This window comes from Rhinoraja longicauda, chromosome 24, assembly GCF_053455715.1.
Source record: "Rhinoraja longicauda isolate Sanriku21f chromosome 24, sRhiLon1.1, whole genome shotgun sequence".
Classification (NCBI taxonomy): Eukaryota; Metazoa; Chordata; class Chondrichthyes; order Rajiformes; family Arhynchobatidae; genus Rhinoraja; species Rhinoraja longicauda.
The window spans coordinates 29,085,797-29,206,853 of NC_135976.1; the positions used below are offsets into that span (position 1 = coordinate 29,085,797).

The 121,057-nt window shown below is 44.6% G+C and overlaps 1 protein-coding gene across 5 annotated transcripts; it reads left to right on the forward strand.

Annotated features, from left to right (window-relative positions):
• The first annotated feature begins 6,540 nt into the window (after positions 1 to 6,540).
• On the forward strand, positions 6,541 to 101,055 carry blacat1 (BLACAT1 overlapping LEMD1 locus). Of its 5 annotated transcripts, none has more exons than XM_078420908.1 (3): positions 6,541 to 6,672; positions 77,731 to 77,921; positions 96,814 to 101,055. In XM_078420908.1, exon 3 carries the CDS (start codon positions 96,855 to 96,857, stop codon positions 96,954 to 96,956), a length of 102 nt encoding a protein of 33 aa, XP_078277034.1. In that variant the 5' UTR covers positions 6,541 to 6,672; positions 77,731 to 77,921; positions 96,814 to 96,854; the 3' UTR covers positions 96,957 to 101,055. The 5 variants fall into 5 exon arrangements, with proteins under 5 accessions (XP_078277034.1, XP_078277038.1, XP_078277037.1 ...); XM_078420907.1 differs by lacking the exon at positions 6,541 to 6,672 and adding an exon at positions 6,883 to 7,001; XM_078420912.1 differs by lacking the exon at positions 77,731 to 77,921 and having other exon boundaries at positions 6,541 to 6,729.
• Positions 101,056 to 121,057: the final 20,002 nt, after the last annotated feature.

Here is a 121,057-nt window from a genome sequence, read left to right on the forward strand (position 1 = left end):
CCTCCAGCGCCGTGAGGCAGCAACTCTACCACTGTGCCCATGTGCTGCACAAATGGTATGGAAATTTGAACAGGCAAGAGTCTTCTCTAGAATTATAGGCATATTTTAAGCATATATTTTGCTTTAAGGATACTGCAATATAGTCTCAAAATTTAAGCACTTTCTTGGGGTTTTTGGTCTCAAAAGTGGTTTACAGATTAAGCGCTGGGTTACTCTTTATCTGCTGTTTTAGTTTTCACTTGAATACTTCAATGATCACACAGTTTTCAGGGGACCCTGGCGATGTAAATCGCTCCATTGTTTTAGTTTCCTCTTCTATGCAAAGCGCCAAGATCTCTCTAATCTAATCGGGGCGGCACGGTGGCGCAGCGGTAGAGTTGCCGCCTTACAGCGAATGCAGCGCCGGAGACTCAGGTTCGATCCTGACTACGGGCGCCGTCTGTATGGAGTTTGTACGCTCTCCCCGTGACCTGCGTGGGTTTTCTCCGAGATCTTCGGTTTCCTCCCACACTCCAAAGACGTGCGGGTATGTAGGTTAATTGACTGGGTAAGTGTAAAAATTGTCCCTAGTGTGTGTGGGATAGTGTTAATGTGCGGGGATCGCTGGGCGGCGCGGACTCGGTGGGCCGAAGGGCCTGTTTCCGCGCTGTATCTCTAAATCTAAAAAATCTTTAAAAATCAACAATTTACTGAGGGGGAATCTCCACTCTCTTCATGTGCACAGGAGGAGGGGGCGTGGTGGGGCAGCACGGTGGCACAGCGGTAGAGTTATAGCCTTACAACGCCAGAGACCCGGGTTCGATCCTCACTGCAGATGCTGCCTGCACGGAGTCTGTGCGTTCTCCTCGTGACCGCGTGGGTTTTCCCCAGGTGCTCCGGTTTCCTCCCACATTCCAAAGACGTGCAGGTTTGTAGCTTTAATTGGCTTCGGCATAAATTGTAAATTGTCCCTGGTGTGTGTAGGATAGTGTTAGTGTACAGGGTTCGCTGGTCGGCGCGGACTCGGTGGGCCGAAGGGCCTGTTTGCGCGCTGTATCTCTAAAGTCTAAAGGAGGTAGCTGAAACGCTACCACAGCAGTAGTCAAAACACACTTGGACAGATGCATGGATAGGAATGGTTAGAGGGACTTTGGCCAAACGTGGGCAAATAGGACTATCTTAGATGGGGCACCTTGGTCAGTACAGGCAAGTTGGGCTGAAGGGCCTGTTTTTATGTTGTATGATTCTAGGACTCTAATTGATCTGGCCTAGGTCTCAAATCCTTGTGTATGCCATGGCCTTGAATTCCTCAATCTTTCAAAAAAATATCTATCTTACCTATCTGGCCTCATCAACTCTGGAGTAGTCAATGCCAAAGACTCTTCTTCTTAAACATAAAGATAGTCCTATGCATCTCAGTTTCAAATTTAGTAGCAGATTGGAGGGATTAAATCCATTCTCAACGTTACTTTTTAATTCTTCTTCTCCCTTGCCACCCACCCCCCTCTCAATTTTTCCCAACTTTGTCCCCAAATCTGACAGCATTTACTAGATGATTTACTAAATGTCTTTCACCTGAGGGTGGCGAATCTGTGGGATTCACTGCCACAGAAGGCTGTGGAGGCCAAGTCATCGGGTAATTTTAAAGCTGTGATCGTTCAGGGGAGATGGCAGGAGAATGGGGGTGAGAGGGAAAAATAGATCAGCCGTGATCGAATGGAGGCACTCACTCAATGGGCCAAATGGCCTAATTCTGCTCCTTTGTCTTATGACCTTATTGAACATCCAAGACCTCTGTTTCTTCCTCCTTGGATGCCGGCTGGGCTACTCAATGTTGGCTCATACATTTTGCTCGCATTTTTTTGTGAGGTCTTCTTTCGTGTCCATCATCCGTGTTTCAAACGTTACATCACTGTCATCGTCCGTCCTGAAAAGAGCACGAGCTTCCGGCGACAATCAGTGGGAGCCATCGCTGGCACATTAGACGGTGGTGGTAGCAGGAATTAGCTCGGGACACTTCCAGTTTCCAGCCCCGCGACGTGGGCACTTCTGCTATGGGGCCTTTTGTGAGGTGTTAGTTATGTGTACAATATCACGGTCTATTGTAACACCATCTGATAATGCTGCTCCGTGGGCCCTTCGAGCAACTGGAGTGTGACAATAAGATGGGAAATATTCCATTACACGGCAATGATTACTTTTAATGAACCCTTTAAAGAACAGAGATTAAAATTGATTCCCCAAATGTCGCACTCATTTCCTGCCCAGATGTATCTGAAAGATGTGTTATTGATCCTGAATGAATTAAATGACTGGCTGTATCGTTAATAACAGGTATAACAGGTATAACAGAGCTTTATTTGTCGTTCGGTACCGAAGTACCGAACGAAACTACATAGCAGTCATAGAAAGAAAAAGAAAAAAAAGAACACAAGACACATGACCCCCACACAAACGTCCATCACAGTGACTCCAAACACCCCCTCACTGTGATGGAGGCAACAAAACTTCCCCTCTCTTCCCCACGCCCACGGACAGACAGCTCGTCCCCGACCGACCCGCACAGTCCCCGCACCGGGCGCTGAAACGTCTCGCGGCCGAACCGGGCGATGAAAGGCCCGCGACCAAGCCTTGCGCAGCTAAGTCCCGCAGCCGAGCCGCACCAGCTTCTTTTAGAGCCCATGTATTGAAAATTAACAACGGTTCTGTTCGTCTGTTTTATGTGTTTAGTTTGGTTATGAGATACAGCATGGAAGCAAGGCCCCTTCGGCCTACCGAGCCCGCGATGGCAAGCAATCACCCATCGACTAGTTCTATCCTACACACTAGGGACAATTTACGGAAGCCAATTACCAGACGCTAAAGACGTACATACCTGTGCGCCTGTGGAATGCGGGAGGAAACCAGAGCACCCGGAACATGCGGTCACGCATTCCACAGGCGCACAGGTATGTACGTCTTTAGGTCGCAGGGAGAACGCACAAACTCCATACAGACAGGACATCACCCGTAATCAGGATCGAACCCGGGTCTCAGGCGCTGTTAGGCAGCAACTCTACCGCTGCACCACTGTGCTACCTCTAATGTGATTCTTTTCCATCCTCAGAGCGAGGGATGTTTGTGCTAAGGAACGGAACACTTTCCATTTCGGGCGCTCAGTGCTAGCATTAGACGTCACAAACCAGATCTATAAATGTGCATCAACCTTAACTTCACAGCCACTCCTCTGACCGCAGGAGCACACTATTCCGCGGCAGGGTGGCCCAGCGGTAGAGTTGCTGCCTTACAGCGAATGCAGCGCCGGAGACTCAGGTTAGATCCTGACTACGGGCGCCGTCTGTACGGAGTTTGTACGTTCTCCCCGTGACCTGCGTGGGTTTTCTCCGAGATCTTCGGTTTCCTCCCACACTCCAAAGACGTACAGGTTTGTAGGTTAATTGGCTGGGCAAATGTAAAAATTGTCCCTAGTGGGTGTAGGATAGTGTTAATGTGCGGGATCGCTGGGCGGCGCGGACCCGGTGGGCCGAAGGGCTAGTTTCTGCGCTGTATCTCTAAAAAATAAAAAATAAAAATAAAAATTCCATTTCCCTCAGCACCCATCCTCTCCATTGACATTAGAGAACTAGTTTGATCCAGCCCGCAATCCTTGCGACCAGTACACGTGGGAAATATTCACGTGGTAGAGTTGTTGCCCCACAGCACCAGGGGCCCAGTTTCGATCCTGACTTCGGGTGTGGAGTTTGCACATTCTCCATGGGACTGCATGGGCTTCCTTCGGGTGTTCTGGTTTCCACCCGCACCCCAAAGATGTGTGGGTTGGCAGCGTAATTGGCCCCTGTCCAATTCCCCCGACTGTTTAAGGAGTGGATGAGAAAGTGAGATAACATAGAACTGGTGAGAACGGGTTATCAAAGGTCGGCATGGACTCGGCGGGCCGAAGGGCCTGTTTCTATGCTGTATTTCTAAACTAAAACATTAGCCTCAACTGGAATTGTATTTCCAGCCCAGAAATGCAGATCCATTGCACCACCCAATTGCCAAAAATGAAGTAATGAAGCATATTCAACATAATTCAAAAATTCAGTTTTCTCACCACATTGGTATATTTAGTGTGTGTGTGCGCATGTGGTTGTGTGTGTACATATAAAGCCTGTTGCATGCATAGGACCATGTGTGTGTGTGTGGGGCCTTGAGCATGTGTTTAGTCATATGTTTCCACCTGTGTGTGGGGCCTTGTATGTATCTAGGGCTATATATATATGTGTGTCCTTGTATACATGTAGGCCCCTGCGTGTGCGTGTGTGTGTGCACATGGCCTTGTGTACATGTAGGGCCACGTATGTATGTTTGTGTGTATATCTTTGCGTGCATGTGTATCTTTGTGTGTGTGGCCTGGCACATATGTAGGGCCATGTATGAATATGTGTATATATGAATGAATCTTGGTGTGCATGCCCTGGTTTAAATGTAGGACTATGTATGTATATATGTATGTATGTAAGTGTAAGAAAATAATTGCAGATGCTGGTACAAATCAAAGGTATTTATTTCACAAAATGCTGGAGTAACTCAGCAGGTCAGGCAGCATCTCAGGGGAGAAGGAATGGGTGACGTTTCGGGCTGTATGTATGTATGATGTATGTATGTATGTATGTATGTATGTATGTATGTATGTATGTATGTATGTATGTATGTATGTATGTATGTATGTATGTATGTATGTATGTATGTATGTATGTATGTATGTATGTATGTATGTATGTATGTATGTGTGTATGTATGCATATGTATGTGTATGTGTGACTTGGCACATATGTAGTATAAGAAAATAACTGCAGATGCTGGTACAAATCGAAGGTATTTATTCACAAAATGCTGGAGTAACTCAGCGGGTCAGGCAGCATCTTAGGAGAGAAGGAATGGGCGACGTTTCGGGTCGAGACCCTTCTTCAGACTGATGTCATGCAGGTATGTGTGTGCATATATAGTTCTCTGCATGTGTAGGACTGTGTGTGTGTGTGTGTGTGTGTGTGTGTGTGTGTGTGTGTGTGTGTGTGTGTGTGTGTGTGTGTGTGTGTGTGTGTGTGTGTGTGTGTGTTATGTGTGTGTAGATTTGTATTTTCTATCAAAAACAAAATGTTGAACAAACTCACTGATGTTATGTCGAGACCCCAATCCTCCGACATCTCTTTACCTCTGCAGATGCTATTTGACCCATTGATCTCCTCCGGCAATGTGTTTTTTGGTCCAGATTCCAGCATCTGCAGGCTTTTGAGTCTCCTTTCTTTAGTTTAGTTTAGAGGTACAGTGTGGAAACAGGCCCTTCAGCCCATTGAGTCAGTGCCGACCAGCGATCCCCATGCATTAGTGCTATCCCACACACACACACTAGGGACAATTTTACCAAACACAATTAACCCACAAAAACCTGCACGCCTTTGGAATGTGGAAGGAAACCGAACGAAACCACGCGGTCACGGGGAGAACGAACAAACTCCGTAACCGACAGCACCTGTAGTCAGGATCGAACCCGGGTCTCTGGCGCTGTGAGGCAGCAGCTTTACCACCGTTTTGTATTTTGTATGCATGTGATAGTGGAAGAGATGTTCATGGATAAGGCCTTACCACAAGGAGGCAAGTTTGAAGAGACCAGTCTGAAGAAGGGTCTCGACACCTGTCCATGTTCTCCAGAGATGCTGCCTACTCCAGCATCTTGTGTCAATAGACAATAGACAATAGGTGCAGGAGGAGGCCATTCGGCCCTTCGAGCCAGCACCGCCATTCAATGTGATCATGGCTGATCATTCTCAATCAGTACCCCGTTCCTGCCTTCTCCCCATACCCCCTGACTCAGCTATCCTTAAGAGCTCTATCTAGCTCTCTCTTGAATGCATTCAGAGAATTGGCCTCCACTGCCTTCTGAGTATTGTGTATTGACCAGCATCTGCTGTTCTTCGTTTCTACCAGAGATGCTTTCTCTCTGTGACATTGTGATTAATTTATAACCCTGTTTTTTAAAGGAATATGCTTCTGTCTGTAATAACTCACAACCTTTTCTCCAGAGATGCTGCCTGACCCACTGAGTTACTCCAGCTTTTTGTGTCTGCCTTCGGTTTAAACCAGCATCTGCAGTTCGTCCCTCCACAAGGAAGCTAACCTGGTTTAAAACATGTTTGTCCTTTGGCTGAAATCCCCTCCCACTAGACTTGTTTTGGAAAGATAAGATACATTCGACCTTTCACAGGATGTGAAGGTTTATTAAACTTTTCGGGGGGATTGGGTTTCTTGTCATTGTTCTCCAGAACCAAGGAAAAGAACAGGTTCTGTAAGAACTGTGTGTGTGCACAGCATCAGCAGGTGAAGGCCACATCTCTCTCGCCCACCTTCTCCCTGTCTCCTCTGTAAGGGAGTGCCCAGTATACATTTCTCTCCCTGCTGGATGAGAGGGGAGGGGGGAGAGAGAGAGAGTCGTTGTAATAGAAAGATTCAGCCCTCGTCCCCTCCCCTTCTCCCCCCAATCTCTTCTCTCCCCCACCTCCCTTCCCTTCCCCTCCACCCCCCCACACCCAGACTGGCTGACACGCAATCGACGAGGTCTCTGTTTGTTTTATTCCCACTGTATTAACAACAAAGTGATGCGACTGAGGTAGATCACTGGATTTCTCTATCAACACCGTCTAAGAGGCAAGAAGAGTGAGTTGAGCTGGGTGCAAATTCCTAATGGGCATTGAATTCATCTGCAGCCCGGCGGTGAGCGGTTGTGATTTTGTTTACTGACTGAGGCTGTAAAAAGATTGATGTTTGTCAAGTGGATCTGGATCTTGTGCATTGATTGGGTGCCCAGTTCTTGGGCTGCCGTCTTGGCTTGTGTGTGTGTGTGTGTGTGTGTGTGTGTGTGTGATAGAGAGAGAGAGGGGGGGAGAGAGGGAGGGAGGGAAGGAAGCGGTCATTTAAAGTGGAGCTGCAGAAGCAGAGCTGGTGTTCAGCAAATCGACCACAAGCCAGACCCGGGTACACGAGCGGTGAGTGGGCACCTCGCATACACACAGCTTGGGGGGATAGTCAGAGGGAGGGAGGGGAGAGAGGGAGGGAGGGGAGAGAGGGAGGGAGGGGAGAGAGGGAGAGAGACAGACAGAGAGATGGAGAGACAGACAGAGAGAGAGAGAGAGAGAGAGGAGACAGAGATTGTGTGTGTTTGTGTGAGAGAGAGAGAGAGAGAGAGAGAGAGAGAGAGAGAGTGTGTGAGAGAGGAAGAGAGGGAGACAGTGAGAGAGAGGAGAGACAGAGATTGTGTGTGTGTGAGAGAGAGAGAGAGAGAGAGAGAGAGAGAGAGAGTGTGTGTGAGAGGAAGAGAGGGAGACAGAGAGAGAGGAGAGACAGATTGTGTGTGTGAGAGAGACAGAGAGACAGTGTGTGTGAGAGAGGAAGAGAGGGAGACAGAGAGAGAGAGAGAGAGAGAGGAGAGACAGTGAGAGAGAGGAGAGACAGATTGTGTGTGTGTGAGAGAGAGAGAGAGAGAGAGAGAGAGTGTGTGTGAGAGAGGAAGAGAGGGAGACAGAGAGAGAGGAGAGACAGATTGTGTGTGTGAGAGAGACAGTGTGTGTGAGAGAGGAAGAGAGGGAGACAGAGAGAGAGAGAGAGAGAGAGAGACAGTGAGAGAGAGAGGGGGAGAGACAGTGAGAGAGAGAGGGGGAGAGACAGTGAGAGAGAGAGAGAGGGGGAGACAGTGAGAGAGAGAGAGAGGGGAGACAGTGAGAGAGAGAGAGAGAGAGAGAGAGAGAGGGGGAGACAGTGAGAGAGAGAGAGAGAGAGAGAGAGAGAGAGAGAGAGGAGAGAAAGGGGAGCTCAGGCTCGGCACAAACATACGGAGGAGGGGAAAAAATGTACAGTAAACAAAATGCTGTGGGAGGGAGAAGTATTCTGTGCGTGTAAATATTGTATCAAAAATGCTTTGTTTTGCCCCTGACGCGCAGGTTAATTTTAATTCTGGATGTCCTTATAATGCACATCCAGTTGGTTTTCTGTGTGTTATCTATCTGCGCGTTTCGCCTCGAGTATGTAATTTTTTTTAAATTGGTTGATTGTAAACATAAAACGCCCAGGTCTGTATCTTTGTTACAAATATATATATATATATATATATATATATTATCAGCTCAGCGTTGCTCCGGTTCCCCACAAGGTTCAGATCACTTAAGAGGTCGGTATTTATTTTTGTTGTTGTTGTTGTTGTCATTTATTGTTGAACATTTTCTTGTTTCTTGTCCCATTTGACATATTATTCCAGCGTTGTCGCTTTGGATACGAGGGCACCTGTTTTGCTACATGCAACATCTTGGGGGGGGGGGGGGGGGGGGGGTGGTTAAGTGATGTAAACACTGTAGAGAGACAAAGGTTCACTAAAAATGTCCAGGAATTATTCCCCCCTCCAAATGATACATTTATTTCACCCCAAAGTAATAATCGAATAATTGTTTCACCCCAAAGTAATATATTATAATGTAAAGGGCAACCCAAGAAGGGCAACCCAAGAAGGGTCTCGACCCCCCCAAAAACATCACCCATCTCCTCTCTCCAGAGATGCTGCCTGTCCCGCTGAGTTACTCCAGCTTTTTGTGTCTATCTTCAGTTTACACCAGCATCTGCAGTTCCTTCCTACTCCGAGCATCTTATTTCTCCGCCTGCTTCCACATACGCGAGCGAACATTAGTATTGAGCAGAGGGAGCTTGAATAAAGACTTCTCTAACTTCAAGTAACCCTTGCTTTCCTTCTCTATCAATCCCTCCCCTTCTTCAGTCTGAAGAAGGGTCTCGACCCGAAACGTCACCCATTCCTTCTCTCCTGAGATGCTGCCTGACCTGCTGAGTTACTCCAGCATTTTGTGAATAAATACATTCGATTTGTGCCAGCATCTGCAGTTATTTTCTTATACTATATATATATCCCTCCCCTTCCCAGTTCTCCGACCAGTCCTACTGTCTCCGACTACGTTTTATCTCTGTTTGCTTTGTTGTTAGATTCTCCCAGCTAAACATGATCTATTCTACAGTTTCCTTGATCTCCATTCCCTTTGTCCTATTTTCACACCCTACACCTCCTTATCTATGTACCTCCCTCTTCCCCTTAACATCAGTCTGGAGAAGGGTCTCGACCCGAAACGTCACCCACTCCTTCTCTCCAGAGATGCTGCCTGTCCCGCTGAGTTACTCCAGCATTTTGTGTCTACCTTCAGTTTTAAAACCAGCATCTGCAGTTCCTTCCTGCACACCTTGTATTTACCTGATATCGGCCCTTGGAATTTCACGAGTTGTTTCATGTGCTGAGCGTCAAAACAAAGATGCGGCGTTTCTCTGATGTGTGTCGACCTGGGGCTGAAGTTAGGGTTAATTCTGAAAACTTGGCTGCAAGTTCGCCAAGTGTCAGTCTGCCATGGATCACCAGAATTGATTCATTTCATTTCACATCCAGAACGATGTGGGACTTCAGTACAGATGGGCACAACATATTTGGGCAACTGGGACATATAATTACCCCCACTATTCCTGCTTTTACTGTCATCCTGTTGAGTTCCTCTGTCTCTACGTGAGGGAAAGAACTGCAGACGCCGAAGCCAGGCACAAAATGCCTGAGTAACTCAGCGGGACAGGCAGCATAATAATACCACAGGCACAATTTACAATGGAAAACTAGCAAAGCTAAACATGGAAACAATGAAATGCCAGATAAGCTCGGCGAGTCAGGCCACTGGAGAGAGTTTTCCACCTGAGACTTTAACTGCTTCTCTTTCCCCGGATGCTGCCTGACCTGCTGAGTTCTTCCAGCATTTTCTGGTTTTATTTCAGATTTCAATCATCTGCATATTTTAATTTACAGTGGCAAAGCTAGTTTGGATCATTGTGTGAATAAGCCAAATCTTTTAGTTCGAACCCCTCATAGGTTCTAGGGGCGGAATTAGGCCATTCGGCCCTACAAGTCTATTCCACCATTCAATCATGGCTGATCCTTCTTAACCCCATTCTCCTGCCTTCACCCCATAACCCGACATCCATACTAATCAAGAATCTGTTCATCTCCGCCTTAAAAATACCCATTGACTTGGCCTCCACAGCTACCTGTGGCAATGAATTCCACAGATGCACCACCCTCTGATTAAAGAAATTCCACCTCATCTCCTTTTTAAAGGTACATCCTTTGATTCTGAGGCTGTCGTCTCTGGTCCTAGACTCTCCCACTGGTGAAAACATCCACTCTGCCCTCTTGTCCTCGATCATGCTTTTACATTGCCATTGTCAGCAAGGTAACAGGTTCCTCCCATTTAAAAAAAAAAAGATAATTCTCAGTCATTGTTGGAGGATCAATTTGTTTGTAGGTCCTCAGAGTGGTTTCACCATCTGTTGGGAGACATACTGCAGACGTATACAGGCCTCCTGAGGGGGTATAGAGATAGGAGGCTGTAAGGGACACATGCCTTTGTTGAAGCGCAGGCTTCTGTCAGGTGGAGAGTCATAGAGAGAGTCATGCAGCATAGAAACGGGCCCTTTGGCCCAACTTGCCCACATCGACCAAGGTGGCCCACCTTCACTAGTCCCACCTGCTGCCATCTGCCCCCAATATCCCTCGAAACCTTTCCTGCCCATCCACTTGTACCAATGTCCTTTAAATGTTGGTTATAGTCAATGCCTCAACTACCTCCTCTGGCAGCTCGCCCCATACACCCACCACCCACTGTGTGAAAATGTTTGCCCCTCAGGCTTACCCCTTTCAAGTTAAACCTATGTCCTCTGGTTTTTCAATCCCCTACTCCACAGAGGTAAAGACTCTGTTCCTATACAATTCTCATGGATTTCAGGCCTCAGAAAGAGATTCAAAGAACTGACAGGTATTACAGGAGACAAATGGACTCATCCCTAAACTGTAGTTATCTCTCGACACCAGATCCAAATGGCAGCTTTATGAGCCTTCGGGCATTGAAGCCTAATTTCCCTTGTAAATCATGACATCCAAGGGCTCTCCCTTGAACCGATGCAGAACATAGAGTGCCATCCACTATTTTGTACTGATGGTTGATAAGATTCTCCACTGACAGGCGTATATGGGGAAAGTTAAGCTTTTACATTTAGACAATAGACAATAGGTGCAGGAGGAGGCCATTCGGCCCTTCGAGCCAGCACCGCCATTCAATGTGATCATGGCTGATCATTCTCAATCAGTACCCCGTTCCTGCCTTCTCCCCATACCCCCTGACTCCGCTATCCTTAAGAGCTCTATCCAGCTCTCTCTTGAATGCATTCAGAGAATTGGCCTCCACTGCCTTCTGAGGCAGAGAGTTCCACAGATTCACAACTCTCTGACTGAAAAAGTTTCTCCTCATCTCAGTTCTAAATGGCCTACCCCTTATTCTTAAACTGTGGCCCCTTGTTCCGGACTCCCCCAACATTGGGAACATGTTTCCTGCCTCTAACGTGTCCAACCCCTTAATAATCTTATACGTTTCGATAAGATTTCCTCTCATCCTTCTAAATTCCAGTGTGTACAAGCGTAGCCGCTCCAGCCTTTCAACATACGACAGTCCCGCCATTCCGGGAATTAACCTAGTAAACCTACGCTGCACGCCCTCAATAGCAAGAATAGTAAAATTTGGAACATTCAGTCAGGGGGCAGGTGGTGGATGGGGTCTGATCTCCCCCTTAACTTCAAGGTGCTTCACCCAACATGCAGCCTGAATGAGAATGAGATCCCGGGCTTATTGTTTTCCTGATCCAAAGCGCCTGAGATCAATAGCATCTCCTCCCACTTAGCACGAAGCTGGGATTAGCTGCTTCGACGCAGATTGGCAATGAGGCAAGCCTGATTTCTCATGGTCTCAGGCAAACTCCGTCGAGAAGAATTGTTGACCTTCCCTCCCTTAATCCAAAATATAATTTAGTTGAGCCCCATCGAGAGAATGAACTATTTCTCTTACTTTTGATATCGTTAGTGAAAGTCATAAATGGAGATTAAAATGGACATTTGAGGGAAATCTTTTTTTAAACAACACAATTTAAAATGTAACATATATGTATTTTGGGATCAAGGCTGTTAAAATGTATTAATCCTAAATACATCTGTTAAATCTTAATATACATTTTTTTTTAAACGATATAATAAAAAGAACTAATAGAAAATTTAATTAAAATATATAATAGAAAAAAGATTGAATAAAAAGATATTTTAAAAGATTTAATAGTAAACAACAGCATTTAATGGAGTCCAAACATTTTGTGTAACTGCAAAATGTCTCTTGCTTTAAAATCTCAGTATAAATCTCTTCATCAAATGTAGAAATATGAATAAAAGGAAGGTACATAAAGGCTTTACATATTTTGAACTGGAATGCCAAGCTGTTCAGTGCATTTCTGTTTTGCTTTTTGAATGGGAGATGAACATAATGTTTGTGTGTGTAAGACTGGGAAGAGAACAAAGGGACACAATGCCTCCTATTGCTGTCTCTTCTTGCTCTCTGTGCTGGGGAGGTGTTGCGATTTGTGCACGCAAACCAGATGGATCCACTGCGAGATTTGGGTCGCAATCAAGGAAATTGTTATCAAGGGAGAAAAAAAATAAAAAATCTCTTATCAGCTGAAACACAACAAGAGCCTTCAATAGTAAAGATAAGACTGTTTTTCTAATTTTGTGTATTTACAAAAGGTAAGCAAAAGGTAACCAAGTCTTGGTTTTGGATAATGAAAGCTGGAAGTGAATTCAACCCATTGTGACTGACCGGCACTGGTCACTGATTAAGTGAGCCCTGTCAACTGACCTCAGTCAGGCGAACGACAACAGAGACAGCAGAAGCAGAAGCAGCTTCATAACTTCTGCTGCCTCAAACGCAAGAAGAAGAGATTTAGGCAATGTATGTTTAGGGTTGTAATCATGTATTGTATTTCCGCTGACTGGTTAGCACGCGACAAAAGCTTTTCACTGTACCTCGGTACACGTGACACTAAACTAAACTGAAGATTTAAAACCTGCCATTCTTACCACTTCTGGCTTGGATCGAAGGTATTTATTCACAAAATGCTGGAGTAACTCAGCAGGTCAGGCAGTATCTCGGGAGAGAAGGAATGGGTGACGTTTCGGGTCGAGACCCTTCCTCAGACTGAAGAAGGGTCTCGACCCGAAACGTCACCCATTCCTTCTCTCCCGAGATGCTGCCTGACCTGCTGGGTTACTCCAGCATTTTGTGAATAAATACCTTCGATTTGTACCAGCATCTGCAGTTATTGTCTTATACTTCTGGCTTGGATGTGAGTCAAGTGACATCAACACAGTGGCACAGCTGGCACAGCTGCTGCCTCACAGCGCCAGAGACCCAGGTTCGATCCTGACCTTGGGTGCTGTCTGTGTGTGGAGTTTGTACGTTCTCTCTGTGACCACGTGGGTTTTGTCCGGGGTGCTCCGGTTTCCTCCCACAGGCCAAAGACGTACGGCTTCGGTAAAATTGTAAATTGTCCCTTGTGTGTAGGATAGTGATAGTGCATGGGGTGATCACTGGTCGGGGGGGACTCGGTAGGCCGAAGGCCTGGTTTCCACACGGCACCTCTTAAGAAAGGTCCAAACACAAATATTCGAAAGTCATGAAAGTATCTGAATTCTGGCCAGATTGGTGTTGTTTCATCTTCAGGACAGCTTGTTGCAGTTGTATTTTAACATGAAGCAGGTTTTTAAGATACTAGGGCGACAATCCTTGAGGGGGCCTCTATCACAACAGACAAAGCTACTGCAAAGACAAGACTAACATATGCTAGTGAGGACTGAGCAAGATAGTGAACTCTTATTGTTTTAAGCTGTTTGATAGACTGCATGGCAAAATTATGCCCTCAATACATTCACAACCATGTCACTGGTTTTGTTCGTCGTCTCAAAGTTGCTGCCATTGAATATACATTGAAGCGCAGCCTCGGCGATCGCTTCGTTCATCACCTGCGCTTGGTCCGCATTGACCAACCTGATCTCCCGGTGGCCGAGCACTTCAACTCCCCCTCCCATTCCCAGTCTGACCTTTCTGTCATGGGCCTCCTCCAGTGCCATAGTGAGGCCCACCGGAAATTGGAGGAACAGCACCTCATATTTCGCCTGGGCAGCTTGCAGCCCAGTGGTATGAACATCGACTTCTCCAACTTTAGATAGTTCCTCTGTCCCTCTCTTCTACCCCCCCTCCCCTTCCCAGATCTCCCTCTATCTTTCTGTCTCCACCTATATCCTTCCTTTGTCCCGCCCCCCTGACATCAGTCTGAAGAAGGGTCTCGACCCGAAACGTCACCCATTACTTCTCTCCTGAGATGCTGCCTGACCTGCTGAGTTACTCCAGCATTTTGTGAATAAATACCTTCGATTTGTACCAGCATCTGCAGTTCTTTTCTTATACTACTTGAATATACATGTGATCTCTCTGTCTGTGTTACAAGGTAGATAGACACAAAAAACTGGAGTAACTCAGCAGGACAGGCAGCATCTCTGGAGAGAAGGAATGGGTGACGTTTCGGGTCGAGACTCTTCTTCTGACGGAGAGTCAGGGGAGAGGGAGTCTAGAGACATGGAAGGGTAAGGTGTGAAGACGACAGATCAAAGCAGACGGTGGTAAGGAGATGTAAAATGGTTCATTGTTAGCTGAGGGAGAGGAGACAAGGAGGCGTGCAATCAGCAAAATGAATCCGAAAGCCAGTGATTGCAAGTGACAGCGTTTTACAAGGTTGATTTCCCAAGGTATAGATACTTGTTCAACAGTTCAATGGCACTTTACCAACATGAATGCACTGCCCTAGTAAAATTATTACTGCATAGATCACACATTCGCAAGTCGCAATATTTTAATAATAATAATAATAATACATTTTATTTATATAGCGCTTTTCATATACTCAAAGACGCTTTACAGAGATTTTGAGAACATAGGGAAATTAATAAATAGATAAATAAGTAAATAAATAAATGAACAGAGAAAGGAGACAGTAGGTGAGGTGACCTTCAGTGGTTGAAGGCAGTACTGAACAGGTGAGACTTCAGCGATGTTATGAATGTGGTGAGTGTGGGGGAGTCTCTAACGGTTTGGAGTAATGAGTTCCATAGGGTGGGAGCAGCGATGGAGAAAGCCCTGTCCCCCCAGGATCTGAGTTTAGTCCGGATGTGGGGGGATAGGAGATTGGCAGCGGCAGAGCGGAGGGTGCAGGTGGGAGTGTGCCTGTGGAGGAGGTCGGTCAGGTAGGATGGGGCCAGGTTATGGAGGGCTTTGTAGGTTATGAGGAGGATTTTGTACTGGATTCTCTGGGGGATGGGGAGCCAGTGGAGTTTATAAAGGACGGGGGTGATATGGTCACGGATCGAGGTGTGTGTGAGTAGACGGGCAGCGGAGTTTTGAATGTATTGAAGTTTATTGATGATTTTTGAGGGTGCGCCATAGAGGAGGCTGTTGCAGGGGGATTTTGGCGCCATTTACAACGAGTCCAAAGTCCGGTCCACACCTCGATGTACTGGAGAGGCCCCCGATCCAGGTGAGCCACAGTCTGCTGCAGTATAGATCTGAACGTGGCTTAGTGCTTCAACTGGGGAAGATGTGTTCTTATGTCCTGATGGCTGAGATGGGGAAATAAGGCTTATTGATACATCAGCAGCACAACTAATTGAGACAAGCAGTATCTGATCCATGCAGATTCAAACTTTTACTGGCTTCACAGTCAAATATTAAAGAATCACAGTCAATTCCTTGGATAGGTACACGTAAATGCAGGGAATGGAGGGATATGGATCACATACAAACAGCTTACAACCCAATGGTATGAATATTGACTTCTCTAACTTCAAGTAATCCTTGCGTTCCCTCTCTCCCCATCCCTCCCCCATCCAAGTTCTCCGACCAGTCTGACTGTCCTCCTGATCAAATCTTACATTGTCACCTTCCCCTCAGCTAACAATGATCTAGTCCACATCATCCTTGAGCTACATCCCCTTTGATCTGTCGTTTTCACACCTTACCCTTCCATATCTCTAGTCTCTCTCTCTCTCACCCGACTCTCAGTCTGAAGAAGGGTCTCGATCCGATACAGCACCCATTCCTTCTGCCTGTCCCGCTGAGTTACTCCAGCATTTGGTGTCTATCTTCGAGATTAATTTAACGGCATCGTCTTCAGTCAGATATTGTGGGCAGAAGGCGATATTGTTCCATGTTCTGTGTTCTGCTCTATCAAACAAAGATGTTCGAAGCAAAACTGAGCTCAATGCAGGTTGAACACACAACCTTGGAGCAGGCTGCTCCAAAAAAACATGCATATCCCACTTTGTCATGAAATGTGCCTAACACCCATCTTCTCCTAATGCAAGCTTCAGTCTGATGTCGCCATCTCAGGAGACTAATTATATCTCTAGAATATCAAGTGAGATTTATACCCTACATTATACATCCTTCATAATTCCTTAATTTGCTCATTCCATGGTTTCAGATCTCATAAGGCTTTAGAATTTGAAAACTTTCTCTCTTGAACAAAGGAACAATCATGGGCCATTCAGCCATTTGAACATATTTCCACGATTCGATTAGATCATGGTTGATCTGTGATCTAAGTCCATAATCTTTTACCACCCTATCTCTTAAAATTTTTATTTAACAAAAATCTATTTGTTATGCAGTGTCATAGTCATACAGCATGGAAACAGGTCCTTCAGCCCAACTTGCCTATGCCGACCAACATTCCCCATCTCCATTAGTCCCCCTGCCCAGATCCCTCTAAACTTATCCTATCCTATCCTTGTACCTGTCCAAATGTTTTTTAAACGCTGTGATTGTACCTGCCTCCCCAGCAGCTCGTTCCATATACCTACCACTCTTTGTGTGAGAACATTTGCCCCTCAGGTGTAATAAGGTATTAAATCTTTCCCCTCTCACCTTAAACCTATGTCCTCCTGATTCCTTTTGGTATCAGTACAGAGAAAAAAAAACATCTCTGTCTGAGATGGGTGCATCTATATTTTTAAACAGTGTCAGTTCTACATTCTCCCACAAGAGGAAACATCCTTTAATAGACACAAAATGTTGGAGTAACTCAGCGGGACAGGCAGCATCCCTGGAGAGAAGGAATGGGTGACGTTTCGGGTCGAGACCCTTCTTCAGACGGGGAAGAGGGAGATTAGAGGTATGGTAGGGTAAGCTGTGAAAATGAGAGATCAAAGGGGACGAAAACCCTTTTTTCATCTACGCTGTCGAGCACTCTGGATCTTATCTGCTTCATTTACTGCATATCACCATTCCAAGTTCTATGCTCCTTTTATCTGCTCAGCCTGGCCAATCTTTTATCACGAGATAATTCGCTCACTCCAGACATTAGCCTCGTAAACCTTCTCTTAACAGCTTCCCAAAATATTTACATCCTCAAGTAATAAAACTAATAGTATACACAATACCACTGATGTGGTTTCATCAGTATGCTGCATAGCTGAGGCATAAAATTCCTAGTTTTGCATTCAATTCCCCTTGCAATAAGCAATAACATTCTGTTGACTGTCTCAGTGACTGGATGGGCGGCACAGTGGTGTAGCGGTTGAGTGCCAGAGACCAGGGTTCGATCCTGACCATGGGCGCTGTCTGTCCTCCCTGTGACCGAGTGGGTTTTCTCCAGAAGCTCCAATGTCCTCCCACACTCCAAAGAAGTACAGGTTTGTAGGTTAATTGGCTTCTGTAAAACTACAAAATTGTCCCTGGTGTGTAGGATAGCGTTAATGTACCGCTGGTCGGCGCCGACTTGGTTGGTCAAAGTGCCTCTTTCCACACTGTATCTCTAAAGTCTAAAATCTAAAGTATTCACATATTGTCTTTATGCAATACATGCATTGGGATAGCCATATCCCTTTGTATCCCAGAGCTCTGCTATTTCTTACCATTTAGATAACGTGCTTTTTTTTTCACTGCCATATTGGAACAGTTCACATTTCCTCGCCTTACACTCCGTTTGCCATATCGATGCTCGCTCGCCTAACCTATCCATATCCCCCCTACCCCCTCCCTTACTTTTGCATCATCAGCAAACATAGCAACCAAGTCATATTGTAAATTACCGCACCTGGAGTACTATGTGCAGTTTTGGTCTCCAAATTTCAGGAAGGATATTCTTGCTATTGAGGGCGTGCAGCGTAGGTTTACTAGGTTAATTCCCGGAATGGCGGGACTGTCGTATGTTGAAAGACTGGATCGACTAGGCTTGTATACACTGGAATTTAGAAGGATGAGAGGAGATCTTATCGAAACGTATAAGATTATTAAGGGGTTGGACACGTTAGAGGCAGGAAACATGTTCCCAATGTTGGGGGAGTCCAGAACAAGGGGCCACAGTTTAAGAATAAGGGGTAGGCCATTTAGAACTGAGATGAGGAAAAACATTTTCAGTCAGAGAGTTGTAAATCTGTGGAATTCTCTGCTTCAGAAGGCAGTGGAGGCCAATTCTCTGAATGTATTCAAGAGAGAGCTAGATAGAGCTCTTAAGGATAGGGGGTATGGGGAGAAGGCAGGAACAGGGTACTGATTGAGAATGATCAGCCATGATCACATTGAATGGCGGTGCGTACAGGCTCGAAGGGCCGAATGGCCTCCTCCTGCACCTATTGTCTATTGTCTATATTGTAAAAAGATGAAACCCTAACGCTGATTTCTGTAGTGGGTTTTGTAATATCTGCAGCTAAATTCAGTTTCATTTATTAAGGTTAAAAAGAAAAAAAGATGTTTCCACTGGTGGGAGAGTATAGGACTAGACTCTGTGGAATTCCTTGCCACAGAAGGCTGTGGAGGCCATCAATTAATACTCTTAAGGCAGAGATGGATAGATTCTTGATTAGTACGGGTATCAGGGTTATGGGGAGAAGGCAGGAGAAAGGGGTTAGGAGGGAGAGATAGGTCAGCCATGATTGAATGGGCCGAATGGCCTAATTTTTCTCCTATAACATGACCTTATGACCACACACACACACACGAGGAAAACTATATTACGCAATCTGACTTCAGTGAGGCATAATAGTAAGTATGCTGAAAGGCTGGGACTATGTGTCCACATAAAGCACAAGAGACACCTGGTAGTTTTATGTTTAGGAAGGAACTGCAGATGCTGGTTTAAAGCGAAGATAGACACAAAATGCTGGAGTAACTCAGAGGGACAGACAGCATCTCTGGAGAGAAGGAATAGACGACGTTTCGGGTCAAGACCCTTTTTCAGACTGAGAGTCAGGGGAAAGGGAAAATGAGAGATATAGATGGTGATATAGAGAGATATTGAGCAAATGAATGAAAGATATGCAAAAAAAGTGACGATGATAAGGGAAACAGGCCATTCTTTCCCTGTGGGCTAGGTGAAAACCAGTTACAGACAATGAGACTCTGCAAGACAACTTTGAAACTGGTACAACGACTTGGGCAGGGGAGGGACGTAGAGGGAGGGGATTCAAGGGTTACTTGAAGTTGGAGAAATCAATGTTCAAACCGCTGGGTTGTAAGCTGCCCAAGCGAAATATGAGGTGCTGTTCCTCCAATTTGCTTTTGGCTTCACTCTGACAGTGGAGGAGGCCCAGGACAGGAACGTCAGTGAGGGAATGGGAGTGGGGGAGATAAATGGGTTTGGCAACCGGGAGTTTTACGAACTCTTGTCCTTTGAGGATTCTACCCTCAGTATGTGTCCGGTCTGCTTTGTAAATCCATGGTGACTGGACTGTCATCACTGGTGGTGGTAGCGTAGCAACTTAGGGTGATGGATTGTGGGCAGAAATGTTGCTATGGCATTAAAACACAAATGTGCTCTGTGGACCCAGAGGCAACAGTGGGAATTAATGAAATGTGCCAAAAGTCTAGTGCAGGGCAATTGCACACTGACCTCTGAGAATTATGTACAAATTAACCCCACACATAAGGGATGAAAGTCTGTGTGAGTTCAATTTGTACATAATTCTTTTCTGTAATGAGAGATTCGAGACATGCTCGATGCCTTTTCGGATCCGGGGGTGTGTGCATTTTGATAGCCTCCTGCCTGGAAATAGTGAGCAGTTTCTCCTCTCTGATGTTAGACCTCGGGCTAAGTGCATTTCATTGCCCTTTCATCTCAGGGTCTGGCTCGGAATATCGCAAACGGCTGGAATGAGGCTTTCAGGGCAATTGGCATAATGAGTTTCATAAGCCTTTCTGAACGTACAACCCACACACTGCGAAATTTCCTTTGAATCTTCTCCTAAATTACTCCTGTCTTTTTAAACATACAGTAAAAACGGGGCATTTTGCACATTGTTTCCATGCAGTTTAATGAAAGAACCGACTGTACATTTCTATGTCATTGGTTTTATCCGACAGCTCTGCACTTATTTTCAAAGGTATACCCATTGCCTTTTAAGGTTCATATTCCTTTTAAGAATTATGGTGCATCTTTCACACAAAGGATATACGGACCCAGTTACCAGAGGAGGTAGTTGAGGCTGATGCTGTGACAGCATTTAAAAGGCATTTGGACTGGTACATGGATAGGGCCACAGTTTAAGAATAAGGGGTAGGCTATTTAGAACTGAGATGAGGAAAAACTTTTTCAGTCAGAGAGTTGTGAATCTGTGGAATTCTCTGCCTCAGAAGGCAGTGGAGGCCAATTCTCTGAATGCTTTCGAGAGAGAGCTGGATAGCGGAGTCAGGGGGTATGGGGAGATGGCAGGAACGGGGTACTGATTGAGAATGATCAGCCATGATCACATTGAATGGCGGTGCTGGCTCGAAGGGCCGAATGGCCTCCTCCTGCACCTATTGTCTATTGTCTATTGAAAGGTTTGGAAGGATATGAGGCAAACGTAGGGAGGTGGGACTAGTGTAAATGGAGCATCTTTGTTGGTGTGGGCAAATTGGGCTGAAGGGTATATCCATGCTGTAGGACTCTGTGATTCAATCTTGTTTTTAGTTCAGAGATTTAGCGTGGAAACAGGCCATTCAGCCCACCGAGTCCATGCAGACCAGCGGTCCTCGCACACACCATCCTACACACACTAGGAACATTTTCCAATTATACCGAGCCTACAAACCTGTATGTCTTTGGAGTGTGGGAGGAAATCGGGGCACCCAGAGTAAAACCCACGCGGTCGCGGGGAGAACGTGCAAACTCCGTACAGACAATCAACCGTAGTCAGGAATGAACCCGGGTCTCTGGTGCTGTAGGGCAGCAACTCTACCGCTGCACCGCCTTTGAAGTTTTCTTGAGTAGAAGCACTGACACCTTGGAGAGGTACACTTACTGGGGACCATCCTGGAACCTCTTTGGTAACTGTTACTTTCTCCTCCACACCCCCTCTTTCTCCCCCCACCCCCGAACTATCTTTAATTGGACCTTTCAGGACTTTACCTTGCACTAAACGTTATTTATTTTAATAGACAATAGACAATAGGTGCAGGAGGAGGCCATTCGGCCCTTCGAGCCAGCACCGCCATTCAATGTGATCATGGCTGATCATTCTCAATCAGTACCGTTGTACTTCGTGGTCCGCCTAATCACACCAATCACTTATATACACAGGCATACAAAGTAGTCCTTGGATACACAAAGTAGTCCCAGCAATATCACAACAAGTACCCCATTCCTGCCTTCTCCCCATACCCCCTGACTCCGCTATCCTTAAGAGCTCTATCTAGCTCTCTCTTGAATGCATTCAGAGAATTGGCCTCCACTGCCTTCTGAGGCAGAGAATTCCACAGATTCACAACTCTCTGACTGAAAAAGTTTTTCCTCATCTCAGTTCTAAATGGCCTACCCCTTATTCTTAAACTGTGGCCCCTTGTTCTGGATTCCCACAACATTGGGGACATGTTTCCTGCCTCTAACGTGTCCAACCCCTTAATAATCCTGTATCTCTGTGCTGTGGATGACTCAATTGTAATCATGCATTGTCTTTCTGTGACTGGTTAGCACACAACAAAAGCTTTTCACTGTACCTCGGTGCAAGTGACAATAAACTCAACTCAAACTAACCCTGTTGAGCCCTCTAGAAACCATGAATTTTGCAGCACGGTTATTTCTCGTTCTTCTAAACTTTGAAGAACGCAGGCTTGGCTCATTAAGTTTCTCCTCATGGCAAATAAACCCGGAATGTTAACAGACTGTTTAATTTTCTTTCTTGTCAAACGTCAGCCTGAAGTCTGTACACACTAGCAGCCAGCATTGGTTGCAATCAGAACCATTAACTGTGAATGACTTCGCGCGTCTGGCAAAGCACAGAAACTAAAAGTACTGAGATCATTTTGACACGTCCAGATCAACACCATCTGTAACCTCGAGTCCCGGCATAAACCACACTCTACCGACAGTTAATCCAGGGGATGGGCCCTGGTTTATTGGCGTTGCAGAAGACATCGCGGCACGGCACTGCAGCGGTAGAGCTACTGCCTTACAATACCAGAGACCGGGGTTCCATCCTGACCACGGGTGCTTGTCTGTACCGAGCTCGTACGTTCTCCCCGTGACTGCGTGGGTTTTCTCCGAGATCTTCGGTTTCCTCCCATGCTCCAAAGACGTTCAGATTTTGTAGGTTAATTGGCTTGGTATAAAATGTGGCTTGGTATAATATTTGCAGGATAGTGTTAATGTGCGGGGATCGCTGGTTAGTGCGGACTCGATGGACCGAAGGGCCTGTTTCCATGCTGCATCTCTAAACTAAACTCGTACAATAAACCACGGCAGGAATGGCACCGAGCATGCCCAAAATGATGAGATGCCAACTTGGAGAAGGTGCCACACTAGTCCACAGGCGATCGCTTCCTAGATGGCGCCCAACCCAGGCGACTATTTGATCTACAATCACATAGCACAATCGGGCAAGCAACTTTTTAATCTCTCCTTACACTGTGAATGGCTCGATTGTAATCATCTATTGTCTTTCCGCTGGCTGGTTAGCACGCAACAAAGGTATTTCACTGTACCTCGGTGCACGTGACATTGAACTAAACTAAACTAAACAGCAAAAGCAACATGCAGTAGACAAAGCTAGATGATGTCCTAACCGATGGATCACATTGCTCTGTATACACTGGAATTTAGAAGGATGAGAGGAGATCTTATCGAAACGTATAAGATTATTAAGGGGTTGGACACGTTAGAGGCAGGAAACATGTTCCCAATGTTGGGGGAGTCCAGAACAAGAGGCCACTTTAAGAATAATGGGTAGGCCATTTAGAACTGAGATGAGGAAAAACTTTTTCAGTCAGAGAGTTGTGAATTTGTGGAATTCTCTGCCTCAGAAGGCAGTGGAGGCCAATTCTCTGAATGCATTCAAGAGAGAGCTAGATAGAGCTCTTAAGGATAGCGGAGTCAGGGGGTATGGGGAGAAGGCAAGGACGGGGTACTGATTGAGAATGATCAGCCATGATCACATTGAATGGCGGTGCTGGCTCGAAGGGCCGAATGGCCTCCTCCTGCACCTATTGTCTATTGTCTATTGTCATTCCTACCGCACCTAATCGTGAACGATGGTGGACAATTAAAAGGCTAACGGGATATGAAGGGTCAAAGAATATCTCGATCCTCGTTGATGGGAGAGCCCAACATGTGAGTACTAAAGGCTAGGCTGCAGCATTTAAAACCGGAACCATCTCTATTTCCCCATGAGATCCCCCACCATCACAAAAACTAATTTCTAGCCAAAGATAGACACAAAGTGCTGGGGTAACTCATCCAAGTTCCACCCAAGACCGCAAGAAATTGCAGAGAATTGTGGACACAGCCCCAGACCAACGCACAAACTAACCTCCCTTCCATTGACCTCACGCTGCCTCGGCAAGGCCAGCAGCATAATCAAGGACAAGTTTTACCCAATGCACTCCCTTTTCTCCCCTCTCCCATCAGGCAAGAGGTGCAGAAGCTTAAAAACGCACACCTCCAGATTTAGGGACAGATTCTTTCCAGCTGTTACTGGGCAACTAAACCTATCAACAACTAGAGAGCGGTCCTGAGCTACTGCTAACTCATTGGAGACCCTCGGACAATCTTTAATCAGGCTTTACTGGACTTTATCTTGTACTAGACGTCATTCCCTGTATCCTGTATCTCCACACTGTGGACGGCTCGATTGTAATCTTGTCTTTTCGCTGACAGATTAAACTGAAGAAGGGACTGACCCAGAACATCAGCTATCCATTTTCTCTAGAGATGCTGCCTGACCCGCTGGGTTACTCCAGTATTTTGTGTCTATCTTTGGTCTAAAACCAGCATCCGCATTTCCTTGTTATGAATAATTTCAAGCCAATTTGATTCACTGCACATAATATTAAAAAAACAACTGACAAATGTTGTTTACAACAAAGGCTATGGGAGCAGGCAATATCCCAACTACAGTAGAAACATAAAAACACAGAAAAATAGGTGCAGGAGTAGGCCATTCGGCCCTTCGAGCCAGCACCGCCATTCAATATGATCTTGGCTGATCATTTAAAAATCAGTACCCCGTTCCTGCTTTTTCTCTCCATATCCCTTGATTCCTTTAGCCCAAAGAGCTCAATCCAACTCTCTCTTGAAAACATCCAATGAATTGTCCTTCGCTGCCTTCTGTGGCAGAGAATTCCACTGAATGCTTTTGCTTCAGCAGGAGCTGTGATACTAGCTAAGATATTCCAGTGCAGGTACAACACTGGCATTTACTCTACAATGTGAAACGTCACTTTTATTTAGTTCAGTTTATTTTTTATTTAGAGATACAGCGCAGAAACAGGCCCTTCGGCCCACCGGGTCCGCGCCGCCCAGCGATCCCCGCACACCAATACTAGTCCTACACCCACTAGGGACAATTTTTACATTTACCCAGCCAATTAACCTACATACCTGTACGTCTTTGGAGTGTGGGAGGAGACCGAAGATCTCGGAGAAAACCCACGCAGGTCACGGGGAGAACGTACAAACACCGTACAGACGGCGCTCGTAGTCAGGATCGAACCTGAGTCTCCGGCGCTGCATTCGCTGTAAGGCAGCAACTCTACCGCTGTGCCACCGTGCCGCCCTTGAGTGTATCTTGCCCACAACTTACAGGATCAATCCAATTTGGCTAATTGCTGCCCTGATCTTATTGAATGGCGGTGCTGGCTAGAAGGGCTGAATGGCCTACTCCTGCACCTATTTTTCCATGTTTCTATGACCAGCCATCCCCACACACACTAACACTATCCTACACACGCTAGGGGCAATTTGCAATCTTACCAAGCCAATTAACGTACAAACCTGTATGTCTTTGGGATGTGGGAGGAAACCGGAGCACCCAGAGAAAACCCACGCAGGTCACGGAGAGAACGTGCAAACTCCATACAGACAGCATCCGAAGTCAGGACTGAACCTGGGACTCCGGCGCTGTGAGGCAGCAACTCTACCGCTGCGCTGCCCAGAGTAGTTCGTCTACATTAACAAGCTCTTATTTTTCTTCTTTATTTTGCACACGTCACTCTCTTTCCTGGATGAATCCCCTTCAAGCTGAGCAGTGCGCTAAGGTTGTCCTCCACTCCTTTGGCACCAACTGTGGTTCAGCGAGTATCAGCATTGTCTGTGAGTCAGCGGGTTAAAGAGCCAATCCGTGTATGAGCAGAAGATGTAGGCTGACACTCGTCTGTAACCTTGGTGGACGGATGTGTTGCCACGGGAACTAACTTCCATTGGAGCTCACAGTGGCGCAGCTGGTAGAGCTGCTGCCTCACAGCCCCAGAGACCCGGGTTCAACCTTGACCTCGGATGCTGTCTGTTTGGAGTTTGCATGTTCTCCCTGTTACCCACTTTCACATCCACTCCATGCACACTTGGGACAATGTTTTGAGAAGCCAATTGACCTACAAATCCACACATCTTTGGGATGTGAAGGCTGGCAGTGATGAAAGCCAATGGAATGTTGGCCTTCATAACAAGAGGAGTTGAGTATAGGAGCAAAGAGGTCCTTCTGCAGTTTGTACAGGGCCCTAGTGAGACCGCACCTGGAGTACTGCGTGCAGTTTTGGTCTCCAAATTTGAGGAAGGATATTCTTGCTATTGAGGGCGTGCAGCGTAGGTTTACTAGGTTAATTCCCGGAATGGCGGGACTGTCATATGTTGAAAGACTGGAGCGACTAGGCTTGTATACACTGGAATTTAGAAGGATGAGAGGAGATCTTATCGAAACATATAAGATTATTAAGGGGTTGGACACGTTAGAGGCAGGAAACATGTTCCCAATGTTGGGGGAGCCCAGAACAAGGGGCCACAGTTTAAGAATAAGGGGTAGGCCATTTAGAACGGAGATGAGGAAAAACCTTTTCAGTCAGAGAGTTGTGAATCTGTGGAATTCTCTGCCTCAGAAGGCAGTGGAGGCCAATTCTCTGAATGCATTCAAGAGAGAGCTAGATAGAGCTCTTAAGGATAGCGGAGTCAGGGGGTATGGGGAGAAGGCAGGAACGGGGTACTGGTTGAGAATGATCAGCCATGATCACATTGAATGGCGGTGCTGGCTCGAATGGCCGAATGGCCTCCTCCTGCACCTATTGTCTATTGAAACCGGAGCACCCGGAGTAAACCCACGCGGTCACGGGGACAACGTACAAACTCTGAAAAGGCAGCGCCCGTGGTCAGATATGAACCGGGGTCTCTGGCGCTGTAAGGCAGCAACTCTGTGCCACCACTGTGCCCTGCTGGACGAAAACAAGCTGAATTCAAGAGGCAAACTGACAGTGACTGCCTCTGTGGAACCCCATGCGATCACGGGGAGAACGTACAAACTCCACATTTTCTGCTCCAGTTGTTCCATTTGGCAGCAGGTGTCAAGTTCCTATCAATGTTGTTGAACAAACTATTAATTTTGATTGAAGGTATCACAAAATGCAGGAGTAACTCAACAGGTCAGACAGCATCTAGGAGAGAGGGAATGGGTGAAGAGGTTTGAGGAAGGGGGTCTCGACCCGAAACGTCACCCATTCCCTCTCTCCTAGATGCTGCCTGACCTGCTGAGTTACTCCAGCATTTTGTGATACCTTCGATTTGTACCAGCATCTGCAGTTATTTTCCTACATTAATTTTAATTAACTACCTTACAGAGCAGAAGCAATTGTCTAGAATGGTGGTGCAAAATGGGCATTCTGAAGAATGGTCTCGTCCCGAAACGTCGCCGATTCCCTCTCTCCAGAGATGCTGCCCGTCCCGCTGAGTTACTCTAGCATTTTGTGTCTATCTTTGGCAATTTATTGTGGGCTGGCACCTTCTGGTTCTGTTGACTATGATCGGAGCAGGTCCACCCTCTGATGCTAAAGTAGACCTGTGGTTGAGAAGCCGCGGTCCGGTATTAAACATTACCAGTGTTGGCTTTGTGTGTTTTTTGTCTTCGCTCAGTAAAATATAGCAGCTGGTGTTGTTGGCTTGTCACAACTAACAACCTTTGATGACACTTTCCAGGTGTCAGCTTCAGCTCAGTGGTAGCACTCTCATTTCTGAGTCAAGGTGGTTATGGGTTTGAGTCCCGATCTAACCGTTTCAATACACCTAGTCCAGGCTGATACGTCAATGCAGTAGTGACTGTGCAGTGCAACGTCAGAATTGGTGCCTCATGGAAGCCCCGTCACATAATACTAAACAGAGACTCTGTCATGTAAAATACTTTATGATATTATTTTAAGAATAGAAATATGTATATAGACATACATCTCTACTCTGTAAATGGCTCGATTGGTATCATGTATTGTCTTTCCGCTGACTGGTTAGCACGCAACAAAGGCCTCAACACGCGTGACAATAAACTTAACTAAACCAAACATTTGCCATGTTTAATAACCTGCCTGCAACATCATGGCAACATGAATCTTCGATATTTTGGTAAGGAAAACTATTTTGGTCGGGTGAAGAAATATGGAGTAAACGCGCACTTTGGTCATTGCCATTTTCAGTCGCCCGGTGTTTCCTCTCCGCAGCATGGCGCAGCGGTAGAGTTGCTGCCTCACAGCGCCAGAGACCCGTGTTCGATCCTGACTACGGGTGCTGTCTGTAAGGAGTTTGTACAATCTCACTGTAACCGCGTGCGGGTTTTCTCCGGGTGCCTCGGTCTCCTCCCACACTCCAAAGGCATTCAGGTTTGTTGGCTTTGGTAAAATTATTTAAAAATTGTCCCTCGGCGGGTAGGATCGTGTCAGTGTACGGGGGTCGCTGGCCAGCTGGACTCGGTGGGCTCAAGGGTCTGTTTCCGCACTGTGTCTCTGAAGTGTAGTCTATCACCTGGCACTGTATATTGTACATTGTTAAATCCGGTTTTTTTTGTTCTCGAGATAGGGCATGGAAACAGACCATTCGGCCCACGGAGTCCACACTGACAGAAATAGTTAAGAAACAGTTGGACAGGTACATGGATCGGAACAGGTTTGGAGAGAAATGGGCCAAACACGGGCAGGTGGGACTAGTGTAGCTGGGACACGTTGGCCGGTGTGGGCAAGCCGGGCCGAAGGGCCCTGTTTCCACACTGTATCACTCTATGACTCTCTGACCATCAATCATCCACTCATACTTTCACAACCATTCCCTTCAAATGACATGGTAGTTGAATAGTTGACTACTTGGGAACAGGATTGAGCAGCAAGCTTTTTATTCACAAAATGCTGGAGTAACTCAGCAGGTCAGGCAGCATCTCGGGAGAGAAGGAATGGGTGACGTTTCGGGTCGAGAAGGGTCTCGACCCGAAACGTCACCCATTCCTTCTCTCCCGAGATGCTGCCTGACCTGCTGAGTTACTCCAGCATTTTGTGAATAAATCGATTTGTACCAGCATCTGCAGTTATTTTCTTATATTAGAGCAGCAAGCTTGATGTCTTTAAAAAGCCATTGATCCAACCAACTGTAAATGATGTAGGAAGGAACTGCACATTCTGGTTTAAACTGAAGATGGACACAAAATGCTGGAGTAACTGAGCGGGACAGGCAGCATCTCTGGAGAGAAGGAATGGGTGACGTTTCAGGTCTGAAGAAGTGTCTCGACACGAAACGTCACCCATTCCTTCTGTCCAGAGAAGCTGCCTGTCCCGCTGAGTTACGCCAGCATTTTGTTGTCTATCAACTGTAAATGATAATCAAAATCTGCCCACTTTTACCTCCTGCCCAAGATCAAGAAGCAAACCCATTGATTCAACCTGCGCTTGTCCCATCAAACCTACTGCTTTGCACCTCGGGCCCAGTGTTTCTCCCCCTCCCTCTTCCATCCACGACCTCCGCCATTCCGACAGTTTCCAATTTCCTGGTCCTAATCTTTAGAGTCAAGAGTCAAGAGTGTTTTAATGTCATATGTCCCAGATAGAACAATGAAATTCTTATTTGTTGCAACACAACAGAATATGTAAACATAGTACACTGTTACCAATATAATAAATGAGAGAGAAACAAAAGTTCTGTGTGTATTTCTACACATACTCACAAATACACACACACACACACACACACACACACACACACACACACACACACACACACACACACACACACACACACACACACACACACACACACACACACACATATATATATATATAATATATATATATATATAAAATGTGTGTATTTGTTCTCGAGTGTTTATTACATAGTTTTTGTCTCTCGTTTATTATATTGTTTACAGTGTATTATGTTGTGTGTGTGTATATATATATATATATATATATATTATATACACACACACACACGCACACACACATATGTGCACACAACAATACCGTGGATACACAATCTCTCTACACCTTTATTCCACATGGGCATGGTCTGAGGACCCTTTGCTTCATCTCTGAACAGAAGCCCATCCAGGTTTCCATCATCAATCCACTTATAGTCACTGGGCTGAACTTGCCCACATAATGAACAACAACAGCTCCTTCAACACCACTCATCAGCACCAAGTCAAAGGTGTAGCTCTGGGAAGTTGCATGGGCCCATACTAAACCTGTCTTCAAGTCCCACTCAGACATCCTTCTTCAACTCCTTTCCCGGTAGCTCCACATAACATTGGCTGGCTGGCAAAAATTGGCTGGCTTGATGGAAATATTTCTAATCTTACAATAGTGTCTGAGAGAAGCAGGGGGAGGATTATTCGCAAAGTTAGCAAAACTACTCCCCGCTCTTCACTGGTTCAGTGGAGTTTACTTTATTGTCACATGGACCGAGGTACAGTGAAAAGCTTTTGTTGCGTGCTAACCAGTCAGCGGATAGACAAAAAATGATTACAATCGAGCCGTGCACAGATACATGATAAGGGAATAATGTTTAGTGCAAGGTAAAGCCAGTAAAGTCTGATCAAAGATAGTCCGAGGGTCACCATTGAGGTAGATAATAGTTCAGGACTGCTCTCTGGTTGTGGTGTTAAGTGCGTTATTAAATGTGTTATTTTAAAAAAAAGGCATTTCGATTCCAATCATCATGAAAGAATGACTCGCTGTTGAGGTAGCAGCTTTCATAGGTAACTTTGACAAAACTGATCTCATTCTTTGGTTAGACAGAACAGAACAGATTGTACAGTGGCTAACTGCAATGGGACATAGCCTCACCGGTCTACACTGAGGCAGAAGTAATTGATTAACTCTAAACTACTGTGACCATACGGTGAACTTAGCTTAAAGCCGCACAAGAATATGCACTTATCTTTTAAAAGACCATTGTTCGATTAGATTGCCCAGTGTCATCGACAGGTAAATATGTTCCCAACATTCCCTTCACACTGAGAATCACCTGCCGAGCCACGGGGGAAATGCAGTCAGGATTCCACATATGGGTTCCAGCCAAGTATCATAATTCTTAAGCACAGTTATAGGACCTGCCATGGTTGACTAGTAAAAGAACACATTCCTCTTAGGCTTGCCAAACAGCTATGTTTCATGGAACCAACAATTTAATTCAAGGGTTGCCATCCATTGAAAGTGCGTCAAAAATCAAGGTTGCGTTGTGGGATCAAACCACTGTTAGTGTCTGGCGGGGCGGGGTGGGGCGGGGCGGGGCGGGGCGGCGCAGCGGGAAACTTGCTGCCTCTCAGCGCCAGAGACCTGGGATTGATCCTGACAATGGGTGCTGTCTGCACGGCGTTTGGACGTTCTCCCTGTGACCGCGTGGGTTTTCTCCGGGTGCTCCGGTTTCCTCCCACATCCCAAAGACGTTCCCAATGTCGGGGGAGTCCAGAACCAGGGGCCACAGTTTAAGAATAAGGGGCAGGCCATTTAGAACGGAGATGAGGGAAAAACTTTTTCAGTCAGAGAGTTGTGAATCTGTGGAATTCTCTGCCTCAGAAGGCAGTGGAGGCCAATTCTCTGAATGCATTCAAGAGAGAGCTAGATAGAGCTCTTAAGGATAGCGGAGTCAGGGGGTATGGGGAGAAGGCAGGAACGGGGTACTGATTGAGAATGATCAGCCACGATCACATTGAATGGCGGTGCTGGCTCGAAGGGCCGAATGGCCTACTCCTGCACCTATTGTCTATTGTTTATTGTCCATTGACGTGCAGGTCTGTAGGTTAATTGGCCTCTGTAGGTTAATTGGCCTCTGGTGTGTAAGATAGAACTGGTGTATGAGTGATTGGCGGTCGGCGTGGATTCGGTGGGCCTGTTTCCATGCAGTATCACTAAACTAAATTAAACACTCAAATAGTGTTATTGTCTATCAGGGCGGCACACTGGCACAGCTGGAAGAGCTACTGCCTCACAGCAGCAGAGACCACGGTTCGATCCTGACTTTGGGTGCTGTCTGTGTGGCGTTTGCACGTTCTCCCTGTGACTGTATGGGTTTCCTCCTGGAGCTCCGGTTACCTCCCACATCCTAAAGATGTGTGGGTTTGTAGGTAAATTCGCCACTGGAAAATCGCCCCTCGTGTGTAAACGGTGGATGAGAAAGTGGGACGACAATGGGCTAGATGGGCCAAAGGGCCTGTTTCATGCCGTGACTCTACAACTGAGGCTCAATGAAGAAAGACTGGATAGACTAGGCTTATACTCGCTGGAATTTAGAAGACTGAGGGGGGATCTTATTGAAACATATAAAATTCTTAAGGGGTTGGAGAGGCTAGATGCGGGAAGATTGTTCCCGATGTTGGGGAAGTCCAGAACCAGGGGTCACAGCTTAAGGATAAGGGGGAAGTCTTTTAGGACCGAGATGAGAAAACATTTCTTCACACAGAGAGTGGTGAGTCTGTGGAATTCTCTGCCACAGAAGGTAGTTGAGGCCAGTTTCATTGGCTATATTTAAGAGGGAGTTAGATGTGGCCCTTGTGGCTAAAGGGATCAGGGGGTATGGAGAGAAGGCAGGTACAGGTTACTGAGCTGGATGATCAGCCATGATCATATTGAATGGCGGTGCAGGCTCGAAGGGCCGAATGGCCTCCTCCTGCACCTATTTTCTATGTTTCTAAAACCGAACAGCCAACGAAGGGTGGCCCTATAAGCGAATCCCAATCCATTCCAATATTAAACAGAGTGAATCAAAACAATAAGGATACAAAGAGTATTTTTTTGATTATCTCTGAAAACAGTCTTTTCACCAAGAACCCGCTAGAGATACAAAAAATGCTGAAGTACTCCTTGTCGTTCTGGGACAATGAGAGTGCAACAGAGCGTTAAATACCCTGGGCCGTGAAATGTACCTGTCTGGAAAACCAAAGCATTCTGGACAGCCATAATCAGTATGGACAGGTACAATATATTGGCCAGGTCATTGTAATCTCTGTTACAGCAAACTTCCAATATAATTCATTTCTTCGTGCGCTGACTCATAAGCCACAAAACTCTTTTTCTCATCTGTTCACCCAAGTATTCCGTGTTCCAAATGGACAATAGACAATAGGTGCAGGAGGAGGCCATTCGGCCCTTCGAGCCAGCACCGCCATTCAATGTGATCATGGCTGATCATTCTCAATCAGTACCCCGTTCCTGCCTTCTCCCCACACCCCCTGACTCCACTATCCTTAAGAGCTCTATCTAGCTCTCTCTTGAATGCATTCAGAGAATTGGCCGCCACTGCCTTCTGAGGCAGAGAATTCCACAGATTCATAACTCTCTGACTGAAAAAGTTTTTCCTCAATAGGCAGCTTGAGGCACAGCGCCGGAGTCCCAGGTTCGATCCTGGCTATGGGTGCTGTGTGTACGGCATTTGTACCTTGCCCCCGTGACCTAGGTGGGTTTTCCCCAGGTGCTCTCGTTCCCTCTCCCGCTCCAAAGACGAGCAGGTTTGTAGTCCAATTGGCTTGGTGGAAATGTAAATTGTCCCTGATGTGTGGGATAGTGTTAATGTGCGGGGATTGCTGGTCGGTGGGTCGAAGGGCCCGTTTCCGCGCTGTATCTCTAAAACTCAACTGAACTAAAATAAGATGAGGACGAACCATTAGATGAGGAGGAATTTCTTTAGCCAGAGGCAGGTGAATCTGGAATTCATTGCCATAGACGGCTGTGGAGGCTAAGTCATTGGGTATTTTTAAAGTGGAGATTCTTGATTAGTACGGGTGTCAAAGGTTATGGGGAGAAGGCAGGAGAATGGGGTTGAGAGGGAAAAATATATCAGCCATGATCAAATGGCAGAGCAGACTCGTTGAGCTAAATGGCCTAATTCTGCACCTCTGTTTCTACCTCAATAGATGCCCGATGTGTTGCCCAATGTTGCTCCTATATTTTGCTTGTATTTTTTGTAAGGTGATGGTTATGTGTATAATGTGGCATTCTATTGTAACACCATCTGAATAAAATTAATTGGACACGATTGAATGGCAGCGTAGTCTCGTTCTGCTCCTATGTCTTGTGGTCTTGTGGCCTTGCAGCTTGTGTTGTTGTATTTTCCTTGTGGCATTGAGCATTCCCTCGCCCAGTCTCCGCCAACACTCAAATCAGTTCATGGCCGATCTGTGCCCCGAACCATTGGCTTGACTTTATCTCCCGCGACCCTTTCACCTGGCACAAAGCCTTCAGTCTTGAGAGCTGTGCTTGTCAAAGTTTCTGGGTCAAGAGTCATGTGTGTTTGTTTGTTGTAGGCACCGGATGTGAGCCGGAACTATGAAATTCTTACTTGCTGCAGCTGCACAGTCACTTTAGACATGACCACAACAAAAATAACGTCATATAAATTATCAGTTGTTCTAAGTAAACCAGACCAAGATTTTACAGCAGATATCATCAGATTTCTTTTGACCTTATTGTGAAACATAGAAACATAGACATAGAAAATAGGTGCAGGAGTAGGCTATTCGGCCCTTCGAGCCTGCACCGCCATTCAATATAATCATGGCTGATCATTCAGCTCAGTAACCTGTACCTGCCTTCTCTCCATACCCCCTGATCCCTTTAGCCACAAGGGCCACATCTAACTCCTTCTTAAATATAGCCAATGAACTGGCCTCAACTACCTTCTGTGGCAGAGAATTCCACAGACTCACCACTCTCTGTGTGAAGAAATGTTTTCTCATCTCGGTCCTAAAAGACTTCCCCCTTATCCTTAAGTTGTGACCCCTGGTTCTGGACTCCCCCAACATCGGGAACAATCTTCCCGCATCTAGCCTCTCCAACCCCTTAAGAATTTTATATGTTTCTATAAGATCCCCCCTCAGTCTTCTAAATTCCAGCGAGTACAAGCCTAGTCTATCCAGTCTTTCTTCATATGAAAGTCCCGCCATCCCAGGGATCAATCTGGTGAACCTTCTCTGTACTCCCTCTAAGGCAAGAACGTCTTTCCTCAGATTAGGAGACCAAAACTGCACACAATACTCCAGGTGCGGTCTCACCAATGCTCTGTACAACTGCAGTAGAACCTCCCTGCTCCTAAACTCAAATCCTCTTGCTATGAATACCAACATACCATTAGCAAAGTGCTTTTTTATTCAGCCCCCCCCCACCCCACCCCCTTCACGCCCCTCCCCCCCCCCCCCCCCCCCCCCCACTGGATCTCCGTTTGGATTGGAAAGGTTGAGGGGGATATTGGCCAAATACAGACAAGATGGACTAGCTTAGATGGGGCTTCTTGGTCGGCATGAACGGGTTGGGCTGCAGGACCTGTTTCCTGTTTCTGTTTCCGTTTCTGTTCAGTTTAGTTTAATTTAGTTTCGTTTAGTTGACGTGAATTTAGTTTAGAAACACAGCGTGGAAACCGGCCCTTCGGCCCTCCCGGCCCGTGTCGACAATTGATCACCCATTCACACTAGTTCAACGTCGTCCCACTCTCCCCCGACAAGCTAGGTGCAATTTACAGCGGCCAATTAACCCGCAGACCCGCGGGGGTTTGGGATGTAGGAGGAAGCCGGAGTTTCTCTGGAGGAAATCCACGCGGTCACGAAGAGAACGTGCAAACTCCATGCAGACAGCACCCGAAGTCAGGCTCGAACCCTGATATGTACAGAACGAGTTGCCAGAGGAGGTAATCGAGGCGGGAATTATCCCAACATTTAAGAAGCGGCACTTCACAGCCACTCCTCTGACCGCAGGAGCGCACTATCCTGCGGCACGGTGGCGCAGCGGTAGAGTTGCTGCCTTACAGCGAATGTAACGCCGGAGACTCAGGTTCGATCCTGACTACGGGTGCCGTCTGTACGGAGTTTGTACGTTCTCCCCGTGACCTGCGTGGGTTTTCTCCGAGATCTTCGGTTTCCTCCCACACTCCAAAGACTTACAGGTATGTAGGTTAATTGACTGGGTAACATGTAAAAATTGTCCCTAGTGGGTGTAGGATAGTGTTAGTGTGCGGGGATCGCTGGGCGGCGCGGACTCGCTGGGCCGAAGGGCCTGTTTCCGCGCTGTATCTCTGAATCTAAAATCTAAAAAAGAAGCAGTGGACAGGTACATGGAAAGGACAGGTTTGGAGGGGGTATGGACAAAATGCTGGCAGGTGGGACTAGTGGAGCTGGGACATGTTGGCCGGTGTGGGCATCGTTGGGCCGGAGGGCCTGTTTCCACGCTGTATCACTCTATAACTCAGAGTTAATGAAAACAATAAGGATACACCATTACGATCTAAACATGTGGGCGGCACGGTAGCGCAGCGGTAGAGTTGCTGCTTTACAGCGAATGCAGCGCCGGAGACACAGGTTCGATCCTGACTACGGGTGCTGCACTGTAAGGAGTTTGTACGTTCTCCCCGTGACCTGCGTGGGTTTTCTCCGAGATCTTCGGTTTCCTCCCACACTCCAAAGACGTACAGGTATGTAGGTTAATTGGCTGGGTAAATGTAAAAATTGTCCCTAGTGGGTGTAGGATAGTGTTAATGTACGGGGATCACTGGGCGGCACGGACTTGGAGGGCCGAAAAGGCCTGTTTCCGGCTGTAGATATATGATATGATATGATGATATGATATATGATGATGCGGGTGAAAATAAACCAGAGCAAAAAAGAGACGACAGGCTTTGGTTGTTGAGTAGAACTGTCACTCGTGGAAAAAAAGCTGTTTTTATGTCCGGCTGTGGCTGCTTTGACAGTCCGGAGTCGCCTTCCAGAGGGAAGTGCTTCGAAGAGTTTGTGGCCAGGGTGAGAGGGGTCAGAGATGATCTTGCCCGTTCGCTTCCTGGCCCTTGCAGCGTACAGTTCGTCAATGGGGGGAAGGTTGCAGCCAACAACCTTCTCAGCTGTGCGAACGATCCGTTGCAGCCTCCGGATGTCGTGCTTGGTTGGATCAGATGCTGCCTGACCCGCTGAGTTCCTATCGCACTTTGTGTTATGTGCGAGAGGCCAATACGTCTGTTCTCAGCCAAGCACAGATGAGGCAAAGAAATGGTTTCGCAGCTGTAGTATAACTAGGTGGTTGGACAGAGATGAAAAGGTAGAAGTTGTGAGATAAAAGTGTTGAAGCGTTGCGAATTATGATGCTAGAGTAAGGAATGTAGGTGGAGGGGGGGGGGAGAGGATCATAAGATCATAAGAGATAGGAGCACAATTAGGCCATTCGGCCCATCCAGTCTACTCCGCCATTCAATCATGGCTGATCTATCATATCATATCATATCATATCATATATATACAGCCGGAAACAGGCCTTTTCGGCCCACCAAGTCCGTGCCGCCCAGCGATCCCCGTACATTAACACTATCCTACACCCACTAGGGGCAATTTTTACATTTATCCAGCCAATTCCCTCCTAACCCCATTCTCCTTCCTTCTCCGCATAATCTCTGACACCCGAACTAATCAAGAATCTATCTATCTCTGCTTTAAATATATCCACTGACTTGGCCTCCATAGCCTCCATGTGGCAAAGAATTCCACAGATTCACCACCCTCTGACTTAAGACATTCCTCCGCCTCTCCTTCCTAAAAGAGTATCCCTTAATTCTGAGGATAAGACCACTAGTCCTGGACTCTCCCACAAGTGGAAACATCCTCTCCACATCCACTCTATCCAAGCCTTTCACTCTTCTGTACCTTTCAATGAGGTCCCCCCTCCCCTCATTCTTCTAAACTCCAGCGACTACAGGCCCAGTGCCGTCAAAAGCTCATCATATGTTAACCCACTCATCCCTGAGATAATTGTTGTGAGCAATCGTATAACAGTATAACAGAACTTTATTGTCATTCGGTATAAATACCGAACGAAATTTCAGCAGTCACAAGACACAGCAAAAATGAAAAGAACACAGGACACACGACCCCAACACAAACATCCATCACAGCGAGTCCAAACACCCCCTCACTGTGATGGAAGGCAACAAAACTTCCACTCTCTTCTCCCCCGCGCCCACGGACAGGCAGCTCGACCCCTACCGAGGCGACCGACACGCACAGCCCCCGCAAGGGGATGGAAGGCCCCGCGGCCGAGCCGCACCGGGCACCGAAACGTCCCGCGGCCGAGCCGCGCCGGCGATGTTAAGTCCAGCGGCCGAGCCGCGCCGGGCGATGTTATGCCCCGCAGCCGCTGCTAATTCCCGCGGCCAAGCCGCACCGGGCACTGAAACGTCCCGCGGCGGCGATGTTAAGTCCCGCAGCCGATGAAAGGCGATGAGCCGCGGGCGATGAAAGGCGATGAAGATGAATAGGGAGAAATAGGTACAAATCCAAGTGAAGTAAAGGGGGGGGGGGGAAGGGAGAAAGTGCGAGATATGGGAGATATATGGGGGAAAGAAGGGACAGGGTTATGGCGTTACCTAAAATGGGAGAATTCAATGTTGATAGTGTTGGGTTGTAAGCTACCCAAGCAGAATATGAGGTGCCACGACAATCAAAATGTCCGGCCATTATCACAAAGCTGCTTTTAAGACCTTGTTGTGTAGAAATCAGCTGCTGTGATTCCTACAAGATGGGAACTCGTGATGCTAATGCATTCGTCTTGTTCTGTTTCTGTTTTAAAACTGTTACAATTTGTTTCATTGGGTTGTTTAAATTAATACTGACTAGCTAATTAAAATATTGCATCGTATGGGAGGCACATTCCCAATCTCGTTGTACCCCCCCCCTGTACAATGACAATAAAGATATATTGTATTGTATTGTATTGTATTGTTCTAAATCATTTCTTGTAACACCTGAGCTTGTGGTTATAGTCAAAAAGATAGACACCAAATGCTGGAGTAACTCAGCGGGCCAGGCAGCACCTCTATTTTTACTCAGCTGTATCACAGCTTGGTATGATGAGACCACAAGAAATTGCAACGAGTCTATGCTTTCATCTGGTTTTAATGGTGAATCGGTGGAATTCATTGCCACAGAGGGCTGTGGGGGCCAAGGCAATGGATATTTTTAAGGCAGAGTTCGATAGATTCTTGTTTAGTATGGGCGTCGGTGGTTATGGGGAGAAGGCAGGTGAAAGGGGTTCGGAGGGAGAGATAGATCAGCCATGATTGAATGGCGGTGCAGACTTGATGGTCTGAGTGGCCTAATTCTGCTCCCATCAGTTATGAACAATAGACAATAGATAATAGGCGCAAGAGGAGGCCATTCGGCCCTTCGAGCCAGCACCGCCATTCAATGTGATCATGGCTGATCATTCTCAATCAGTGCCCCGTTCCTGCCTTCTCCCCATAACCCCTGACCCCTGATTAGCCTATTTATCACTATTTTTTCTCAGCAGCCTTAGCGACCTCTCGCGGAACCCAAGGGCCATGGGGAGTGAAACGCTGGTGTAGGGATAGGATGAGAACGTAGAACTAGCGTGAACGGGTGGTCAATGGTCGGTATGGGCCCAGTGGGCCGAATGGCCTGTTTCCACGCTGCATCTTCAAACGAAACCAATATCAATAGACAATAGGTGCAGGAGGAGGCCATTCAGCCCTTCGAGACAGCACCGCCATTCAATGTGATCATGGCTGATCATTCTCAATCAGTACCCCGTTCCTGCCTTCTCCCCATACCCCCTGACTCCGCTATCCTTAAGAGCTCTATCTAGCTCTCTCTTGAATGCATTCAGAGAATTGGCCTCCACTGCCTTCTGAGGCAGAGAATTCCACAGATTCACAACTCTCTGACTGAATTTTTTTTTCCTCATCTCCGTTCTAAATGGCCTACCCCTTATTCTTAAACTGTGGCCCCTTGTTCTGGACTCCCCCAACATTGGGAACATGTTTCCTGCCTCTAACGTGTCCAACCCCTTAATAATCTTATACGTTTCGATAAGATCCCCTCTCATCCTTTCCAAATTCCAGTGTATACAAGCCTAGTCGCTCCAGTCTTTCAACATATGACAGTCCCGCCATTCCGGGAACATGAACACGACCTTACGATAACACAACCAGTGATCACTCTCATCACGATGGAAGCAAAATGCTCCAAAGTGTTGAACGAGACCTGACATTCATGGCCTGAAATCCCAGTGGAAGTTAATTCAGTCAAAACTTTCAAAGTCAATAACATACAAAAGGGGGGGAAAAAACACAGTTCCAGGTCAAAGAAGCAACTGTGGTGAGACACGAGGAAAGTGAGACACGAGGAAGGGTTTAAATAGACCATATAGAGAGAAACGTTCTAGTGTGCCGGATCAACAAGCAAAGGGCCCACACATAAGACCAACTGCAAAAGAATCAGAAGTGACAAGATGAAGACTAGTTTGCATGAGATTGCACTCTCCAAAGAATGCTGGAAAGAGATACAATGATAGCTTTTAAAGTGGACAAGAAGAAAACATTGTAGGTTTAATGTGTTAACAATGAACAGCGGATAGTGGTTTATACCAAAGAAAGACACAAAATGCTGGAGTAACTCAGCGGGTCAGGCAGCATCCCTGGAGAACATGGATAGGTGACGGTTCGGGTCAGGACATGTCTTCAGATGGAATGAGGTGTGGAGGGAGGGCTGGAAGGGGCGGGAAAGACCGCTGAAAGAGAGGGGAGGCAGAGACAGAGCATGGGCGGCAATAGGCGAGGGGGTTTTCAGGTGAGGCCGATTGTTGGACAAAGGCCAGAGATAAAAAGACGGGTGTGACTGCAAAAGGACAAAGAGATGTGAATTCAGATGTTGAGCTCAGGGATAGAAACGGTATGGGTTGTGTGGCCGATGGAAGGGTTGCAGGTGGAAGGAGAGGAGAAAAACTGGTACAAGGTCAGCCAGGGTCTAGGAGAGGAGAGTGGGAGTTAGGAGGGTGGGGCGGACGGTGGGGTCTCAGTGGAGAAAGGGGAGGAGGACGGGGGCTGTTTGTGGGGGGTTTTAGTTACCTAAAGTTGGAGAGTTCAACGTTTGTAACATGGGGATGGATGCAAAGTGCCCGAGTGGAATATGAGGTGCTGTTCCTCCAGTTTGCTTGTGGCCTCACTCTAGCAATGGAGGAGGCCCATTAACATTTTTAGGTTAACGAGGAAAGATGCAGTTTAATGTGGATAAGTGTGAGGTTATCCACTTTGGTGGTAAGAATAGGAAGGCAGAGTATTATCTGAATGGTGTCAAGTTAGGAACAGGGGACGTACAACGAGATCAGGGTGTCCTAGTGCATCAGTCACTGAAAGGAAGCATGCAGGTACAGCAGGCAGTGAAGAAAGCCAATTGAATGTTGGCCTTCATAACAAGAGGAGTTGAGTAAAGGAGCAAAGAGGTCCTTCTGCAGTTGTACAGGGCCCTAGTGAGACCGCACCTGAAGTACTGTGTGCAGTTATGGTCTCCAAATTTGAGGAAGGATATTCTTGCTATTGAGGGCGTGCAGCGTAGGTTTACTAGGTTAATTCCCGGAATGGCGGGACTGTCATATGTTGAAAGACTGGAGCGACTAGGCTTGAATACACTGGAATTTAGAAGGATGAGAGGAGATCTTATCGAAACGTATAAAATTATTAAGGGGTTGGACACGTTAGAGGCAGGAAACATGTTCCCAATGTTGGGGGAGTCCAGAACAAGCAGTCACAGTTTAAGAATAAGGGGTAGGCCATTTAGAACGGAGATGAGGAAAAACTTTTTCAGTCAGAGAGTTGTGAATCTGTGGAATTCTCTGCCTCAGAAGGCGGTGGAGGCCAATTCTCTGAATGCATTCAAGAGAGAGCTGGATAGAGCTCTTAAGGATAGCGGAGTCAGGGGGTATGGGGAGAAGGCAGGAACGGGGTACTGATTGAGAATGATCAGCCATGATCACATTGAATGGCGGTGCTGGCTCGAAGGGCCGAATGGCCTCCTCCTGCACCTATTGTCTATTGTCTATAAAAAAGACAGTGGGACTTAGTTAAACTCAAAGTGCCGGTGTAACTCAGTGGGTCAAGCGGCATCTGGGGAGTGTTTAGATGGGTGCCGTTTCAGGTCGGGACCCTTCCTCAGACTGATTGTAGTAGGGGAGAAGTCGGTAGGACCGAATGGTTTGGTCTGCTGACGAACCAGCAAAGACATAATGTGCCAGAAGGCCACATGAAACAATTATTTTAGAAACAGACTTCATAAATTCAGAACTTTAGTTTAACAATAGAGCACGGAAACAGGCCCTTCGGCCCACCGAGCCCGCACCGACCCGCGATCCCCGCACATTAACACTATCCTATAATTTACAGGGACAATTTACACATACACCGAGCCAATTAACCTGCAAATCTGTACGTCTTTGGAGTGTGGGAGGAAACCGAAGATCTCGGAGAAAACCCACGCAGGTCACGGGGAGAACGTACAAACTCCATACAGACAGCACCAATAGTCGGGATCGAACCCAGGTCTCTGGCGCTGCAAGTGCTGTAAGGCGGCAACTCTACCGCTGCGCCACCGTGTCGCCCTTCATAAGTCCTAGGAGCAGAAACTTCTTAAGTCCCAGGAGCAAAATAAGGCCGTTTGGCCCATCAAGTTTACTCCGCCATTTAATCGTGGCTGATCTATCATTCCATCTCAACCCCATTATCCTGCCTTCTTCCCATAACCCCTGACACCCGTACTAATCAGAAATCGCTCAATCTCCGCCTTAAAAATATCCATTGACTTGGCCTCTACAGCCGTCCGTGGGAATGAATTCCACAGATTCACTACCCTCTGACTAAAGAAATTCCTCCTCATCTCCTTTCTAAAGGTACGTCCTTTTATTCTGTGGCTGTGGCCTCTGGTCCTAGACTCTCGCACTAGTGGAAACATCCTCTCCCCATCCACTTCATCCAGGCCTCTCACAATTCGGTAAGTTTCAGAGAGGTGCCCCTCATCGTTTATTGAAGCAGCATATTTGATATGTGCAGAGGAGGAGGAGGGTGTGTCACTTGGCTTGGCAAGGCGGTAGTCTTTAAGGATCACGGAGAACAGAGTACTTCAATGTTGGCATTGGTTTCACGGTCTACGTATCTTCTGGCTTGTGTGCCTGGAATGTTAATCTTTGCTTTGATAAATGACCTTGGCCCTCCCTCCTCTCTCCCCACCCTGCCCCCACCATGAGTGGAATGTGGTGTACCTTAGTAGTGAGTCAATATGTGTGCTGATCATTCACCTCCAACTAATGCTTGAGCTACTCTGGGTGTGTGGGAACGCCACAAATGAATAAGTGGCGGGCCTGCCCTTTTAAAAGCTGATTAGCTTCATCAAGACAGACTGCAACAGGATCACGTTAAGATTAAATTTGTGTGGCATCGGTAATGTTTCTGCCTGACCGGAGACGCGGAGTAGATAAATAGTGATTTGGTTAATTAGAGAAGGGGAAGAAAATGCGTGCAGTCACTGTGAACAATGGCTGCATAGATCTGTGAGCCAGCTAATAACGGAGCTCTCCTGCATTGCAGTGTTTATGTTTAATCTTGGGGGACTGCCATTATTGCAGGAACGGTGGCATCAATGGCCCAGCAGGGTGTTCCATCAATACCCTCTACATGAGGTTAGTGCGGAGCGGGCAAAGTATACACAAAAGCTTTGTTCATTCGCCGGCCAGAAACATTCTGCAATCAAAAGGCCCTTTTGTTGTCGAGCGTTACAGGACCCGAAACTTGGCAAGGGAACTTGACAGTGGGGCGAGTTAAAAAAATAAAACCGCAAGACCAGTGGAGGTGTGCATCCGATGACAAAGCTGCTTTATGCCAACGCCCAAGCGAGCTTGGGGCTTGGGGATGAATCCAACAATTAGACAAGTGAGTTGCTTGAAAACCTTTTTTTTTTTTTTTTTTCCTTTTATGTTTTCTTTAATTAAGTTTGACATTCTTTTGAAAAGTCAGCACTTTCTTTTATTGCCAGGTGGCCAGGCTCCTTGATAATTATTGGGTCGCAGGGATATGTGTGGATATGGAGAGGCATGCTTCCTGTGCAGGCAGATGAGAATGATTTATCTTGGCCGCGTGTTCAGCACAGACACTGTGTGCTGAAGGCCCTGCTCCTGAGCTGGACTGGATCGTAAGGCACAGGAGCAGAATGACGCCATTTGGTCCATCAAGTCTGCTCCATCATTCAATCAAGGCCGACGCGCATATCTGTGTTTAAGCTGCCCCTCTAAAAATGATCGTGTTGAAATATTCCAAACCATGCAATAACTAACGGCAACAAAGGAGCAAAAGAAATATAGAGTGATCTGGTTTTCGTTTTTAAGGTAACATTTCAACTGACAAAAAAAAAAGCAGCCAAGTTTTAATAAAAACAGCCAGTTTCTGATATTAATAAAAGTATGCAGGCGCGCACAAATGTGTCAGCATTTTTCCCAAAGTTACACTCTGCCAACTTTGGCTCAGTGGAAGCACTTTTGCATCTGACTAAGAAAGACATGGGTACAGATCATAATCCAAAAGTGGTGAATCTGTGGAATTCATTGCCACAGACGGCTGTGGATGCATTCAATGGATATTTTTGAGGCAGAGATTGACAGATTCTTAATTAGCACGTCTGACAGGGGTTATGGGGCGAAGGCAGGAGAATGGGGTTGAAAGGGAAAGACAGATCAGCCATGATTGAATGGTGGAGTAGACTTGATGGGCCTAATTCTACTCCTAGAATTTATGAACATGAACTTATGTATCCAACACAAATCTCTCTCGAAAAAAAACCACAAGGTGCCAGAACAACAATCTTGTTCTCAACGTCACGGAAACCAAGGAACTGGTTGCTGACATTAGAAGAGGAAGGCCGAGGATCCACAATCCTGTCTTCATCAATGGGCTGGCGGTGGAGAAAGTCAACTTCAAGTTCCTGGGCGTGCATATCTCTAAAGATCTATCCTGGACCCAGCACATTGATGCAATCATAAAGAAAGCTCATCAACACCTCCAATTCCTAGAAGACTGAGGTGATTCAGTTTGTCAACTCATCCTCTCTTGAACTTCAACAGGTGTACGGTAGTGAGCATATTGACAGGTTGCATCACAGCATGATTCAGCAATTTGAACACCTAGGAATGATGGAGGTTACAAAAAGTGGTGAACACTGCCCGGTCCATCATCATCATACTGTCCTCCCACCATCGAAGTGTAGGAGGCGCTGTCTCAAAAAGGCAGCCAGCATCATCAAGGGGTACTGATTGAGAATCATCAGCCATGATCACATTGAATGGCGGTGCTGGCTCGAAGGGCCGAATGGCCTCCTCCTGCACCTATTGTCTATTGTCTATTGACCCACACCTCCCTGGCCACACTCTCATTTCACTCCTGCTATCGGGAAGACGTTATATAGGAGTCTTAGAACTGTGACGTCCAGGTTAAGAAATAGTTTCTTCCCAACAACCATCAGGCTATTGAACACCGCAAACTCCAACTAAACTTCAAACTCCGAGCTACCTTGTGTGGACTAGGGACTTCAGGCTTTGTTGCGTTTTTTGCACTGCTTTGCTTTTTTAAAAATTAATTAAACATTTCTTTCAAGGTTAGTTTATTTTATTGTCTGTCGAGTACTGTGTTTACAAACCTGCTGTGCCGCTGCTAGTAAGAATTTAATTGTTCCAGTTCGGTGCACTTGACAAAAAAAAAAACACTCTTGACTCGTTGGCAAGTGGCCAACTTGTATTCCAGCTATCACTCTGAAGAAGGGTCCCGACCTGAAACCTAGTCTGCCCACTCCCTCCACAGATGACCTGCTGAGATCTTCCAGCACGTTGTGTTTTGCTCAACGTTCCAGCATCTTCAGCATTCCAGCCAGGATTTATGCATTTGGGATAAGTAGGGAAAAAAAATGAAATGAAAGAAACCATTTTAGAAAAGTCCAGTCTCTGTCTGAAACCAGAGCTCCTGGAGAAAACCCACGGGATCACAGGGAGAACGTACGAACTTCGTACAGACAGCACCCGTAGTCATGATGGAACCCGGGTCTCTGGTGCTGTAAGGCAGTAACTCTACTCCACCCCCCGCCACCATGCCACCTGTTAAAATGCAGATGGATGACGACTCACTTTCCTGACTGGATCTTTGCTCAGATAAGGACTTGATCAGACTAGGGGAAGTAATGATCCACTAAACGAGGAGAAGATAAGCTCAATGGGACAACTGTTTGACTCTGTCCTTTTTCACTTGTTTTCTGTCCACATGAGCACATCTATCTTTAGTTTTCGAAGACAGAATGACAAGGTAATGTCTGCCACAGGCGATTGTGGAGCAGCCAGATCTTTTATAAGTTACCTCATCTAAAAGGAAACCAAGCGAGGCTCAATAACGGCATTGATTTTGACGAGACTGCAGCTTAGTTGACATATATGAAAAACCATTATCCTATTAAATTCTGGCCCGAATTTTGTCAATGCATACTGGAATTATAACATGATTCTCAAATTTATATCCGTGGCACACATGACACAAAGGAACCCAGCAATCAATACCTGCCACCAATATTATCAGCTATGGTTCAATTTCCAACATAATTGCATCTTATACATACAACTTATGAAGCTCACTCCAGCTAGCTGAGTTCAAAGCCTTGGCTAACATCCCAGTGCAATGGCAATGAGACTTTGCATGGTTCGAAGTTGGTGTTTTACGGTAAATAAAAAAGATATAAAAGGTTTCATGGTATTATTTTTAAGGTCCAATATTTACTATCTGATGTCCATTATAAAAATTGTTTCAAGAGAAGGAATGGGTGACGTTTCAGGTCGAGGCCCTTCTTCAGTCTGAAAGGATGTCAGGGGTTATGGGGAGAAGACAGGAGAATGGAGTTTGGAGGGAGAGACAGATCAGCCATGATTGAATGGCGGAGTGGACTTGATGGGCTGAATGGCCTAATTCTGCTCCTATCACCTATGACCTTATGACCCGAAACGTCACCCATTCCTTCTCTCCAGAGATGCAGCCTGTCCCGCTGAGTTACTCCAGCTATTTTGTATCTATCTTTGGTGTAAACCAGCATCTGCAGTTCCTTTCTTCGCATAAAAATGGTTTCATTGTTTTATATTAATTACGTGAACATAATGGCTACAAATTGGCTGCTGCGTTTTAGACATCATAAAGTGACTGCACTCAAAAGTGCCTGTAAAACCAGTTTGGAACATTGTGAATAGTGTTATTTATTGCAAACATTTCTTTTTTTTATTGGTCTCCTGATTTACTATTTCTATTGAAGAAATATCAGGCTTTAGCTACCGGGTAAGCTTCAGAACTTGTAAACAACATCTTGATGTTTTAAGGAGTGGATGGATGTGGAACTGAGCTCTTTAGAAAGGAACATTAACTTCTGATCAGTAGAGTTTAATTAATCTCTGTCAGGCTAATGGTAGGAAGACCAACATTAATCTCGAAACTCATAGAGGAGGATTACCAGGAGTTGTACTCCCAGTATTAGGTATTGATTTGTCATCTGCAGATGCTGGTTTAAACTGAAGATAGACACAAAATGCTGGAGTAACTCAGCGGGACAGACAGCATCTGAGATTGTCTATGGTCACTGTCTATATCTCTCGTTTCCCTCTCCACTGACTAGTCTGAAGAAGGGTCTCGACCCGAAACGTCACCCATTCCTTGTCTCCAGAGATGCTGCCTGTCCCGCTGAGTTACTCCAGCTTTTTATGTCTCTCTTTGAATTGAAACCTGCTGTCCAACACAAATGAGTGGCCCTTAGTTCTTAACAGAATTAGGAACATCGGCAATAATCCGTTAGCGTCAGATACCTACCTATCTAATTCAATTCAAACATTAAATTCAATTCAAGCATTAAATCTAATTCAAACATGAAGTATGTTCATTTGGATACATGTCAAACAATGGTTGCTGCGTAAGTTAGAATATGGCAGTAACAGGCCCCTTATGGCCCACACTGTCTGTGTTAGACATATGCCAAGACCAACTCTTATCTGCCTGCATACACTCCATACCCTTGCGTATCCAGGTGGAACTGCAGATGATGGTTTAAGCCGAAGATAGACACAAAATGCTGGAGTAACTCAGCGGGGCAGGCAGCATCTCTGGAGAGAAGGAATAGGTGGCGTTTCGGGTCGAGACCCTTCTTCAGACTGAGAATCAGGGGAAGGGGAAACGAGAGAGATAGACGGTGATATAGAGAGATATAGAACAGAAATGGGTGACCTTTCGGGTCGAGACCCTTCATCAGACTTGCATATCCATATTCTTTAAGAATTCTGAATCTAAGTTAGAATCCTAAGTGCAAGGCAGCTAAACTGTAATTGAATGATGGAACTGTGACTGAATGGCGTATTCTTATTCCTATGCTTTTCACATCTCAAGAGATATATTCTTAGAGCAACACTACTTGCTGAATCAAACTAACGTTTGGACCCTGGAATGGACTATATTCAACAGAGAGCCATTTGAACAAAGGATCCTTGGTTCACAGTGGCGCAGCTGGTAGAGCTGCTGCCTCACAGCGACGGAAACCCTGGTTCGATCCTGACCTTGGGTACTGTCTGTGTGGAGTTTGTATGGTCTCCCTGTGACCAAAGGGGGGTTCCAGATTCCTCCCACACCCGTGCAGATTAATTGGCCTCTGCAAAGACGTGCAGGTTAATTGACCTCTGTAAATTCTCTTAGTATGTAGAGAGTGAATATGAAAGTGGGATGAAATAGAACTAGTGTAGAATGGGTGATCAATAGTTGACGCGAACTCGGTGGGCCGAAGAGCCTGTTTCCATTTCTGTATCTTTCAATCAATCTTAATTGGTAAGGGTGTCTGGGGTTATGGGGTGAAGGCAAGGGAATGGGGTTGAGAGAAAAAATAAATCAGCCATGATTGAATGGTGGAGTAGACTTGATGGGCCGAATGGCCTAATTCTGCTCTTAGAATTTATGAATTATCAATCAATAAATTTGTACAGATAGTCACAGTATGCAAATTACCATGCCATTATTCAAGCTGTAAAATGTGTACATGTCAATTCTAGGCCTACAAAACCCTCTTGTTGTAATTATTTGACCAAGTAACTGTGAATTTGGGGATATCCTGACTGCCGCCACACAGCCAGATTCATATTGGCATCAAAGGCTTAATTTGTGGTCGAAAGTATGGCAGAGTAGACCTGATGGGCCGAATGGCCTAATTCTGCTCCAATCACTTATGACCTTATCTTGATTAGTACGGGTAATGCCCAGGCAACAGTTAGTGTGGGGAGAAGGCAGGGGAATGTTGGGAGGGAGAGATAGATCAGCCATGATGGGCCGAATGGCCTAATTCTGCTCCTCTCACTTATCACCGTATGACCTGATAGACAATAGACAATAGGTGCAGGAGTAGGCCATTCAGCCCTTCGAGCCAGCACCGCCATTCAATGTGATCATGGCTGATCATTCTCAATCAGTACCCCGTTCCTGCCTTCTCCCCATACCCCCTGACTCCGCTATCCTTAAGAGCTCTATCTAGCTCTATCATATCATATCATATCATATCATATATCTACAGCCGGAAACAGGCCTTTTCGGCCCTCCAAGTCCGTGCCGCCCAGTGATCCCCGTACATTAACACTATCCTACACCCACTAGGGACAATTTTTACATTTACCCAGCCAATTAACCTACATACCTGTACGTCTTTGGAGTGTGGGAGGAAACCGAAGATCTCGGAGAAAACCCACGCAGGTCACGGGGAGAACGTACAAACTCCTTACAGTGCAGCACCCGTAGTCAGGATCGAACCTGTGTCTCCGGCGCTGCATTCGCTGTAAAGCAGCAACTCTACCGCTGCGCTACCGTGCCGCCCTAATCTTTAATGCATTCAGAGAATGGGCCTCCACTGCCTTCTGAGGCAGAGAATTCCACAGATTCACAACTCTCTGACTGAAAAGGTTAGGAGTGGATAATCCTTTGGATCAAATGGAAGATGTTACGGTAGTTCATCACACAATTAAGACCATCTTTTAGCGTGTGCCAAGTCCCTGCTGCGCCCTATGGCTTTTTATTCCTATGTGATAGTATTTCAACCTCACGTAGGGGTGAAAGCCATGGGGTACTCAGTGAGAAACACCTCTGCAGGCTCCTACTACAACCGACTGAAAGCCTTTCCAGTGTGGCACAGTTTCATTACCCCCACACTGTGGGAGCATTAGAACAAATGTACCTGGTAACAAATATCTTGTATGTGGATGGGAAGGAACCACAGATGCTGGTCTACACGAAAGACGAATCTGAATAGAGATTTTAGACTGGTGTAACTCATTTGGACAGGCACCTTCTCTGGAGAGAAGGAATGGGTCGAGTTCCTTCTTCAGACCGAGAGTCGGGGAGGTGGGGGGGGGGGGGGGGGTCTCTAGAGACATGGAAAGGTAAGGTGGGAAAATGACAGGTCACAGCAGATGCTGGTCCTTGCCCCGCTGAGTTACCCCAGCATTTTTGTGTCTATCTTCATATAGATGGATCACAATCGACTTGCATTTGTACTAGTGAACCTGAGCGTGGTGTGGTCTGGACATAACGCTCTTGGTAGGGTCACCCATGGCATGAAGATCAAAGGTGAGATAGCTTACCTTGACTCTAAAATCTCAATGTGTAGGAAGGAACTGCCGGTGCTGGTTTAAACTGAAGATGGACACAAAATGCCGGAATAACTCAGCGGGACAGGCAGCATCTCTGGTGAGAAGGAATGGGTGAAGTTCCGGTTCGAGAACCTTCTGACTGAAGAAGGGTCTCAACCCTCAACCCAACTCAACCCATTCCTTCTAACCAGAGATGCTGCCTGTCCAGCTGAGTTACTCTAGTCTAAAATCCCAATAGTTAATCAGATGTATGAAGTGGTCTCACTTCACAATGGCAGATCAATTGTTCCCCAGAAAATGAATCTCTAATTGCCTTGGATTACCCTTGCCTTCAGATTCATCTTCCCCCAAAGATTATGTAGTTGCTAACACACAATAACGTCTTCAAACTAAAGGAAGTGACACACAAACAGATTCTTCCACATTTTTTATGGTGCTCTTTTATAGATTAAGGAATGCAAATGACGAGTTATTTATTGAACGGTACATGGATAGGAAATGTTTAGAGGGATATGGGCCAAACGCGGGCAAATGGGACTTGCTTAGATGGGGCATCTTGGACGAGTTGGGCCGATGGGCCTGTTTCCATGCTCTCTGACTCCATGAAAGACGGATGTGCTAGCCAATGAATTGTATCATAAAGCCACATGCCGATTCCGCGTTAAGGCGGAATCTTAAATGCATTGTGAAACCCAGAATGAGAATGAGAAGGGATGAGAAGCAAACAAGTCGTGTCGAGCACTGCAATGCATTTAAATCAAAGTAATGAGATATATAATTCAGATGGACAATTTTACAAAGCAGTCTGCAAGGTGGGAAGAATAGGGGTACCAATGATAAAAGAGGTTTACGATCCATGATGTCTAGTCAATTAAATGGTAAATAGTTTCTGATGAAAGGTCATCAAACTGAAACCTTAAACTGTCTTTCTCTCTCCACACATACTGCCTGACGTACCAAATATCTCCAGCATTTTGTTTATATTTCAGAGTTCCAATGTTTGCAATGTGTCACAGCGGTAGAGTTGCTGCCTTACAGCGCCCGAGACCCGGGTTCGATACTGACTACGGGTGCTTGCCTGTACGGAGTTTGTATGTTCTCCCCGTGACCTGCGTGGGTTTTCTCCGGGTGCTCCGGTTTCCTCCCACACACAGGTTTGTAGGCTAATTGGCTTGGTAAAAATTGGCCCCAGTGTATGTAGGATTGTGTCAGTGTACGGGAATCGCTGGTCGGTATGCCGAAAGGCCTGTAATTAAAATATAATGTAATATAATAATGGACACACCTCTTTAAATTAGATTTTTTCTTTTCCTATCCCCCCCCCCAGAAATTAAATGTATAAAATAGATCATTATAAAAGGGAATGGAAACATGTGGTTATTAAGCATTGTTAATGTCACAAAAGTGGTTTCAACCCAATTAAATACTCAGGAAGGTAGCCACCGTTGTAATTAAAATACACAATCAAGCCTGTGTTAACAGAATAATGGCCAGATAATCAATGTTTTTGTTAAAGTGATGTTGAGTGAAGGATAAAGATTAGTGTGGGTACTGAGCAGAATTCCCCTGCTGTTCGTTCGAATAATGAAATTGGATCCATTACTTCCACCTGAAAAGGTACACAAATCCTTCCCCGTGCAATAAAATCTGCAATAATGATCAGTTTAAATCGCAATTATTGCTTGCTGGCGAGTATATACCTAGTTATTTCAATTGGTTATCACAGAAATTTCGGACAGTGTCATTAGAAATAGATAAACCCCACGTAAATGTGTTGAGCCATTTAAGCTTGACGAAGAAATGACAGAACCTAAGTTGGAGGAGAAGTGCCGATGGGAGCTTTCATTAGGCCATTTTAAGCAAAGAAATGTCGCTTAATTGAAACATAATACTAATCCAAACCGTGATCTTTACTTTAGTTGAGTTTTAGTTTAGTTTAGAGATAAAAGCGCGAAAGAATTGTGAATCTGTGGAATTCTCTGCCTCAGAAGGCAGTGGAGGCCAATTCTCTGAATGCATTCAAGAGAGAGCTGGATAGAGCTCTTAAGGATAGCGGAGTCAGGGGGTATGGGGAGAAGGCAGGAACGGGGCACTGATTGAGAATGATCAGCCATGATCACATTGAATGGAGGTGCTGGCTCAAAGGGCCAAATGGCCTCCTCCTGCACCTATTGTCTATTGTCTAAGCAGGCCCTTCGGCCTACCGTGTCCACACCGACCAGCGATCCCCGCATGTTAACGCTATCCTACACGCACTAGGAACAATTTACATTGATACCAAGCCAATTAACCTACAAACCTGTACGTCTTTCTAGTGTGGGAGGAAACCGAAGATCTCGGGGAAAACGCCTGCAGGTCACGGGGAGAACGTGCAAACTCCATACAGACAGCACCCGTAGTCAGGAGCGAACCCAGGTCTCCAGCGCTGTAAGGAGGCAACTCTACATTAGAAATAGATAAATCCTACTTAAATGTGCCGAGACACTTAAGTTGGAAGAGGAGATTACAGAACCTAAGTTGGAGGAAAAGTACCCGTGGGAGCTATTATGAAGCCATTTTGTGCAAAGTAGTGTGTAGCTTAATTGAAACATAATACTAATCCAAACCATGATCTTTACTATTTCAAATAAGAGCAATTGTGGTAAACCGATGCCATTAGACCCAAGTACTCCATCAAGCCATACAGCATCCTGATCTTGACTGCTGTTTCGTATGTACCAGTAAAGTTGATTTAGGGATTAACACTGACCAGAACACTGGAGATATGTCCAAATAAGTGATGAAACAGAAAAATTCTGAAGATCATAGTTACAAATGCTTTATTTAATTCCCAGTTAGTTAGTGAAGGGAAGTGTTGATCACCAGCTTAAAGATAAAACAGCATTCAGAGGAATCCAGCCAAGGAGCAACAAAAACTGTTCTCATTTAGTAATTGCATTAACACGGGATCTAAATCCGAAAATTGGATTCCCCAGCACTGTCCAGTTTCAGCATTGCCAAAGACTTAAGTTACTCTTTTGTGTAGGAAGGAACTGCAGATGCTGGTTTAATCCAAAGATTCGGAATCAAGAGATATGGGGAAAAAAGCAGGAACGGGGGTCCTGATTTTGGATGATCAGCCATGATCGTATTGAATGGCAGTGCTGGCTTGATGGGCCGAATGGCCTACTCCTGCACCTATTTTCTATGTGTTCTACAGACACAAAATTCTGGAGTAACTCAGCGGGCCAGGCAGCATCTCTGGAGAGGGATCCTTTCCTCCAGAGATGCTGCCTGACCCGGTGAGTTCCTCCAGAGTCTTGTGTCTATCTTAAGTTACTCTTTTGATCATTTTCATTTGAAATCATTCCAATTGCAAAATTGTACTGGCAATTCCAGTTACAATCCACGACAACTCTTCTGACCGATTGCCCGTGTCAGGTATGTCCGCCAAATTAGATCATGGTTCACAGTATTTAACTCCCCCTCCCATTCCCACACTGTCTGAAGAAGGGCCTCGACCCGAAACGTCACCCATTCCTTCCCTCCAGAGATGCTACCTGACCCTGTGAGTTCCTCCAGCGTCTTGTGTCTATCTTCGGTTTAAACCAGCATCTGCAGTTCCTTCTCACCCACACTGACCTTTCTATCCTTCACCTCCTCCATTGTCAGAATGAGGCCCAATGCAAATTGGAGGAACAGCACCTCATATTTCGCTTGGGCATACGACAATTGATTTCTCTAACTTCAAGCAACCCTTGCATCCCCTCTCTCTCCGTCTCTCCCCCACCGTAGTTCTCTCACTAGTCACTCTCCTCATGATTAATTTTACTGATTGTCTACCTGCGTGTCACCTCCCCCTCAGCTGACAATTAACCATTCTACAGAAGGGTCTCGACCCGAAACATCACCCATTCCTTCTCTCCAGAGATGCTGCCTGACCCGCTGAGTTACACCAGCATTTTGTGTCGACCTTCGAGGTAAACCAGCATCTGCAGTTTTTTTTCCTACCTTTCCTTGATCACCATCTGCTTTGATCTGTCCCTTTTCACACCGTACCCCGCCATATCTCTCGTCTCCCACTTCCCTGACTCTCAGTCTGAAGGGTCTCGACCCGAAACGTCACCCATTCCTTCTCTCCAGAGATGCTGCCTGTCCCGCTGAGTTACTCCAGCATTTTGTATCTTTCTTCGGTCTAAACCAGCGCCTGCAGTTCGTCCCTTTCCCACACAGTTTCTCTTATGATCATTTTCACTTGAAATCGTTCCAATTACAAAATTGTGTTGGCAGTCTGATTATAACCGGTGCCAACTCTTCTGACCCATTGCCTGCATCAGATATCTCCACTAAATGAGATCATCACAGTATGCCCAAACTCAAAACCACAAACGCTGAGCGTCACAAAACAGTCTTAGCAGATTTAGGAAGATACTAGACCAAGTGGACCGGTTGGGCCCAAACCTCTCCTGCATTGGTGCAGCACCCTCTCCTTCCCTCCTCTCTTCTCCCCCTCGCCCCTTCCCTCCTCCCTCCCCTCCCTTCTCCTTCCCCTCCCCTCCTCCTCCCCCTTCCCCTCCCTGCCCCACTCCATCCCCCTCAACCCCACCAATTGATCTGTTTTGCATTTCCAAAATTAATGGTCTTCACATTTATTCATGCCGATATCTGGACAGGTTCACTGGGGAAATACTGGTTAACCAGCGGCATGATTGTTGAAGTTGGGATGGGGGGAAATAGTGAAAGGCAACATACCCTTGTGAGAAACATGGCCCAGGATTATTAGGTTCCTTGTGAATGCTGCTGTATCTCTGATTCGCTGACCAACGCTTGCTTGCCTGATTCCTGAAGGCAATGTTCAGCTTTGATACACATTGCACCAACTGTCTGCAGTCAGATCTCAATTCTTTATTGCGGTTTTGACTTAGACTAAGAGAGGCCGACCAGCGGTCATCGATCTGCACTAACACGATCCTACACAATAGTGCCAATTTACAATTTTAACCGAAGCCAATTAACCTGCAAACCTGCACATTTTTCCGTACAGACAGCACACATAGAGAGGATCGAACCCAGGTCTCTGGCGCTGTAAGGCAGCAACTCTGCCGCTGCGCCACTGTGTCGCACTGTGGTTGTAGATTAATATTCCGGTTATCTCCTTTAGAATAAATCTACCAGGTTGGATTCTGCACCTTCTGTATTTAAAAGGTCATTAAAAAAATAATTTAAATCTCACTTCAAATAATTTAATCACGCAGCAGACTGGTGACATTGTGGAACTGGAGCAATTCTCTTCACAGTCTGAATTCCTTTTAGCATCCTGCTGCCTACAGCAGAGTAGAGAGACACTAATTGTGCCGCAATTTGCATGAATAAACTTGTCCTGCTCCCAGACCCATGATTGATGTCTCTCACATTGATAAAGTCCCATGCATTTCCCTCTTTTCATGAGGCACTGATTTGAGAAAAAACTTTTTCACCCAAAGAGTTGTGAATTTGTGGAATTCTCTGCCCACAGAAGGCAGTGGAGGCCAATTCGCTGGATGAATTTAAAAGAGAGTTAGATCGAGCTCTTGGGGCGAGTGGAATCAAGGGATATGGGAAGGCAGGCACATGTTACTGACTGTGGATGATCAGCCATGATCACAATGAATGGCGGTGCTGGCTCGAAGGGCCAAATGGCCTCCTCCTGCACCTATGTCAGACTGATGTCAGGGGAGGGGGTGGGACAAAGATAGGATGTAGTTGGAGACAGGAAGACTAGTGGGAGAACTGGGAAGGGGGAGGGGAAAAAGAGGGACAGAGGAACTATCTGAAGTTAGAGAAGTCACTGTTCATACCGCTGGGGTGTAAACTGTCCAAGCAAAATATGAGACGCTGTTCCTCCAATTTATGCTGGGCTTCACTCTGACAATGGAGGAGGCCCAGGACGGAAAGGTCAGACTGGGAGTGGGAGGGGGAGTTGAAGTGCTGAGCCACCGGGAGATCAGGTTGGTTAAGGCGGACCGAGCAGAGGTCATGGACCCACATCATTCTGCCCAAACTCTCCTTTCACACACTTACCACCGGGAAGAAGGTAGAGGGGTCTGAAAACTGAGACCACCGAGCTCAAGAATAGCTTCTTCCCAACAGCCATCAGGTTCATCAACACTGCACAACATTAAGCTGAACCATGAATTTGTATATGAGTTCCCTCACCCGCGTCTGCTCTGTGCCTCGTAGTGCTGCCCTTCCCTCACCCGCATCTTGTGTCCTGTGGTTCTGTTCTTCTATCACCCATCACCTATTAATGTTCTCCAGAGATGCTGCCTGACCCGCTGAGTTACTCCAGCTCTTTTTTGAATCTCTATACGCTGCCTTTGGTTGCACTAAACAGTTGTTTTGTACTAGTACAGTGGTTAATTTTTTGATTTTTGTTGTTGTTTGTTTTGTATTAACTATCTTTCATTCTGTTTACGCTGCTGCAAGTAAGAATCTTGTTGTCCCATCGCCAGTACCTATGGCAATTAAACACTCTTGACACACGAAATGGAACAACCATGCTGCCAATTTTATTCCCCTTTAAAGTTTCTCGCCTCTCCCCATGTAAAGTTATTCTGCCATTCACACCACACCAGTTTTAGCCTGAATTTGACAAGAGCATTATTCCACTGGGCCTCCTGTCATTGGCTCTCATAACCAATTTCCAGCATAGCATTTATATTCTGATGAGCGAAACATCGCAGAAGCAGTGCTGTTGGCAAGCTCAGCGTTCCACCGGACAACAAATCTGAACTTCCATCCCCCCACGTCATCCCCAGCATCTAACACATCTAATCTCACACAATCCACATTTAACAACTGCCACAGTTTATCACGTCACCACGCTTGCTTCTGTCAGTCTGCTTTTACGGTGGCGCAGCGGTAGAGTTGCTGCCTTACAGTGCTTGCAGCGCCAGAGACCCGGGTTCGATCCAGACTACGGGTGCTGTCTGTCTGTCTGTACGGCAGAGGAAGAGAAAAGACATTCTGGCCTTCCATCACAGTGAGGAGGTGACTGGAGGAGACTCACTGTGATGGATGTTTCTTTTTGTTTGGTGTTGATTTGTGATTGTGTGTGTTATTGCTTATTTTTATTGCTCTTATTGTTGGACTGTGGGTAATCTTTCATTTCACTGCGCATTTATGTGTATGTGACAAATAAAATTGACTATTGACTATTGGTTTGTACATTCTCCCTGTGACCTGCTTGGGTTTTCTCCGAGATCTTCGGTTTCCTCCCACACTCCAAAGACGTACAGGTTTGTAGGTTACTTGGCTTGGTATAAGTGTAAAATTGTCCCTAGTGTGTGTAGGGTAGTGTTAATGTGTGTGAATCGCTGGTCAGTGCGGGCACAGTGGGCCGAAGGGCCTGTTTCCATGCTATATCTCTAAACTAAACTAAACATACTCAGCCATTCCAATATGTTCCATAAAACTGTGCTACCAGTCTTCTGACTCGTGTCAAAATTTGTTCACCCTCTGTAATTTTAACATGCAGTGGTTGTCATCAACCACTATAATCACAGCTGTCACACAGCAGTTGTGGTATATATTATTTACATAGTATATTGCTACAGCTCACCGAGCTGTTCACTTGATAAGACACAAACTATCCTGAATTAAACATGTGTAGGAAGGAATGGCAGATGCTGGTTTACACCGAAGAAAGACACAAAATTCTGGAGTAACTCAGCGGGACATGCAGTGTCTCTGGATGGTGGGAATGGGTGTCGTTTCGTTTCTTCAGACTGAAGGGTCTCCCCCCGAAATGCCACCCATTCCTTCTATACCGGAGATGCTGCCTGTCTCGCTGGGTTACTCCGGCATTTTGTGTCTGAATTAAATATGTTGTTTTTAATAGCGTGGATGCTTCTGAAGACTTATTCGCACTGACCTTGGAAAAACAGCAGAAGACATATGAGTGCAAGGTTGAGTTTCACTCTCTGTCCTCTCCGTTCCTCCCCCACCCTAGTCACGTACTAGTTTCACTGTCGTCCTGTTGAGTTTCACTGTCTGTATAACTTGTTATCACTCTTCCCCACAGCCAACAATGGACCATTGTGGGCTCCACCTTTCCTTGATCATTGTTACTTTTTGCATATCTCTCATTCATTTGGTCTATATCTCTCGATAGCACGGTCTATATCGCTCATTTCCCTTTCCCTTTCCTGCCTGAAGAAGGGCCATCAACCCAAAACTTCACCTTTTCCTTTTCTCCAGAGATGCTGCCTGTCCCACTGAGTTACTCCAACTTTTATGTCTATCTTCGGTTTAAACCAGCATCTTTAAACAAGGATCCCAACCTGAAACATCACCGATCTACATTCTCCAGGGATGCTGCCTGTCCTGCTGAGTTACTCCAGCATTTTGTGCCTTTCATTAAATACAAGCTTTCCAGCATCCCACACTCCCTGTGAATATATATTTTTAAAAAGATTTTTACAAATTCAAAATAAGAACATTTTCACTTGTTATTTTTTTAACAAGCGCAAAAATATTCATACAATGAATGTGCAAGGTTCCATTATAATTACACTCAGGAGACGCAACGTGTCGTAGAATCATAAAGTGATAACAGTGTGGAAACAGGCCCTTCGGCCCAACTTGCCCACACTGCCAGGCCCTTCGGCCCAACATGTCCCAGCTACACTGGTCGACAAAGGTAGCTCCAAAGGTTGAAGCAAAAAGATAACAGGGAACTGTTTTGTAGCAAATCACCCATGATTCATAAACCTCCCTATTTGCTGTCTATTGTAATTGTGGTAACACTCATCTTTGATGTAGAAGGTCACGGACTCAAGCACACCGCTTGGGCTATGAACACATTTGTAAGGCTGACACATCTGGTGCAATGGACAGGGATATGCCTTGAAAGCTGCCATCTTATAAATGAGTTATTCTTTCAGGCCCACATCCATCCTCTAAAGTGCATTTAAAGATCTTTACATCACTATTTCAAAGAATAGTGTTGTTCTCCCCAGTGTATTGGCTGATATTAATCCTTCAGTCATCAATGATAATTCAAGATTCAAGATTCAAGATTCAAGATAGCTTTATTGTCATCCAAATTGGACGAAATTCAGTCACCCACAGTCCAACAACAAAAGCATCAAAATAGGCATTAAAATTACACAACCCCCAAAACACACAAAAGAAACATCCATCAAGAAAACATCCATCACAGTGAGTCTCCTCCAGTCCTCTCCTCACTGTGATGGAAGGTCACAATGTATTTTCCCTTCTCCTGCTGTCCTCTCCCGCGGTCAGGTTGTTGCGGTTGCAGGCCGCGCCGGACGGTCCGCAGCGGCCCGAGCCTAAGGCGAGTCGCAGCCGCTCCCGCAGCCTCCGAAGACGGCCGGCTCCGCCGATGATAAGTCCGATCCGGGGCGGGCGAACACGCTGCTGCTGCCGCTGTTGCTGCACGTCGGGGCGGTCGTGGCTCCCGACATTAAAGCCCCCGCCCAGCAGAGAAAAATCCCGCGGCCCATCTTAGGCCGCGCCGGACGGTGAAATGTCCGCGACCCAATAGAGGCTATCTGGCCCTTATTTTATTGTCACAACTTCAAACAGCTAACAATGGCTTGTTTCCTTAGTGTAAGAAAATAACTGCAGATGCTGATACAAATCGAGGGTATTTATTCACAAAATGCTGGAATAACTCAGCAGGTCAGGCAGCATCTCGGGAGAGAAGGAATGGGTGACATTTTGGGTTGAGACCCTTCTTCAGACTTAATCAACGTTACTTTTTTGCATGTCTTTCATTCATTGTACTTTATCTCTCCACATCATCGTGTTGCATACAGTTTTGGTCTCCTAATCTGAGGAAAGACATTCTTGCCATAGAGGGAGTACAGAGAAGGTTCACCAGATTGATTCCTGGGATGGCAGAACTTTCATATGAAGAAAGACTGGATAGACTCGGCTTGTACTCGCTGGAATTTAGAAGATTGAGGGGGGATCTTATAGAAACTTACAAAATTCTTAAGGGGTTGGACAAGCTAGATGCAGGAAGATTGTTCCCGATGTTGGGGAAGTCCAGAACAAGGGGTCACAGTTTAAGGATAAGGGGGAAGTCTTTTAGGACCGAGATGAGAAAGTTTTTTTTCACACAGAGAGTGGTGAATCTGTGGAATTCTCTGCCTCAGAAGGTAGTTGAGGCCAGTTCATTGGCTATATTTAAGAGGGAGTTAGATGTGGCCCTTGTGGCTAAAGGGATCAGGGGGTATGGAGAGAAGGCAGGTACGGGATACTGAGTTGGATGATCAGCCATGATCATATTGAATGGCGGTGCGTACAGGCTCGAAGGGCCGAATGGCCTACTCCTGCACCTATTTTCTATGTTTCTATGTTTCTATGTCTCGCGTTTCCTTCTCCCCTGACTCCCAGTCTGAAGAAGGGTCTCGACCCGAAACCTCACCCATTCCTTCTCTCCGGAGATGCTGCCTGTCCCGCTGAGTTACTCCAGCTTTTTATGTCTCTCTTTGGTTTGAAGCAGCACCTGCAGTTCCTTTCTACACACTTCTCTTGTTAGTGACCCATTTGAAAAACAGAGGTAACGCTGCACTTCGTTGATTAAACACAAAATATATGCTCAGTGTTGGCAAAGTCGTTTTCAATTCCAACGCTGATATCAGTACAGAGGTCTTCCCACTTAAATCACTGGACTGACTAGAGGCATGGTTCGTAGTATCATTCCAGGTTCTTTAAGAGATGTCCACTCATTCACGCAAGATTGCACATCATAGTGATGGGGCAAGCATCATAACCTGGAGAGGTGACAGTCAAAGGAAAAGCTACAAATCCACAATGAAGGCTTTGTTTAAGGCAACAGGCAAAAAACACAAGCTGGGAAGAGATGCTGGAATCTTGAGCAAAATACAAAGTGCTGGAGGAACTCAGGAAGCTTCTGGGGGAGGGATAAGGGCAGGTGACGTTTTTGGGTCAGGGCCTTTGTTCAGACTGATATAAGTAGGGGGGAGAAAGCTGGGGCAGGACAAAGCTTGGAAAGTGATGTGAACACAGGTGATGGAGATTTTGATGGTCGTATGGGTGGAGTAAGTGACAAAAGTTAGAGTGGAAAAGGGGACAAAATGGTGTCAGATGAGAAGAGAGGAGTAAAGTGGGAGGGATGTGGGTAGAAGGGGATGGCGGGGAGGGGAAAGATGGAGAATAGGGAAATGGGGCACTGGGGGATGGGAGATGAGTGTACAAAGGGGGGGAAAGGAGCAGAGTAGCAGGGAGTAGTTCTTGTGTAGGAAGGAACTGCAGATGCTGCTATATACCAAAGAAGTACACAAAGTGCTTGAGTAACTGGGTCAGGCAGCATCTCTGGAGAAAAAAAATAGGTGACGTTTTGGGTCGGAACCCTTCTTCTGACTGAAGCCTGAAGTCTAAAGAAGGGATCCGACCCGAAACGTCACCTATTCTTTTTCTCCATGGATGCTGCCTGACCTGCTGAGTTATTCCAGCACTTTGTGTCCATCTGTGGGAAGAGTTCTCCCTCGACCAAAGGAGTCAAAACCTCTGGCTCTGAAGGAAAGTATCTTACAGCCGAAGCTGAAAATATAGCGTAGGACTGAAAGGGAAAGATACCACAGCAAAGCGCGACTCTGCCACGTAGAATCACTCCATCAGCCCACCAGTCAGTTTAAGGCAGTAAATTACCAAGTCATCTCTAGACCCATCATCTTCGCAGCAAGGGACTGTCATTGTTGCTTTGATTTCAGGACCTTGTTTGTGCAAATGGGTTACTGGACTCTCAACACTGTGACAGTGACCACTCCTTAAAAGTACCTAATAGGGTGTGAAACGTCGTGAAATGCTGTGAAACCAAGCCACGCTACATGGAGCCATTTAAATACTAGAAACCAAGCGCAGGCTCGGCGATCGCTTCGCTCAACACCTGCGCTCGGTCCGCATTGACCAAACTGATCTCCCGGTGGCCGAGCACTTCAACTCCCCCTCCCATTCCCAGTCTGACCTTTCTGTCATGGGCCTCCTCCAATGCCATAGTGAGGCCCACCGGAAATTGGAGGAACAGCACCTCATATTTCGCCTGGGCAGCTTGCAGCCCAGTGGTATGAACATCGACTTCTCCAACTTTAGATAGTTCCTCTGTCCCTCTCTTCCCCTCCTCCTTCCCAGATCTCCCTCTATCTTCCTGTCTCCACCTATATCCTTCCTCTGTCTCGCCCCCCTGACATCAGTCTGAAGAAGGGTCTCGACACGAAATGTCACCCATTCCTTCTCTCCTGAGATGCTGCCTGACCTGCTGAGTTACTCCAACATTTTGTGAATAAATACCTTCAATTTGTACCAGCATCTGCAGTTATTTTCTTATACCCAAGATATTCAAGGTAATAATAATAATATATTCCTTTATTCGTCCCACGCCGGGGAAATTTACAGTGTTACAGCAGCAAAGTGGATAGCGAGATCATTCATTATAAATAAAAGTAAAGACAAGGATCAATTGTCATCGGTTTACTGTGTATTCCTTTTAACTGTTACTGTTGACTCGTCTGCTGGGAGCAGTGCTGGTTGTGCAGTCTCACAGCAGCGGGAAGGAAGGACCTCCGATATCTCTCCTTCACGCACTTGGGGTGAAGGAGTCTGTCACTGAAGGAGCTACTCAGTGCAGTGACAGTGTCCTACATGGGGTGGGAGTCGTTGTCCAGCAGCGATGTTAACTTTGCCATCATCCTCCTCTCTCCCACCACCTGCACTGAGTCGAGGGGGCAACCCAGCACAGAGCTGGCCTTCCTGACCAGCTTGTCGAGTCTCTTCCCTTCCACCGCTGAGATGCTGCTGCTCCAGCAGACCACTCCATAGAAAATGGCCGATGCAACCACCGTGTTGTAGAAGGTCCTTAAGAGTGCCCCCTGCACTCCAAAGGACCTGAGTCTCCTCAGCAGATAAAGTCGTATAAGATTATTAAGGGGTTGGACACGTTAGTGGCAGGAAACTTGTTCCCAATGTTGGGGGAGTCCAGAACAAGGGGCCACAGTTTAAGAATAAGGGGTAGGCCATTTAGAACTGAGATGAGGAAAAACTTTTTCAGTCAGAGAGTTGTGAATCTGTGGAATTCTCTGCCTCAGAAGACAGTGGAGGCCAATTCTCTGAATGCATTCAAGAGAGAGCTAGATAGAGCACTTACGGATAGCGGAGTCAGGGGGTATGGGGAGAAGGCAGGAACGGGGTACTAATTGAGAATGATCAGCCGTGATCACATTGAATGGCGGTGCTGGCTCGAAGGGCCGAATGGCCTCCTCCTGCACCTATTGTCTATTGTCTATTGTCCATGTCTGCTCTGGCCCTTTTTGTATAGCGCATCGGTGTTTTCGGTCCAGTCCAATTTATTATTGAGGTAAACACCAAGTTGTTGATGCCATTATTTTGCTCAGTTTCGTGCGCACTGTGAATCTATGTATTGCCTGTTATTGCAAAGCAATAAGACGACAGCCTCAATCGGCTGAGCGTGCCTCCCCTCTGACAGATTGCAGTGTGTCTCCTGGGCAGATTCCACGTCGCTGAAAAGATTTCAATTTACAAGGGACACAGTAGCAATATTTGATGGAACATTAGATTGTAATTGGTTTCCACACAGCATATTGTTTCTCAGTGCCTGTGTCACACCAGCCTCCAGATTCTGAATTGTTTTGTTTTTAAATGCCTTTTGCACGCGCTTCATGATTAGAGATGCAACTGATCCCTGGCTAGCCTATTCTAGTAGAGTTTTATAACGCCCTCATTTTGAAGCTGAATTATATGCTCATTTTCCAGCGCCGTGGCTATGAAATTGAATTTGAAGATCGATTTAGTTTAGACCGAGCAAAGGTTTAAAAGAAAAAGACAAAGGATTTATTAATCAACTCTGGTTCAATGACACTCATTACCGTAGACAGCTTCAATATACCTCCATGAAGGAGGTAATTTGGGGCTTGCCTCTCCTGTTACTGCGTCATAGATTAGTAGGTTGAGGGATGTCACAGAAGATCAGGCAGCTGACCGAAATTTAACGTACCATTCAGTTACAAGGATGAGAGGGGATCTTATCGAAACGTATAAGATTATTAAGGGGTTGGACACGTTAGAGGCAGGAAACATGTTCCCAATGTTGGGGGAGTCCAGAACAAGGGGCCACATTTTAAGAATAAGGGGTAGGCCATTTAGAACTGAGATGAGGCAAACATTTTTCAGTCAGAGAGTTGTGAATCTGTGGAATTCTCTGCCTCAGAAGGCAGTGGAGACCAATTCTCTGAATGCATTCAAGAGAGAGCTGGATAGAGCTCTTAAGGATAGCGGAGTCAGGGGGTATTGGGAGAAGGCAGGAACGGGGTACTGATTGAGAATGATCAGCCATGATCACATTGAATGGTGGTGCTGGCTCGAAGGGCCGAATGGCCTCCTCCTGCACCTATTGTCTATTGTCTATTGTCTATTGTCTATTGTCTAAAATGGTGCATGAAAAAACTGTGCATTTTGTTAGGATTGTGTACACACACCACATATTTAACCAGCACGGTGGCGCAGCGGTAGAGTTGCTGCCTCACAGCGGCAGAGACCCCCGGGTTCGATCCTGACCACATGTGCTGTCTGTACGGAGTTTGTACGTTCTCCCCGTGGCCTGCGTGGGTTTTTCTCCGGGATCTCCGGTTTCCTCCCACACTCCAAAGACGTACAGGTTTGTTGGCGAATTGGCTTGGTGAAATTGTAAATTGTCTCTTGTGTGTGTAGGATAGCGCTAGCGTGACGGGATCGCTGGTCGGCACGGAGTCGGTGGGCCGAAGGGCCTGCCTCCGCGCTGTATCTCTAAAGTCTTAATTCTAAAATTTGCTGTGCTCTTGCTCTCAGTACATAAAGCTGGCTGACACTCCAATGTAGCTGGGGGAATGTAGTTGAGGGATTATAACTCAGTTGTAAAGGTGGTCTTTTGGAGGGAATATTGATGACCCTATCTTCCCTTGCTAATCACTATTTTGAAGACCAAGATAGTCACCCCTATGTTCTGGCATTTACAGTGTGGCGGCTCCCAAGGGTCGGGCCACACCACTACCGACCCCTCGGCACGGGAATGGACCAGTCCAGGGGGGCGGTCCGGTACTACAGATATAAGGACAAGGTTTTGGGCGCGAAGCCATTCCGGCAGACTCGACCCGTCTGATAACCGACTATTAAAACCTTAACGCCCCCAAAATACCTGGCTCCTTGCCTTTACAGTACATTTTAGCCAACACCAGCAAACCTGACAGAGAACTAGGTGGCAAATAAATTTCAACTGACAACCTTTTTCCTTTTACTTCCAACACCAATATTTTAAAAAATAAAAGCACTAATTGGGAAAATTAAGGAAGTTGTTTACTTGAGAATGATGGTTTTAATTTGCCGAACAATGGCCTGCTTCCGTTATCATCGTTACTTTTTTTTCACACCTTTCATTCATTGCTCTTTATCTCCCTACGTCATCGTCTATATCTCTCGTTTCCCTTTTCCCTAACTAGTCTGAAGAAGGGGCTCGACACGAAACATCTCCCATTCCTTCTCTCCAGAGACGCTGCCTGACCCGCTGAGTTACTCCGGCATTTTGTGCTTTCTGTCGCAAGTCTGATCTTCACTCAGGTTGCAGGTCCAGTGTTTAATGGAAACCACAGCTGTACCTGTCAATGAATACCCGTGTGAGATGGAGAACTCATAATGATGAAGCCTCCAGTGAGGACATATCAGAGTCTACGGTTCAGGCAGCCGAGCTATCTGGTTCCCGACTCTGTATTAAAGCTCGCTAAATTGGTTAATTTGATTGTAAATGCACACATTGTTTCCTTAAATTACTTCCTCCAGCATCTGATGTGTCTCATCTTCACTTCCTCACTCTCTCACCCTCACGGCATCTATCTACTAAAACTCTTGTTTGTTTGTTTGTTTGTTCCTGAACTACGGCCAAAACGGTACACGGTAACGCGACAATTTTAGGCCCACCTTAGTCACCGTCATCCCTTTCATTGTTTCATTTCAAGTTTCATTGAAATCGGTGTTATATTTTAAAAGTTATTCACATTTTAAAGTTTAAATCTATCTCCTAGGGAGGGAGGAGGGAGGGAGGGAGGGAGGAGGGAGGAGGGAGGAGGGAGGAGGGAGGATAAGGGGGGTTGAGGAGGATTGAGTGGGGGGGGGAGGGGAAGGGAGGGAGGGGGAGGAGGGAGGGAGGGGGAAGGGGGAGAAGGAGGGGGAGAGGGGAGAGGGGAGGGGGGGAGGAGAAGGTGCTGCACCAATGCAGGAGAGGTTTGGGCCCAACAGGTCCACTTGGTCCAGTTGTTTATAAAATTGACATTTTAGCCAAGGCTGTAAAATCATGGGATTGGGCAGCACATGGAAAGGTTATTTGGTCTTTCATGTGTTTCCAGCTCTAAGAGTGTGCTCCCTGAGTATTTACACCAAATCAATCTTCATCACAAAGAGCTTTTTACGAAGGTCCTGCACATTTTTTGTGTTTCACGAATTTAATATAATCGGTTTTAAGTTGCTATAGAAACTGTTTTTTGCCTCTCCTTCAAACGGTGAATTATAGATCAGCATAATTCACTCTTGTTTCAGAGAAAACTCAGCATTCTATCCGCTGGTTGACTTACCAATTGCAATAAATTTGATAATGCTACCAGAAGAAATGGTTTATCTCTCTCTCGACCACCAGCTGTTGGTTGGAACTCCTCATTGTAAAAGTATTTTACTGAATCTTTCTTTTGGCATTCCACCTGCTGTGTTCCAAGACCAAGCATCCCACGTTTTTCTTTCTCCACATGACTGAAGTCTTTCATCCTTAATATCAATCATTTTGCCAAGCATCTACATGGGGTCTTCAGAACATTGACATCCTCAAAGTGTGGCTGCCAGAACTAATTTAGTTTAGAGGTACAGTGCGGAAACAGGCCCCCCTTCGGCCCACCGAGTTCGTGCCGACCAGAGATCCCCGCACACTAATACTATCCTACGCACATGAGGGACAATTTACAATTATGCCAAGCCGATTAGCCGACAAACCTGTAAGTCTTTGGAGTGTGGGAGGAAACCGGAGATCCCTGGGGAAAACCCACGCAGGTACAAACTACGTACAGACAGCGCCCGTAGTCAGGATCGAACCCGGGTCTCTGGCGCTGTAAGGCAGCAACTCTACCGCTGCGCCACCGTGCCGTCCTTACTTGGGAACCTTTTGAGCATTCATCTTTAATAATTCCTACATACAGTTTGGGGTTAGTTTTTATACCCAATTCCTTACTCCTGAATCCATATATTCATTTTGCAGGACCTCCTCCTTTTTCGTATCTATGTCGTTAGTGCCAACAAGCACAATGATTTTTGGTTGCTCACCCTCCCCCCCTTAAGAATATCATGCAGCCACCAGATATTTATTCTCACTGCGTGAGGTATCCAGGGAGGCAAGACATCATTCTGTAATTTTGATTGCTGCCATGGTGTCTCCTGTTGGTGTGTCTCCTACCATTATGGTTCTGCCTGACATAACCCTTGCCCGCTGTGCATCAGAGTCAGGCTCAGTGCCACATACCTACTACTACTGCTGCTCACTCCTGATGGGTCAATACCAGAAAGGCATACTTGTTTTGAAGTGGAATGGCCACAGGCCTAGGGTTGCCAACTGTCCCGTATTAGCCGGGACATCCCGTGTCATGGGCTAAATTGGTTTGTCCCGTACGGGACCGCCCTTGTCCCGTATTAGGCCCGGGGGCCGCTGTAGGCCAGGACAGTGTAGGCTAACGGAGTGTGTTTTCGGGGAGCGGGGCCGAGTGTGTACGCCTGACGGAGGTTGCCTGGCAACCCGCCTCCCGGCCCGGGCGGCCGCCATTGGTGGAGCGAGAGCAGGTGGCCACTGGCTGGGTGAGATGGTGCGGGGCACGGGGCGGTGACGTCACCTTGTCCCGTATTTGGGAGTGAGATAGTTGGCACCCCCACACAGGGCTCACCTGCACACACTACCTACTCCCTTTCTTTGTGGTCACCCATCTACTCTATTCCTGGACCTTAGGCGTGACCACCTTGCCACAACTCTTATCTGTGAAGCTTTCAGTCTCCTAGGATGGCCATGGGCTCATCCAACTGCTGCTCCAATTCCCAACTGTGCACTTTAAGGAATTGCACCTGAGCACAATTCCCACCGGTGTAGTCATACCGAACATACCATCAGGCATACCATTTGATTAGTACAGGCGTCAGAGGCTATGGGGAGAAGGGAGGAGAATGGGGTTAGGAGGGAGAGATAGATCAGCCATGATTGAACGGCGGAGTGGACTTGATGGGTCGAATGGCCTAATTCTTCTCCTATCACTTATGACCTTATGATACCAGCAGGATCCCTGACTTCCTACCTCCTGCAGGGGGAATATTGCAAAGTTCTACCTTCCATCATTACGGCAAGAATAAAGAAAAAACCACAGCAATCACACCCAAGAAACAGCAGGCTGTGCCTTTACCGCCTGCCTCCCTCCCTCTGCTCAGCCTTGGCTCAGCCTTGGCTCAGCCTTGGCTCAGCCTTGGCTCAGCCTCCTTGCTGAAGTCTTTTGAGTCAAAAGACCCTCCACACAACACTTCTCCTCAACACAACCACTCTCACAGCATGAGCTGCTCCCATTAGGTGGTTCCGCGACACTTTGCCTAGTTTTTATTAGCCGCCTCATATGTTCCCAATGTTGGGGGAGTCCAGAACCAGGGGCCACAGTTTAAGAATAAGGCGCAGGCCATTTAGAACAGAGATGAGGAAAAACTTTTTCAGTCAGAGAGTTGTGAATCTGTGGAATTCTCTGCCTCAGAGGGCAGTGGAGGCCATTTCTCTGAATGCATTCAAGAGAGAGCTGGATAGAGCTCTTAAGGATAGCGGAGTCAGGGGGTATGGGGAGAAAGCAGGAATGGGGTACTGATTGAGAGTGATCAGCCATGATCACATTGAATGGCGGTGCTGGCTCGAAGGGCTGAATGGCCTCCTCCTGCACCTATTGTCTATTGTCTATGACCAAATTTTGGAATTATTCTCAGCTAATTCCATAAGATGCTTGCATTAAACAAAATTACTTAACAAAATAATCCTTTATCTGGGGAATGATTACAATATAGAACACACTCTGGAGTGGCCAAGGTGAATAGATTTGATGCATTTAACAGCGGGATAAATATATGAGGATAAATGATGGGGTTCGATGAATAAATGAATGAATGAATGAATGAATGAATGAATGAATGAATGAATAATTTATTGGCCAAGTATGTGCATATACAAGGAATGTGCCTTGGTGCTCTGCTCACAAATGACAACACAAACATACAGTTAACAATTAAGAATAAAGCATTAACACATCAAAACAATAAGGAAATAACATTACGGTCTAAACATGTGGGTGAAAATAAACCAGAGCAAAAAAGAGACTACAGACTTTGGTTATTGAGTAGAACTGTCACTCGTGGAAAAAAGCTGTTTTTATGTCCGGCTGTGGCTGCTTTGACAGTCCGGAGTCGCCTTCCAGAGGGAAGTGCTTCGAAGAGTTTGTGGCCAGGGTGAGAGGGGTCAGAGATGATCTTGCCCGCTCGCTTCCTGGCTCTTGCAGTGTACAGTTCGTCAATGTGGGGAAGGTTGCAGCCAACAACCTTCTCAGCTGTGCGAACGATCCGTTGCAGCCTCCGGATGTCGTGCTTGGTGGCTGAACCAAACCAGACCATGATGGAGACCAGGGTGACATTAGGTTTAAGGAAGCTCATATACTGGGAAAAAAAACAATGGCAAGAAACATTTGTATCAAAAGGCCATTTTTATCTACTGCAAATCTGTATGAAATTTAGCAGAATGCATGTGAAATATTCAAAGCTCTGATGATGAATGTTTGCCCCAGGCCACTGAAATCAGCGGAACAATTCATTTCAGCCTGCGGTGTCAATCCTCTGTTGTTTTAGTTCTATAAGACTGAGAAGTACCGAGTCTTCCTCTGCATTGGAAGAATTGATGGTAATAGGGTTCAGAACAAGGGACAAAATGAGATCCAATGCATGAGAGAGTGCCGAGAAGAGAGGATTCTATACGGTGTAGGAAAGAACTGCAGATGTTGGTTTAAATCGAAGGGAGACCCAAAATGCTGGAGTAACTCAGCGGGACAGGCAGCATCTCTGGAGAGAAAGAATGGGTAACTTTTCGGGTCGAGACCCTTCTTCAGACTCTATATAATAACGATTCTATTACTTCCTTATTTGTTGAAACATATACTGGGAATAATGAATTTGCCGCATAACTAATTATGATTATTTTTTTAAACATTAATTCCTCTTCAAAGCTTTCCAAAGATGGAACTTTACTAAATATACGGCAGACCAAACGAAATTGCTGCTGCTTCGAGCTTCGGATCTGCTTTAATACAGATTGCATTAATATTTCAGGCTCACAGGCAAAAGAGTATAAGATATTGGGAGGATATTTCGTAAACAGAGATGATGGCGTGGGCAGGTAATTTATTGATGATGAGGAAGAGCCTCAGCTTGTCTTATGTGGGTACATATCAATAATGGTTCTGTCATTACTATTCAGAAGCGTCACACTGAGTCACAGGAGAGCTATAAATTTCAGATTGCCATTAACCTTTAATATTGCAGCTTCCATGAATACTAACCTGCCATTGTAACAAACTGATCACGAATCAAGTCTCCCAATTTTTCTACCTGCCATGGTCTTTTTCTATTTTATTGCAACACCTGCACACTGAACAATTAATAGAAAACTAGACCAAGTGGACCCGTTGGGCCCAAACCTCTCCTGCATTGGTGCAGCACCCTCTCCTCTCCTCACCCCTCCCCCCTCTTCCCCCTCCTCCCCTCCCCCCCCTCCTCCCCTCCCCCCTCCTCCTCCCTCCCTCCCTCCCTCCCTCCCTCCCCCCTCCCTCCCTAGGAGATAGATTTAAACTTTAAAATGTGAATAACTTTAAAAATATAACACCGATTTCAATGAAACTTCTTCCATTGGCACCAAAGGGACGACGGTGAGTAAAGTGGGCCTGAAATTGTCGCGCTATCGTGTACCGTTTTGGCTGTAGTTCAGGAACAAACAATCAAACAAACGAGAGTTTTAGTAGATAGATTGCTTCTTAGTTTAGTTTTAGTTTAGAGATATAGCACGGAAACAGGCCCTTCGGCCCACCAGGTCCGCGCCGACCAGCGATCCCTGCATATCAACACAATCCTACACACACCAGGGACAATTTACATTTATACCAAGCCAATTAACCTACAAACCTGGACGTCTTTGGATTGTGGGAGGAAACTGAAGATCTCTGAGAAAACCCATGGGAAGAACGTATAAACTCCGCACAGATGGCACCTGTGGTCAGGATGGAACCCGGGCCTCTGACGCTGTGAGGTAACAACGCTGTCGATGCGCAACGGTGCTTCTGTCTCCTTACCGCTGTCTCCTTACCGCTGTGTGATGGACACCCATCACGGGAAACCATGCTTTCACATTCATTTTTGGGATCTCATAACCATAGAATCTTACTTTCCATCAGCATTCTTCATATTCGTAAGTGATTTGAGCAGAATTAGGCCATTCGGCCCATCAAGTCTACTCTGCCGTTCAATCATGGCTCATCTATCTTTCCCTCTCAACCCCATTCTCCTGCCTTGTCCCCATAACCCCTGATACCCGTAATCATTCCTCGATCAACAGGTGCCTTCTGAGATTGCCAATCCCTTCGGCACGGTAGAGTTGCTGCTTTACAGCGAATGCAGCGCCGGAGACTCAGGTTCGATCATGACTACGGGTGCTGCACTGTAAGGAGTTTGTACGTTCTCCCCGTGACCTGCGTGGGTTTTCTCCGAGATCTTCGGTTTCCTCCCACACTCCAAAGACGTACAGGTATGTAGGTTAATTGGCTGGGTAAATGTAAAAATTGTCCCTAGTGGGTGTAGGATAGTGTTAATGTACGGGGATCGCTGGGCGGCACGGACTTGGAGGGCCGAAAAGGCCTGTTTCCGGCTGTATATATATGATATGATATGACCTCCCACGGATATTGCACACCTTCCATTGCACACCTATATCCTTTCTTTGTCCCGCCCCCCCCCTCCCCCCCCGACATCAGTCTGAAGAAGGGTCTCGACCCGAAACGTTACACATTCCTTCTCTCCAGAGATGCTGACTGACCTACCGAGTTACTCCAGCATTTTTGTGATACCTTCCATTGCACACCATCGTTATGTCATGATAAAGATGGTCTCATCTAATTGAGACAATGGCCTGTTTTGTATCATAGCATTGCTGCAAATCATTCAGTATGCGTTGTATTTTGGGCATTGTTTCACCCCTTTTTCTTTATAAAATAAAATAAAATTCACATGCATAACATACTGTGAAACCATATCTCCTCTTATACCAAAGAAGTTTAGTTTAATTTAGTTTTAGACCTACAACACGGAAACAGGCGCTTCGGCCCAAGTCCGCACCGACCAGCGATCCCCGCAAACAAGCACTATCTTACCCACACTAGGCAGGGACAATTTACATTTATACCAAGCCAATTAACCTACAAACCTGTACGTCTTTGGAGTGTGGGAGGAAACTGAAGATCTCGGAACAAACCCATGCAGGTCACGGGGAAAACGTACAAACTCCATACGGACAAGCAACCATAGTCAGGTTCGAACCTGGGCCTCTGGCGCTGTCAGGCACCAACTCTACCGCTGTGCCACCATGTTTCCTTTGTCCTGGGTGACTCGATGTGTGGTTATTGGTAAGGTGTCTCAGGGTAGAAATCATCAATTCTTTCATCTCCAAAGACGTACAGGTATGTAGGTTAATTGACTGGGTAAATGTGAAAATTGTCCCTAGTGTGTGTAGGGTAGTGTTAATGTGCGATGATCGCTGGGCGGCACGGACTCGGTGGGCCGAAGGGCCTGTTTCCGCGCTGTATCTCTAAATCTAAAAATCTAAAAAAATCTTTAAAATCTCAGATGGAAAATTTCAGACCCGAGTTTGTTAGTCTTTTAATGTGAAGTGTGATTATAATCATGGACTATAATGGTGTCCTTGGCTTCACTCTGTACTTGTAACCGGATCCAGTTCTGGCTTCGTACGCATTACCAACTTTTAATTATTCCCATTACTCGCAGAGTCCCAAGCTCTGGAAATTCCCCGCCCGTCTTTTCAATTCATCTCTCCTTCTCCAAGACACTCTTTTTGGCCACCTGACATGGCTTAATGCACCTCTTGGCTGACAGCATGCTTGTGAAATGCCACAGAACACTTTAGTACATTAAAAGACAGTATAAATAAACGTACAAATCGTTGCCGTTGGTGAGGAGTGGCAGGTTATTTGTCCTCCATTGTTCATTTCTCACTCAAATTCACTTGCAAATCCAAGCAATTATCTTTTGGCCAGTGAAAACGCAACAAGAACTGCAGATGAGATCCCACAGTTTTCAACTGCCTTCAGTTCAGTCACATCTATTGCAGTGTCAAAGCCAAACACAGCCCAAGGCTACACTAATAATAATAATAATAATACATTACATTTATATAGTGCTTTTCTAACACTCAAAGACGCTTTGTACTATGTGTAGGAAGGAACTGCAGCTGCTGGTTTAAACCAAAGATGGACACAAAATGCTGGAGTAACTCAGCGGGTCAGACAGCATTTCTGGAGAACAGGACTAGGTGACGTTTCGGGTCGAGACCCTTCTTCAGACTGAGAATCAGGGGAAAGAGAAATGAGAAATATAGACGGTGATTTAGGGAGATATATAACAAACAAGATCAAGTGGACCCATTGGGCACAAACCTCTCCTGCATTGGTGCAGCACCCTCTCCTCCCCCCCCCCCCCCTTCCCTCTCTCCCCCCTCCCCCTCCTCCTCTTCCCCCCCAACCCCCTCTCCCTCCCCTCTCCCCCCCCCCCTCCCCTCCACCCCACTTTACCCCACTCCTCCCTCCATTCCCCCTCCCCTCCTCTTCTCCAAAGGCGTACAGGTTTGTAAATTGTAAATTGTTATGCCATAAATGATAGGAGTAGAATTAGGCCATTCGGCCCATCAAGCCTACTCCGACATTCAATTATGGCTGATCTATCTCTCCTTCCTAACCCCATTCTCCCGCCTTCTCCACATAGCCTCTGACACCTCTGTACTAATCAAGAATCTATCTATCTCTGCCTTAAAAACATCCACTGACTTGGCTTCCACAGCCTTCTGTAGTAAAGAATTCCACAGATTCACCATCCTCTGACTAAATAAATCTCTCATCTCCTTCCTAAAAGAACGCCCTTTCATTCTGACGGTATGACCTCTAGTCCTAGGCTCTCCCGCTAGTGGAAACATCTTCACCACATCCACTCTATCCAAGCCTCTCACGATTCTGCATGTTTCAATGAGGTCCCCCCTCATTCTTCTAAACTCAGATTCTTAAATTGTCGTTAGTGTGTGTAGGATGGTGTTAGTGTGCGGGGATCGCTGGTCGCCGTGGACTCGGTGGGCCGAAGGCCCTGTTTCTGCACTGTGTCTCTAAACTAAACCAAACTAAGAAGCTGATAGTTGTAGGAAAGTCGCTTCTGGTGGTGTACAGCATCAGGTGTCTGTTCCTCCAGCCCAACATCTGCTGCAAGAAGACGGCCTTGCTTGTGGGGATCTTAAATGATGCCACCTCCTTAAGGTGATTTCTGAATTCTCTCCTCATTTAGAAAATAGTCTACGCCTTTATTCCTACTACCAAAATGCATGACTCCACACTTTGCTATGCTGCATTACATCCGTATTTCTCAGGCCACTCTCCCAACCTGTCCAAATCCTTCTGTAGAGTCCCTGCCTTCTGTAGAGTCCCTGCCTTCTGTAGAGTCCCTGCCTTCTGTAGAGTCCCTGCCTTCTGTAGAGTCCCTGCCTTCTGTAGAGTCCCTGCTTTCTGTGGAGCCCCTGCCTTCCCTTCACTACCTGCCCTCCACCTATCTTCATATCATGCTGCAAACTTGGCCACAAACCTTTCAATTCCCTCATCCAAAATTTCCCCCCCTATCAAAATCCCCCCCCCCCCCACCTCTGTTCCTTGAGTACTATCAAACATGGTGGAAACCCTAGACTTTGACCCTGCGAAAATCATCACCTCATATTTTTCATGCGTTTCTCTGTGACTTCTTAACAACTCATTAGTATTGTTCTGCATCTGAAGCCAACCCTACTTTATGTCAAGAACACCATTTTTTTATTTCGTCTGTAAACTTGCTAATCATACCTCCTGTGTTCACAGCCACACGGTTACAGTATATAACTAACAGCCCGCGGCCCAGACAGATCCACAGATCACAGGCTTCCAATCGTTAAGAAACAAACCTCGCCGCCACCCTCTCCCTCCTCTCGGCAAGCCAAGGTACAGTCACTGCCGTAGAACAGAGAGAATGTCCAGAAAGGCAAAACACAGAAAGTTGAAGGCATTTTTTGTTTCAACCTGCGAAGCATAGCTTTTAATTCGAGAGAAATGGCTTCCCTTCAAACGAGAGACACGAATTGTGAACGTCTATAACTGTGAAGGGAATAGTCTGGATTTTAACGATGCCATATGGCTTCTAATTACGGTCAGAGCAGGAACAGAATTTACTGCTACTTTCTCTGATCTGGTATTCAGTGCCTGCTGCTGCAGAACCATGCTCAATTGCAGAGTTTTAAGCAACAGGACTGCAATTAAGTGATTCAGAGCAGAAGGTGCACTAGTTGTTACACAGAGGATGTGTAAGGAATAGAGTCGGATTAAGACCTACAAAACAAAAACAAGCAAAAGTAAAATCAGACAAATGTTGCAAAGATCAGCTGCAACCCTTGCCTTTGAACAGGGCTCCACCTTTCCTCGATCATCATTGCTTTTTGCTTTACCTTTCATTCATTTGTTCTATGTGCCGTCTATATCTCTCGTTTCCCTTTCCCCTGATTTGTTTCCATTTCTCCAGAGATGCTGCCTGACCCGCTGAGTTACTCCAGCTTTTTGTGTCTTGTCTTCTGAATCAGAGAATTGTGGGCACGTCAGGGAATGGAACCCACCTTCTTTTGACACTGCAGTCTAGTACTGCACTGTTGGAAGATGTCTAATGTGGATCAGTCAGAGAAAACAAAACCACAGAAATGCAATTCTCTCTTCACACTACTGCGTTTGACGGCCTGCTGATGACAAGCAGCTCAGATCACAAGATGCAGTAGATAGACACAAAATGCTGGAGTAACTCAGCAGGACAGGCAGCATCTCAGGAGAGGAATGGGAAGACGTTTCGGGTCGAGACCCTTCAGTCTGAAGAAGTGGTTTCGACCCGAAACGTCACACCATTCCTTCTCTCCAGAGATGCGGCCTGTCCCGCTGAGTTACTCCAGCATTTTGTGTCTATCTTCGGTGTAAACCAGCATCTGCAGTGCCATGCTCCACACTTCAACAAGATGCAGTACCTGATAGTCCATGCTTGCAAATGGATAGCAAAGCTGGATTTCAAGGTTCTGAGATATACCACACACTACCACTGGACTTGTGGTACCACACACTACCACTGGACTTGATATACCACACACTACCATGGATTTGTACGGTTTATTCTAATCTCAGAGATTACTGACAGTAACCTTGCAGTATAAAACATAAGCGTATAAGAGAGATAAAGCCAAGGCAAACTCATTCTCTAATGCTAAATTACAGGGGGAAAAAAACTGTTCTACACTGTTAACATATAATTACAGTAAAACTCGGAGAATCTGCTATCCGACTTCTGAACTCCCAATAATTCAGCATCTGGCTCCCCAGCTGCTGTTTCCTGTACTCCCTTTAAACTTGCTGGCACGACTAACATTTATAACACTGTGTAACATCTTATAAAAGTGAATTAAAAGTATGCTGGAGCATTAATAGGAATAATAACAATAATCTAGAACATCTGATGGTCTGGCATCAAAGTCCCTTGCATGCTGGAATTAGCAGAGTTGTGCTACATGTCACTGGACATTATAAATGCTCTGGACCGTCCAACCTGGCATAGCAAGCTCACCACAGGAGCCCATGCAGCAGAGAACAGACGCACTGCAGAGGCCCAGAGGAAACGCACCGCGCGCAAGGCCCGGGCTACCTCCACTTCCACTGCAGCACCCATCCACTTTTGTCCTACGTGTGGGTGTGCCTTCCGGACCCGGATTGGCCTCACCAGTCACTTCCGGACCCACAGTCACCAATCCTCCAACTGAAAGTGAAGTCATGGTCATCTTCCAACCCGAAGGACGAACAACAACATTTAAATTTTAATCCAAGTAGTGATAAGTTTATTTTCAGGCTGTAATATTGATGTCACTGGGTTTCAAATGCCCAATGTGGCAATTTGTCAAATGTGACCTACTTTGTAATTTCATCCGATGCACATTGATTGCACTCAAAATGGAGATCCTTGGAAGATCACAATGAAAATGTCATCACTGACCTAATCTTCCCATTCCCAAAAACGAATAACAGGTTGGTTATTCTTTATCGTGCAACAAAATATAAATGTCTTGCTTTGATTTCATACGTTGTTTAACACACAGAGATTTATCAAGTGTGGGCGGCACGGTGGCACAGCGGTAGAGTTGCTGCCTTACAGCGAATGCAGCGCCGGAGACCCGGGTTCCATCCCGACTACGGGTGCTGTCTGTACGGAGTTTGTACGTTCTCCCCGTGACCTGCGTAGGTTTTCTGCAAGACCTTCAGTTTCCTCCCACACTCCAAAGACATACAGGTATGTAGATTAATTGGCTTGGTAAATGTACAAATTGTCCCTAGTGGGTGTAGAATAGTGTTAATGTGCGAGGATCGCTGGTCGGCACGGACCCAGTGGGCCGAAAGGGCCTGTTTCCACGCTGTATCTCTAAACTAAGTACAATATGGCGGGCTGGCTGGCAAGAATCATTTATCTAGAGTCACACAGCACGGAAACATGCCCTTCAGCCCAACTTGCCCAATGCCAGCCAAGATGTCCCATCTGCCTGTGTTTGCCCACATCCCTCTAAACCTTTCCTATCCATGTACCTGTCCAAATGTATTCTAAATGTTAATATAGTACCTGCCACAACTACCTCCTCTGGCCACTTGTTCCATATACACACCACCCCTCTGTGTGAAACGATTGCCCCTCAGGTTCCTATCAAATCTTTTCCCTCTCACCATATACCTATGTCTTCTGGTTCTTGGTTCTCCTATTCTAGGTAAAAGACTGTGCAATCACCGTATTTGTGCTGGTAAGGAATGATATTCATTCCCTTGCAAGGGGTGACATAGAATCAGGAGATGTTGAATCAGTATGGATAGAAATGAGGAATTGTAAGGGTAAAAAGACCCTAATGGGAGTTATCTATAGGCCCCCAAACAGTAGCCTCGACATAGGGTGCAAGTTGAATCAGGAGATAAAATTGGCGTGTCACAAATGTAATGCTACGGTGGTTATGGGAGATTTCAACATGCAGGTAGACTGGGAAAATCAGGTTGGAAATGGACCCCAGGAAAGAGAGTTTGTAGAGTGCCTTCGAGATGGATTCTTAGAACAGCTTGTACTGGAGCCTACCAGGGAGAAGGCAATTCTGGATTTAATGTTGTGTAATGATCCTGATCTGATAAGGGGACTAGAGGTAAAAGAGCCATTAGGAGGCAGTGATCACAACATGATAAGTTTTACTCTGCAAATGGAAAGGCAGAAGGGAAAATCGGAAGTGTCAGTATTACAGTATAGCAAAGGGGATTACAGAGGCATGAGGCAGGAGCTGGCCAAAATTGACTGGAAGGAGGCCCTAGCAGGGAAGACGGTAGAACAGCAATGGCAGGTATTCCTGGGAATAATGCAGAGGTTGCAGGATCAATTTATCCCAAAGAGGCGGAAAGACTCTAAGGGGAGTAAGAGACACCTGTGGCTGACAAGGGAAGTCAGGGACAGCATAAAAATTAAGGAGAGGAAGTATAACATAGCAAAGAGAAGTGGGAAGACAGAGGATTGGGACTCTTTTAAAGAGCAACAAAAGTTAACTAAAAAGGCAATACGGGGAGAAAAGATGAGGTACGAGGGTAAACTAGGCAATAATATAAAGGAGGATAGCAAAAGTTTTTTTAGGTACGTGAAGAGGAAAAAAATAGTCAAGGCAAATGTGGGTCCCTTGAAGACAGAAGCAGGGGAATTTATTATGGGGAACAAAGAAATGGCAGACGAGTTAAACCGTTACTTTGGATCTGTCTTTACTGAGGAAGATACACACAATCTCCCAAATGTTCTAGGGGCCGGAGAACCTAGGGTGATGGAGGAACTGAAGGAAATCAACATTAGGCAGGAAATGGTTTTGGGTAGACTGATGGGACTGAAGGCTGATAAATCCCCAGGGCCTGATGGTCTGCATCCCAGGGTACTTAAGGAGGTGGCTCTAGAAATAGTGGAAGCATTGGAGATTATTTTTCAATGTTCTATAGATTCAGGATCAGTTCCTGTGGATTGGAGGATAGCAAATGTTATCCCACTTTTTAAGAAAGGAGGGAGAGGGAAAACGGGTAATTATAGACCAGTTAGTCTGACATCAGTGGTGGGGAAGATGCTGGAGTCAATTATAAAAGACGAAATTGCTGAGCATTTGGATAGCAGTAACAGGATCATTCCGAGTCAGCATGGATTTACGAAGGGGAAATCATGCTTGACAAATCTACTGGAATTTTTTGAGGATGTAACTAGGAAAATTGACAGGGGAGAGTCGGTGGATGTGGTGTACCTCGACTTTCAGAAAGCCTTCGACAAGGTCCCACATAGGAGATTAGTGGGCAGAATTAGAGCACATGGTATTGGGGGTAGGGTACTGACATGGATAGAAAATTGGTTGACAGACAGAAAGCAAAGAGTGGGGATAAATGGGTCCCTTTCGGAATGGCAGGCAGTGACCAGTGGGGTACCGCAAGGTTCGGTGCTGGGACCCCAGCTATTTACGATATACATTAATGACTTAGATGAAGGGATTAAAAGTACCATTAGCAAATTTGCAGATGATACTAAGCTGGGGGGTAGTGTGAATTGTGTGGAAGATGCAATAAGGCTGCAGGGTGACTTGGACAGGTTGTGTGAGTGGGCGGATACATGGCAGATGCAGTTTAATGTAGATAAGTGTGAGGTTATTCACTTTGGAAGTAAGAATAGAAAGGCAGATTATTATCTGAATGGTGTCAAGTTAGGAAGAGGGGATGTTCAACGAGATCTGGGTGTCCTAGTGCATCAGTCACTGAAAGGAAGCATGCAGGTACAGCAGGCAGTGAAGAAAGCCAATGGAATGTTGGCCTTCGTAACAAGAGGAGTTGAGTATAGGAGCAAAGAGGTCCTTCTACAGTTGTACCGGGCCCTGGTGAGACCGCACCTGGAGTACTGTGTGCAGTTTTGATCTCCAAATTTGAGGAAGGATATTCTTGCTATTGAGGGCGTGCAGCGTAGGTTCACTAGGTTAATTCCCGGAATGGCGGGACTGTCGTATGTTGAAAGGCTGGAGAAATTAGGCTTGTATACACTGGAATTTAGAAGGATGAGGGGGGATCTTATTGAAACATATAAGATAATTAGGGGATTGGACACATTAGAGGCAGGAAACATGTTCCCAATGTTGGGGGAGTCCGAAACAAGGGGCCACAGTTTAAGAATAAGGGGTAGGCCATTTAGAACGGAGATGAGGAAGAACTTTTTCAGTCAGAGAGTGGTGAAGGTGTGGAATTCTCTGCCTCAGAAGGCAGTGGAGGCCAGTTCGTTGGATGCTTTCAAGAGAGAGCTGGATAGAGCTCTTAAGGGTAGCGGAGTGAGGGGGTATGGGGAGAAGGCAGGAACGGGGTACTGATTGAGAGTGATCAGCCATGATCGCATTGAATGGCGGTGCTGGCTCGATGGGCTGAATGGCCTACTCCTGCACCTATTGTCTATTGTCTATTGTCTATTGTCTATTGTTCCCCTCGTGATCTTACACACTTCTGTACGATCACCTCTTAGCCTCCTGCACTCCAAGGAATAACGTCCTAGCCTGCCCAACCTCTCCCTATAGCTCAGGCCCTCAGGTCCTGGCAACATCCTCGTAAATCATCTCTGCACTCTTTCCAGCTTAACGACATCTGTCCGAACAGCAGGGTGATGAAAAATGAACACAATACACCAGATGAAGCTTCAGCAATGTCTTGTACAACTGTAACACAATATCCCAACTTCTATACTCAATACCTTGACTGATGAAGGCCAATGTGCCGAAAGCTTTTTTTGACCATCCTATCCATCTGTGACACCACTTTCAGGGAACTGTGTGCCTGCAATCCTAGATTCCTCTATTCTACAACACTCTGCAGGGTCATGGCATTCCTGACCGGTGGCGCAGCGGTAGAGTTGCTGCCTTACAGCGAATACAGCGAATACAGCGAATACAGCGAATACAGCGAATGCAACTCAGGTTCGATCCTGACTACGGGCGCCGTCTGTATGGAGTTTGTACGTTCTCCCCGTGACCTGCGTGGGTTTTCTCCGAGATCTTCGGTTTCCTCCCACACTCCAAAGACGTACAGGTATGTAGGTTAATTGGCTGGGCAAATGTAAAAATTGTCCCTCGTGGGTGTAGGATAGTGTTAGTGTGAGGGGATCGCTGGGCTGCGCGGACCCGGTGGGCCGAAGGGCCTATTTCTGCGCTGTATCTCTAAATCTAAAAAATATATATTTAAATTCACTGTGAATTTTTGACTTCCAAAAACGCAACACCTCACATTTATCTGCATTAAACTCCATTAACCATTCCTGTTAACCTTGATAAAGCAAATAAATCAATTATTAATAGAAAAGCAACGTGACAAAAAATAGTAATGAGTTTGGGTACATTGTACGATTTATATCTGTGGTCCTGTCTAAATGAAGTTCCATGAAGAAAATGTAAATTTGCTTCCAATGCTGACAGTACTTCACCAACAGAATCGAGGGTTGCCATGGGCAAGACCTCAATGGAATAGGCAACACAACTACCATGACTTGAAGAGCAGGTAGAAAGCAAAGATACTAGAGGAACAAGATAGACCACTCAACCCTAAAAACGGGAGTACGTCACGGCGCCATTTTAGCAGGCAGAAACCTGCAGAAACATTTTTAAAGAAAAATAACAAAAATCTGTCAATTGATTGATGAGATATATTCTGCATTTTAATGGTATCATCACACATACTGTTCCCCCAAAACACTGATTACACTGCGAGGCATAACGGACGGTGGGTTTTGCCTACTAAAATGGCTCCTTTGCGTACTACACTTCAGCATAGGCGATTTCAACGGAGTGGCCCATCTTGTTCCTCTAGTACCTTTGGTAGAAAGTGTTTGTCTTCTTCTCACAGCTCCCCAACCCTTCTCAATCGCCTAAAGGAGAGTCAGGAATTTGATAGAATATCTCTATTTGACCACATTTTTTTAATGCATTGTTGGAACTGAACTATTTAGTAAAAAACAGTTGGCTATTTCGGCTTCTCTTCAACCGAACTCAAGTCTTCATCATCGGTGTACACCGAAGATAGACACAAAATGCTGGAGTAAGTCAGAGGGACAGGCAGCATGCCTGGAGAGAAGGAATGGGTTACGTTTTGGGTCAAGACCCTTCTTCAGACTCACTGGTGTGCTATTGCCACAGTGTGCACTAGCCACAAGATGCTTCTTCTTAATCTGCACCTCACAAAATGTTCTTCTGAGGCAATCTCTTTAGTTTTGAGCAAGACATGGTTCCTTTCCAGTTCTTTGTGTGACTGATGAAGGGAACGATGAGGGGAATGTGGGAACCGCTAGCAGCTCCGTATTCTGGTCAGAAGGCACCCAGGATGGCTGATGATAGAGACGATGGTTTGGATCATGGTTTGCGTGCCACTGTGAACCAAACGACATATGGAGAGAGATGATTTCTGCAGGCGGCTCCACATTCCCTCCCCATGAGGTCGTGAATAAATGTAGAGAAGTCATAAGCGTGGTGGTTGGCGCTGCTCCATGTATTTCCCTTGTCACAATGGTTCAATGGTGCATCACTTGTCACATATGCAGCTGCACAGTGAAATTATTTTTGCATACATCACACAAGCAGGCGCCGTCATTTTTGGTGCATTATTCAAAGTCCAAAGTGCGCGCTCGATGTACGGGAGCAGTTCCCGTGGACCGACGTCTCTCTCCTCTCCTTGTCCAGCCATCTTTGTGTCCCGGGTAGGGTTGCCAACTATCTCACTCCCAAATAAGGGACAAAAGGTGACGTCACCGCCCCGCGCCGCACGTGACCTCGCTCCACCAATGGCGGCCGCCCGGGCTGGGAGGCGGGTTGCTACACATCCTCCGTTAGGCGGCGCCCGGGCCTCCGGACCTACATTGTCCGGGCCCACACTGTCCAGACCTACATTGTCCGGGCCCACACTGTCCGGACCTACACTGTCCAGAACTGTAGGACACAGAGGAGAAGGGCAACCTTTGGCCCCAAGGCTGTTCAGCTCCTCAACCCCCAACCACCCCAGTCCTGCTGCTCACCCTGCTGATCCCCACCCCCCAATAGTTTTTGTACTACTCTACGTGCCTTTGTATATTGCCCCATGGGGACAAATAATGTGTTTTTGAATGTTGAACTTGAACTTGAACCTTTGGGCAGGTTACCGATCCCACCGACAAACGGGTCTTCAGGCAGATTCCCAATCCCGTCTATCGACGAGCCTTTGGCTGGGTTCCTGATCCCGCCAAGCCTTCGGGCAGGCCCCGACCAGCCTTCAGGCTGGTTCCCAATCCCGTCTATCGACGAGCCTTCGGCTGGGTTCCTGATCCCGACCAGCCTTCGGGCAGGCCCCGACCAGCCTTCGGGCAGGCCCCGACCAGCCTTCGGGCAGGCCCCGACCAGCCTTCGGGCATTCCCCGACCAGCCTTCGGGCAGGCCCCGACCAGCCTTCGGGCAGGCCCCGACCAGCCTTCGGGCATGCCCCGACCAGCCTTCGGGCAGGCCCCGACCAGCCTTCGGGCAGGCCCCGACCAGCCTTCGGGCAGGCCCCGACCAGCCTTCGGGCAGGTTCCCAATCCTGTCGCCCAACGTGTCTGTGGGCCGTTTCCCGGTCCCTTCGACCGACGAGCCTTGGGGCGAAGTCCCGCCGACTATGGTAAAGATGAGGGCCCTCCGATTCAGATGCTGCTCATCGGCCATTGGGAGCAGGTGATGGTGAAGAAGGACCCAGCCAAGAGTTGGCAGACAGCAAAGGGACCCTCTCCTTCCCAATAGCCCAGAGATTCCTGGCTATTGCGAGCACCCATAAAAGTAAGTTGGGCGGTGTATTTTTTGAAAACTTACTTTTGCTTGTCTGGCACGCTTTCCAGCCGAAACCCCTAAACATTATTAAAGCATCACAGATCCCTGCATGCTTTGGTTTGCATTCCTGTCTCCATCCTGCACTAAATCCTTGCTGTCAGACATCCTCAGAACTTAAATCAAATTTTTGTCTTCACAAACTCAATTTCTGAAGTGCCATAAATCTATATCTTGGAAATTAGCAACAGGTTACAAAAGCGGAAAACTCAATAAAAGAAATTAAAATGGCCGGCAGCTGTTCCAAATTCCCCGTTTATTCACAACACAATTCAGAAGAAATTTTTTTCAACCCCAGGCAAACTGATGGTTATCTGATATCACCAATTATTTCTCTCCAGATCCTCTTGAATAATATCTGGCATCTTTCTTGTGCAATGTAGCAATAAAAATTAACAAAGCGAACTCTCCAGTTGCCAATAAATGACAGCTGGAACCTGCCTTACATCAGGTACTGGCAGTCTGAATCCTCCAGATGCTTTCATGATATCACATTCGCCATACCAGCTGGTACCTGTATCAACAATCGGAACCTTGCAGATATGACTGGATTTTTAAAAAATCTATATCTTCTATAGATAAAACTCTTGTTTGTTTGTTCCTGAACTACAGCCAAAATGGTACAGGATAGCGCGACAATTTTAGGCCCACCTTACTCACCATCGTCCCTTTGGTGCTAATGGAAGAGTTTTCATCGAAATCGGTGTAATATTTTTAAAGTTATTCACATTTTAAAGTTTAAATCTATCTCCTAGGGAGGGAGGGGGGAGGGAGGGGGAGAGAGGGAGGGGGAGGAGGGAGGATAAGGGGGGGTTGAGGGGGATGGAGTGGGGGGAGGGGAAGGGGGAGGGGAGGGGGGGAGAGGGGAGGGGGGGAGGAGAGGGTGCTGCACCAATGCAAGAGAGGTTTGGGCCCAATGGGTCCACTTGGTCTAGTATAATTATAAAAATGGCATGAGCCTTATGCTAATAAAATATAAATATTGTGGAATGACACTGGACAGATTGCTATTTCAAAATGTAAAGAGGTTAATGTTGAGCCTAGTCTTGCCTGCTTGCCAAGAATGGCTTCAAACAGATTTAAACTCCCAGGAAAAGACAGAGTGATGGAGTAACTCAGCGGGTCAAGCAATATCTCTGGAGAGCATGGATAGGTGGTATTTGTTCTATGTACCTTTTCATATCTCTTTTTTCCCCCTCCCCTGACTCTCAGTCTGAAGAATGGTCTTGACCCGAAACGTTACCAATTCCTTTTCTCCAGAGATGCTGTCTGACCCGCTGAGTTGCTCCAGCACTTTGTGTCTATGTCATGGATATAATTTTGGGTTGGGACCCTTCAGACTGATCAAGCTACCCATGTTCTCCAGAGATGCTGCCTGACCCGCTGAGTTAATCCAGCGTTGTGTCTATCTTATGGAAAGGTGTCATTTCGGATTGGGACTCTTCTTCAGACTGATCAAGCTACCCATGTTCTCCAGAGATGCTGCCTGGCCTGCTGAGTTATTCCAGCACTTTGTGTATTTTTTTGTAAACCAGCATCGATTCGTGAAATATTATAATCTTTATCTTCTAATCTATTCACACACATTCACTGCAACTGAGAGGAATGGTCCTACAGTTACAATATTAGAGCTCCAGTTGGAATCTTCCTCGTGAGAAGATGGCACTAAGGCAATAGCATGCCATGGCTCATCTCAAATCAAACATTGAAACGTGGCTGCTGAATTATGACCATCAAATATACAAAAAGCAATAGCAACAATGGAGGAATCAAAATTGAATTCTGGAAACTGGTGGTCAAAAACGATTCGTACTGCAATTTACCCAACTAAAATAACGTTGGTGTTGGTCTTAATTGAAGTGTAAAGGATTGAATATTCGACTCATTTTTGTTTTGGTAAGCCAACAGCTGCAGTTTTCAAACAGGCTTTGCTTTTCGTTCCATCACCGATGTTTAAATTAATTTATTTCCAAATCTCTGGATGAGCATGCGTTTCGCATTGCACCATCCAACCTAACAAATGTCAGCTAGATTGTATAGGGCTGTTTTCGTTTGCAAAGAAGGACCATGTTAATGAAAACTGATTCAAAGCGTAATTCAACCGTGGCCATTCTCGTTATTGCTGTATTTATGGAGCACACGAAGAGCGACCAAATTCGATCTCAAGCAATGCAAGAGGAAATGAAATCTAATCTAATCATTAAGCCTCCATCAAAACATCAAATACCAGTCCTCGTTGCAAATCAGTAATAGATAGTCCTTATTACATTGGCCTTTAAGTATCACAACATTATTGCATCAGTAGTTCTGGTGAATGAGACCACTGCATATTAAAAAATAAGTCTTAGCAGCAGATTAACATCTTTGGTATTAAAACATCACAAATTGTGTAAAAATGTGTTTTTGCCTGGGAGAACTGATACCTACCCTAACCAAGGACAGATTAACTCAATATTGATAAGACTGTAGTTTACTTTGACTGCAGTGTCACATACGAACAGGTACAATATCTGAGAAGATTATGGTTAATATCCATACAATGAGTGAACACCAATGAAGACACACTTCTAACTTCATTATACCACTACATTTCAGAGCCATTGAGAGCCGTACTGACCATACATTTACTCTGTGCATCAAGGTCATATCGAACGGGGTACTGATTGTGGATGATCAGCCATGATCACGGTGAATGGCGGTGCTGGCTCGAAGGGCCAAATGGCCTCCTCCTGCACCTATTGTCTATTGTCTATTGTTATAGACAATAGATAATAGGTGCAGGAGTAGGCCATTCGGCCCTTCGAGCCAGCACCGCCATTCAATGTGATCATGGCTGATCATTCTCAATCAGTACCCTGTTCCTGCCTTCTCCCCATACCCCCCGCTATCCTTAAGAGACTCCGCTATCCTAAAGAGCTCTATCTAGCTCTCTCTTGAATGCATTCAGAGAATTGGCCTCCACTGCCTTCTGAGGCAGAGAATTCCACAGATTCACAACTCTCTGACTCAAAACGTTTTTCCTCATCTCCGTTCTAAATGGCCTACCCCTTATTCTTAAACTGTGGCCCCTGGTTCTGGACTCCCCCAACATTGGGAACATGTTTCCTGCCTCTAACGTGTCCAACCCTTTAATAATCTTATACGTTTCGATAAGATCCCCTCTCATCCTTCTAAATTCCAGTGTATACAAGCCTAGTCGCTCCAGTCTTTCAACATATGACAGTCCCGCCATTCCGGGAATTAACCTAGTAAACCTGCGCTACACGCCCTCAATAGCAAGAATATCCTTCCTCAAATTTGGAGACCAAAACTGCACACAGTACTCCAGGTGCGGTCTCACTAGGGCCCTGTACAACTGCAGAAGGACCTCTTTGCATAAGTGTATTTTCAACACATCCAACACTACAACAGGGACCTATTAAAACAAGAGTTGATCAGCTCCTGGATAGAGTGAATGTGGAGAGGATGTTTCCACTAGTGGGAGGGTCTAGGACCTGAGGTCAAAGCCTCCGAATAAAAGAACGTACCTTTCCAGAGGAGATGAGAAGGAATTTCTTTAGTCAGAGGGTGGTGAATCTGTGGAATTCACCGCCACAGATGGCTGTGGAGGCCAAGTCAGTGGATATATTTAATGCAGAGATTGACAGATTCTTGATTAGCAAGGGTGTCAGGGGTTATGCGGAGAAGACAGGAGAATAGGGTTGAGAGAGAAAGATAGATCGGCCATGAGTGAATGGAGGAGGAGACGGTGGGCCAAATGGCCTACTTCTGCTCCAATAACTTATGAACTTATGATAGACACAAAAAGCTGGAGTAACTCAGCGGGACAGGCAGTATCTCTGGAGGGAAGAAATGGATGACATTTTGGGTCGAGACCCTTCTTCAGGCTTATGAACTTATGAACTGTACCACTTATGCAGTTCATACTTTTTAACCTTTCATTGATACAAATCATTTGAAGGAATACAATTGTAAAACTTTTAGTTATTAAAAATAATTATATATCAGAGTGTACTGTATGTACAGTATTTAATAATATACACTCTATCCCTTTCAATTGGTTGTGAAGGGTTTATATCTATGACAAATTGCACCATAGCTTCCTCTCTCTTCTCTCTTCAGCAGGGGGTATGGGGAGAAGGCTGGAACGGGGTACTGATTTTGAGAATGATCAGCCATGATCACATTGAATGGCGGTGCTGGCTCGAAGGGCCGAATGCCCTACTCCTGCACCTATTGTCTATTGTCTATCCCCTTTCACTGGGAAGAGCAGATGTTTGGGCATTTACCATAAACCTTTGCCTTTGAGAGCCTGACTTCTGACTCCTGCAAACTGGGACGTTAGCTATTTCTCTGAAGAAGCTTTAATCTTACTTGCAAGCAAATTCTTTGATTTTGGCAGAACGGCAATCAGGCCCTGATGGAGATTGATCTGTTCCTCGGTGGCATCGTTGTTCTCTCACAACATAAAATGCTCTCAGGCTATAGTTAAAGCTCTGATTCAATGATTTTAAGACTCCACATCTCTCTCAATGGAAGTTGAAACTTCATCCGTTAGCTCTTATAGAACAGAAATATCTAGTTCAAAAACACATTGCCACCAAGGGTGACCAGCAATGCCCATACACTTGCACTATCCTACACACACAAGGCGCTACTTACAATTTACAGATGCCAATTAACCTACAAACCTGTACGTCTTTGGAATGTGGGAGGCAACCGGAGCACGCGGAGAAAACCCACACGGTCGCAGGGAGAACGTACAAATATCGTAGAGGCAGCACCCATGGTCAGAATCAAACTTGGGTCTCTGGCCCTGTAAGGCAGAAGGACGAGAGGAGATCTTATCGAAACGTATGAGATTATTAAGGGGTTGGACACGTTAGAGACAGGAAACATGTTCCCAATGTTGGGGGAGTCCAGAACAAGGGGCCACAGTTTAAGAATAAGGGGTAGGCCATTTAGAACTGAGATGAGGAAAAACTTTTTCAGTCAGAGAGTTGTGAATCTGTGGAATTCTCTGCCTCAGAAGGCAGTGGAGGCCAATTCTCTGAATGCATTCAAGAGAGAGCTGGATAGAGCTCTTAAGGATAGCGGAGTCAGGGGGTATGGGGAGAAGGCAGGAACGGGGTACTGATTAAGAATGATCAGCCATGGTCACATTGAATGGCGGTGCTGGCTCGAAGGGCCGAATGGCCTCCTCCAGCACCTATTGTCTATTGTCTATAAGGCAGCAATTCTACCATTGCGCCACTGTGCCATTTTTGATGTTTTATCCCACTGATCCTGCACAATTGTTGAAGTGTCATATAGTCATACAACATATACACAAGCCCAACTGTCCAACTCATCCATGTTGCCCAAGATACCCATTGAAGCAAGTTCCATTTGCCTATGTTTGACCCATAATCCCTCTCAACCTTTTCTATCTACGTGACCAAATATCTTTCAGATATTGTCAATATACTTCCCACTTCAACCACTTCCTCTGGCAGCTTTTTCCATATACGTACCACATCTGTGTGGAAAAAGTTGCCTTCAGGTTCCCCTCTCACCTTAAACGTGTGTCCTGTCATTCTTGCTTCCAAAACCCTGGGAAAAGACTACACATTGACCCTATCTATGTCCCTCTTAATTTTATAGGTTTCTAAAAAAAATCACCCCTCAAGTCTCCTACATTGTAAGGAATAAAGTCCTAGCTGAGCAAAATTATTTTAATGTCTGTTACTTTTGTTTCTATGATTTTACAGTTCTTATCTTTTTATATATTGTTCGATTTCACAATCTTTCAAACTGAATCTCCTCATACATGGATAGGACAGGTTTGGAGGGATATGGACCAAACCGGGCAGGTGGGACTAGTGTAGCTGGGACACGTTGGCCGGTGTGGATAAGTTGGGCCTGTTTCCACGCTGGATGACTCTATGGATCCATCCCTGTATTTCAATTCATCTTTCGTTTCCTTCATCATCCAAAGCAGTGGCCCTGGGTTATCTTATTTCTTCCCATGATGGGAATGTGTCTAAGTTGTACCAAAACCACCTCCTCACAAAAAAAACATTAAATTACAGTTTTGTCTGCCAATCCCAATTACACTGTCCAAATCTACTGATTTAGTGCGACAAATTGACAAAGTTAAAATCGGAAATGCTGGAAACTAATCTGAGGAAAGACATTCTTCCCATAGAGGGAATACAGAGAAGGTTCACCAGATTGATTCCTGGGATGGCAGGATTTTCATATGAAGAAAGACTGGATAGACTCGGCTTGTACTCGCTGGAATTTAGAAGATTGAGGGGGGATCTTGTAGAAACTTACAAAATTCTTAAGGCGTTGGACAGGCTAGATGCAGGAAGATTGTCCCCGATGATGGGGGAGTCCAGAACAAGGGGTCACAGTTTAAGGATAAGGGGGAAGTCTTTTAGGACCGAGATGAGAAAGTTTTTTTTCACACAGAGAGCGGTGAATCTGTGGAATTCTCTGCCACAGAAGGTAGTTGAGGCCAGTTCATTGGCTATATTTAAGAGGGAGTTAGATGTGGCCCTTGTGGCTAAAGGGATCAGGGGGTCTGGAGAGAAGGCAGGTGCAGGATACTGAGTTGGATGATCAGCCATGATCATATTGAATGGCGGTGCAGGCTCGAAGGGCCGAATGGCCTACTCCTGCACCTATTTTCTATGTTTCTATGTTTCTAAACAGCATCTGTGGAAGGGAAACTTATAATTTCAAGTTGGTGGCCATTCATGAGAACTGGGGGAAAGAAAAACAATTCAGTTTCTGGTGGTAGAGAAAAAGTGGAATTGATAGGGAAAAGAAAGATCTCTGACAGGGCATTTAAGTCAGCGCCCCTTATGTGCCGACTATTTGCATACCTTGGGTATGCAAGCAAAGAATTTCACTGTGACTTGTTGCATGTGGCAACAAAATATTCATTCATTCAAAAAGTCAGTTATATCCACATTATGTTCCTTTATTTGGGAAATGCATTGTTAACAGTGAGGTTATGGGACATGTCCAGCTGAGTTAGAAAAGCAGAGCCAAGAATGATATCAGGCTGGGCAGTTTGGACAATTGGCTAGATAGTTTTGACACAGACAGAGTTTCCTACAGTTGTAAAGTTCGCCATTGATCACAGAAGGCAGCAGACGTGCCCAGACAGAAGATGAAGTGTTGCTCCTCAAGCGTGCGTTGTAACAGTGCAGGAGGCCGCAGGTTGGAATGTCAGACATGAATGGAATGGTGAATAAAAGTTGTCAGACGACTGGAAGCTCAGGGGTCACTCCCGCAAACTGAGCAAAGTGCGCTGCAAAGTGATCACCCAACCCACCTCTGGTTTCCACAACGTAGTAGAGAGCCACATCGCGACCGTCAATTGCAGTACACTAGATTGGAAGAAGTGCAAGTGAGTTGCCCCTGGAGGGCCGTTTGGATCTCTGGACAATGGGAACGGAAGAGGTGAAGGGGCAGGTGTTGCATTTCTTGAGTACGGGGGTATTCCGGAGTGAACAGAAGGGCAGATCGGGGAGTTACTGAGCGAACAATTCCTTCAAATTGTTGAAAGGGGAGGGGATGGAAATGCATTTGGTGTCGCATCCCATTGCAGCTGGTTGAAATTATGAAGCATGATCCAGAAATGTCACGGTTTTAATTAAGGATTCCAGGCTTGATACCTTAACAATTTCTCTCTCCACAAATACATTTGACCTGCTAAGTTTCCAGCTTTATCTGTTTTGGGTTCAGATTTTCAGCATCTGCAGTCTGTTATTTAGTTTCAAATGCACAAGTGGGCGGTACGGTGGCGCAGCGATAGTTGCTGCCTTCCGGGGCCAGAGACCCGGGTTCGATCCTGATTACGGGTGCTATCTGTAGGGAGTTTGTAAGTTCCCTCCGTGACCTGCGTTGGGAGCTCCAGTTTTCTCCCACAGTCCAAAGACGTACAGCTTTGTAGGCTAATTGGCTTGGTAAAATTGTACATTTTCCCAAGAGTGTGGGATAGTATTCATGTGCGGGGATCGCTGGTCGGTGCGGACTCGGTGGGCCGAAGGCCTATTTCCACAGTATCTCTGAACTGAACTGAACTGATCAAGTTTGCCTTGATGTTTCCGATGGAAAAACTGATCCTATTAATTCCAGAATGTATTTTAACAGCAAAAAAAGCAGTTCATGGAAATAATCTCAGAAGGTAAACAATCAACATATGTAAAAAATCTCTTTTAAACTGCAAATCCTGCACGATCTATTGCACGATTAAACTGCAAATCCTGCACGATCCTATCCAATCTAAAAAGCAGTGCCTTTTGGTATTATAAAAATAGCAGTGTTTGTCATGGTAATCTTATTGACATTTGTTATTGTCAGGTTCCATGCCATACAGTGTGAGAAGCTAAAAGCTATTTGTATCAACAGACGGGGATGAAACAAGGTTTATTTTGTGGTGCTACTACCCATTCTGCTTTAATCGCAAATGCAGCACATTTGTTGGATAATCCATTAAAAAAATATTGTAACATCTGTGCTGCTTCTAATAGCAATTGCACCACATGAGTCTGAGAGAGAAAATTATGCAAAGCATTTATCGTTTTATAGTTACTCAGGGAACTGAACTGATTTCAATGTAAACAAAGAAACTGTGGTGCAACAGAGCTGAGCAAAATGAGCTGGAGTAAAACCATTCAGCCCCACCCCTCCCTACTAGCCCATCAGCAATACAATTAGATCATGGTCAGTCAGGTAGTTATTGTCATCTGAGACCTCCAGTCTGAATATTGGCCTTCCACCGCAACCTTGTCTTCTATCAGTAAGTTAGTTCTGAATCCATATGACCAAGTCACTGTTAATCACGTGCATCTAAGTCTTCTGGATGAGCCTACCAGAGGGGAATTTATCAAGTGCCTAACTAAAATCCATGTGGACAACATTCATTACCCAACCCTCATCGGTCACCTTTGTTACCTCCTCAAAAAAACTTGATCAAATAAGTAAGACATGACCTGCCGTGTACAAACCAATCCTCTTACAAATGGGTGAAAATCCTATTCTGAAGAATCCTCTCCAATAGCTTCCTCCACTGATGCAATGAATGAATGAATGAATGAATGAATGAATGAATGAATGAATGAATAGGTTTATTTTGGCCAAGTATGTGCATATACAAGGAATGTGCCTTGGCGCTCCGCTCACAAATGACAACACAAACATACAGTTAACAATTAAGAAAAAAGCATAAACACATCAAAACAATAAGGATACAACATTGCGGTCTAAACATGTGGGTGAAAATAAACCAGAGCAAAAAAGAAACTACAGACTTTGGTTATTACAGAAACTACAGAGTTTGGGAACTACCCCTCGTGGCAAGGCTCACTGACCTATAATTCACTGAATTCTCTCAACTTCCCTTCTTAAATAAAGGATCAACATTGGCTACTCTCCATTCTTCCCCTCCGAGGTCTCGTCTGTGGCCAAAAAATATGCAATGATCTTCATCAAGTTTCCCGCAATTTCCCCTCTTGCCACTCTCAGTGACGTGATCCCATCAGGCCCTGAGGATTTATCCACCTTAATGCGCTTCAAGAGCCCCAACATCTCCTCCTTCTTGATCTCAAAATGCCCTTGCATGCTAGTGTTCTCCACACTGTCCTCCATGTTACTCTCTTTGGTGAAAACAGATGCAAAGTACTTGTTTAGTAGCTCGCCTTTATCTGACTTTGAGCACAGGTTCCCTCCTTTATCCTTGAGTCGTCCTATCTTCTCCCTGGTTCCCCTCTTGTTTTTAAGGGAAGGTACAGAAAGCCTTGGTAGACACAAAATGCCGGAGTAACTCAGCGGGTCAGGCAGCATCTCGGGAGAGAAGGAACGGGTGATGTTTCGGGTCGAGACCCTTCTTCAGACTGAATATTCATACCAAAGGTAGACACAAAATGCTGGAGTAACTCGACCCGAAAAGTCACCCATTCCTTCTCTCCCGAGATGCTGCCTGACCCGCTGAGTTACTCCAGCATTTTGTGTCCACCTTCGATTTAGACCAGCATCTGCAGTATAAAAAGCCTTGAGATCTTCTTTAATCCGACCCACCAAAACCATTTCATGGCCCCTTTTAGCCCTTCCAATCACCCATTTGAGTTCTTTCCACTTTGTTTTATATTCCTCAGACAATAGACAATAGACAATAGACAATAGGTGCAGGAGGAGGTCATTCGGCCCTTCGAGCCAGCACCGCCATTCAATGTGATCAAAGCTGATCATTCTCAATCAATGCCCCGTTCCTGCCTTCTCCTCATACCCCCTGACTCAGCTATCCTTAAGAGCTCTATCTAGCCCTATCAGACCCTTTCTGATTTCATCTTTTGAACCCCCTGCATGCACTTCCTTTTTCTTTCTGACCAAATGTAAAACAACCTAAAACATCAACCCACAAGCAGCAAGAGTGAAACTTCTTGCTACACCCTTCGCAAACTTGCTTACAACATTGGCACCTGTCTGCAATCTTAAACATTCTTTTCTTCTGCCAAGTCAGAAAGGTAAGGCAAGCAGGGAAGGAACATTTAGAAAAATCTTCCTGCGGTGAAAATTATACTCCAGAGACTGATTATGCATCAAATGAACTTATCTTGCATGAGTCAAGCTGCACATTTCAGACCCAAATCTATTTCTGTTAACATTCATTAGTGTGTGATGTTCAGTCACTGTGAATGATTGATGCCTGGGAATCTATAAGCATGTTCTTTTTCATTTGTAATGGGATAACATATTTCTGAAGGTTTTAGAAAAAGTTATACTAAGGCTTGCAGTAGGTCTTAAAAATGTCAACAATATGTATGGATGTTAATATAACTAAAAGCACACTTGCGCAAAACCAATTTCAGAATCAGGCTGTGCGAAGGAACTGCAACTACTGGTTCACTCTGAAGATAGACACAAAATGCTGGAGTAACTCAGCGGGAAAGGCAGCATCTCTGGATAGAAGGAACGGGTGGCGTTTCGGGTCTAGACTTCTATCCAGAGATGCTGCCTGTCCCACTGAGTTACTTCAGCATTTTGTGTCTATCTTCAGAATCAGTCCGTCAAGTACATGGCTTGTTCTTAGAGACCGTAGCGAAAACTAGCAGCAGGTTCATTAGACATGGACCCTTAAGAGCATCGTTAGTCTTTAAGGACCAATTATGTCCTTCTTCAAATGCATTTTATGTCACTTGCATAACAGCTAGATATGGAAAGCATTTCTCGGTGCTGTTTTTTTATCTTCTGCAAATTCCACTAGTTTTAATTTCGGGCTCTGAAAATCTGTATTGGTGACAACTATGGTTTAGTGTTATCTCAGTTACCTCTGAGTCAGAGGTTTGTGGGTTCTAGAACAACGGATTTGAGTACATTAACAAGCTTCATTCTCTGATCCAGAACTAAACAAATATTGTTGCAACTGCTGTCTTTATACCAAGAAATAATTTATGAGTGGCTGAGGAGAAGGTTTTGGTTTTACCGATTACTTGCTTCCTCATCAACATAGACGTAAATTCATAAGTGATAGGAGCAGAATTATGCCATTCGGCCCATCAAGTCTACTCCACCATTCAATCATGGCTGATCTATCTTTCCCTCCTAACCCCTTTCTCCTGCCTTCTCCCCATAACAGTGATTCTATTCTAAAAAGGAGCATGGGATTTGTCTATGGTACTGAAAGTAATTATGGCTCAAGTATCATCAAGCCTTCTGGTCCCTACCTCATTTATATTTGTATAAGCTCCCTGTATAAATTGGTTGCTGCTTTTACTCGGTTACATAAGCGAATATACCTCAAAATGTACTTAATTGTCAGGAAAGCATTTTCAGATACCCAGAGATCACCAAGGGCACTCAATACAAGTCTTTGTACATAAAGCCTGAACTTAGAAAGCATATAAAAAAATCTTGAGATGCTGTGTATGAAAATAGTTCCACATTAATAATACCATACCAGTGTTACGAATAACACCTTCACTTTTCCAGAGAGGGAGAAACCGATGGGTCAATCACTATCACGTGCCTTTCATCCTGCAAGTGTTATCTATTGGATTTAATTGAGTAATCTTATGTTATTATTTCCCAGAAACAGTTAGACAGGTACATTAGACAGGACAGGTTTGGAGGGATATGGGCAAAATGCAGGCAGGTGGGACTAGTATAGATGGGACATGTTGGCCGGTGTGGGCAAGTTGGGCCGAAGGGCCGGTTTCCACGCTGTATGACTCAGTGGCTCTAATCCAATCTCTGTCTGTCAAATCCTGAAGGCATTATGTATTTACTTTTCAGATCGTCATCTTGTTGATACCATGCACCGACTCGCATAGGCGATGCCCCAATTCACATTCGCCTGCTTCTGTGGACTCCATGACCTCTGCAGATCTAAGGAAAAGAAGGAAAAGCATGGCTCAGAACGGGAAACATCTGTGTAAAAATGGACTCAGGATTATGGTATACTCAGCCTGCCCCTGCCGTGCACAGTGGCACAACTGTATCTCTTGGAATCCAACGTGATGCTCTTACCCCAAAAGAATAAAGGGGTATGAGTTTGTCAAATGCAGTCCATTGAGAGAAATACCTTTGTCCTGCAGACCAACTGGAGGGTGCAGTAAATGCCTATTTTGCATTAGCAACCTCTGGAAAATGGGTCAAGCTACATCATGATCACATGATTTACATTTTAACAGCTCCACAAAAAGAAACACTGCAAATCTTGTTCAAAATAGTGTCATCACTTTCTCTCATTCTACTCATTCATGTATTCATGAGTGACAACGCAAGATATCCAAAGTGTTTTGCGTAGGATACAGATTATGCTAAACTTTCACTTGCATCTTAAAAACCTTTTGGATGAGGAGGTGGTTGGGAGCATGGAAAAATAAGATTATGTTGCTGCTTTTGTGATTCGGTGGTCCGGGTTAAAGATCTGAACATGTCATCAGAACTTAGAAAATGTACACTTGGGTAATTCAATAAAATCTGGAATAAATAATTGTCATCCATAATGACAACCTTGAAACTTCCAGACTGTTGTAAAAGATCCACCCAATTCATCAATGTCTTTGAAGATAAAATAAATCTGTTGTGATTTACATGACGGACAAAAAGTGGTTGAATCTTAACTGCTCTTTAAAGTTGCCTAATAGGCCAATTGATTGAACCAAATTTGTTTTGCAATGGAAAAGAAATGCTGCACCTTGCCAGCAAAGCTATCTTCCAGAGAAGAGTCAGTTACTGCAGTGTTGGTTAATATCCTGAAGGAATCCGATACGCCTGTATCAGCAACACTCAATTGCCACTAAAAATGGAATTAGGGGCCTGCTCGTTCCCTCTGGAATGATAGAGAACAGTGACTTCATCGTCATCAATTGGAGAAGCGGTAAAGTTAGGAGGTTCCCTCCGTACAACAACTGCCAGCGCTGTAATCAAATGACGTCAAGTTTGAATGAAGTGAAATCATCCTTTCCGCTGCTTATAGAAGTGTCCAGAAGACTAACTTTTAATTCTGAGTCCACATTTTTTGGAAGTGGAAATCAGATGTTGCCAGACTGTGCCATTGAATGGTTCCTTCATTTATTATAATGATACGTTGAGGTTTTGACATGATCTTGAGGTTCAAATTATGTTTATTACTGCTCAAGCGTCACCTTTACCATCACACCAGCCTTTCATACCATCAGCAGCACTTACCCTTGTTTTCTTTAGGTTTTGAGTCAATGCTATCCAACCTCTTCAAATGAACTGTGGCAAGTTTTGGCAATGTCGCTGCAGTTTTCCCCAATTTCCTCGTCCTACAAACATCAGTTTTTTGAAATGTACAGAAAATCATTTTTGGCTGACAAGCTTTTTTTTTTAAAGCTTGTAAGCAGATTCACTGATCAGTATTCATCAGATTCGGCAAATTCCATTTGCTACATTGGAACAGACTGCAATGCCGGGTGCACTTGTACTTTTTACATTTGCAGAGATCAGTTGGATCAGCTGGTTTATTTCTGTGCTGTAAACTCTGCAATTTGAGACAATTTGAGGCAAAATAATCCACGTAGGAAATTTGCCGTACAAAATAACAGCTGAAGAAATGTATGGTATATTTGGGAAGTATAGACCAATCAGACAGATCAGAGTTGGAAATACACCTGAGACGAGAGGAACTGCCTCCATGGAAGACAACCTCCAACGGAAAACATTTGCAATAAATTTACTGTTTTATTCATTTCATATTTCTGAGATTAGCATATCCGTATGTGTAAAACCTTTAACCTTCCCTTCTTTTTGGTCACTATTATATTCCACTTCCACTCCTGGAAGCAGGTAAAGTTCCCAGCTATCCTTAGGTGACATATGTAATCGGCCATTACATGAAAGCTTGACAGTCAAAGAGGATTTTGTTATTTGTAACATTTTCAATGTTTAATTCCCATACAATTAATCCTCAGCTTTGTTGACTAGATGTATGTCCTTTTATTAGGCACACTGTTCCCTTCGATTTCAGTTATATTTAATAATTCAGCCAACGTTACATGATATCTTGTGTTGCAACAAATCAAGCAGAGATGAGGAGGTTTCCTTTCTCCGTTGGGAAAGCAGGCAAATTCAAAAGGTTGTTCTGTCTTTTTTGCTGCAGAGCATTTTCAAATCAGACTGGCAACGGCACTTCCCATTGGAATAATGAGACATCATAGAGAAGCTCAATGTAAAAGAGGAAAGAAATGTAAAAACAGTCTTTCCTAGAAAATGTCCACGCAGTTCCTGCTCACGCATTCAGTTTTTTGCTCATATTCATGGCAAATCAAAGATTCATACACCACAGGAAGTCCCTCAGGTCGGCCGACTTAGAGCTGACTATCCCGCGGTTTAGGCTTAAGCTCAGGGGCGACCGCGCTTTTGCGGTTGCAGCTCCTAGACTGTGGAACAACATCCCTCTCCCCATCAGAACTGCCCCCTCCATCGACTCCTTTAAGTCCAGGCTCAAAACCTATTTCTACTCCCTAGCGTTTGAGGCCCTCTGAGGGGGTGCTGTGAACTGTTTATGTATGTGCTGTTATGTTTGTGTGCCATTGTATGTTCGTTCTTAGTACCTGAACTGATGTACAGCACTTTGGTCAACGTGGGTTGTTTTTAAATGTGCTATTAAAAAACATTGACTTGACAGGAAGAGGACCATCAGCCCAATCCACCTATGCTGATTCTGAAAGAGCTAAGGAATTAGTCCTATTCCCCTACTATTTCTGCACATCCCCTCATATTTGCTCTGCCTCTTTCAGGCATGCACCCAATTACTTTTTTAAAACAATTACTGCTAAATCTGTATCTACCTACTACCCAACTAAGAAAATACCATTCAGTGTTTATGTGATTTATAATTAAATGAAATAATCTTCTTCGGCACAGTCAATTATGTAACTGTGGCGGGCTGAACTTTGGAATATGTCAAAATTTTTACTTACGAGCAGAAACTTTCCAATTACATATTGATTTCAATGAATGTAAAAATAGTGAGACCATCCAAAACTGACACCCTCTGTGTTCGAGGTGACACAAATTGAAAAATGTAAACTGTTTGGTCTAGAATCTTTATGGTAGAAATCAAAATATCACTTAGTTTCCTTTTTGAATATTTTTGTAAGCATAACTGATGCAATGCATTATTATATTTAACCTGACAATGCACACCAATTAGCTGCACAATTTTACATAAAAGTAATATTCAAGATGTGTGGGAAGGAACTGCCGATTTATCTATCCGGTTTAAACCGAAGATAGACACAGAAAGCTGGAATAACTTAGCGGGTCAGACAGCATCTCTGGAGAAAAGGAATAGGTGACGTTTCGGGTCGAGACCCTTCTTCGAAAGAAACGTCACCTATTCCTTTTCGCCAGAGATGCTGTCTGACACATTGAGTTACTCCAGCTTTTTGTGTAATACTTCAAGATGCTGGGTCCACATATGTTTACCTAAAGGGTTTCCAGTTATAGAAGAACTAAAGCTGCTAAATGCTAGAGGTTGCCAAGATCTTTGCAGTCTCTCTGACCACCAATTACACTTGCAAAACACCATGACCAGTTTGTAGTCACTATGATCGTGGATTATGATGCATGCAGTCACTATGCTTAACGCAGTGTGCAACTAATGGTAACGCCATTTCTTCTTTATATAGTGCTTGAAGGATTAACTGAGGTAGCAAAATTGCATCCAAGCTCAGGGATTAGACAAGGAAGAAGTGTTATATTACACAAATAAAATATACGTGTAAAATGTCTATTATGTAGTATGACATGAATGTAAATTTCCTGGTAATTAACTACAGATGTTTTTCCTCAAAAAAAATCAATAGTTGCTAACTATAAAATACGAATGTCATCCCTCACCAACAGCAGACTGGAGAATAATAAATTTTACAGCTTCAGCTTCATGTATGCCTTCTCCAATAAAAAAAGATACAAAAAGCACCAACTGTTACGTTATTGCTGTGTCTTTATAAACAACCAGCCTTGCCAGACTTGGATGAGTACATGCAATATAAATCAATGCCTTCAATTTCCCTGAATTGTGGAGGATTGCAAATCTTTTGGAAAACCATGCATCTGCCTCCTTGAGATCTTTTTAAAAAATCCTTAATTTGCTACAAAGGGAACAGAAATTTATGCTAAGATGAAGAATTGGTTATTCAAATATACAATATGGATGGGTAAAAAGGACCTGGAGTGCTGGGATAATTCAGCGGGTCAGGCAACATATATATAGGTGATGTCTCGGGTCGGGACCCTCTTTCACACTGATTCTGGTGGTGGAGGGGTGGGGGGGGGGTGGGGGGTGGGGGGGGAGAGAGAGAGCTGGAAAGAAAGAGGTGGGGGCAGGACAAAACTTGGCAAGTGAGGAGGGGTGGTGGGGTGATAGGTAGATGTTTGGACAAAGGCCAGAGATGAAGAGAAAAAGTTTTGCAGTTCTTCTAAGGATAGAAGAATTATGAAGCCATAAGAAGGAACATAGGTGGAGGGGGACAGGAAAAGGGGGAAAGGGAGAAGTGGGTGCAAATCCAGGTGCGGCACGGGGAAGAGAGGGGGGAAAAAGCAAGGGGGGGAGGAGGGATTGTTAGTAGATTAGTTACATGAAATTGGAGAATTCAATGTTCATATCTTTAGGTTGTAAGCTACCCAAGCGGAATATGAGGTGTTGTTCCTCCAGTTTGCACGTGGCCTCACCCTGGCAACGAAGGAGGCCCAGAACAGAAAGGTCAGTGTGGAAATGATAAGGGGAGTTAAAATAGTTAGCCATCGGGAGATCCAGCAGGCTTTGGCAGACCGAGCCCAAGTGTTCGGCACCGAACATATCAATGGGACCTTGTCCAACAATACAAAAAAAAACATACGTGTAAAATAAATATATATTTTTGTATATATAGATATTCTTAATGTATGATTATATTTACCTATGTGTAATATTTTGTGTTCTTTAGTTTGATATTGCTAATGTAATTGATGGGAGGTGATACAATTAGAAATTAAACATTTAAAAAACTTTTTAAAAGTCAAAATAACTAACTACTTAGTTGAACATATATCTGCCAAAAAGCAGAATTCGATAAGGCAGGATGCATATTTGTACATGAATTGTGCCAGTTTTGTAGAATGCCCCAAATTTCAGGCCAATTTGCCAAACCAGGGGAAAGGGGCTGAAATGTGTAGGAACTGCAGATGCTGTTTTACACCAAAGATAGACACAAAATGCTGGAGCAACTCAGCGGGCCAGGCAGCATCTCTGGAGCGAAGGAATGGGTGACGTTTCGAGTCGAGACCCTTCTTCAGACTGAGAGTCAGGAGAGGAAGACTGGAGATATGTGGAAGGGTAAGGTGTGAACATGACAAATCAAAGCAGACAATGCTCAAGGATTAAGGGAATGTAGAATGGATCATTGTTAGCTGAGGAGAAGGTGACAATGAAATGTTTGCTTTATTTTACTATCTCACGCATTAGTTCTGATTTTTCTCATACATTATGAAAAACTGTAAAGTCCTTATTTCCAATTCTTAAATGTTCCAGTATTTTTTATTCTATTTTATGCCTTGCATGGAAATTTATACCCTTGAATGTTCTACTTACATCCAGTATGCACGGAGGTCTGATGTGAAATATTACTGACATGGAGATGGACTGGTTTTTAAAACTAATTATTTGATGAAAGCACATTAGTGCTTCCCACTAGTCTAAATATCTGATCCTCAGGCAATCCATGATGAACATGGTAGAATACATTGGGTATTATTTTTCCAATTAATAGGGGAGAGAATTCATGTAATTACTTAGTAAGGACAAAAAAAGTGTACAATGTGACTTAAAACCCTAGATGACAAAAAGAGAATCTGGAAAAGGGAGACGATTCAAAAATGAAGGAAATGCAAATAACAATAAATGAAAATTAAAAAAACATTAGAAAAACATGGCCTGTTTCCTTTATCATCGTTACCTTTTTGCATGTCTTTCATTGATTGTTCTGTATCTCTCTGCATCATCGTCTATATCTCTCGTTTCCCTTTCCCGTGACTTTCAGTCTGAAGAAGGGTCTCGACCCGAAACTTCCTTTTCTCCAGAGGTGCTGCCTGTCCCGCTGAGTTACTCCAGAGTTTTGTGTCTATATTCTGAAAATATAGACTGGATCAATTCACAATTGAAACAGTAGCCCGTGTTCCCTTATGTCAATTTCTAGATGGTGATAGATGCCATCTACTATTTGGTATCTTCAGAAGAAACCAAGTTTTATAAAATCTTGGTCCACACGTTGTACTATCATGAGAAAAAATAATCATGTAGAGTATAAAATATCAATGTTGCTAATCTGATACATTTAATTTTTCCACTGAATATACAAAATGGCCCGGTGATATCTAGTACCCACAAGAGGATAACGCAACTCATGTGGTTTACCAACTACGATTTTCCCTCAACTGCATTTATTAGTACACTATTAGGATGCCAAAGCATGCTTTTCCTATTTCTCATGCATTAATTTACATTAACTACTAATTGATTTTACTGTTGTGGCAGAAGTCATACAATTATAAATTGTATTCCTACCAAAAATATATATGGAATATTTGTAATAATTCTATTGGATTAAGGCCGTTAAGTCTATGTTTCAAAAGGTCCAACAACTTTTCAAACTTAAATACTTCAATTCCTTGCAGCAGTGTTTTTATATTTGAAATATTTCAGAAAGCTTGCTTTAGCCTTGCTTTAGCCTTTAAAAAATCTCTACGATTTTACGGGGGTACTCCACAAATCTACGAATTACATATTGTATGACTTTATTGATTTCCTTTGATAAATCTCTCTGGCTATAGATTGCACAGCTTGCTTCAATACTTTGGCAACAGTGCCCTCTTGAGGCTGGGAGAAAACCCTTCTGTATTTTTGGTCAAAAACATATTTTCCAAAGCAGGGAATCACGAATTAAAACTAAACTAAAAGGGTGCACCTGAAGGACTGTGCATGAAAGGTTTTGATTTTATTTTTTATAGACCTGTTTGGGCAAGGCGTGGGCTTGGCCGTTGTGGGGCAAGTTGGGCCGAAGGGCCTATTTCCACAATGTATCACCCTATGACTCTTATGTTTAAAATATAAATATCAGGGAAGATTTCAATAAAATTATAAAGTTAAGCAGAAAGTCTATAAATGACATTTCTTGCATCTCATCCTCATTTCATAAGTAATGGGAGCAGAATTGGGCCATTCGGCCCATCAAGTCTACTCTGCCATTCAACCATGGCTGATCTATCCCTCCTAATTCCATTCTCCTGCCTTCTCCCCATAACCCGACAACTGTACTAATCAAGAATCTATCTATCTCTGCCTTAAAAATATCCACTAACCTGGCTCCACAGCCCTCTGTGGCAATGAATTCCATGAATTCACCACCTTCTTACTAAAGATTTAGTTGATACCAATAATAAGTAGCATATACCTTTGAGAAAGCTCACTCCGAACATTATGAACACTGCAATTTTACGTAACTGATTAACAAACCACCTTACCCTGCCTTTTTCCATCCTGTGTCCCACCTGGATGCACACCCATTTCTCCCTTTCCCATTACACCCATCCCCTTCCGCCTTTATTCCTTCCTCTGTCTTCACAATTCACGCATCTTCTATCCTTAGTTCCTAATCTCTTTTTGTCTTTTCATCTCTGGCTTTTGTCCAACATCTTCCAACCAACTGCTCCCCCTTACCTGTATCTTCGCCTTTGTCCTACCCCCATCACTCTTCCAACTTTCTCTCTCTCCCCCCACCACAATCAGTCTGAAGAAGGGTCCTGACCCATAACGTCACCCATCACCGTTCTCCAGAAATGATGCCTGACCAGCCATACCTTTGTGCAGTTCGGGTCTTTTTTTTTGCAAACCAGCATCTGCAGTTCCTTGCATCTGCTTTTGAGAAAGCCGGTGCTTTACATTAATTAAAAGACCTGACATTTTTCTGTTGGGTTTCATTCATTTAAATGAAAGTAGGCTGCTTAATTCCATTAGATCTGGGTTGACTTTTCGTTGTGTGCGGCATTTAGTCAGCAGAGCATGACGTTGCCCAGTCTGTAACATGTACATGGGACAATATACAAACAAGAACAATGTTAGACTTGTGATGAATACAAATCCTTTTTATATCACCTGAAAAAAATGCGATTGGAGGTTTAACAATGGATCTGAATAATACAGCAATTTTTCATTGTAGAAATTGCAGTATTAAATATAGACAAGTTCAGCTGGTTATATCTTGAAAGATATATGTTACCGTATAAACATTGGATAATAAGAATCACATCTGATATCTGAAGACCAGTACATTACAATCTGAATTTATATGCGTCTTCTTCAAAAAGCTTTCAAGTTAATATTCTGAATTCTCAACATTAATTTTTCAACATCCAGCCAATTACATTACTTTCTCATCCAAAAAAAACTGCACATACTATTTATACAAGTTATCCCATAAATCAATATTCTGAAAAGTACCAGAGGCAAGATGAGGAATTTCTTTCATGCTTGAAGCTGCTCAGATCTGAAGTGCAGTACCTGAAAAGCCTGATGACAGCAGATTCAACAGTGACATTAGAAAAGGAAAATTTGAGGACTAAGAAGAGATAAGTGAAAGTAGAACTTATTAGATCTTCCAAGAACCTGGCTCCGGCACACCATACTGCTGTATATTCTTCATGGATCGCACAAAATTGAAATATCAATAGGCATCTAGAAATGAGATGCGTTGTGTGGACAATCACACAGAATAAAATGGTTATTAAAGAGGCTACAATCTAATTCAAGCACATAGTGGCTTTGTATCAATATTCCACATGTAGAAATATTTTGCAAGTTGTAACTCAGCATACAGATTTGGATATGGACACAAAATGCTGGAGTAACTCAGCAGGTCAGGCAGCATCTCTGGAGAAAAGGAATAGGTGATGTTTCGGGTTGAGATCCTTCATCAGATTAAGACTTAGACTTTGGTGTAAACCAGCATCTACAGTGCCTTCTTACACACGTCATACAGATTTGGATGATTTTTCTTTAAAGAGAAGGACAAGATGGAATCCAGCCAATGAGTTTAAGGTAGTTTATTTTCGGATATTTAGATAGTTTCCATGTTTTATATATATTTAGTGCAGAGCAACTATGATTACAGGAAGATTTGAATTCATATCCAAAGCACTCTGGCCAATTAAGTATTTTAATGTAGTCAGGTGGTAGTCAACCTGTGTCAACCACTAGTCAGGTGATAGTCAACCTGCATGGTTTCACAACAGTAAGGTAACAGCTGACTGATAAATATGGGCCTCTTCTTTGCAATTATGTCATGGGATCCTTTAAGTCTATCAGCTAGACAGCCTTGGCTTAAGAGCTCATTTCTGATAATGCAGCACACTGTCAAGATACAGTCTGGAAACTGCCTCTTTCGCCCAGCTTGTTCATGCTGACCAAGCTGGGCGACCAGAACTGCAGACAATACTCCACTGTCTCACTTACAACTTGTAAGTGACTGTGTGGTCTCACTTACAACTTGTACAGCTGCATCAAGATGTCCCAATATGCTCAATACCACTCAATACCCTTCGCAATGAAGGCAAGCATACCAAATGCCTTCTTCACCACACTGCCCACCTGACTCACCACTTCTCAGGAACCATGCACTTGTGCTCCCAGATCTCTGTGTATTGCAACACTCTCCAGTGCTCTACCATTTATTGTGCAAGTCCTGCCCTGGTTTGACATGCCAAAGTGAACACCTAACACTTGTCAAAGTCCATTTTCCATTCCTTGGCCGATTTTCTCAACTGATCTAGATCTTATTGTAAACTTAAATCTCCTTCCTCACTGTCTATTTTACCACAAATGTTGGTGTTATCTGCAAATTTACTAACAATATTGACTACATTGTAATCCAAATAGTTAACATAATACTGAAATGTAATCTCGTTGTTGTTAGTGTTGTTAGTTGTGTTTTATGTTCAAGTTCCTGAAGTGAAAAACCTTCAGTCTCAGAGGTATAAAGGCTCCCAACCAAACCGCAATCAGATAGATTTTCAACTATTAACTAGTTGGCAGGTTCCTCCATTGGGAGGTTTAGTTTACTTCAAGACTCTGTCCTCATCAGCATGTTACCACCGAACTGCATGCCCCATGCAGGCTGCAGGCTGACCCGATATCAAAGAGCCTGCAGGTTTAGCAAGCTGGTAGTAGACAAGTCTGGTAGCAGGCGGTGGGAATGAATGAACCGATGATGTTGGTGACTGAGGGAAGAGTCAAAAGGAAGGAGCCTTCAGCACAGAAGCCGAAGAAAACTTATGCTTCCACAAGCCCTACAAAGGTAATTTCAAAATACCTTCAGAGCCTCCATACTAGTTTGATTTTTACCCTGCCACTCCTTTGGTACTACCCAGCACAGAACCTTCACCTTTCAACATGGCTGAGATAAGAAGATAAAAAATGTGAAAGCATAAAATATCAATTAATTAAATAAAAGCAATTGATATGCACAATGAATCTTCTCAATTCTCAAAGAGATTCAGCAGTTTTCATATCACAGCTCAATATTTGCACTCAAAATGTATATCGAGTCTTTACTGCTGATACTTTAATTGCTAGATAGACTGATTGGTAATACCTAATAAATAACCTTTAAAATGTGCTTGAATTAATGATTAAAAAAACATCTGTCTTATTTAGTTCAGACCTACTCTATAAACAAAGCATACCTACAACATTCAACACATTTCAATTATGAATTCATTAGGAACTAGTACAATACTTTTGTGCAACTTTTGGCTATTGGCATTTAGTCAAACAACAAATCTGCAGGTGACGCTGGCAAGCAACAGCAGGTACCATTAATATCACCATGAGGCTGTGATAAAATTCTGGCCTGCTGGTTGATGTGTATTTTCAAAACTATAACAAAGAAATTGGCTCAATAAAGTCATATTTCACAGGAATCATCATTGGTGAAAAGGATTTGAAATGAAAGTGTAATACTGTTGTATCTATCTGAAGATAACAGAGTTACTTGTTTTACATTTGTGTTTGGCATTCAACTATATTCGTATTTTGTCCTCAAAAATACATTCAATTTGCTGCTGTCTAATGAATCCAATTATGATTTATGTCATGTAGTTGAATGATAAATCTAGGCAGTGTTGAGTGAACATTTGATCGATATTGCAGCTTGTCCAATCTCGTTCCCAATCTCGTTGTACCCCTGGGTACAATGACAATAAAGATATATTGTATTGTATTGTATTGTATTGTACTGATAAATTGGTCTGTTAATTATGATTCCATTATATGCCATGTAAAAAAATCAGTTAAAGTAATTGTTCATGCAAGAGTCCAGTCAAGAGTGTTTAATTGACATATGCATTGGGAAAAGAACGACAATATTCTTACTTGCTGCGGGTTTACAGGACCATTAATGCAACAACTCAACAAATAAATATACAACAATTATATACAATAAATTAATAATCAGTAGTTTTGATAAACAGTTCACAATAGTACAAAATCAAAGCACATAGAGTAACCAAAACGACGTCCATAGAAGATCGTTGCTGAGGTTGGGTTATGTTTGGGGTTTTGCAGTGTGGTTCAAGAATTTGATAGTTGCCAGGAAGAAGTTTCTGGGAAGAACCTGGAAGTCACAGTTCTCAGGCTCTTTCACCTACTTTTTTTTATGGGAGCAGTGAGTGTGGCCAGAGCGGTATGGATCTTTGACAATATTAGCTGCATTTCTGAGGCACACTTCCGATAGATCCTTTTGATGGGGAGGAGGTCAACACTCGTGATGGACCAAGCAATGTTTATTACTTTCTATAGCCTCCTTCATTCCTGGGCATTTGCATTATTGAACCAGGCTATGATGCAACTAGTCAGTTTAGTCGCTACCACAGATGTCCGAGACAGTATTCGGCCACATGCCTAACTAATCTCCATAATCTTCTCAGGAAGTAGAGGCACGGTTAACCTTTCTTTGCGATTGCATTAATGTGCTGGGCCCTGGACAAATCCTCAGAGATATGCATGGCCAAGATCTTGAAATTGGTGACTCTGTCTGCCAACGTCCCATCAATTCCCTGAGTTTGAAGATGGTTAGAGATGATGGTGTTGAATAACGAGCTGTAGTCAATGAACGCCAGTCTGACGTATGTGTTCTTATTGTTCAAGTGGCCCAGTGAAGAGTGGAGAGCCGGTGAGATTGCATCTGCTATTGCTGTGTTGTGGTAGTAGGGGAGGGTCCAGGTCCTTACAAAGGCAGGACTTGATATGCATCATATCAATTTCTCGTGGCACCTCTCAAAGCACTTGCTTGCCACTTGATGGAGGCCACCATATTTTGCTAGTTCCAGATATCCATTATTGCATGGTTTTTTTTAATTTAAAGGAATGAGGAACAGTCCTGTCACTAATGTAAAATTGTAGGACAATTGTTTCTTTTCATTATTCCAACTCAAACTATGCAACTATTGGGGAAGTACTAACTTTCCCATTGACCAGAGAGGCCACAAATATATGACGGAAATATTTCAAACGTCATTAGAAACGGGGATGGTGCCGGAAGATTGGCGCATTGCGCATGTTGTGCCTTTGTTTAAAAAAGGTTCTAAAAGTAAACCTAGCAATTATAGACCTGTTAGTTTGACGTCTGTGATGGGAAAATTAATGGAAAAGATACTTAGGGACAATATATATAATTATTTGGATAAACAAGGCCTGATTAGAAACAGTCAACATGGATTTGTGCCTGGAAGGTCATGTTTGACTAATCTTCTTGAATTTTTTGAAGAGGTTATCAGGGAAATTGATAAGGGCAAGGCTGTGGATGTTGTCTATATGGACTTCAGTAAGGCATTTGACAAGGTTCCACATGGAAGGTTGATTAAGAAGGTTAAATCGTTGGGTATTAATAGTGAGGTTGCAAGATGGATTCAACAATGGCTGAATGGGAGATACCAGAGGGTAATGGTTGACAATTGTATGTCAGGTTGGAGGCCAGTGTCTAGTGGAGTACCCCAAGGATCTGTGTTGGGTCCACTGTTGTTTGTCATTTACATTAATGATCTGGATGATGGTGTGGCAAATTGGATTAGTAAATATGCAGATGATACTAAGATAGGTGGTGTAGTTAATAATGAAGTAGAGTTTCAAAGTCTACAGAGAGACTTGGGCCTTTTGGAAGGGTGGGCTGAAAGATGGCAGATGGAGTTTAATGCTGATAAGTGTGAGGTGCTGCATTTTGGTAGGACAAATCAAAATAGGACGTACAGGATAAATGGTAGGGAATTGAGGAATGCAGTGGAACAGAGGGATCTGGGAATAACTGTGCATTGTTCCCTGAAGGTGGAATCTCATGTGGATAGGGTGGTGAAGAAGGCGTTTGGTATGCTTGCCTTTATAAATCAGAGCATCGAATATAGAAGTTGGGACGTAATGTTAAAATTGTACAAGGCATTGGTGAGGCCGAATCTGGAATATGGTGTGCAGTTCTGGTCGCCAAATTATAGGAAGGATGTCAACAAAATAGAGAGAGTACAGAGGAGATTTACTAGAATGTTGCCTGGGTTTCAGCACTTAAGCTACAGAGAGAGATTGAACAGGTTGAGCCTTTATTCTTTGGAGCGCAGAAGGTTAAGGGGGGACGATAGAGGTTTTTTAAATTTTGAGAGGGACGGACAGAGTTGACGTGGGTAGGCTTTTCCCTTTGAGAGTGGGGAAGATTCCAACAAGGGGACATAGCTTCAGAATTGAGGGACAAAAGTTTAGGGGTAACATCAGGGGTAACTTCTTTACTCAGAGGGTGGTGGCTGTATGGAATGGGCTTCCGGTGGAAGTGGTGGAGGCAGGCTCGATTTTATTATTTAAGAGTAAATTGGATAGGTATATGGATAAGAGGGGATTAGAGGGTTATGGTCTGAGAGCAGGTAGATGAGACTAGGTCAGAGAGAGTGGTCGGCGTGGACTGGTAGGGCCGAACGGGCCTGTTTCCGTGCTGTAGTTGTTATATGGTTATATATATGTTTATCACCCTATTCAAATTAAATCATTAATCACAAAAAGTAAAATGTGAAAAACACCCCAAAACTAATTAAGTACATTGAAACACATTTATTAACTCAACTAATTAAGAAATGTAAATTACCCCAAACCAACCAGCCACAAGTTTGGAGTACTGATTTCTATTTATTTCTAAGCAGCTGCAGGAAGTTTGTCTTCCAGCTTTGGAGTTCAATGACAACATGCAATGGCAGCAGTGAGATATTTTCAAAATATTTTTTCTATCAGAAAATTAATAAATAACACTTTTAACTTCCTCCAGAATTGATTTGGAAAACCAGTTTGCTTCATCCCACAGATCAACACAAAGTGCTGGAGTAAACATTCAGATTAATTTTTATGTTCAAATATTCAAGAAGTCACTGGCAAGAAATTAAACAACTTGTTTGGCTGGAAACAACAGTGTTAAAATAATGTCATCACATTCCAAATTAGAAATTAAACTGATAAAATTGTTCGCCATTCCTTTGTTGCCAGTACCTGTCATCTCAACTAGCTAATCACAAGAAAATGCAGATGCTAGTTTAAACCAAAAAATATACAAAATGCTGCAGTAATTATATGGATAGAACAGGTTTGGAGGGCCACACGTGGGAAGGTGGTACTAGTGTTGCTGGGACATGTTGGCTGGTGTGGGTAAGTTGGGCCAAAGGGCCTGTTACCACCGTATGACGATATGAACTCGCAGATCAGGCAGATGCTGCCTGACCTGCTGAGTTACTCCAGCACTTTGTGCCTTTTTTGTATCTCAACCAGCTAGCTTGTCCATTTGCAACGGCTAGATAATAATCCATTGTTTTATATGCAAATCACCATCACTCATTGTCACCATTCTTAAATATTTAACATAATTTCAAAAACACAAAATCAGCACACAAATTATGGAAAAATCCACTTCTACAAAGATGTCAGCAAATTAAAAGCAAGGTGATAAAGACTTGTCACACTGGGGCCAATTTATGCAATGTGCAGTCAGCCAAATGTCCTCCCACTTTCATATGAAAGTGACAAGCAATTATTAGGATAAAGAAATAGCTTCAGTTAAACAAAATGTCATGAAAATGTGGGAGTTTCAAGCCCATAAGTGGAAAACCAATAGTTGCTGGCTTTCCCTGTTGAGATTGCTTTTCCTTTTGTTGTAAAGTATTTTTTGCTCTCTTCCTGAAGATAATGCTGAATCTTTTTATTTTTGTGCTCCATATATTATTTGGATGGGATTAAACTGGACTATTTAGACATTGAAAGAAGGTCCAGGGAGGCATTCACATGCAGGTTTAACACTTTATGGAATAACCAAACTAATGGGTGTTCTCTTACAATTTTGCATCAATAACCTTCCTTCACATACCCCCATTCGCCAAGTTTATCTTCTCTGGGATCAATCTGTACATAAAATGCATGTCAGGTAAGTTTTGCTAACAACGGAATTATTTTGTGCAAGAAGTGTTTCAAGACATTTGTAAGAGGCACAGTGCCATATAAATGAATAAATATCAAACACTCATCACTTCTATTCACTTTCCCCCCCAGTCTCCAGCAGCTAAACAATACCAACTGGACTCTCGTCTATTAAACCTGAAAAGTCAACCATACCTTAACCTCCACAGATTCAGGTTGACCTGCTGAGTTCCTCTATCAGTTTGTTTTCGTTCCAGATTGAGTACCTTAAGTTTCTTGTGTCTCCAGTTGGCCAATTCACTGTTATTTACATGCTGGATTTATGGACTGAGGCCCTCTCCTGATCATTCAATTAAAAAACGAAATGCATCAATCACCCAGCAGAATATTGAATTAGTTCAAATACATGGTGTCATCCACAACATATAGTTCATTTTCACATCCTCTTCACAAATATCGGTCATTCATTAGATTCTATCACCCCCCAGTGGCGTCTTTTTTATTCATTTCTGCTCAAATCCTCCATACTGCAAATGTTGGTATATTGTATTTTATAAGATACAAACAAGAAGAATGCATAAATATACACAAAGCAATGGGGCTTATCATTGTGGAATACATCTAGAAATTACTATCTTGATTTTTTTTCCCAACTGGTTCATTTTTGGACAGAAGTTTACAGATGGTACCAAACCAGGAGGTAACTGCAGTGAAGAAGCATGTAGGCTTCAGGGCAATTTGGACACATAAAAGGAAAGTGCAAGGATGTGGCAATGGAATATAATCAGGACAATTGTAACATTTTCCACCTTGGTAGAAAAAATAAAAGGTCAGGCTATTGTTCCAAATGTAAGAAATTGAAAGGATTCAGAGGAACTGAATCATTGAAAGACAACAGAGAGCTGCAGTAAGCAATTACGAGGGAAACGGTGTGATGCCTTTTCACGGAAGAGAATTTGAAAGCAATTACATGGAGCTCTGCTGAGAATACTCTAAGGCAAGGTTTGATTAGGGTAGTTAGAACCACATTGTGTGTGCAAAATCAAGCTTCGCAAATTTAATTTATATTTTTGAGGAAGTGACCAGAATGACAACAGGGTAATAAATGTTATCTACATGGATTTTCAGCATGGCTTTTGACAAGGTTCCACATGGTAGACTGGTCCTCAAGGTGAGATCACATGGGATCCAGGATGAGTTGTGATAAAAAAAAGATTATGTAGTTTAATCAATGAAATCGATGATGTGTTCATTTTAAGTAACAGAATAACTTTATTCATTATAATGTCGATTTGAACATATTTATATATTTTAGATTTTTTTTATGTAGGCTTTGAACTATTTAAAAAGCAAATTTCAAAAGTGCCAGTTAGCTATTTATCAAGAACACCAAATAGGAAGAGTTCCATGGATCAAATAACTTGTTTCTGTACTAGCTCTATCTCAGGTCATAAAAGCATACAAATATACAATAATAATCGTGAGTACATGATATTAGTTACACTAGATAAGTACGAAGTGTTACATTTTGGAGTCAAATCAGGGCAGGACCATCACAGTGAATAGCAGAGCCCTGGGGAGTGTTGTAGAGGTGTTTTTGTGGTGTATGAGTCTAGAAGATCGACGTATTTAATTATCCAACTTGCCCACCCATTGAAGGGGCATTGTCTCAAAAAGGCACCCATAACAGGCACTGTCACAAAAAGGCAGCCAATGTCATCACGAACTCACAGCATGCTGGCCACACTCTCATTTCACTCCTGCTAACGGGAAGAAGATGGAACCTGAAAATTGTCACGTCCAGGTTCAGGAGCAGCTTCTTCCCAACAACCATCAGGCCATCAAACACCACAAACTCCAATTAAACTCTGAAACTCTGAACTGCCTGGGTTAAGGTTTTTTTTATTTAACTTTTTTTCTGTTTGTTTATTACATTATCTATTGCCTACTGTGACAATAGACAATAGGTGCAGGAGGAGGCCATTGGGCCCTTCGAGCCAGCACCGCCATTCAATGTGATCATGGCTGATCATTCTCAATCAGTACCCCGTCCCTGCCTTCTCCCCATACCCCCTGACTCCGCTATCCTTAAGAGCTCTATCCAGCTCTCTCTTGAATGCATTCAGAGAATTGGCCTCTACTGCCTTCTGAGGCAGAGAATTCCACAGATTCACAACTCTCTGACTGAAAAAGTTTTTCCTCATCTCAGTTCTAAATGGCCTACCCCTTATTCTTAAACTGTGGCCCCTTTTTCTGGACTCCCCCAACATTGGGAACATGTTTCCTGCCTCTAACGTGTCCAACCCCTTAATAATCTTATATGTTTCGATAAGATCTCCTCTCATCCTTCTAAATTCCAGTGTATACAAGCCTAGTCGCTCCAGTCTTTCAACATATGATAGTCCCGCCATTCCGGGAATTAACCTAGTAAACCTACGCTGCACGCCCTCAATAGCAAGAATATCCTTCCTCAAATTTGGAGACCAAAACTGCACACAGTACTCCAGGTGCGGTCTCACTAGGGCCCTGTACAATTGCAGAAGGACCTCTGCTTATAAACCTGTTGTGCTGCTGCTGCAAATAAGAATTTTATTGTTCTGTTTCAGGATATGTGTCAATAAAACACGTGATAGTAATTCCAGCCTTCTTTAATGCTTCAGCATTCATTGGAGAAGCCTTGCTCACAACATCTAAAACTGTTCCCGCAAAATTAGGCACTTGACGTGGTAGACCAGACCAGACCTAGCATGGCAGAGGCTTTGTCGTTTTGCTGCCCTTGACCGCACATCAATTCCATCAGGAGGGAGTAGTAATTTCTCTTTTATCTCCTCTGCTGCCAGTGTCAATTCTTCTTGCTTCTTCTGCAATGCCATTTATTTATCGCTCAATCTTGCTTCTGTCCCTCAGTCTTTCCTCTTTTTCTTGAAGTTTTCTTTGTTGTTCTTCAAATATTTTGTTCCTTCTCTTCTCTTGCTTTTCTACATATAACTCACGCCACCTTGCATTCATTGCCTCACACCTCTCCGTCGAATAGCCTGCACGTTGATTTCTTTTCTTGTCCCGCTCATATTCTCTCTTATCAACCTTCTGCCTTGTTAATGGTTTTTGAGGTTTATCCTTGTTCTTTTCCTTCTCCAACCTCTTCTCGTGATATTTTCTTTGTTGCAATTTGCCCTGTTCATAGTAGTGCTTCTTCCTTTCCATCCACTTTTCTGCCTTTTCTCTCTCTTATGGATTAAGATTTCTCTTCTTCATATTTTGTTCTGCAGTTGCCATGTTTATTCCATACAGCTGAATGTGGTGCTTTGCCATTTCTTTGATATCATTGTCCCTTTCTGGATTAGTTGTCTTTAATTTGTCCCTCCATGTTTGTGCCTTTGATTTGACACTTGTCTTAGGCCCATGCTTTTCTTTGTAGCTGATGCTGTTAACACTCTTTTCATTTCAGGTCATGCAGCGAATCCAGAGTTGGAAGGAAAGCTTCTTTGACGGAGTCCTCTTTGATGGAGTCCTCTTTGAAGGACTTTTCTTTGATGAACGAGCATTGTTTGAAGAAGCCTTTCGAGCTAATGTACAAACACAGAAATTAAATAAACAACAAAAAATAAGTAGGGAATAATGGTTTTTTTTTTCCATAATGTAAAACAATGGTGACACTTGTTTATTCTTGTTGCTGGTCTATAACTGCAACATCCCTGAGTGGTTTTGTTTTTTATATATATTATGAGGACTGGCCATTTTGGAAAAAAAATAAAAGGTAAGGACTAAGATGGGCAGCTTCTTCCTTTTTCTGGAAAAAAAATCAACAAATTATCTTTTTTTAAACTTGGCCTTGATGGTTTGCAATATTAAAACCAAAAGGAACAATTACAATGAAAAATTGAGCAGAATTTGAGCAAAAAAATACCACAGCATTAAAAATGGGCCTACCTATAAACCACAATGTGGACCTACTGTCGTGACCGAAATTATCATCCTAGTTATTCTCGGAGATACACAAGAATATTCGCCAGTTCGTGTAACCTACGAGAGTTGTATGGTAGAGGGTTTGGTACGTCGGCACCCTTAATTTTATGAGCTGTTTTAATAGTAAAATTTTGTCTAAATTACTTCAAATTTGGGTCATACATCACGAAAATACAGCAAATTCAGATGTGAACAAGTTTTTCCTGGTTTGCAGCGGATGTACGGAGGTATCGTCGTCGGACTGAAGCAATGTAAAAAGATTGCACAACAGCTGATTTTTGAAACAGGCAATAGACAATAGACAATAGAAAATAGGTGCAGGAGAAGGCCATTCGGCCCTTCGAGCCAGCACCGCCATTCAATGTGATCATGGCTGATCATTCTCAATCAGTACCCCGTTCCTGCCTTCTCCCCATACCCCCTGACTCCGCTATCCTTAAGAGCTCTATCTAGCTCTCTCTTGAATGTATTCAGAGAATTGGCCTCCACAGCCCTCTGAGGCAGAGAATTCCACAGATTCACAACTCTCTGACTAAAAAAGTTTTTCCTCATCTCTGTTCTAAATGGCCTACCCCTTATTCTTAAACTGTGGCCCCTGGTTCTGGACTCCCCCAACATTGGGAACATGTTTCCTGCCTCTAACGTGTCCAACCCCTTAATAATTTTATACGTTTCGATAAGATCCCCTCTCATCCTTCTAAATTCCAGTGTAAACAAACCTAGTCGCTCCAGTCTTTCAACATATGACAGTCCCGCCATTCCGGGAATTAACCTAGTAAACCTACGCTGCACGCCCTCAATAGCAAGAATATCATTCCTCAAATTTGGAGACCAAAACTGCACACAGTACTCCAGGTGCGGTCTCACTAGGGCCCTGTACAACTGCAGAAGGACCTCTTTGCTCCTATACTCAACTCCTCTTGTTATGAAGGCCAACATTCCATTGGCTTTCTTCACTGCCTGCTGTACCTGCATGCTTCCTTTCGGTGACTGATGCACTAAGACACCCAGATCACGTTGTACGTCCCCTTTTCCTAACTTGACACCATTCAGATAATAATCTGCCTTCCTATTCTTACCACCAAAGTGGATAACCTCACACTTATCTACATTAAACTGCATCTGCCAAGCATCCGCCCACTCACACAACCTGTCCAAGTCACCCTGCAACCTCATAGCATCTTCCTCACAGTTCACACTGCCACCTAGCTTTGTATCATCGGCAAATTTGCTAATGGTACTTTTAATCCCTTCATCCAAGTCATTGATGTATATTGTAAATAGCTGCGGTCCCAACACCGAGCCTTGCGGTACCCCACTAGTCACTGCCTGCCATTCTGAAAGGGACCCATTTATCCCCACTCTTTGCTTTCTGTCTGTCAACCAACTTTCTATCCATGTCAGTACCCTACCTCCAATACCATGTGCTCTAATTTTGCCCACCAATCTCCTATGTGGGACCTTGTCGAAGGCTTTTTGAAAGTCGAGGTACACCACATCCACCGGCTCTCCCCTGTCAATTTTCCTAGTTACATCCTCAAAAAATTCCAGTGGATTAGTCAAGCATGATTTCCCCTTCGTAAATCCATGCTGACTCGGAACGATCCTGTTACTGCGATCCAAATGCTCCGCAATTTCGTCTTTTATAATTGACTCCAGCATCTTCCCCAACACTGATGTCAGACTAACTGGTCTATAATTTCCCGTTTTCTCTCTCCCTCCTTTCTTGAAAAGTGGGATAACATTAGCTACCCTCCAATCCACAGGAACTGACCCGGAATCTATAGAACATTGGAAAATAATCACTAATGCGTCCACAATTTCTAGAGCCACCTCCTTAAGCACCCTGGGATGCAGACCATCAGGCCCTGGGGATTTATCAGCCTTGAGTCCCATCAGTCTACCCAAAACTTTTTCCTGCCTAATGTGGATTTCATCCAGTTCCTCTGTCACCCTAGGATCTCTGGCCACTAGAACATCTGGGAGATTGTTTGTATCTTCCTTAGTGAAGACAGATCCAAAGTACCGGTTCAACTCGTCTGCCATTTCCTTGTTCCCCATAATAAATTCCTCTGCTATCTTCAAGGGATCCACATTTGCCTTGACTATTTTTTTCCTCTTCACATACGTAAAAAAGCTTTTACTATCCTCCTTTATATTATTGGCTAGTTTACCCTCGTACCTCATCTTTTCTCCCCGTATTGCCTTTTTAGTTATCTTCTGTTGCTCTTTAAAAGAGTCCCAATCCTCTGGCTTCCCACTCTTCTTTGCTATGTTATACTTCTTCCCATTTATTTTTATGCTGTCCTTGACTTCCCTTGTCAGCCACGGGTGCCTCTTACTCCCCTTAGAATCTTTCCTCCTCTTTGGGATAAATTGATCCTGCAACTTCTGCATTATTCCCAGGAATACCTGCCATTGCTGTTCCACAGTCTTCCCTGCTAGGGCCTCCTTCCAGTCAATTTTGGCCAGCTCCTGCCTCATGCCTCTGTAATCCCCTTTGCTATACTGTAATACTGACACCTCCGATTTTCCCTTCTCCCTCTCAATTTGTAGAGTAAAACTTATCATATTGTGGTCACTGCCTCCTTATGGCTCTTTTACCTCAAGTCCCCTTATCAGGTCAGGTTCATTACATAACACTAAATCCAGAATTGCCTTCTCCCTGGTAGGCTCCAGTACAAGCTGTTCTAAGAATCCATCTCGGAGGCACTCAACAAACTCTCTTTCCTGGGGTCCATTACCAACCTGATTTTCCCAGTCTACCTGCATGTTGAAATCTCCCATGACCACCGTAGCATTACATTTGCGACATGCCAATTTTAGCTCCTGATTCAACTTGCACCCTATGTCGAGGCTACTGTTTGGGGGCCTGTAGATGACTCCCATTAGGGTCTTTTTACCCTTACAATTCCTCATCTTTATCCATACTGATTCTACATCTCCTGATTCTATGTCACTCCTTGCAAGGGAGTGAATATCATTCCTTACCAACAGAGCTACCCCGCCCCCTCTCCCCACCTGCCTGTTTTTTCTGTACGTTGTGTACCCATCAATATTCAGCTCCCAGCCCTGGTCCTCTTGTAGCCATGTCTTAGTGATTCCCACAACATCATACTTGCCAATGTCTAACTGAGCCTCAAGCTCATCCACTTTATTTTTTATACTTCGCGCATTTAAATACAACACTTTAACTTCGGTATTAACCTCCCCTCTCACACCGGTCACAATTGGCCCTGATCTTACTCTCATATCCCTTCTAGAACTTCCCTTCCCATTCATTCGAGAGTCCTTTACAGTTTCTCCTGTATTCGCTTCCCCTTTAACTCCATCTTCATATTCCCAATTTGTCAACCCCTCCCCCCCACTACTTAGTTTAAAGGCACCCCCCATAACTACATAGAAACTCACAGTTATGGATTTTTTCCCTTTTTAACATGCCCAAATAACAGGCAAATTTCAGAAAATATATTAAGAATAAACATATGTCTATATAATTCAGAAATAAAGTTTGGATCCTGATTCTGAAACGATTTTCTCTCCTGTGCATGAATTTAAAAACAAGGGACGACACTTCATTGTACAGTTTTCACTAGTTTTGGTGACCAAACTGTGTCACCTATTTCTGACATGGCCTCAAATTACCCTCTCCCACTTTTTACCGTAATTGGCCACGTTATATACCATACAAAAGCTTATGAGTCAGAGAATATAAAAAAAGAGTCACTTCATAGTCATTAGCCCTAGCTCTTGAGCTAAATTGGGATCAAAATCGATCACAATTTGCCCACTTCTCATACAAATTTTGCTTTCAAAATTTGAAAAAAATGAGAAAGTGTGTTTTTTTTAATGTATATACAAGAATATTGTAACCTTTTTAATCGAATTTGATGTTAATTTATTTCATATACTAGAAATTTGCCTGAAAACAAGAGCATTTGTGTAGACAAGAGCATTCATTGCCTGGACTTTCGACAAGACACGGCATTATCTGGGACACGATCATTTTCGATTCCCTTCGCTACAGCATACACCCACTACAACCACACCAACAAGCAATGGAAGTTTCATGTAATTTCAACATTTCTATTCTCTCTATCCTTCCCCCACTCAAGTTGCACTAGCTTCTTGTTTTCACCCTACAAACAGCTAACAATGGCCTTTTTCCTTTATCATTGTTACTTTTGCATATTTTTTATTAATTGTTCTTTATCTCTCCACATCATCGTCTATATCTCCCGTTTCCCTTATCCCTAACCAGACTGAAGGGTCTCAACCCGAAACACCACCCATTCCTTCTCTCTAGAGATGCTGCCTGTCCTGCTGAGTTACTCCAGCTTTTTCTCTCTATCTTCGGTTAAACCAGCATCTGCAGTTCCTTCCTGCACCAGCGTTGTGATTATTGATTTCTCTAATTTCAAGTAACTTCAAGAGAGAAAGGTGTGAAAAGAACAAATCAAAGCTAGCGAGGTTGTTCAAGGTAAGGTGGAGCCCACAATGGTCCATTGTTGGCTGTGGAGAAGGTGATAACGAATGGATACAAGAATAGTGAAACTAAGCAGGACAATGAAACTA

What these genes read in the sequence shown, in the direction of transcription:
- blacat1 (XM_078420912.1), top strand. Translation starts at nt 96,855, where the DNA reads ATGCCCCAATTCACATTCGCCTGCTTCTGTGGACTCCATGACCTCTGC.